Source organism: Sceloporus occidentalis, unplaced genomic scaffold, assembly GCF_023333645.1.
Source record: "Sceloporus occidentalis isolate IW3139 unplaced genomic scaffold, rSceOcc1.0.p SCAF_175, whole genome shotgun sequence".
Lineage (NCBI taxonomy): Eukaryota > Metazoa > Chordata > Lepidosauria > Squamata > Phrynosomatidae > Sceloporus > Sceloporus occidentalis.
The window spans coordinates 48210-192388 of record NW_028317155.1 but is presented as its reverse complement, the minus strand read 5'-3'; the positions used below and the strand labels follow the sequence as shown (position 1 = coordinate 192388).

The following is a 144179-nucleotide window of genomic DNA, read 5'->3' as shown; positions in this document are numbered from 1 at the left end:
TTTAACATGTGGCTATGTTGACGTATCCACATGTACTCATATGAGGAGGTCCTGAAAACCTGTAATGTACTAATTAATTAATTGGAAGAAATAGTTGAGGAGTCACAAGATCTTCACACAGAAGAAATGGACTACTAAGTTCTATTTGAATTTATCTACAGTTGTTTTATTCATTGTATTCTTTCTGATATTCACATTCATGTTTTTCCCAATTTGTGAAATCAATCGACAGGCATTTATGTATTTTCAGCTCAGAGGATACTTGTAGCAACAAAGTGAGATGCAAGCTGCGCTACTGATTCATCATTGAAGTTGTAGTGCACGCTGAATATGCAAAACATAAACAATTTCCTTATTGCCTCTTAGAAGCACATGGAAACATGTAAATTTTGATATCTGAGACTTACCCAAAATGTTTTCATGCCGCAGCAATACTGTGTTGTAAATTTCAGTCTCTCTGAACCATGATTGTTCATCACGAGAAGAAAATATCTTCACAGCTACGTTTTCCCCCTGCCACATGCCTCTCCATACTTCTCCATAACGTCCTTTGCCTACCAAAAGGAGAATTTACATTATTACAACCAGCCAACCATCCAAAATGCATAGATAGGAACTATGTAATGTGATAATAGAAGACACCATCATCTCCAGGTTTTAGATTACATCAGACCATTAAATATCCAATCTGCTTTTAATGATGACGTCCTCTCTAAGTGATAATGTGGTGAAAACTAATAAAAACAAATAAAACTTCTTTGTGTTTGGTTGATAATTGCTGCTTAGTTTTTACCACGTTACCGCCAAACACATGAATAGATTTAAACACTTCCATACCTACGCATTCAACAAGAGTAATTTGCCGAGCTACAGTTCTTTGGACAAGGAATGGAAGGCCAGAGCCGCTGCCAGTAGTACAATATTCATCTAGGAGCTCCTGTAAAAAATAAAAAAAAACACTTTTATTACTTAAAAAAATGTTTTAAGGTAGCTGCATATTGGGACATAAATATAACAATGCAAAAAAACAGCCACACACTAAATGTTAATTTATGTAAGTAAGAGAGGCAGACAGACTGTTTCTGGGTTTTTAAATGATTGTGTCCCTGAGAAGGACCGTGCTCAGGTGCGTTCATTTACAATCGAAAATAATTTAAGAATAATTATTATTTATTGATTTATATAACATCATCATATTCTGCAATGATGCACAATAAGTAAACAGGACTTAACCAGTAAAGTTATGTTATTCACTACTTGTTATGTCATACAGCACTGTGGAACATAATGGAGCTATATAATACAATAAATAATATTTAATTATTAATATTTAATAATAATAATTTGGGTTTACAGAAACTAAAAGGGGAGGAGGGACTTGCTCAAGCAAGCTTACAATCTAGAATTACACAGATACTACATCGCATTTACCTGTCAAGTAAGCAACAGAGAACTCTGAAAGTGTTCAATCATATTCATTAGTTACATGCAAACTGTCTGATTAAATGAATGTTTGTTAGTTTAGAAGCACTTTTGCAATATGCTCTATAGCCCCATTACTATGTAGTATGTGTCCTCTACGCCCATAGGGGCCTTTGGAGACCATGGTTGTATTGTACGCTATGCTTTTTAATAAAAAGAGAACAAACTTCTGTCACATTTTTACAGATGTTCCCAAAAACCGTTTGGAAAGCATTTCCTGGAGTGATATCTTTTCCATACATACTTATGTAATTTAGACAACTTTTGATAACATGATACACCAGATGTTCCATTAGTAGACTTTCTCAAACTTTGTTTATGCACAGATATATACAAGTGCATCGCATGACATGCAACCCTATCTGAAACTCAAAACCCTTATACATTTTTGGCTTTATCAGCTCAATCTTTTATATTATTTTGCTTTATCAGTAAATACTCTCCAGTTCCTGAGGTTCTCATGAGACCTACAGCTATCTACCTTCTGTACTCCCTCTCCAGAGTTTCTGACAGTTGCCCCACTCCCATGTAAATCATACCAACATACTCTATAGGCTTAGCTCACTATATTGTTCAATGGAAAACATTGCTTCAGACATTAATATGGTAAATCTAGTACATACTGAGCACATTATCGAAGATGTTCTAAAAACACAGATATTTCGGTATCTTAACATAATCCCATAATCAAGGTCTTGAATGCATTAATAAGAGCAAAATTGTAGATATAACAAAGCATCACACTAAGACCTTCTTGTCCTCTTTCACACGGGATCCATGGGATGAGTTGGACAAGTCCATGGAGTAGAATTTAGGACCCCAGCACAAAGTTTTAGGTCTTGATTTGAAGAAAGCAGAAAGTAATACTTTACTGTTCAAATGTTTGGGGTCACTTAGCTGTTTTCATGGAACACAAGAACATTTCTAGTTGTGCTAATATAATTGCAAAGGGCTCTTCTAATGATCAAGTAGCCTTTTAAATTTAAACTTGGATTTTCGAACACAGCGTGCCATTGGAACACAGGAGTGATGGGAGTGATAAAGGACCTCTGTACGCTAATCAAGATATTCCGTTTCCAGCTACAATAGTCATTTACAACATTAACAATGTCTCCACTGTATTTCTGAACCATTTTATGTTGTTTTAATGGACAAAATTTGCGTTTCTCTCAATGCTAGGGCATTTCTAAGTAACCCCAAACTGTATGTCAATGAAAGATACCACAAAAAGTTATTTATTTATTATTATATATGATTATTTGTCTTATATTATTACGCATAATAGTTATTTAACCAAATACATTTTATGGGGTTTTTTTTTATTATTAATTCAAATATTTATTTAATATTGTTTGATTTTTTTTCCCACTGAACTGACCCTGGTATGCAGGGTCATGATGAAATGATCCAACAAAATCCCCCGTGGTCTGCAAGCACATGCCACTATTAACAAGCTAATGACATGAGATCATACTTCAGCCTCTGTGAACGCAGTTCAGATGAAATTGAGCATGTTTTGTCTTGTACAAATAAAATCTGTGCAGGATTTCAATGCACTCACCCCTAATGTACTGTCGCCAACAATGGATGCCTTTGGAAAATCAGTATCAAAATCATAAAGTTTGGCCAAGGATTTTTTCCTGCTTCGTTGGCTCATTTTCCAAAAGAAGAACGTAAGCAGGAAGAGAAGTAACAGAAATAGCAATGCTGGGAGGACGACGATTAGTATGATGCTGTGTTCCGAGGGTACAGTTGTAGTCTTCTCTGAGAATAATTAAAAATAAAATAATATAAAATGCTATGACTAGCATAACATAAGGGTTAAAAATGACAAGGTATTACTTTGTCCAGTATACATTTTTGCATATAATATACATTATAAAATGTATTTAAATTTGCTAGTAATTTGGCTAGCTCAATGTGTTTATGTAATATTCTGTACTTACTTGCAGATGACCCTGGCATTCACCACTCTGCTGGATAGCAGGATCACTTTAACATTGAAAATGCTACATTTGTTGTTAAAAAACCATTTGAATATTCTTATGCGCCTTTAACGTCGGCAACGTAAAGACAAATGGCTTACGTGTCCACCATAATTGTAAAATAATGGGGATATTAAGAAGGTCTAGAGACATTCTATGTGGCTTCCGGTACTGTCCCAAAATCTTTAAGTAAATGCCATGGTGGTTTTTGCCTCCTGCCAGCCATCCCATGAAACATATCGTACAGATTTTTGAAAGATTATATAGGGGATGTTTCATGACAACATGTTGAAAACCAATAATTCCTTACCACTAAGGATGGTGGTGAGATTTGTGTTGCACAAGTGAGATTTACAGCAAACCGCTACCGCGTTTTCCATGTTGACGGAGCATTGCTCGATTACGCTGTTATTAAAGCAGCCCTTCACTCTTTGAACTTCTTCAGAGTCTGAATCTATACTTTCCGTAACGAAGCATGTCTTTCCGATACAAGTTTCCTTGTGGCAAGCAGGGCCACTACAATCACACACCCAATACATGGAATCTGAAAAGAAACAAATGGTATATGTGACCAGTGTCCGGTTCCATTCTTTTTCATTTCAAGACTTCTGCATAGGCCTGCAAACCATCACGTACATGTGTCTTCTATTAGATCCTCCACTTTGTCTACTAACGTAATGTCTGAATATTTCCTTTAGGAGACTCGTGAAAGGTCACAGAAAGTACAGTTGGTTCTCGGCTGGCTTTGCCCCTTTAAAAAGTTTTAAGGCTAAATGTGAATCAAGCATGACATTGTTAGCAATCATATTTATCTGTGATTGTGGCCTTATGTTTAGTAATATTCTGTTTCATACAGAAGTTAATTCACATAACGAGTAGTGCAGAAATATGTTCTCGAGATTAAGTACCCATGGGTATTATTCACGCCTACGTCCCCCATGTTATTAGCTCCAGGATATCTTGAATCTTCTTGGGCTGAACTTGTCTAATGTGTTTATGTTGTATTTTGCAAGGATCCAGCTGACAATTCTTTCACTGGTGGCTTTGATATGCAGTTAAAGACTACATTATGGCGTGAGTGGTCTATTCACTAAAGTGAGATCTGGCAGTACAGTTTGCCATATATCACTATACATTAAGCACTGACCTAAATCAGAAGCTGTTGCAAGAATGCACAGTTAAATCATTGAGATTTATCCAGTCTCCTCGTCCATTAAAGTATGCGTTATGCAGGGGCTGCTCTATCCTTTTCACTCAAGATAATAATAGTTAAATAAAATGGTAGAAGTGGTTAAAATGAACCTTTAAACCTTCAAGTCACACAATCAGGACACTGTTTCTTTTGCTTAAACATTAAGGATATGTTTTATCTGTATATTTGTTACCGGCGCAGATAACACAATGTACAGAAAACATTTTATACCGATTCTTGCCATCCTCACAATTGACATACAACCTGTTCTCATAGGCAGGGGATTATGCATTATCTATAATGTATTTATCCTGTCGTAGTTGTTCAGTAAACTCTGTGGGCTGTTATTTATCCACGATCCATGGTGTTGAGTTATTATTTGTGGACCAAATATATTTTTTTTAATACTGAGTAAAAAATCCAAGCTATCAAACATTTTAACTTGTTGCTTTAATACTATCTGTGCCTCTAGAAAAATAAATTGTATGTATTTTCCTCCCACCATCAGAAAATCAAAAGATGAGCAAGCTGCAGTAATACTTGTCATTCAAAGTTCATTTTGGAAAAATGACTTTCAACAAAAATGTATTTAGAGACACAAAAACAATCAGATGTTGTTTTATAGGGTAAATATGACAAGGTAATAAACTCCAGCCTCTTTATCTTTCCTTTTTTAGTGTATATGCATATGTGACACTATATATATATATATATATATATATAATCTTTAAGACTTAACCCTGATATAATTTAAACAGTTGTATGTATTAAAGGTTAACATTTCTGTGATGTGCTATCAAATCAATACACACCATTGTAATATAAAGAATGTCCTTGGATTTACTTACTAGTTGCAGATGTGACAATAGCCAATGAAAATGCCCAGATTTGCTTTTGTAACATTTCTTTGGAAATTTATTTTGTCGATGTCTTTTTCTGTCCAAACCTGTCCAAACCAAAAGACATTCATTTGGTTAATTACAATTCCATAGATTCAGACAGGGCACACACTGGATACAGCTGAGATTTGGTGTTGTTAAGAGTTATTTATGAGGCTGAAGAGTAGGTTTTATTTATAAAAGTTTTAAGTTTGGGAAATAAGCAATTATAGGATATTACAAACTCAATATGACGGAGGCAGAGACAAATCGGTTGAGAGTGTCTTGCAGGATTAGAGTGTGTGTTAGTGTATTAGGTTGTATGATTGTGATTAGACTCATTTAACTTGCAATTAACTCTACCTAGAAATGATCCCGTTCTTACAATTTTTTGTTCCAAAAATACTGGCAATGATATTTTATTCTTTTGAGTTACTATTAGATCTAAGCAAATATTTTACAAAAAGTCTGTCTGTAAAGTATTGGGTGGATGGTAACCCTACCCTGACTTTAAAAGAAATCTATTAATATAACGCAATGTATATTTTATGGACAGCGGTATTCAACCAATTACTGCAGTGGACTGTATATTTTCTCACAAAAATCTTAATTACCTGGTTACTTTGCGTAACACCTGGATATGAGACAGAAGGGAGCAAGGAACAGAGTTCCTTAAAGTGGCTATCAAGAATACAAACCAGGGGGCCTATTTGGTACTTGGCTGGTATCTTTAATTGCAATCTATCCCTTAAGTAGAATGTTAATGCCATAGGAAGTTATGCAAGCTGAAGACCAGTCGTAGGGTATCTAGTGCACTAGAGGAACTATGACCTTGGCATCAATCTCCTGCATGCGCTTGATGGCTACCACAGGAGAGAAACCCAACCGGTTGAACACCGTATGAAACAGACAAGTTTGCCTATATGATAGGATCCGTCCTGTGCAAGCTGTAACATCAACGTGCATGTTCTGCAATGGCTACAGACTTAAATGCTATAGGACATCCTTGCAGATCAGTACAAGGCAGGCTCAGAATCTTTTGCTAGATCCAAATGTAAGCTCTTTAACATGTTTTTTTTTTTAAATACATGACCTTTTAAGAATCCAAAGAATTTTTGTCTATACTTGCCCCATTTTCACTTCTTCTGCCAACTGCTATTCTTTAATGGAATACTTCATTGTATTTGTGTGTCCCACAGAATTCCTCCTGTCTGTTTGGCTGTTATGTATAATTTTATTGCCAATGCTCAACCAGCAAACATACAGAGAGACTTTTTTTTTGCAGTGAGGGAATGTCATCAATGTGAATGCCAGTAAAGCATTGATTATCAAGCAGAGATTAAAACTAATGGTGACGTGACATTGCATATATTACACAAGACAGACAGCATAGATACATCTCTTCCAGATCCAAAAGGTAAATGTCTTCTAGATCCTATGTATTTGTACCCTTTTCACACAAATCAACTCAGATTAGCATTCTGTACACTGAAATCTAGCTAATTCGTCGTAATCGTAAGTTGCTGAATAAGTGGCCCTAAAAGCAAATGTTGCTGTATGCAGTGAAGAAAATCTCCCACGCTTGTCATGGCACAGACTGAATATTTGAGATATGAAGTGGTTTTGGTTCCAATGAATTTTTCAGCACTATTAACCCTGGATATACCATTCAGGCATAAAGGCAGTTAGCAACAAGACAGAATTATTTTTAAGTAGAAGAAGGAACACGTAGTTACTTAGTGAGGGCAATTTGGTTGCTCATCACGTTGCCAATATGTTTCTCCAACAAGTTCCATTGCAAGACTATTTAGTCCAGGCATTGGATTTAGAAAGACCAGGGTTTAAGCTAAGCTAGGAGGGGCAAGATCTTGGTTCTTAATCAAAATATGTAGAATTAGGTAGATGGTATAGTGTTGGTACAAGAAGCCCAACAGGAAGCTTGTGCTCAAGATGATGATGAGGCAGGAGTTAGGAGACAAATGAACAGTCAAACTTAAAAATATGGAGAAGTAAAAAAACGTCAAAATTCAGGAACACTAGAACCATGGCCAGTTATGTTTTGCTCGTTGTACAAAGACAAAAAAAATCCACTTCAGATCATTTACTTAATTCTTCTTGTATGTAAAAGCAAACATTCATGAAAAAGAAGAAAAAACACATGATCTGAAAGGTTTTGCAGTGACACAATGCTTGGTCAAGGACTGAACTCCTGGACTAAGATGACTAGGGTATGCCAAGGACAAACGGTATTCTGCCAATTTTGCAACAGTCATATTGCCCTTTGGTTACACCCCAAGGTACCATTACAGCCACAATCTAGCTGCTTCACTTGGGGAAAACAAGCCTAGGGACAAACCTAATTCAAAACGTTGTGACTGGTGATATACTTGCAAAGCCAGAGAACTTAGCAGAGGTTTATTACCAGAGAGTGGAACACAGAACAAGCAAACCTAAACCTAAAGAATGGTCATTACATGGTAAAGGTGTGCAATTGACGTTGAGATTAAAAACCAACCAAGGCGCAAAACACTGTACATGACCGGAATGTCACACCACCACATCGGTAAACAAAAACGTAAGTAAAAGACGTCAAGTGGGGACAGACGTGACTTGGGAGATGCCAAACATGCATTTGGACATGTGAAATGACCCTAGAAGGCTGATCTGAAGAGGGAGACCAAGCAGTGATCCTGATCCTAAAAGGTAACCAGATAAAAAAGTATATGAACGAGAAAGATTTTACAAATGAGATAGGTTTTGTGGATAAAATACGCCAATGGAAGCATCTTATTATTTTCTTTAAATAACATAACACCTAGTATTTATATAGCATCTCCCAGTGGGACTGAAAGCGCTTTAGCAGTCACACCGAATCGGCAGCTGAAATAATAGTTGTTATTCTTGCCCAGTGAATGATACTCATCTATCAACCTCAGAAGGATGAATGGCTGGGAATAAATATAATTTTTCCATTTGTATGCGCAAACTGCCAATAACTACTTCTTCGGGAGCATATACACAACCATGTAGATGAATGGATCTTGGTACTGCGGTGAATATAATTGTTATTGATAAGAAATTTAAAAGCAGACAGCAATATTAGACTAGTCATCTTGGCCTGGGAAATGGAAATCAATCGTAGTTTTTTTTTAATTATTATTAAAATGAGCATTTCAGAAGAAGGGAAGTTATCATGAAGAAAAACAATGCTGTACCAACGGAATAAATGTTACTTTCTACTAAAAGGCGAGAAACCACAATTCTCAATAACACAGCCTGTTACGTTGTTTTATTGGCCTGTAATGTGAAAATGGGACATAACACTGTACAGCAAGCCACACATTTTTTTCCAGCGTCTGCGAGTCTGTAAAGATACATTGTAAATTATTTTCCTGTTTTCCAGCCTACAAGAGCTTAAAAAAAGGGCTTTCAACCCTCCTATGGGCCGACTGTGGTTAGTTTCCCCTCGTGCTGTGTTTAACGAACAAGCAATTTATTTTACTTTAATGCGCCAAAAAAAACCAGCAATATTGTACATTAACATTAAAATTGCTATCCAGCATAATGATTGTCTCATTTCAGAGATGGCCACGGAACGATGAACCCATACGCCACATGTACATACAGTGCTAGAAACAACGCATTAACCGTAGATTAATAACTCTGTCCATAAATCAGCAGAAATGTGCTTTAGGGAAAACAGATAGAAAGGCTTCAAATATACTGTCAACAGTTGGAGGCCCAGACTGCCAACCCTGTTGCTTCATATGCTTAGTCTACTGGGGATGCTTATCACACCATCTATAAACAAACAGCTCCAGACCGCACAAACGTCTTAAGGAAGCAGGGAAATATACGTTATTTGTGTTTAAGACAATATACACTTATTATGAAATCTACAGTTAGACAGGCACACCCAGCGTGGTTCCAAATAAAACGTATTCAATAAAAGAATGGCATGATCTCAAAATTCCTCGACTAATACGTTTTTTTTTAATGTTGTTTAAGACTTAAAAAAATCTTCGTGTCCATAGCTTCCTGGCATTGAATTGAGGCACCCGGCTGTCTCAGGGGAAGCCAGTTCAGGAATCAAGATTGTTTAGATGTTGGCAGTGATGGAGAACTACAGTCACGCACTCTGAACTGCCTTCAATCCGTGCAAGACCAGGAAAGAAATGTTTTAAAGGGAAAAGGGTCGCTTTTCTAAAAAATTTTTCCTACCATCAGACGTACAAAAAACAAATCTGCTGACATACATGTATTGATAGTATCAGAGAATAAACATTATCATAGAAATACGAATTTAAATCAGCTTGTTTAAATTAGGTCATAAAGTCAGATTGTGTTTATTGCAATTTTTACAACTGTTCCTGAATAGAAGAACTGCATATACATTGTGTAATATATATATATATATATATATATATATTTATATATATATATAAACAAAATGATGGGTTTAATCTACAGCGTCTGCTCCATTAAACACTAGGGTGTTGTTACTTTGGAGTAAATAAAACGTGTTCTAATTTCATATATGTAATTAACATTCGAAAATAGCATTCATTATTCTTCCTAAGGGTTAACAAATATTAAAGGTTAAAAATAACATTATTATGAATAATAACAATAATAATACAAAGAAGAAAAAACAGAAGAAGAATTATAATAATAATGTTATTATTATTGTTATTATTATTATTATGTCATACTTCCTTATGCTCTGGGAGGGCTGGCAAAAAGGGAATCACTCACAATATATACTGATGTATATGTTTTTTTTGCTAACAATATTTGTATTGTGTGACTGTAAGAGAGAAGTTATTTGCAGCACAAGTGCTATTATAAATCATCAATTTGTATTAAAAAAAATCACCAAAATCAGCTTCTACTGGAACATACAGGCCTCATTCTCTGAGCCAGGTCAAGAGGAACAGTCAGCACAACTACACAAATGTTAAAACGCAAAATATATAGAAGTAACAAAATGCAAGAAAACCAGGAATCAAGTATCATATTAATGTACTTATATGATTATATCGTATTTTTCATCATGAAACCCTTATTCAGTTAAAACTGTGATCGCTATAGCAAGTTTTGAAATAAAATGATAATAAAGGATTCTGCTTTGAAGGAAGAACTAGTTCAGCGTTCAATCATAGCCTTCCCCCTGACTTTAATGGGTGACTCTTAAAAGGCGAACTTCAGGATAGCTCACAGCATTCAGGCTCTTGGAGTTTTCCCAAAGTTCAGCGATCCCCAGCAACTGTCAATGGAAAATAAGACTGAAAAAACGAATGTGCTAAAATCATTTATATATAATATATAATATTTGTGCATATTATAAATGCCTGTAAATACTTGGTGAATTATATAATTTCTAAAATAAATAAATAAATAAACTTGCCTTGAATCTTTCATTTGGAAAGACGCCCTGGGCTGTCACTGCATTAATCCCATAATATTCTGGCCGTTATCTTAATAGAAGTAAAATAACCTTTTTGGGATTAAGTTCAGTTTTCTGATTGAATTGTAAATTAAAGCCTGAAATATATATTTGATTGGAACCATAGAAGGAGCCACGCTGACAATTTTGATTCTGTACAAATAATGCAAAATGACCCTATAGATTTTTTAATCAAAGACTATGTACTGTACTCAGTATTTGATACTCACTGTTACTGCATATCAGGTACAGTCTGGATAACGTACCAGTGATCAGCTTATATTGTAAAGGAACCCTGTATACACACTGTTAGCAAAATAAATATTAACATATTATCATATTCTGCTAAACACATTTATCCACGGCTAGTGTCGCGTTTATAATTTTATGCAGAACATGCTTCCTAAAAAATATGTTATAACTGTAATATATATATATGTATATATTATATTATATATATATATATATATATATATATATATACACACACATGTATTTCACGGAGTGCTGCAGAAAAAGACAACTTAGCATAGTTTTCATCAAACTGTAAAGCTGTAAATGTCTTAACCCTTAAAGTACAGGAGGGCTGAGGACCAGCTGTTAAGAAGCTTTCTAGATCCCGCTCTGGGATGGATACTGGTTTTGTATTGTGGCTGTGAGGACTCAAGCCCCACGGCACAGATCTCTGGAATCTATCACAGAGATCTGCTCTGTTCCATACATGTCTAAAGACGATAAAGTTCTCAGACATACAGAAGTTTAGAAAAGAAGAGGCGAGAATAGCGTGTGTGATCGTTACCTGAACTGGGCTTCAGGTGAAACAGATGCTGGCACTGTAATGCAGTTCATTAAAAAGGCTTATTTATCCTTCCAGATCTTCTTCCTAAACTCTCGTGTGCGAACGCCTCATATCAGCTCGGTCTTCCATATGGAACTTTCTTTCACAGACTGAACATGGTTTTCATTAAACATGAAGTATGCACACTCGCGTCATGGCTTTTTAATGTCTTTAGTTTCCTCTCTCTAAAAACAGCCTTTTTTTCTGGCTACCAATCCCAGTACTTCCTGTTAGTCTTTTTTTTTTCTTAAATACAGGATGCAACACATGACACAGTTCCCTTTTCACAATCCAGTCACTGATGTGAAAGCTCAAACTAAATGGATTGATGAAAAGTGACAAAGTCTCGGACTTGCCATTTATCTGCATTATAATTACTTTCCGAAACCGCACTGCGTTTGTGAGGGCCTCTTCGCGTCCATTTGAAATAATACTTTGACATATGTTCATACTTGTAACTTAAAACCTGGTTAACTCTCATGAGGTCGAAAAGGCAAAAAAAAGCATAATTAGGTTTATACCGACAGCAATAAGTATGTGTCCATAGTGACCGAAACCGATAACACATATTTCTAAAATTAAAAATGTATTAATTTTATACTAGAGGAAGGATGAGAAGGTGGGTAGTTGGGCAATGCCTCCTGGGCTGAATTAAAGCCACTAACATTTTTTTTATATTATTATTATTTGCACTTTTGCCACTAGGATGTCTATAGTAACATATACTATATACCCTGACTGGATCCTTTTTTTGAGTTTCTATGCTTTCCTTTTTCTGTATATACGTTTTGGACACAACTAGCCAATGAGTGAGTTCCTTACCAAATGTTTTCTGTCACTTTATCACCGGGCCACGTGTTTGGATTTGCCTTCCAGGGTAAATGATGCCAGCCTTCCCCATGATACAGTGACATTATAGAGTTCTTTCATAACTAATCAGGTAGTGTGTTAATAAACAGGCAAGAAGAACAGCAATGTATGGCACAGAAATGTCTGTTTAGGGGAGAGATCTTTAGACAAAGGAAATATGTGAAGAACAGAGCAGATATTAATATTATTATTATCTTTTATTTATATAGCGCCAACAATTTGCACAGTGCTTCTTACAATACATATATTCAAGGCAGGGGATGCCCTAAATCTAAACAAAACGACCGTGCGGCCGCGCACTAGAAATGGCCGTTGTAACCACATTTTAATATTGCGCAAAAGCCTGCAGCAACCACGAACTCCAGGGGGACCAAGCATGAGATATACTTCCACAGGAGCCCTGCTGCTTACCTGTGCGTGCGAGCAACTTCTCTTATACCACGCAGGGGCAGCAGGAACCTAGCAGAGTCACGTGAATTTACACCACATCACATGACCCTGCTCCATTCCTTCTTGCTCTGGACGGGACAAGAAAAGTTGTTCACACAGAGTGGAAGCAACACAGGGGGAAGCAGCAACCCCTGCGGAAGACTGCGAGTGGCACTGAGAGATCAGCAGTTCAGGTAAGGGGGTGGGGAAGGGTGTATGAACAAGTATGCCTGATTGAGGGAATGAGTGAATGAATGTTTGTGAATGAGTAAATTAATGAAAAAGTGTGTCATAGCATGGATATGTAAGTGGGGGAAAGCATGGCACAGGTAGTCTGTTTGAGGCTAGGATTCCACAGGCAGGCTGTTTGGGGGCAAAGGTGGCAAGTCTATGCTTCCCATCAGGGTGTTGGGCAGATTCGATGGATGCAATCAGGGTGTCAGGACTGACATGATACTAAAGGAGGGCATTAATTCACAAGGGGGTGCTGGCTGAGGGCATCACATAAGTTAATACTAAAGGGGGGGCTGGGTGGGATAAATATACAATGTGGGGGCTAGCTGGGGGCAATACACAAGGGTGTGGGGGCATTAGGGTGACCACATCGTCCATGTTTTCTAGGTACATATAACTTTTACATATTACTGACCAGCCCAGATAAAATGCTGCCCTGCAGTATGGGGGATATATAGACTCATGGAAGGAACCAACTATTGAGATATACATCCCCATACTTCAGGGCAGAATTTTATGGGCACTGGCAGCATCAATACACAAGGGGGCAGGCTGGGGGTATAAATACACATAGTGCTGGCTAGGGGCAATACACAAAGGGGCAAATACGCAAAACGGGGAGTCAACGACAAAGCAGTGTGGAAAATACTTTTTTTTAATATTGTTGTAGCTTAGCCCTACCGGATGTTGGTGTCGGTATGGCAGAGCCCGTCCTGGTGTATGTGTATGGGTGTCAGTGTGGCAGAGCCTGTCCTGGTTCGTGTATTTGGTCATCTGTTTTCTGGCACTTTACTTAATGTAAAAATAAATTGATTTATTTAATTTTTACTTATCCAGATAAAACACCCTCCAAAATTTGTAGTCAAAGGACAAAACTTTCTAGGCCCAAAAATCAGTGAGAGGACAAGAAAAGGTTTTGTGTTATTTACTCTATTCCAATCTGCATATTTTATTAAAAAGGATAAGTGGCAGTAAATTGTGGCTTCAGGCATCACGTGTACTGATGTCCTCTCAATCCCATCAATATGGTTTAGACAATCAAGAAAAGATGGGCATGGATGGTGGGCTGATTGGGTGGTGCAATAGGCCACTGTACTAGACCTGCCCCCCAAGGCCTTAGGCTGACAGCTCTCCCCTGATTCATTGGGTATGACAAGACTAGAATTGACAGATTAAGACAAACATAGATGGAGAGGGCCCAGCTCACAAGTTTACAATCTGAGATGAAAGGCAAAGATTGCTATGTTACTTGTTAGAACTATTCATACCAGGGAACTTCTGGGCTCCGGCTACCCAGAGCCTTCCCTTGCGGGATGCGGCCAGGCCACTGATGTCAGCGGGAAACACCCCCATTAAAAGGGAAAATATATGGGGAGCGGAACGTGTCTCCCCCAACCCGGAGGATTCTGCCTATACGAATCCACACATTTTGATATTTATTGGGTGTATAACCATAGTTATAACATAGTATATTGGTAATTTTAAATGCTCTCAGTGTTGAAGAAGGTTTCACTTATAACTATCACACAGTGGTCAGGAGTGAACCACAGTTTGTTAATAGTTTATTATGGCAAAACATCTCTGGCTGTGCTCATTTTGTAAAACTATCACAGAAAGTAACAGATGGAGTGATCAAAGGAGCCTTAATTCAATTAGCCTGCCATTTGTAACCTTCACTGTATAAGCATAGTTTAATGGTTTTAGACGAGCATATGCTACTGGCAGGATCAACCATACCTGTGAAGAGAAGGAAACTGGTCGAAGCATCATACTTTAATTTGACACAAAACCTGCTCTATATTTTTATTATTGGAATTACAATAATACAGAGAGGTATTTCCACATTCTTCATTTCTCTCAGTATTCTGGATTAGTTCTCACCACTAACGTACATCGTATCAATATCAGGAAACTCACTTATGTGCATTACTAATTAGATGTGGAGAAGGGACAGGAACTTACTTGATATCACCCAGAGTCTCTGGGTGAAACACAGCTTCCCTGATGGCTTAAGGTTAGTGGTTTAAACCTCTGGTAAGGGGAACTAGTACCCAGTCAGCAGCTAGATACCAGCTAAAGTAATGACCAGTCCTTGTTGTCTTTGGACAACTTCTATTGAGGAGAACAGAGATGGAGCAGGAAAAGAACATAGCAAAGCTAAGGTGATCCGCAGCACGTGCCGCTGCGGTCCTTGCATTCCAGTTTCAGACCAATAACAAAGGAAAGAAGGGAGAAAACAACGTTATGGTGTAACTGACTTGCTGATGTCCTGTACCTGCTCTACTTATGCCAATGGTTATTTATTGTAAACACATGTTGTGGCAATGGGTAAAGGCTGGTGTAAGATGGCCTTGAATCTCAGCGGATGCCTCTAGAAATATTTTTCCAGTCTGCATTAATACACTCATTCTGAGATGCACATAAAGCTCTAATCCACAAAGGCTAGAACTAGTATTCATGTATAAAGTAATTCACCCCTAACATTACTGCCATGTCAAAGTAAACACTCTGCCTACGGAACAAAATATATTTGTGAAGGTTTTGATGACAAAGTATAATTAAATAATTTTTTGTGCTTACTTCGATACATATTGCAGTCAACATGGTCAGCTGATGGTGATGAATTAATAAACCACTTCCTTTTTTTTACAACTGGATTGCTGTAGATGCATGTATATATATGTCCCGTCCTTTTCTGCCATTCAGGAAGGCATTAACCCAGCAAAGGTTCTGCTGGCTTCTGCTAACAGAGGAGAGTCCAGGCTGATAGACAGCCTGATGTCACATGTAGCGGAAGGGAGATGTCCCTACCACTGCAACAAAGACAGGACATACCTGTACATCCTAATGGTCTTCTTGTCACAAGTTTTAAACGCTTATAGGTGTTAAACATATCTGTCTATATGTGTGTATACATGTATGTATGTGTATCAGTGTACCAACACATGGACAGAACCAGCCTCTATGACATATGATACTGTCTTATTTGATGGGTATTTGGTTATATATGGACATTCTGGCTGATGTTGTACCATTCCTGCAATTTTGGGTGAACAAAAACTTGCTTTGCATGATGCCCTCCAACATATTTATATCATATATTTATTCTGGAGGGTGCTTCTTGTAACAGTGTTGCCCCAGGGCCCCATCTGACTTCGTCCACCCATGCATATGCCCAGCTTTGACCCAGAGTGTTCCACCTACATAAAGCTGTTTTGATCTCTTTAGATCCCATCAGAAACACAAACAGCTCTAGCTGACAGAGTCAACTTTAGGCTGTGTAATGAGGACATTATTTTTAAAATTGCGAAATTTTTCTGGAAAACATTAAATATGCGCCAAATCAGGTCTCCCTATTAATTCTGTACATGTTCTGTATTAAATTGCCAATGCAGTTAGTATTAGCCTGTGGACCAGAGTAACATATCATCATACCCATGCTTGGTAAATTGTTATTCAATCTAGGACTCCATCTTGTGGTGATTTGTATAATTACAAGAACAAAAGGAATGCCCTCTGAAATTTAGCTTGGGAGCTTTTGCTGTATGTTAGCTGACCAAGATGAATATTTTATTCTAAAAATTGTTATTTTCACTGTATAGGAATGTATCTGTATAGAAAGAGTAAAACAATTTTGTAAATATATAATATGCATATTTAAGGTTTTTAAACAATGTAATTGAAAACAAATGTAGTGGTTCAGTTGCTATTTTAGTGTTTTCTTCACAATTTTTTATTGAGGAGGAGGTTTTAGAGAAACATATGTGATATCACAATACTCCCCCAAAATCATGTATTCTCATTTTTCCATTTGTGCGTTGAATATGCTGGCCTCAAAGTCAATAGAACTAACGTTGATTCAGACTGCATTTATAATTTTATTGTTTTGTTTGTTCCTTCAGTATACCGAGCAGAAGCAGTTTTCTGCATTAATTGTTCATAAAATGTGATCTGGTCTACATCCAAGGCACAATTATAGACAAACACAATGTGCTTAAGCTAATAACACACAAACAATGATAATTTGTCATATCTAGTAGATTTACTTTGATGTTTATGATCATTTTCCTGCTGCATTACACTACTTTAGGGCTGCAACTAACGATTATTTTAATAATCGATTAGTTGGCCGATTATTTTTTCGATTAATCGGATAAAAAAATGCAATTTTTTTTAAATTTAAAATAATGTAAAAAAAAACGTACAATTTACACTTTCATCTCTTTATTGCAATGGCCTGTCTCTATTCACCTTCTTATTTTACTGAGATAATAATAAACGCCACAAGAACCCAAACACTGTGTTTCTCAAAGTTATTAGTAAATATTAATTCATATGTTAACTATTTTTCATATTTAATGAAAACTATGAGAAAAAAGCCTTGTTTATATTTTCTTTTATTTACCAAACTGCCCCCAGTTATGCACATCTGACCCTCAGCTTCCCACTCTGCCCCCATATATGCCTTATACCTCTTATATGCCAGATTCCACTGTGCCCCTGATATACGTTATACTCCGTATATGCCAGTGATATGCAACTGAGCACCCTGATATACCTTTTACCCCCAGATATGTTTTATGCCCCCCTGATATGCCTAATATCGATATGCCTCATACCCCCTATATGCCCTGAAATTCATAATACCCCCCCATACACCACTATAACTCACCCATACACCATTCTGGCTCCTCCCCCACTCCACTCTGGCTCCTCCCCTCCCATACACCACTCTGGCTCCTCCCCCTCCCATACTCCACTCTGCCTCCTCCCCCTCCCATACTCCACTCTGCCTCCTCCCCCGTCCCATATTCCACTCTGCCTCCTCCCCCCTCCCATACTCCCACTCTGCCTCCTGTCAGCAATGGAGGTTCACAAGACACCAGGGAGCCGGGTAGAGAGGCAGAGTGGCGTATGGGAGGGGGAGGAGCCAGAGTGGTGTATGGGAGGCTGGCTCCCATACACCCCTCTGACTCCTCCCCCCTCCCATACACCGCTCTGCCTCTCTACCCGGCTCCGTTACTGACAGGAACTTTCACTGCAGCTTCATAGAAGCCTCAGCGTAAGTGAAGGGCAGTAACGGAGGCTGTCTGTGTGATGCAGAACCCGACCGGCTGACAGAGAGGATGATTCTCTGTCAGCCGGTGGGGGTCTGCATCGCACAGACAGCCTCCGTTACTGCCCTTCACTTATGCTCAGGCTTCTATGAAGCTGCAGTGAAAGTGCCTGTCAGTAACGGAGGTTCACAAAGCACCAGGGAGTCGGGAGAGCAGTGTATGGGAGGGGGGAGGAGTCAGAGGGGTGTATGGGGGGGGGGAGACGGAAGTGAGAGCCGGCCGACAGTGAGGGGAATCCAGGTCCCCTGCAGCATTGCGGGGGATCTGGATTCTAGTGTTATAATCCGATCTCTGTTTGAGGTTGGATTATATAAGGAGAGGAGTTTTTCAGAGCATTTGCTCTGAAAAAAACCTCTTTTTATAATCGATAAAAATCGATTATTATCGATTTTATCGATTAGTTGTTTCAGCCCTACACTACTTCTATCGAGCTTCAGCTGGATGACAACCATCCTAACATTATCCTGTATGATACCTTGATAAATTTGGGAATTCATTGTCCCCTCGATGATGGCAAACTGTCCAGACCCTGAGGCAGCAAAGCAACTCTAAATTTTCCCTCCACTGTACTGCCGTTTTGATGCCATACGTAAGGCTCCATGTTCTTCTTGAACAATTCAACCTTAGTCTACAAAACATTTTTCCAGTAGCGTTGTGAAGTGCCAAGGTGCTCTTTGGCAAACTTCAGACAAACAAGGAAGCAGCGGTGTATGGTGTCCTGCCAAGGACTCCATGCTGGTTCAATATTTTCATATGGTAGACTCATGAACAGAGATGTTAACCAGTTCCAATGATTCCTTCAAGACTTTAGATGTTTCTCTATGGTTCTTTTTTACCTCATGGAGCATTCTGCGATTTGCCCTTTGAGTCATCTTGGCTAAGTGCCCACTTCTAAGGAGACTAGCCACAGTATTAAATCAGCCCCATTTTTATAAACAATTTGTCTAACTGTGGAATGATGAATATGTAAACTTTGTGATAACCCTTTCCAGTGTTATGCAAATCAACAATTCTTGATTGTAGGTCTTCTGAGATTTTTTTTTTGTGAGGCATGGTTCAAATCAACAGATGTTTCTTGAGAATAGCAAACTCAAAATGTTTTAGTGGTATTTCTTAAACCAAAGTGGCTCGTAAACTCACTTGCAAACGTGTTTTACTTATTGGACTCCAGGTTTGCTAACTCGTGACTCCAATAATCTTTTGTCAAGGTTAAGTTCACATACTTTTTACATTGTGAATATTTGAATGATTTATTCAATATGGACAAGAACAATACAATGTGTGTGTTATCAATTGAAACAGATTGTGTTTGTTCATTATTGTAAAGCAGATGAAGATATTTTTTTCAAAGACAGATAGGACTTTCCCCTTTATACTTTTTTTGTCTGGTGTGTCATTTAGTATGAATGAAATTTTGTTTTTTGGGTTTTTTTTGCAATCTTAATTTTAAGGGAGTGAAATGCTGCTTTGCATACTGCAGTATGTTTTATTTGGGGCACAGGGTGTTTGGGCACCTATTTTTTTACTTTGATCCCATTGTTGCTTATCACAGGCTGGACAGACCCTTTGCAGGTACACTGGATCAGTCAGCAGGAAGCTTTTGATGATGGCTACTGCGGACAGGTGCAAAAACCAAAGCCTGTATTATTACGCCTTATGTCATCTAGAGCATTTTTTAGAGTGCATCCTATTTAAAAACACTCTTTGGCTAAAACACCAAGAAAAATTATGGTTATTTCAGTCATCAGGAACATTCTAAATTGTCCTTGTTTACTTATTGTTCTTTCTTTCTGCGTGAGCTAACCCAAGTGAACAGGCCCCCCAACCACCAAGCAACATGTCCCACAGTGCCACCTTTGCCCCCAAACAGCTTGTGAGTGCCACCTTTTCAGTAACATCCTAACCTCCAAATACTTTGCCTGCACCATCATTGCCCCCCTTGCAACATACACTATGGCACACATATGTAAACAGACTTACACAAATTTACATGTTAACACATACACTTACTCATACTCACTAACACACATGAACCAACATGCATTTCCTCTTACACCACTTTTATGCTTACACACAAACACAAGCCAATAATGCTAACACAAACACTTACACACTCATTCTAGCACACACACATTCATGCTCAAACATACAAACACTTACAGATTTATGTTTACACATACCTATACATGTACATTCATGCTCACATACACTTATACATACACTTCATGTTCACATACACTTATACATAGACATTCATGATTACTTACACATTAGTGCTCACATACATACAAACATACTCCCTCACTGGTTTTATACATATTACCACTTACAATTATAACTTGTTTGCATGTTTCTATGGATCTAAATAAAGGCCCTATTTGTTCTGAAAACACCTTATGCCTTCTCTATTTACATAAGATAGTAACCATGTTGGGTACAACAGGTAAACAGGACATAATAAGTGGTCTATAACATAACAATTTGACTTAAAGAAACAACAGGTTACAATCTAGAGGGAGTTAGGGTGCATTACACAAGAGGTCAGAGTGTCACTGTCAGGGATAGATCAGCTACATAAGTTTAAGTATTGCAGAAGAGGGCATATAAAAGGTAAGCTAAGGAATATGGGAGGAAGGGAGTTAATGCGTAAGTTTGTAGGTGTCTTTAAAAAAGTGTGTTTTTATGGATTTTTTGAGAGATTGAAGATAGGAAGAAAGATGGATAGGCTGAGGAGGATGGGGCAGCCCTTGAGGAGTCTTGAACGTGTGCATGAAAACTAGAAATCAGAGGAGGTGACAGATGGAGCTCATTGGATGAGCAGAGAGACTGGACAGGAGTGTATTTAGAAACGAGTGAGGAGATGTAAAAAAGGGAAACCGCTATGAAGAGCTTTGAAGGTAAGAGTCAGGAATTTGAAATGAAACGTACAGACAGCCAGTGAAGAGACTGACAGAGGGGAGAGGTGTTAGTAAACCTATATGGGAGAAAAATAAGTCTGGCAGCAGTGTTCATGGTGGATTGTAAAAAGGCGAGACGGGTATGAGGGAAAGACAAAGTTACAATAGTAAGGGTGGGAGATAATGAGGTCATGGACAAGAGCCTTAGTGGCATCTTGTGTTAGGAAGGGATGAATGCGAGCAATGTTTTTATGCTGGGGATGGCAGTTTTTTGAGACAGACAATGTAGGGTGAATCAGAGGTTAGGGTCAAGGGTGACACCAAGCCCGAGAGGACAGGGAGATGATTGCACCATTGACATTAACTGAGACTGATGAGGGAATGTTAGCATTGATGGGAGGGAAGATGAGGCGTTCAGTTTTAGAGAGTTTTAAGAAACGTACAGACTTCCAGTTAGAGACAGAGCCAAGGAAGTTAGATATACAATCTTAGACAGAGGGAGAGAGATTAGGAGTGAATAGGTAAATCTGTGTGTTATGGGCATATAGGTGTTATTGAATGTCAAAGGTTAAGATCAGTTTGCCAGGTGAGTTAGTAAAAAGGGAGAACAGAAGGGGTCCTATAACTGAGCCTTGGGGTACCCCCACCGAGAGGGGATGGGGGAGGAAGTGTTACTAGAGAGGCCCTTGAATGACTATTACAATTTAGATACAGTGAGAAGGTCATTAGTTACTTTTATAAATGGGGAACTAGAATGTCAAGAGCGGAATTTAAATTGAAGGGTGTCAAGGAAGAAGTTGGCGTTAAGAAACTTAGTTGGGTGTAAACAATTCTTTCAAGAAGCTCGGAGGATAGATCAATCGGGTCCAGGGAGGGCCTTTTCAAGATAGGAGTTATGGTAGCATACTTGAAGGAGGATGGGACAGATACACTAATCAGTGTATAGGAGGGTGCGGAATTAGAGGGAGTGCAAAGGCAGGAGGGATATTGCAAATATGCAGTTATGTGGCAAAGTCAGAGTCAGTAAGGTTAGTGGTAGCAGTAGTTATGATAGGGTGAAGAAAGGAATTGAAGGTACTGAAGAAACATTTAGGGTTATGAAACAGGGAAGAGATAAGGGGGTGTAATGGGTTTCTTTAGCAAGGCTGACAGGCAAGCAGTAACAACTTCATAGTGCAGGAAGTCAGACATAGAATAAGACATCCGCCAACTACGTTCAGCAGTCTGGGAACAACGTTGAAGGTGCTAGGTTACTGTCGTGTACCAGAGTTGGAAACATGAGCGTCGAGAAGTGGTAGTTAGGGCTACATCGTCAAGAGCAGATGTGAGGGCATCACATGTTTGAGATGGTGGAGAGAGAGTAAATCTGTTGAGAATTTCTGAAGATTGAGAGAGCTAAGGTCTCTGGTAAGAGAGAGAGAAAGGAGAGTTAGAAAAGTAATGAGAGAGCAAATGCTAGAAAAAATAATGCCCAGGGTGTGACCATCATCATGTGTAGAGTTAGTATGCTGTGAGTCATAAAAAGAGGTTATGAAAATAAATTTCAAAACCACAGGACTCAAAGGGTTGTCTACTGGGAGATTACAGTCCAATGATGACAGAAAGGGACATCAGAGGAGAGAAAGTGGGGAAGCCTTGGGGAATATTTGTGAAGTGGTTGAGGAAAATATTAGCAGGGCCAGGGGGACGGTATATAACAGCAATGCGTAAGGAGATGGGATAAAAAAGCCAGACAGCATGGACGTCAAATGAAGAGAAAGAGTGATGGAACAGAGAGAAAAGGTTAAAACGTGCAAGTTGTAGAGAGTAGGAAGCTTACACCACCACCCTTTCTGTCATTGGGTCTGGGAGTTTCAGTAAGGTGGAGGCCACCATGGGAAAGAGGCAGTGCTATAAGAGGTTAGCCAGGTTTCAGAGCGAGAAGGTGCATGGAATTATAGGTGAAGTGCTCATCTAAGGCTGTTAGTTTGTTACACACAGAATGTGCATTGAGTGGCAGAGGAAATGGAGCTGGAGATAACCCCAGCCACAAAAAGAAGAAGAGAGTGAGAGATCGTGGGAAAAGGGCTTGTGAAAGTGGAAGTTGCTTGGAGTGGGGAGGAAGTGAAGGTGAAAAGTGCCTGGGATGAGAAAAGGAAACACGAAAGTTATGAGGGAGCAATGCAGATATAGTGTGGAGGTGTTAGTGGCTGGAGGGAGATAAATATTCCTTCTTAGTTGCCCTCCTTAGTGAACTTTCTTGGTAAACTCAAAATTGTTGTCACTTAGTACACTGGCACGTAGATGTAAAGTGGGACCAGGAACAGCTGGCAGCATTGCTGAAATATCTGACCATGTTTTAATAGAGCTTTTGTGATTCACTAATCATTATAAAAGGCTGGCAAGGGAAGAAGAATCGCTAAAATGGCCAAAATAGAATGTGTAATCCAGTCAGTGAGGAGACTTTGAAGAAATATCGCTGATTTAACTATCCACTTTACAGGGTCTGCCAGGTTTCCTCTCCATATTTTGTTAATAAACACAATATCCATATGAACAATGTAAATCTCTTTGTTAACGGTATCCTGTACCACATCAATTCTATCTCTAAACTCTAATGGGTGGTTTAGCATTAATGGCAATGATCATGCTACGCACCATTCGTTTCATCATTGATGCTTTCCAAGTAAACACACACACCGCTGATGATTCCAAAAGTGAAAGCAAAGAAGCCCCGCCCCTTCATCCTGCTGCGGGACGCACAACGCTAGAACCAGGTCACGTGACACTAGAGACAATAGGAGCCGTGTGTTTTGTTGCCTACTGGAAAGTAAGAAGTGGGCGTGTTCGCGCGATGGGCTGTCCTATACGTTTGATTGCAGCGTCACGTACGTCGGATGTAGAAAGTGGGGTAGTTGTTATAGTAACCCTCGGTGTCAAAAAGCTTCCGTATACCCCAGCCTAACGGAACGGCGTTATGTGAGGACGGGAGCCATGCGCAGCAGTCCGCATGTCCGGTTACATGTGTTGTGGACGGATTGAGTGTGAGTGCGCGGCTCAGTGAGGGCCAGGCTCCTGTCAGCGCGGCAGAGGGAGTGAACGCGCCTTCTCAGTAAGCATTAAAGTGGACGGACTAGTCAGGGTTCACTGGTCGTGAGGCGAAAGGACAGCTTGACTTTGTATCCTGAGTGCATACCGGTACATATTACCCGTTTATACATAAACGTGTAATATGTACCCGTTTACGTAGAAACCCATTAGTATGTACCCATTTATGCGTAAAGCTGACGGGTATGTGATAAGTAGCATCCGCTCCAATGAGTTAGAGTCTAATAAAGTTGTTTTATTCAGTAGAGTCTGCATTGCAATATATTGTGCAGTAAATTTGGATTCTGCACGGTTTGTGGCATGCAAACTACACCGACACGGGCAAGTTCCCCCAGTGGTAATGATTTTGCTGGTCCTGTGAAATGAATAATTCAGTCGATGAGGAGATTGAAGACATCTTGCTGATTTAACTATACATTATACAGGGCCAGCCAGTCCAGCTCAAACATAAGCAAGTTCAATATTATTTGTTTTTTCAAATGCCGATGTTTAAAAGGATTAATTTGCAGATTCACAGAAGGGAAACATGGCAAATTTCTATTTGTGATGTGATGTTATGAAATGTATATGCTCTTCGTAATCCTTGAATAATTGTGTATTTTATATACCCTTTCTTGAAAGGACTGTATGATCCATGGCTGATGGGAAGTCTTTGAAGTAACTACAATAAGAATTCCACGTGATTTCAATGGTGAGTTCTACAAGTGTTATGAGTTATTGCATTAAATAAAACACCCAAACCAATGTTGGTTGTTGTTATGATAAGAAAGTAGCACTTACATCAAGTTTCCCAAGGTGTAAATATTTGCTTGTTGGTGTAGTTTGGGATGGTTGTTACAGTCTTTTTATATTTTTAATTTCCAATACACTAATACAACAACCTGCAAGTAGAATCCTTACACAGATATAGGTGAGCGCAAAAAAAGGCATTTCAGTTTCCGTCACTGCATACAGTGGACTGGAAGATTTATACGCATGTTACAAATTCATGTTGGACACAATCCCAAGTGTGGCATAATGAAATATATATGTATATAAAAACTGTCAAATATGTATAAGATGTGCCACACTGGTTTTTCTCTTTAATTCACAGATCAGCCTGTTATAAGTAACCCCAGCAACGTAAAGCAAAATGAGCAGATTCTAGAAGAATCTAAATAAAGTATTAGCTGTGTCTATAACTGTGAATACATGTATGTGCAAAGTTAGGACATCTTGGCGTGTGTGCATGTTTTAAGTAGCAAAAGATTTGACATTTTTAAATAAAAAATTAAGTATTTTATGTTGGTTATAATTGTAGTGGTTCAGAACTTTTTTTTTTTTAATACATTTTTGCTATTGGCTATATACTTCCATGAATAAAACAAAACAATAGTCATGAGGGATAAATTTACATTTGGTTTTGTCTTTATTTGAGGATATGGATTATGTACAAATATTTCATTGTGGTGCAAAGTTTGAAAAGCGATCTGATTTCATTGTATTTTATGGTGATGTGACCACTTTTCAGGATAGGTGCCAGAATGTCTTTTTCTTAAGAAAAGAAAATAATTATTTTTTTTTACAAGTTTTGTGAATACATCATACAGCGCCACTAAGTAGAAATCTTATTTGTTTTTTTTAAATATGGTTTCAAATGTATGGCTGCTAAACAAACACACAACTTTCAAATCATTTTAGACTTTTAAAGTTTTTATATTTGAGAGCAATAATCAATATAATCAGAGTGTCAGAATAGTCAAAAGTAACACCTCTAATTCCTCAGCATATCAGATAGTATGATAGTAAGCGCTATTGCATTGGTTCCCAGGGCACAGGGCACACCGATGGTCTAGGTTTTTTAAGTCTCCCTAGTGGAGTACAGTGTGGCAGTTATTAAATCTCACGCTGTTACTATGCCTTGAGGACTAGTTCGGGAACTACTACTCTATTAATGTAACATTGTTTTTTGGCGTCAGAGTTTCTGCTTTACTGTATCCCAATAAACAATGGCCTTGAGAGATTTGTTCCTCTCTACCCAGTGAAAGCAGCGCAGATAGCATTTTGTTATTGGAGACATGTACTTTTAACAGACAAACAGCGGAAGAATGCTCATAAATATAGCTGGGTATTGTTTTTGATGTCATTATTTGTTATTATTTGGCGAGACAGTTTCCTCAGGGCTGAGTTTAGCTGCCTAAAGAAGTCTCTAAAATGTTGCAGAAGTATTTTTATGAATGCATAGTTTGTAAGTGTGTATTTATATGTATATGTGTAATGTATATAACTTTCTTTATAATTTATATACTGTATTTGCTCGATTATAAGACGACCCCCCCAAAATTTGAATGTTAATTTAGAAGAAAAGAGCCTGAATATAAGATTTACTAGTAAATATTAATTCACATGTAAACAATTTTTTCATATTTAATAAAAACCATGATTGAGAAAAATGCATTTTTTTCCCCTCTTATTTGCCAACGTGCACCCAGTTATGCACATCTGCCCAGCGGATATGCCTTATACCCCTTTATATGCCACTCTCCCCCCCCCCCGAAATACCTTATACCCCCCTATATGCCGCTCTGCCGCCAGATATGCCTTATACCCTTTATATGCCACTCTGCCTCCCTGATATGCCTTATACCCCTTTATATGCCACTACCCCCCAGAAATACCTTATACCCCCCTATATGCCACTCTGCCGCCAGATATGCCTTATACCCCTTATATGCCACTCTGCCTCCCTGATATGCCTTATACCCCCTTTATGCCACTCTGCCTCCCTGATATTCTTTTTAACCCCCTATATGCCACTCTGCCTCCAGAAATCCCTTATACCAGTCCTTCCCTAGACTTCTCCCAGTGCTTCAGGTTCCTTGGTGTGTAGTGGTAGCAGCTGGTGAAGGTCTGTACGATGTGGGCAGACAACCTCCGCTGCTGCCAGCACTTCCGCCCCAGCAGAAGTACCTGCAGCTACGGAGGTTTTCTGCGTGTGTCGCGCAGACCTCCACCGGCTGCTGGTGAGGAGGATCCAGGTCCCCTGCAGCGCTGCGGGGTGTCTGGATCTTAGTCTTGTAGTCAGGCCTCTATTTGAGGACCTCGAATATAAGGCGATGGTTATTTTTCAGAGCATTTGCTCTGAAAAAACCTCGTCTTATAATTGAGCAAACATGGTATATACTCCCTCTCCCCCAATGACCTTGCAACAGTGTGTTTTTGTTTCAGTTCTGGATAAATTGTAGGATCTTTTCTTCTTAGAAGGCTAATGAGGCTACATAAAAATTTTTTATAGTTAGCAGGAGACGCCTATGAATTTTTGTTGCATCATAGCTTTCTTCAGCCTGCCTTCCTGTTTAAATGTGTATGCAAAATATCATCGCTATTGGTAATCTTTTACACTTGTCACATCCCGATAATGAGATACTTTTAAATAGCATGTCTAAACAACAAAAAAAATGGAGTAAAGTGAGCTTTGCTGAATTATGACGAAGCTGAGCAAACAATATATCCCTATACACTTAAGAATTCTTCCGGCTGCTTCTACTCTTCTGTCACATCATCAATAAACACTAGTGACCCAGTGCCATTGGAGGCCATGCATGCCATCACACTGCCTCCATCGTGTTTTACAAATGATGTGGTATGCTTCGCGAGCCGTTCCAAGCCTTCTCCATAGATTTTCTTCTTTTCATCATTCTGGTACAGGTTGATCTTAGGTTCATCTGCCCAAGGAATGCTGTTACAGACCTGGGCTGGCTATTTTTAGATATTTTTTTGGCAAAGTCTAATCCGGCCTTTCTATTCTTGAGGCTTATGAATGGTTTGCAACTTGTGGTGAACTCTCTGTATTTTCTCTTGTAAAGCCTTCTCTGTATGGTAGACTTGGATAATGATATGCCTACCTCCTGGAGAGTGTTCTTCACTCTGGATATCGTGAAGGGGTTTTTCTTTACCATGGAAAAGATCCTATAATCTTCTACGATCATCCACCATTGTTGTCTTCCGTGGACGTCCAGGCCTTTTTGTGTTGCAGAGCTCACCAGTGTGTTTTTTTTCCTTTTTTAGAATGTATCAAACTGTTGATTTTGCTGCTCCTGATGTTCCTGCTTTCTCTCTGATAGATTTTTTCTTTTCTCTTCAGCCTAAGGATGGCCTGTTCCACTTGCATTGCAAGCTCTTTTGACCGCATGTTCTGAGTTCACAGAACAGCTTCCAAATGTGATTGCCACACCTCGAATCAACTCTTGATCTTTTACCTGCTTAATTGAAGCAATAACGAAGGAATAACCTACACCCGTCCATTTAATAGCTTTTGAGTCATTTGTCCAGTTATTAAACTCTGTTATTCCTAAACCCTTCCTCCAATTTGGATGTGGATACCCTCAAATTACAGCTGAGAGACTGCAATTTAAGCTTATATTAATTACTCAACTGTAACTTGAAATTATTTGGTAAACAGCTGAAATACCTAAACTTGTGTCAGTGTCCAAATCTAACTATATAGGTATATAGCTATATAAAGCTATAATAGGTAATATCTTCTAGTTAGAAAATATTTATATTATAAATAGCTCATTAGTGCGCTATATGTTAAGTTTCATGCACTACATATTGTTTGTCTTGGTGAAGACTGTTGTATAACCAAAGTAAAATTATTTATATAAATCAATAAAATGCGTATTGAGATACACTGACACATGATGCACAAATTCATAGAATTCAGTGAATGTGAAAGAGAAAGTGAAGGTGTTATTCTGACCTCTGCCACCAGGAGGCAGATGTAAACATTTGAACTTGCTTAACTATACACCCTTCCCATAGGTCCAACTCCCCTTAGGCTCTGGCATCTGGGACACAGATTGGCATCTGCAACTGCACTGAACCTGAGCAAGAAATCTGAAGCAAGGCACAAGCGTTTGCCAAAATACAAATTTTCGTAACATTTTTTTCAGAGATTCATAGCAAAGTGGTTGTCCAAATGCTGCTAAGGAAATACCCTAGGCTGTCTGCTTTGCGTTTTATTGGGTATACAGTAATCTTTGTTTACTGTTGTGTTAATCACACAATACTAAAAGAATAAGAAAAACAAAGTGTTGATACAATGATATATACTCTCTAATATTTGTCATGTAATTGAGAGAAATACATGAAATTTCTACATTAATAAGATTTAAAAAATCAAGACTTCGATTATGTGGTGTTTTTGCCAGTTTATCTATTTTAGTGGCAATTTACCTTTTTTTCCCTTTTTTTTTTTTTTTTTTTTTCTTGCACTCTACTATAAAATTTTTATCAAAAGAAAGCCCCATGTTTCCTGAAAAAAAACAACCCAATATATAATATTTATGGGTGCAGCACACTTAGAAAAGGGGAATCATGATTAAATAAATATATAGTAAAAATTGCAAAAAGGTTCTGGTCACTAAGGCGATATAAACCCTTGTCGTGAAGGGGTAAAAGTGTACCTGTCATTGAAAAATGACAAGGTGTCACTTTGTGTAGGGTAACTTGTCACCTATACGTTGCGCTAGCCAGTTGATTTATGCACAGTAATGCATGTCATTGCTGAGAAGAACATTTTAAATTTTCTCACACCTGAAAATCACCAGTGCTGGATCGGTAGCGTTGCCAGTAGAGGTCTTTTCAGGCCCCTGGTGCTCATAAACTTCATGGAAAAGCTTTCTTGCTACTGACTTGCACCTTCAAGAAGCTAATTGGTGGCAAGAATCATCAGACCACAGAGGGCGTATGAGTAGTTCCTATTCTAGAACTGCAGCTTATACTGATTTATTTTCTTAGTTAATGTAAATCATATTAAATCATATTAAAGTACTCATGAGGTGTCTTTAATGGGGTAAACGTTTACCCCCCCTGTTGTCTCTATGGTGGCACAATCTTCTTCATTATGGAACTCAACTGAACAAAAATAGAAATCTTCCTTTTAAAAGGCTTATGAACCGTGGCTTCCTGGAATCAGTCCAACAAATCACCTGAAGTTACAGTGATCTGAGCAGCATCATCTCTCGAAAACAAAATTAATGTTTCTAAAAACATTTTGTTTTTTTCTAATTTTAGGTTTAAAGAAAAATATATGGCACATTCCTGTAAACATGTAAAGTGCTAATGGAATGGGTTAAGTAAATAAGGAATACAGCTACTTATCACATTTGTATGCTTAAACTCATTTTCTTGTTTATAAATAAAGTTTTGGGTTTTTTTGTTTGTTTTTTTAAATGTTTTCTTTGTGGCTCAGCTTTTCATCTCTCCTGACGATGGTAGACATTGGGAAATGGCCAATCTTCGCTCTCTGTCCGCCAGATGACCTGAAGTTTATTCAGCAGGCCTGTGTGTTTGGTGCTGGAAATGAGGTCCTATACATAACAAAAAGTGACGAGGTAAAGTTTACATTGCATTTTTTATAGTGTGCAAATGGGACCAATAGTTTAATATGAATTACAAATGTGAAGTGAAAGCTAACATTAAAATTTACAATATACAAAATAAACAGTAAGGTATACTGTAATAGACTGAGAAGACAGCCTTATTCTTGGTAGCTTCCAGTATAAGTGACTGCTTGGGTGAGGATGATATAATTGTGATGCAAAGTGTCTGGTGTGATGATCACAAAGGTCATGAGAAAAGATGGTCAAATTATCAATGGCGTTGGTGATATCAGGCATTGAGCGGGGCAGGGGGGGGGATAGCCATAAGCTTAGTCTTGGAAACGTTCAGCTTGAGGTATCGAGATACCATCCAGAGTCTGATTTCAGAGTGGCAGTTTATGAGCTGAGTTAGAAGAGCGGACAAGAGGTCAGGAGAGGAAAGATACAATAGCGTGTTGTCAGCAAGGAATTGTTACCGTAATCTAAGAGAAAAGCGTCTTTAAAAAAAAAAAAAAAAAAAAAAGATTCTCCAAAGAGGGGAGGTGTTGCTAAAGAAGATTAGAGGCTCCAGAACTGAGACCCAACGCTTACCAACATAGAGTGGTATGAAGGCATTCAAGTGCCAAACCAGGAGAAAGAGCGAACAGAATAAGTAAGAAGTGATGTGGTTTTAACAGTAAGGAGTAGGGCTGCAACAATTAATCGATAAAATCACTAATAATCGATAATGAAAATTATTGTCAATGATTTTCATTATCGATTAGTATAAGGCTAATATCCAGATCCCCAGAAGAGCTGCAGGGGACCTGGATCCCCTCTGTCAGGCTGTGAATGTCTGCGCGTTGCATGCAGAAAACCTCTGCTGCTGCACGGCACTTCCGCACGGGCTTCTATGACGGAGCACAGGCGTGACATGACCTTCTGGTGCTCCGCCATAGAAGCCCTGGCAGCAGCAGAGGTTGTCGACACGCATCACGCAGACCTCCACCAGCTGCCCCCACTAGATGCCAGGGAGTCTGGAGCACAGTCTGGGGATGTATTGGTAAGTCTTGGGGGGGGTGGGGGCAGATGAGCATATGGGGGTATAAGGCATATCTGGGGGGCAGAGTTGCAAGTCTGAGGTCAGATGTTCATAAATGGGGGGCAGGCTGGCAAATAAAAGGAAATAATAACAAGTAATGCATTTTTCTCAATCATAGTTTTTATTAAATATGAAAAAATAGTTTACATGTGAATTAATTAGGGCTGCAACTAACTATTTTAATAATCGATTAGTTGGCCGATTATTTTTTCGATTAATCAGTTTTTTTTAAAATGTAAAATAATGTAATAAAAAACGTACAATTTACACTTTCATCTCTTTATTGCAATGGCCTCTCTCTATTCACCTTCTTATTTTACTGACATATTAATAAAAGCTACAAGAACCCAAACACAGTTTTTCTCAAACTAGGTTTTAATACAAAGTTATTAGTAAATATTAATTCATATGTTAACTATTTTTCATATTTAATAAAAACTATGAGAAAAAAGCCTTGTTTATATTTTCTTTTATTTACCAAACTGCCCCCAGTTATGCACATCTGACCCCCAGCTTGCCACTCTTCCCCCATATATGCCTTATCCCTCCTATATGCCAGAGATTCCACTGTGCCCCCGATATGCCTTATACTCCTTATATGCCACTGATATGCAACTGTGCCCCCTGATATGCCTCATAACTTCCAATATGCCACCTGCCCCCATTTATGCCTTATATCTCCCTATATGCCACTGTGCACCCTGATATGCCACTCCGCCCCCCCATGAATGCCCTGCACCACCCTGAAATTCATTATATTCCCTGATTTACCACTCTGCCTCCCCCAGATATGCCACTCTGAAATTCATTATACCCCTATACACCACTCTAACTCCCCCAGATATGCCATTCTGCCTCCCTGAAATACATTACACCCCCATACACCACTCTGCTACCCTGAAATTCATTATACCCCCCATACACCACTATAACTCACCCATACACCCCTCTGATTCCTCCCCCCTCCCATACACCACTCTGCCTTTCTCCCGACTCCCTGGTGTTTTGTGAACCTCTGTTGCTGACAGGCACTTTCACTGGAGCTTCATAGAAGCCTCAGCGTAAGTGAAGGGCAGTAACGGAGGCTGTCGATGAGCATCGCGCAGACCCCCACCAGCTGACAGAGAGGATGATCCTCTGCAGGAGACCTCGATTCTCTGTCAGCTGGTGGGGTCTGCACGATGTGCACAGACAGCCTCCGTTACTGCCCTTCACTTACACTGAGGCTTCTATGAAGCTCCAGTGAAAGTGCCTGTCAGCAACGGAGGTTCACAAAATACCAGGGAGTCGGGAGAGGGGCAGAGAGGTGTATGGGAGGGGGGAGCAATCAGAGGGGTGTATGGAAGTGGAGGGGAGAGACGGAAGTTGTGCGTATCGCACGGACACCCACTGGCCGACAGTGAGGGGAATCCAGGTCCCCTGCAGCGTTGCGGGGGATCTGGATTCTAGTGTTATAATCCGATCTCTGTTTGAGGTCGGATTATATAAGGATAGGAGTTTTTCAGAGCATTTGCTCTGAAAAAACCTTTTTATAATCGATAAAAATCGATTCGACTAATCGATAATGAAAATCGCTGTCAACGATTTTAATTATCTATTATTGATTTTATCTATTAGTTGTGTCAGCCCTAGAATTAATATTTACTAGTAAACCAGTTTTTGGTATTAAAACCTAATCTGAGAAATATTATGTTTGGGTTCTTTAGCTTCTGCTAAAGTAACAGCTTGGCTGGTGAACTTAAGGAGTTGGAACCACAACAAACGTGCAAACTCTCCCTTTAGTGAACAGACCCTATTGTGGCTTGTGCTTTTCGGAGTCGACAAAATTGGGGTTTATTCACTAAAGGAGAGTTGTATTTCAGCTCCTTCATATATACACTAAGAGTCCATATGAGCTGCCTCTGCAGGAAGAGCTTGGCAGGCCTTGTATCATTTGTAGTTAAATCAGAAAAATATCTTCAGTCTCCTTTAACATTGAAGTATACAGGGCCAGTTACACCACTCTTGCTGGGGAAATTTGTGTTTGCCCTTTTATAATGAATAGTGAAGCAGGGCGTTACAACTATAACTTACCTGGCAACTTTCCCTTTAGTGAATGAAACCCAGTATGACGGCCCTGGAGAAAATAGAGAAAAGTGTTGGATTTATTAATGTCTGTAAATAAAAAAGCAAGCAATATACATATGTATTTAGAAAATGCTTTTATTCATGTTTTTCATTTAATACAGGTATTTGTAATAGGCACAAACTGCAGTGGCTGTTTAGGCACCGGGGATGGTCAAAGTACCATTGAACCAAGACGTCTAGATGTGCTTTCTGGAAAGAAGATAGTTGGTCTGAGCTATGGAAGTGGCCCTCATGTGATCATCATCAATTCTGGTATATATGGCAGGCAAAAAGAAAACGTGTTTATAGAAATTAAAAAGCACATGATATTGTGTAGGGCTGCAACAACTAATCGATAAAATCGTTAATGAAAATTGTTGTCAACGATTTCCATTATCGATTAGTTGAATCGATTTTATCGAATATATAATGAGGGTTTTTTCAGAGCAAATGCTCTGAAAAATACCCCTCGTTTTATAATCAGACCTCAAATAGAGGTCGGACTATAACACTAAGATCCAGATCCCCCGCAGCGCTGCAGGGGACTCGGATCCTCCTCTCTAGCAGCCAGTGGATGTCTGCGCGATGCATGTAGACAACCTCCACTGCTGCCGGCGCTTCTGCCAGGGCTTCTATGATGAAGCACCAGCGTCACATGACCTTATGGTGCTCAGTCATAGAAAGTGCCAGCCACCAGAAGAGGTGTATCTATGCGCATCACGCAGACGTTCACCCACTAGACACCAGGCAGTCTGGGGGCACAGTGTGGCATATCAGGGGGCATGTGGCATATTGGAAGGTATAAGGCATATCTGGGGGGCAGAGTGGCATATTAGGAGGCTATAAGGCATATCTGGTGGTATAAGGAGTATCTGAGGGCACAGTGGTATATAGGGGGAATAAGGCATATCAGAGGGCACAGTGGCATATAGGGGGCTATAAGGCATATATGGGGGGACAGATTGGCATATCTGGTTGTATAAGGCATATCTGAGGGGCAAGCCTGGGGTCAGATGTGCATAACTGGGATACAGGTTGCAAAATAAAAGGAAATAAAAAACAAGAAATGCATTTTATCAATCATATTTTATTAAATATGAAAAACGTTTACATGTGAATTCATATTTACTATTAAAATTTTTAGATAAAACCTAGTTTGAGAAATATTATGTTTGGATTCTTATAGCTTTTATTATAATGTCAGTAAAATAGGAAGGTGATTAGAGAAATGCCATTGTGATAATGTAAAATGTTTGTTTGTTTTTAACATCCAGTTTGGTCATTAAATTATTTTTAAATAAACAAAAAATTTGCATTTTTTTTCCGACTAATCCATTATTAAAATAATCATTAATTGCAGCCCTGATATTGTGTGAATTTGGTATGTAAGCATGGCACACCTGTAGTGGTTTAAAAAGTGCAGATTAACCCCTTTGAGACCATCTTTGTGATCTGGAGGAGAGAGCCTCGTGTCTTTTATTGTGGGAAAAAAATATAATTTATAATATCCTTTTGTCCTGGGTCGACATAGTTTTCATGAACTCTTCCATCAACCCTCACAACCCCCGATTTTATTTATACATATTTATAAATAAAAAAACCTAAAAATTTTTAGCTTTCTTTTAGGTTAGTTTGGTAGATGCTTAGAAGAAATTGTGGATATTGTAGAATTTTAGATAGCGTCAGATACTGGGACGTGTCTTGTGTTACATCAAATGAGGTTGATGTCCAAGTACTACATCCTTAAAATGAGGCGTATGGAGCCTGTGCCTTAGCCTGACCGTTGTTGGCTACAGCAAAATATGTTGGACCGCGATATCCCACCCTTTATTGCGATACAATATTGATCCCAGTGATCCAATTATTTTTTTGAATTTGTTTTATCCTCATGTTAACAGTTCAAACTAATATTTATGCTGCCCACTGTCTGTCAGCTGACCAAGAGCGCAAACGTCAAACATGGGTACCCACTGAACCGCATGAAATGACAAAAATTTGGACCTTGACCCTAATTTTGGGTGTTTTTATTACCTGCTTTTCTCCCTTATTACGACCAGGGCTAGATGTACCTGGTAAGATTCCTGCCTTTCAATGATGCCCAGTGCCTCTGTAGAGGTGACCCACAGTTTGACTGACTGTATACATTAAGACCCATGATCAATTCCTTTTCTGATCCATTTTCTGAAATGTACACCCCCGAGCAGAATGTCTGCATTGATGAGTCCCTTGTTCTTTTTAAGGACACCCTGCATTTTAGGCAGTATATCCCATCTAAGTGGGTACTTTTTTTTTTATTTTTATATATACCATTATATCATATGATGGCATGACCATTTTGCTTTTTACTAGGTATCTATGGATAGCTTAATTTTCCCTACCCCCCAAAACCTATGTATACAGCCCTAAGTAAAGTGTAAACCAGTCATAAGTTGTCACCTGTGTAATAACCATTGCAGAACTACAGAGAGATGGCCTTACCTTCCCACAAGGTAAAGTGTCTCCCACCTCAAAGGGTTAACATTTGGGGCTCTTTGTTTAAACCCATCTTTACTGGTTTTTGCACCAGTTGTTACACATATCATAAAGATTTTTTTTTTTTTTAATGTTAAATCAGAAAGAGAAGCTGGATGTCAAAAGATGGGGGGGGGAATAAAGTATAAATGTGTTTTTATTAACTTGATTAACTGTATTTCTTTTTTGGTGACATAGGTATTCTGTTTTTCCATTTCACAAAATGCTTTACTTTTTTAATCTGCCCTCATGTACTAACATGCAAGCAAAGGAAAAATGCTTTTCATTATGTTGGGTAAAAAAAATTGATGTTAGGCACTGCTAAACTTTCCTGTTTTCTGTCAAATTCTGAGTTATATTGAAACATCAACTATAAGTTAAGTCTAAAACATAATGTTTAAAAATTGTAGTGGAACTGACTTTTTTTTCCCTTATCTTCTAAGTTTATATGCAAGTGTGATTCGAAACATCCTTAAAATGTTCATTTGGAGTTGCGTAAAAGTTTCCAAGGAGAACATACGATTTATACTGAAATATGTAAACAGAAGATTAGGTTGAATACCAAGACACCAGAGATATCTGTAAAAAAAAAAAATACAAAAAACTACGCAACAATGTTCTTGAAAAAATACTTTTGTGTGGTCTTCCAATTCGAAACAAATTGCAACATTTGTATTTCTACAGATGGTGAGGTATATAGCTGGGGTCATAATGCTTATAGCCAGTTGGGCAACGGATCAACCAGTCAAGCACTCATTCCTTGCCAGGTCTCCACTAACTTGATAAACAAAAAGGTTATCAGTGTGGCATGTGGCTCTCACCATTCAATGGTGGCAACGTCAGATGGAGAGGTAAGAACACAATTTATCATTTTATACACAGAGGATTCTTTTTATTGTATTTTCTTGTGTTATACAAAGATTTGTACATAGTCCGGAATTTAAGTGTATTCTTTTTAAAAAATAAAGATGGTATAAACAGTGTAAAGAAATTCAAGACCAGACGAGGAACAAAGTCATTGACCTCTATAAGGCCCAATGAGTTTGTGACCTGAAGCTCAAGTGCAGTTGGGTTATGCAGCAGGACAATGAACCGAACGAAGTCCACCTCTGAGTGGCTCAACATAATTAAAAAGAAGGGTTTTGGAGTGACCTAGTCAAAGTCCTCACTTCAATCCAATTGAGGTGCTGTGTCATCACCTGAAAGAGACAGTTCATGCTCAAACCCTCCAATGTGTCCGAATTAAAACAATTCTGCCAAGAAGAGTGGGCGAAAATTCCTCTGCAGTGATGTAAAAGACTCATTGCCAATAATCGCCAAGGGCGGCACAACCAGTTATTAGGTTTGAGGGGTAATTACTTTTTCACATGGGTGATTGAGTTACTCTTCAATAAATGAAATGATCATGTAAAAGCTGCATTGTGTGTTTACTCACATTGTGCTTGTCTTATATTAAACTTACTTGGATGATCTGAAGCATTTAAATGCGACAAATAAGCATAAATAGAAGAAATCAGTAAAGGGGGGAAATACTTTTTTCACAGCACTGTATATCTTTATGTATACTCACCCTTATAGAAAGCTTTAAAGAGTTTAAATAAAAATGCACCTGCTGGCTGGACCCTGTCACATATTTCTCCTCTTATTCCTTTCTTTTCCAGAAGGTGACTAGTTTCTAGTTTATAACCATTCTCAAGCAGGTTCCCTGCTATCTCATATCATGCAATGCTCCCTTTGTGTCAGTTTGAATGTAATCCTCATAAAGCACAGTGGATGCTATGAGAACTTTATAGTACGAGTGTCCAGAAATATCCATCAGAAAATGCAACGTGCTCCTCGCAAGCTGGAGATTGGGCCTCACTTGTTTTGCATTCTTCTGGTGTGCTGCCAGGTCCATGCATCTGACGTTCAGAATAATTCCCGTATGTTTTATCTACTGTAATCTGTTAATTCACTCTTTTAGGTTTATGCTTGGGGCTATAATAACTCGGGCCAAGTTGGATCAGGTTCCACCGCCAATCAGCCAATACCCAGGAAAGTCACCAGCTGTTTGCAGAATAAAATCGTAATAGGAATTGCGTGCGGCCAGATGAGCTCCATGGCTGTTGTGGACAATGGAGAGGTAATTGCAAAATCTTTTAAATATTTGTTATGTTCTCATTCACTTTTGTGTATCTGCTTTTTAGGTAGATCCACCAAAAAGCAGCACAATTGTTAGGTCGAAGGCACATTAAATACATAAAGTGATGGAAGTCACTCCCACACAATTATACGTTAGCCCTTCACTTGCTGGGACTGAGTGAGTGAGTATATGGTAGGGAACTTTTCATCAGTCTAGGAAAAGTTGCAAGTTAAATATTACACTTAATCTAATTGAATCCAGCCACCTTTGTCTGTACTAGTTCATTTTTGGTATTTTTATATTAAACCTTGTCATATGTGTAGTAAAAATGTGTGTTAGCAATACACAGGTTTATTTGTATGGGGCTGGTAGTATATTTTTTTTTTTGTTCTTGAAGGTATATGCGTGGGGTTACAATGGAAATGGGCAGCTGGGGCTGGGCAGCAGTGGCAACCAGCCAACACCATGTCGGATAGCAGCTCTGCAGGGTGTTCGAGTGGAGCAGGTACGTCCACATAGGGGTACGTGCGGTTTAACTATGTAAATTCTCACCATTTAACAGTAAATGGAAATAATAATATGTACTAAATTTCCTTGTATAAACAGTTATTATTTTTGTTTTCCAAAAATATATATAGGTTGTGTGTGGCTACGCACATACATTGGCTTTAACGGATGAAGGTGGAATATATAGTTGGGGAGCCAATTCCTATGGCCAGCTGGGAATAGGGAATAAAAGCAACCAGTCCTATCCCGTCCAAGTGTGTGTAGAAAAGGAGAGGTATTTTTCTATTTGTTTACTAACATGGTAATTTGTGTATCTCATGAAAAAGTTGTCCTTCTATGCTTTTATAACTTTTGTAGTCTGTATATTGAGATAGTAGGCACCCACAGCTTTTAAGATCAAATAAATATGTAAATTATATATTTGGACAGAATCCTTTTTTTTTTTTTAATATAAAAAAATTACAAAAGACAGTTAATGACAAGGAGACAGGACAAATTTTAGTGGAATAAATTATACACAAAATCTAATTTGAATTGCCCTCTGCTTGCTGATGAAAATGTAGGGTGGGCTAAAGCACTTTGTTTGCAATGTGTTCACCAGCCCCAATCCCCAGATGGGGTCTCTGGGCCCCAAAAGACCACAAGATGCTCAGGAGTTATGTGCTTTGAGGCATAGTCCCTGGTAGTAGGCCATGAGTGCCAGTATGGAGGCCGTGACCCTAATATGTATGGTCCTATTATTAATATTACTTAGCTTCTGCTGCGTTTTATCACTGGCTTCATGGTGCCTAGTAAAAACAAACTTCATTTTTTTAAAAATTATCATAAACCTTAAAAATCCAGAGACAGGCCCTGTAGGTTACTGTAAATACATAGTAATGTCATGTGTTAACATTATTGTTTCCGTTAGGTCACCGCTTCATTCTTTTTTTCTCTCTCTCTTGATGGGAAGTCCATATTGCCATTTTATTAATATAATAATAAAATTAGAAATATGATTTACCTCTTCCCAGTGCAGTCAGTGGCAAGTGTAATAATGGGTCAGAACTAGCTCAAATCCTTGACTTGTGGTTCTTTTGGACTTGCAGGAGCTTCTCACACTGTCCTCGCTTTCCATAGAATTAAGTAGGAATTAACACACTTAAAAGGCTTCCACCATTAATCTTGTTTTCTAATCAGAGCAAATAATTGAAGTGGTCCTTCAAGTGGTTTTCCTTAAACAATTCATTATTTAGTCTCCATATTAAACTATTATGTGCGTACTTAACTGTTAAATATGATCCACTTGGGATCTTTCAAGTGTTTCCATAAACAAGTTAATGCAAAGTACTTGTCTTTGTTTTAGTAGCTTTCTATATTCAGCGTCTCGAAATGTTTTTGAATCCATAACAATTGCTATTTTAAAACCCATGTATTTAGATGGTTTGAGAAATTTCCGTGATCTATTGATTTTCTTTGATTCCATTTAATATCAATCTTGGATGTGTCTGGTAGCCGGGACCTTTTAATCACCAGGTTAGAACTGTAGGAAAAAAATTGTGTGCATACATGTTGTATGCATCTAAGGAGTGTCTAGAGTGTCCTAATTTGACACTGCCAGAACTTTATTTTTTTTTTTTTTTTGGCGTTGTCATTTTTGGAAAACTTTTTCATTTGATAGTAGTGAATTCTTTTTGCCACCAGTGTTCTGTTTTATGTAAGGTTGTGGCTTTATGATATCATAGAAGTTTTCCTTTTTATATATTTAAGCATTATCAGTTCCTGGTAACAGTGCTGGGAAATTCTACAAATGTTAGATAAAAAAGCTAACTATGGAGTATGATACTGCTGAGCGGCATTTTTCATTTCTGTGCTATAGATTCCATTGTTTGTATACGCTCTTGATTAATGATGGCAGTATGGTGACCATGCATTATATATATATGATTTAAGTTTCCTAACTTTTTAGTTTTCTTTAAAAACCTGAAATCGCTGAAAATCAAATTTGTATGTTTTTGGTAAACAGAATAGTTGAGATTGCGGCTTGTCACTCATCTCACACATCTGCTGCCAAGTCTCAAAGTGGTCAGATCTATATGTGGGGCCAATGCCGAGGACAATCTGTTATCCTTCCACATCTCACCCACTTTGTCTGCACCGATGATGTTTTTGCTTGCTTCTCCACACCTGCAGTAATGTGGCGTCTCCTGTCTGTAGGTAAGATCTGTTTACTGGTTGATGTTACCCTTGAAAGCAGACTTTGCTTTAAAAGATTACAAAGCCCAGTTCTCCTCTCAGTCCCCTTACACAAGTTTAATTTATACCACAACCTTCTAACTTTATAGTAATGCGTTTTTGAGGGCATCCTTATTATGTTTATATTTCTTGAAGGGCAGGTATTTTCATTTTGTTTGCTTTTGATGCTTTTTGTATTTGCTCCAAACCTTAACTTTCTGTTAAAACTAAATTGCACAGACTTTCTTAAGCAGTGTACTTTGGTGCATATGATAGGTCAGCATTTAAATTCCATGTTTTGTAACTAAAGATTGTTTTTGTTTGTTTTTTTTGTTAATTCATGCAATTTTTTGTAGAGCCAGATGGCCACCTCACGGTTACTGAATCGCTAAAGAAAGAATTTGACAATCCAGACACAGCTGATTTCAAATTTTTAGTGGATAATAAATACATTTATGTTCACAAGGTTCTTCTTCAGATCAGGTAAGATCCAGATATACTTAGCTGTACGTTTTTTTTGTTGGGTTTTGCTGCAGTATGTGCCCTTGGACCTTGCTGGGCTCAATTTATGACGTGGATTTGTGATTAATTTGCGCATTGCTTTACATACACCGCCTGACCCTGACACTAATTCACAAAGTGAGACCAAGGTTTTCCTTCTAATTATGGTGGGACAATGTGTAACTACCAAACAATGTAAAATTAAAAAGGCATCACACAGATAAATAAGAAAGAGGTTGCAGACGAGTTGACCATTTTTAGTAGGGCAAGGATACCAAGTTACTCAGTAAACGCATTTTCTTAAACGCTTTGTGTAATGCCGTCGTCGGTTTAGCCCATAGGTAACCGTGCCTTGTGCTCCATATGCTGGCCTATTGCTTTACCTTAAAGTACAGGGAGTGCATGGGGGTTTTCTAGTCCTGCAGCTGCTGTCCACCAAAACATATTGCTCTATGAAAGGGAAATGTGTGGTGTGCAACATATGGTTCTCCGGGGTGATGCAGTACTGAGGCCCACAAGGCCTTTTGTGCTTTGCAGTGAATGTTGAAAACATTGCAAAGATTGTATTCACAAATTAGACAAAAAACTTAACAAATATGAGCCTTTGTTTTCACTCTAACTTTCCAACCAATGTTATCATTCTATCAGGGTTAATCCTGCCCTCCAAATGTCTACTTCAAATGACATTTTGGTAATGTTGCATAGAGCTAAATGATTCTCACTGGGGCGCCTCAGCCATTTTTGCAGGAGATGCTCACTGCGGCGGGCCCTTAATGCAATGTGAATTCAATTAGATGAAATATTCAATTAACCTTTAATGGCCTGCAAACTCCAGATTCTGTTGGTAAATCCCACAGTGTTACTGACGTTTAAGGTTTGTCCTAATTAAGGGACTCCCTGATCAACAAATGCATATTAAAGTACTTTATTACTTTCATATGCATTCATTTAGCCTACAGAATCAAAATAATACCTTAGGGAGAAGCTGCAGCCCTCCCATATGAGATTTCACACCACTGATTAGCTACTTATAGCAGCCAATGAAAGGCAGAAAAGCACTCGTATTAAAATAAGTGAGTGTTTTCCGTGCATGTGCACTAAAGTGCATATGATGACCCCCGTGTCCCCTTTAAAATACGGTAAACTTAATTTGAAGGTCCCACTATACTATATTTGCCCCTTTTGCCTGCCCCCAGCTGTTTTTTTTTCCCCTGTGCAGTAGATGCGTTCCGCTGAAAATACAAGTCATATACTTACCAGCAGTCCGCTCAACTGTGGGGCGACAAACACTGCAGGCAGAAATCTGTTCAGATTTGTTCATGATTTTCACATTTTCAATAGGAGCACTTTTCCTGCAATCGATTGGCTTGTTCAAGCAGACAATGAGTGCAAACCACAGATGATTTAAAGGGATTTAACAATGTACAGGAGGGAAGTTTATTTTACCCCTTTGTGACAATGGCTGATTTAATTTTTTTGTGCCCTTTGTGACAGTATGTGTTCAGTAACATCTCCTGAGTACAGAGATATCATCCATGCATTGGTTTACCTGGCTGTTTGGGCACAAAAGGGCCACATTTGGGGCATGCGCATTTTTCATTGTTGCCCTATTTGGTACATCTTTGAGCCCAGCCAATTCAATTTGCCCTAAAAAAACCATATATTTTGGAAAACTAGACACCCCAGGGTATTTCAAATGCTGGTAATTTTACTCTTTCCATGCACACATTTTACCACCAGCCTTTGTCAGAGTTTGCAGTAGTATTTTTGTGTGCATTTTCCCCCTCTCACGTTGTACTTATGTGGGAAGTACAACACCCCAATATGTGTTCAGCACCCCCCACGCATGGGTTTGTTGGTTGGGGGCTAAAAGGCCACATTTGAGACGTGTGCATTTTGCAAATTGGAAATTTGACATGTGGTCATCCTGCCCCCTGTGTTAATCGGGACATTGTTGAACCCGGCCAATTCAATTTACCCAATCAAATCATAATGTTTTTTTGTTGTTTTTTTTAAAGTAAACTATTTTTTTTTTTCTTTATTTTAGTAATCGTATTGTAATTAGAAAGCTGGGTTCCATTGACTTGCATGGTTGAATGCAGAACCTGTATTCAACCTGCAAGGGGAGCCAGAGTTCTCAGGAGGGTCTGGCTCCCCTTGCGGCGCCATCTTGCAAGTGGCAAAATCTCGCAGGTGCAGTTGTGACCACTCTCCGAAGTTCAGTATGTATGTGTGTATATGTATAGAATATGAGTTAGAAAGAGGATGAAATACGTAAAAAGAGGAAAAGAGAGGTGCAAATAAGGAGATAGGGCACGAGAAATTGTCAAAGAAGGAGGAAGGAATCGAAAAGAAGGAAAATAGAGACTACAAGAGACAGAAATCAGAGAAAAAGGAGGAGAAAGAGCTGACTCAAGGCACGATATCCAGAGAAGGGGCTCTTCTTGTGTAATTGACCCACAGCCCAAAGCTCTTTAAGCCGGTCATGGGAACCACCTCCTAGCAGGCGTGGTAGGCGCTAACACATCCAGGGAATTTAAACATAGATTCAGGATAGCTTTATGCCTATTCCATCTAAGACAAGACCAAGGACTGACTGACATTTTCACTCTGCTTAAGGCATACCGTTACACCCACCTAAAGTTCACTGGATGACAGGAGAGGCTTTCTAGACCCTGCTGGGATTTCCAATGTCTCCCCTGCTGGCTGATCGCACGTATTGCGATCAGCACTGCCCTGGATTATATTGAAAAATCAAAACCCCTTAAACCACTAATTTTAACACATGTGATATAAGGTAATATGTAAAGAATGTATGTGAACATAAAAAAATATAAATGTGCGTCTAGTCAAGATGATTTGAACCTTTCTCTTTTATTTTGATGAACGCATGAGACTTCCATATAGAAGTTAGTTGGCTGCCAGTCGGCTCGTACACTACACAAGATTGCAGAAGGGGCCGCTGAGTGCCTCTATGTATGTGTTACCTAATTGACACAGGTTTTCTGCTTACCATGTAGATGCAATTTCATTGAATGTTCCCGTGTGGCGGAATTCGGTCGGGTTCTTTAGTACAATTACATAAAGTATAATACGGAGATTATATTCTAAAATTGTTGCTTTATGTCTTACAGTTGTATGGTTGTCTGTTTTTGTTTGCATTTCTTAGTGTTTGTTTATATTTTATTAGGTGTGAACATTTTCGTTCATTTCTGCAAGGCAGTGAAGGAGGAGTAATTGAAATGAATCAGTTTTCCTACCCAGTTTATCGGGCTTTCCTAGAATATCTCTACACAGATAATATCAGCATTTCTCCTGAAGACGCAATTGGTAAGAATCGATGGACTGTATGCGTAGATAAATCTTGGTACTGATAATGCAGTCTTACATTAAGGGAAAACTGTTGGCTTTACAGTTTTTTGTGCAAACTGTTTGCCAATCTGTGTAGTTGGCTTGGAGATGTTTAATGTAAAAATTAACCCTATAAAAGCTGGCATCTGTGCAGCAGTTTTATCTAATAGACTTGAGCATAGACAGCAAAATCGTTTTGGACAGATTTTTCATTTAATTTTCAGACGGTGGACTTAATTTCCGACTAGATTTTGCATTTCTGGACCTGCAACAGCAACTTTGCACCAATGGATAGACACATCCAGGAGCACTGCTATGGGACTGAATTTCCCCAAAATTAGACAGTTATAAAATGATCCCCAGTGATTCACATCCCAGTACGTCTTCAGCTCCCATTACTGGCCATTCCCCACGGGCCAATAGGCTTAAGACCCGAATACATATTGTCTAGTACAATGTGCTAGCTAATATGAAGAGTCGTACAGGTGTTAATTGTGTTCAGACAGCTTTTGACATAAAATGCATTTTATACATAACCTGCTTAACAATATTTTTGCTGTTTGCAACACACATCTTTTTCAACTTTAATTAAGTTAAGGTGTTCCATTCTTATTGTCATCTCTGCCGTTTAAGCCCTTTGCAGTGTGATGGCATAAAACTATTTCAGTGCTTAAATATATAGAACAATGTTATTGGACAAGATCATACAAAATGCTTTTTTTTTTTCTAAAAAAAAAAAGAAAAATACTGTAACGTTTGTCTGCCATGCTTTATTAGAGTGCAATAATCAATTGGTGAGGCACTTTATGATATGAGAGCATTATAAACAAATTCACTTGAAAAATACCAACTGTATCGAACCATCTGATACAATCATTGAATTCTTTATTTTCAGCCTTGCAGTGTGTAAGCATTAAATGTGTGGAACCCAGTGTATCAAACATCTTTAAGCAGTTTAATATTTCACAGGTCTGTTGGAGCTGGCGACATTATACCGAGAGAACAGATTGAAACAGCTCTGCCAACAAACCATTAAGCAAGGAATATGCGAAGAGAATGCAGTCGTTCTGCTGTCAGCAGCTGTTAAGTATGATGCTCAGGTACAGCAAACATATACTCTTCACAGACTGGGCTAGGCACTTAATGAGAATAGTGTCTTTCAAAAAGCTTGATATTATTTATCTATTTTTTTTTTTTTTACTGAAAGCCGCCATGACCTCTTTGGACTTTAGTGTCTTCACAGAATTAATGGCAATGTTCAAAATATTTGTGTTTTTTCGCAGCTGGAAGAAAATGTAGTCCGTTCCATGAAGGCACCCTTATTTTTGCTGTGACCTCTGGCCTTTAAATTAGCCGCGATTTCATTACTCTGTAAAATTCTACTTTTGATTAAGTTCAAAGATTGAATTAAATAGAAAATACAAGGTATACCATGTATATTTAATAATTTCCTTTTATTGAAGGAAATATGAAATAAATGTGATATAGGATTTCTGTATAGATAGTACTACAGCACTGTGCATTTTCTTTTATGCCAAATTGCCATTACATTACTATTGGGATATTCCTTTGCTTATTAATGTTATTATTATATAATATTATGTTACATGCAGAATAATAACGTGTCTTCTCAGTAAAGTAGCTTCCATAGCCAGGCTCCCCAAATGTTAAAAAGAGACTTTGTATACATAATAGTGCACAAAAAACACTTGTACTCTTGGAGGTTTCTCTCTTCCCTTCTAATATAGTATGTAAATTGTTGGAGCTTTGTTTGTCATAAAATATATTGCTTGCCAAGGAGATGAATCAGTGGGTCTGCACAGCATTTTAACCCAAATGAGTTTCTCAAGCATGTACCGTATTGGCTCGCATATAGGCCGCACTTTTTTTCCCCCACTTTAAGTCTTAAAAGTGGGGGTGCGGCCTATTTTCGGGGTCTAGCGCCCAACGCCTGGGACATGCAGTTCCGGGCGCTGGGCAGGCAGCAGGGTTAGGATACAGATCCCCCGCAGCGGTGCAGGGGACCCGTATCCTACCCTCTGATGCGCTCAGACAGCCTCCCCTGCCAGCACTTCCCACGGGGGGGGTGCCGGCACGGGAGATTGTCTAAGCACGATGCGTTTTACCTCTGCCCCCAAGACTTACCAGAGCAGACTCCCGGGTGTCTTGCGGGGCCGGCGGGGGACACCTACGCAATACGCATATACAACTTCCGGTGCCGGCACATCCGCTGAGTCCCGGCACCGGAAGTTGTATACGCGTATTGCGTAGGTGTCCCCCGCCGGCCCCGCAAGACACCCGGGAGTCTGCTCTGGTAAGTCGGGGGGGGGGGGGCAGAGTGGCAGCATATCTCGGGGGGGGGGGGAGGAGGAGGAGGATAGTGGCAGCATATGTCGGGGGGGAGGACAGTGGCAGCATATCTCGGGTGGGGGAGAGTGGCAGCGTATCTCGGGGGGGGGAGAGTGGCAGCATATCTCGGTGGGAGGACAGTGGCAGCATATCTCGGGGGGAGGACAGTGGCAGCATATCTCGGGTGGGGGAGAGTGGCAGCGTATCTCGGTGGGAGGACAGTGGCAGCATATCTCGGGGGGAGGACAGTGGCAGCATATCTCGGGGGGGGGACAGTGGCAGCATATCTCGGGGGGGGACAGTGGCAGCATATCTCGGGGGGGGGGAGACAGAGTGGCAGCATGTCTATTAAAAAAAAATTTTCTTTAAAAAAGCACCAAACTTTTAGGGTGCGGCCTATATCCGAGCCAATGCGGTATATACAATAAGATATGTACTGTATATTGTGCTGCAGTGATAACACTTTAAAGCTTGCCCTATAATTTTGCTATACAAATAACTTAAAATTGTCTGAAGTTTAGCTCACGGTTGGAGTTGTAAATAAAAGCAAACCACATGTAGCTGATTCATTTGGAGCCAGGGGTCAACAAATTTTGGTTTGAGCATTTTCTTGTTTTTTTCTTTCCACCCAATATTTATATGTAAATTGTTATATTTAAAGATTTGGTCATATCTCCCTTCTAAGGTGATGCTGCCCACCATATGTCCCTATAATATAATTTCTATATATAGCATATACTGTTTAGTACTGTGCAAAGTGTTTGGGAAGGAGTGAAAATGCTGTACAGTAAGAATCCTTCTAAAAATTGACATGTTAATTATCATTTAACAAAATGCAAAGTAAGTGAACAGAAGAAAATCTGATTTTCTTCACTGACTTTTGCATTTTGTTAAGTGATATATAAAAAGAAAAACTATTAACATGTTTTTTTGAAAGCATTCTTACTTTACATAATTTTTTTGCACCTGCTCAGTGCTGGCAACCAGATGTTTGGAGAGGTCAGGTCATATTTGGCCCTGCTATGGTCTGTCAATTGCCATGCTGGCGTAAACATATTTTTGTGTCTGTGTGTGTGTGTATATGTATATATAATTGTGTGTTTGTGTATATGTGTAATATATATATAATTTTAGGATGAGAGAGAGGCCTCATTAAACTTGGCAAACACAAGATGTTAACGGTTTGTAGGTCTGTAAATGCAGGTCTGTTATCTTTATAATAATTCATGTATCTGCAACTAGATTTCTATTTCTAGGATCTAGAAGAGTTTTGCTTCAGGTTCTGTATAAACCATATGACGGTGGTTACCCAGACAGATGCCTTTGCCGAGATGGACAGCGACCTTCTCAAGAACTTCATTAATAAAGCAAGCCGAGTCGGAGCATTCAAGAACTGACTGTGCTAAACCGAAGTGGTGCATTCTGGGATTACCACCTCCTACATTCGATCTAAAATTGAATTTGCCGAGGACTTGGTGTATTTACTTTTAGTTGAGAAACAAGTGAGATATCATTGTGATTAAATTAAATTTTTAGGTATTTAATTTTAAATCTCGTGATATGCATTGTTTTATTTGAATTATGCATTTTTTTTTAAATGAAAATTTGGGAAAGCTTTGAATCAAAATCTATTTTTATTTTAAAAGTAAAATCCTTAAACAAATCCTTTTATTGGTGGGTCAGGCTTCAAAAAATCAGTAATACGGTATTACTTTTTACTGACCAGTGAATACAGTATTGTTTCCGCTACTATATCATTCTAAGAGATATTCTCTGGTCCTTCGATATACTCCGTGACCAACATACACAGGTAATCTAGACTTGGATTTTTTCCTGATTTATAATGTAATAACTGGCATTTAAGTATGTGTAATAAAATAAAGCAGCATTATGTCAAACAATGGCATAATGAAGATAATGTATTAGCATTCATGCTGTTTATTGACACTACATGGTACGTTGGAGTCCCTGCCATACTCAAGCACAGGAGTTTGATGCCCAGCACTACATACTGCATTGGGTTAGATTTACAGAATTGCCTTCAGCCAGGAGATGTTGGTGCTTAATAACATCTAAAGACCTACCTCTGTCATACAGTTTATTAACTAAGATGCCTTGGGCGAGTTTTTGAGATTGAATTCTTAAATGTGTCATCACACACCTTGGTGCTCCTGACCTTGGGGATGAAAGTATTTGCAAGCAAGTTATTTTGGTGTTAAAATCTGTGATCAAATGATAGGTGAAAGAGTGATGAGTTAGTTTTAATGAATGTCAGCTTACAAGTGAGGTATATGTAATGGGTCTCAAATATTTTTATTACCTATGTAAGTGTCTCAAGTGGAAGTTATTTCTGCTAACAAATGCCACCAACAGTGTGGGCAGTCCAACTACAGTAAGAGGAAGTCATTTGTGATTTTGCTTAATGATGGATAGGGGGGGGAGCAGGATACATTTTTATGAGTACTGGGCACCTGCCCTTTTCTACTAAGTCAGACCCTATGGAAACCATCTACTGGCAGAGCCCATAAAAAAAGCCCCTATAGGTGAGAGGCAGCTTGCATTCCCTTAATAATCTAAATTCAGTTTCTTTAAAAGCAAGGTTGCCGAACAATCTGATTACCAATTGTGACGGGCACACCTTGCACCCTAGCTGGGTACGCCGGTCGGTTCTGCAATGCTTCCTGCCGGAACCGAAAGGGTTAAAACCGATGTCAGCCCTAGACGATACTAGCGAGGCAGTGTTCAGGAACTGGCCTGGTGTCCCTACGATCGTAACCCCGCAGCTACAGGCAGTGCAGAGAGTGGGGAAATGGATAACATGTAGTTGTACTGCTGATGTACAAAAGCAATATGTAAAAAGAGACTAGCGAGCACACACTGTTCCAAAATGATGATGCTGTAAGCAAACAATTGGTCTAAACTCATAGAATGAAAGCTGGTAAGAACAATTCAGTCTATCTAGTCACCCATTTTTCCTGGTCTATTTGGTCTCATCTTAGGGTCAGGGTACAATCAGTATCTACTCTGGTATTCACCATAACCTTTTATAAAACTCCATATGAACTTTGCCAACACCCTCAATTGGATTGAAAACAATGGCCCCTTCCCTGTGCTATAAAGACATTATGCCATGATATAGCTTTGGTGATTGCCACGCATGAATGGCGACCCCCGCTTTCAACGCTCAAGACTTCATTATCTGATTTTTTTTCCCCCCACATTTACAGCGTACAATAAATTGAAGCAAAAACAGAACAAGAGTCTTTGTATTCCCTTATCAATCACTGCTTTAATATACAGCTCAGCGTATGAAATCATCAAGCATAGTCTGTAGCCATTAAATGAAGTATGTAAGGATACATGTATACAGTAACATGCTGGCTGCATCTCCAGCACGTGACTCATGTATGGAATTTAGATGTATATTTGCGAATTGCACAAAATATTTCCTCAGAATGCATGTTTTGTAACATATTTCAATACATCTTCTTTCAAGTTCTCACAGGCATCATGTATGCGGTATAAAGTTCTACCAAAGCCCTTTGCGGAGGATATGCTGTCAGAGTCCAGTTCTGTTGGCAGCTACAGTGTGTCTTCGTAAAAGGCATTGTAAACGCACCTTGGCTGCCATTTTGCACCCTCTAGATTACAGTTTGAGAAATATCACCACCTATGTACACCAGAACCGACCATGGTGTTCCAAGTACTGAGTAAAGTGTAAATACAAATGTGTATGAGGTAAGGGATTTCTCTTTCTTCAGTAGTATGGTTACAAATTAAATTCAATTACAATTCAATAAAAATGTGCATGCAATAAAACAAACATAAAATACTGAAACGTAGTTGGGTTGGCAGCTTTAGTGCGTCATGACGAAGCCTCAAAGTAAGACATTAGTGCCTGACACAGAAGTGTATTCACCAAATCTCCAGTATTCTAGAGAGATGAGCATTTCATTCACACACTTCACTCTGCATTCCAGTCACCAGCAAGCCCCTCATATGTGATAAAGTGTGGGGGGCAATTGGAAATTAAACTGGAGGAGGTCTATTCCCTAAATGAGAGCTTTGGTTTGAATACCAACAGTGCTGTACATTATGAAGATCCAACCCCAGTGAGCTCATGCTGCAGGGAGAGCTAGGCTGGCACTTCATGATGTATCGGGTATAGCAAGACACTGTCACATACAGAACCAATGATCAGAGTCCATCTTAAGAGGTTTCTGCTGCTGGAGAGACGGGGTAAAAACCTATTATTGGCGTAAAATGTTTTAGCTGCTGACCACCATCTGTCTGGGACACCATATTCTGTATGGAAAACACTGTATTATTTTATTTTACACAAATTAAAAGTATGAAAAAGCACAGTTCTGTTTCTTCATCAAATAAAAGTCCTGAAACAAGCTCATTGAAGAGGAATAATAAAAAAAAACCCCAACAACATTTTAATAACTAAACATACAGGGTAGAGATACATATCTCCGAGCACATCTGGGTATTAGAGGTGAACGTTTCATATTGTCTTGGTGCTCAATCAGGTAACAGTCTTAAAAAAAAAAAAAAAAAAAAGTCAAAAAAGCTGTGCTTTAATTAAAACAAATCTAGTAATGTTCGTCTACTTATTGAACCTGATGCTTCCAAAACAACACCAGGCAACAGCTTTAGAGTTATTTTCTACACAAACTGCTATCTGTGTGGTAAAGAATGTAGAATTAGCAGGCAAGTGGTTTTGTGACAGCCTTCTCACCGTAACTGTGCATTATGGAGGGTCAGCACTTCGTAATGCATAAGGGACATTGGCGAGATGAAATATATCCACTAAATCAGGATATGCATGAATGGCACAAGTCCAATACCAACATGGTTAATAAAGGGGAAGGATCTTCAAAACCCCTGAGCAACCCCCCCCACACCTTACACAAAGAAGGTCATGCCCATGCCGCACAAAGCTTTTTAGTTAGGCCAAGAGATACCTACTGCCATTTGATTTTGTGTGAATTCTTAATACATTTTTCATATATATTTATAGATAAAACAAAAATAAAAAAAATGAGTGTGATAAGAACGCTTACAAGCTAACCAGTTAAAAGGAAGAATGGAGACAGCTAGCTGTCTGTCACTGAATAAAGGTTAGAAAAACATTTCACTTTTCTTCGTTCTTGGCAAAGTCCATGGAACCCTCTAATTTCTGCTTCTGCATTCTTGTTCTTGTAGATGCTGGGAAACAAAGTAACCAGAAAAACCGGGTGAAAAAAGTAACACTGGACAATATATAACTGTAAGCAAGCAGTGATGTCAGGAATTTTACTAGGCAAACAGCATTTCAGTAATTAATTTACCTTTTAATTATGGTAATTAAGTATGGTAGGCATTAGAGGGGCTTCTAGTTCAGCCTTGGTTGATGGACAGTCAGCACTTAATAGTTAAATATATTGATGGAGAACCGGTTTGCCCTCACAGTCTTTCTTCGGTAATCAGGGTTCGGTTAAACAAAATAATCTCCATCAATTATCTTATTTGTAGGTATTTAACCCGGCAGCCTCTCCCTAATGTCTCCTCAGCAAAACGAAGAAAAAAAATCACTTTATTGTATTTACCTGCGCAGGTATACTGTTTGTATGGTCTACAAACATTATTAGTTCAGACATAATAGTGCCAAAGTACTTAGTATTCTGCACGGCGAAGGTCTCAACGCCATGCCAAGTTTATTATAATCAGGTTCTCCACAGCAAACCAGGTTAGAAATGGCCATTTCAGAAAAGCCGACAGTCCTAGACAATGTTATGTGTTGAATTTAAATCAGGAAATGGGGACGACAGACTAATGAAAAGAAAAATAACGTGCAGATGTGAGACAAACGGGTGTCTGGACTGCTTTGATCCAACTCCATCACACTATTACATTTATAAAGTATACAGCCCCAGAGATATTTTCTGTGTGTATATTGTGCAGATAAGGTGCAAATCTTGTGTACATGTCCCTGTAATGGAGCATTTGGAGAGCAGGTGGGCCAACGCTCAATCTCCGGTATTGTAGTAGCCTGAATGTCCAGCTGTTTGCAGGAGACTGTTGAGGGGAGATGACTTTTTCCGGGGTTCCCAGGTCAAGGAGAAGCCCTGAAGAAGAACCCAGATCCAAGTTTGGCAAACCTGCCTGGACCTGTGTGTACAGTTTGGGGAGGTTTCCAGAGTCTGGCAGGAAAGTGAAGCGCATTATTACTCTGGCCAGTCTGGGTCAGCAAAGTATATCCAGAGAGGACTCCAATGGGAGCTTGGCCTTGGGGATGATTTGTGTTTTTGTGTACCAGCTAATAAATCACATTTTAAAGCAAATCAGTGTTCCTGAGCCTTATTACCCTAGAGGGGTGTGCTTAAGATCCCTAAAAGTGACATTTATGGCCCTCATGCTACAGGGTTTGCCACAAACCCCAGATGCTTTATTAATATTTCCATTGCAAATATGCTCTGGGTATAGGTTTATTAATATACTTACTTACCACGTACACAAATCAGCATACAAGCGGCCACATTAACAGCTATGACACTAATTTCTAATCACCATGGTGACAAGCACTGCCGGCTCATTTCTAACACCTGCCATACCGGCTGTTAAGGAATACCTTCCAGGTAAAGAACCAAGCAAACACCTGGCCACATCTAACAGTATATATCGTCTCGTTACCCCACCAAATAGGACAAGCCTCCCCTTCAGCTCAAAACATTTTCAATGGTAAAAAGCGACTCTGCTTTTTATAGCAAGGTTTGAGGTTTATGTTCAGCTGAGCGTCCTGCCGTTTATAACCCACATATTTAAAATTCTACAACAAACGGCTTAGAGCGTTTATCACTTTGGACAAATACTGATGTGGTAACGCAGAAAAAAATTTTATTGAGGAAATCATTACGTAAGAAAATCTGCAACACACGCAAGTGGCTGGGCTTTCAGCATGCTACAATTTCCACAACATCGACAGCATTAACACGTCATTTGTCTTTAGGCCTAACGTGGAAGGTAAAGACAAACAATTGGAACCTGTTTCAGACACAGTCCAACACTGTCCCAGACTTCTACCATTTCCAGACATTGACCAAGGAAAGTGCATGGTTTAAATACTTTCAATTCCATTATGTATATCAGCAGGAAAGTCCCTTTATTCACAATAAATGATAACTGGGACTTATCTTCAATTATTCAGAACAGAACTATTGCTTTGGTACACAGCTACAAAAAGTTTTGGTTTCTGCCCAAAGTAACCAATGTAGGGTCAACGCAGAGAAGACTTCCTACTGCAGAAAACAGCTGAAATATTGGTATAATGGAGCAATACCGAATCAGATACTAGTTTCCCCACACCGTACAAATGAGAGATTAAGTTTATGTATACTGGTATGCCAAAAAAGGGGCAATGTTTTCTAAGCATGAAACAGTTTTATTTATGTAGTAACGTGCAATTCAGATGTTGTTTGTAGGTCTGGAGGTCACCATTGATGTGGTCCTGTGATATTGGAGGGCATGTCTTACTCAAAATAAAACACGCTGGTCTAATGGTTTATAGCAGAGCACGTGTAATTTGGCCCTTTCCCTGACATACTTTTGTTAGTCAAAGGTCCCTGTGGGTGATTTTCTCGGAGGCGTTCTATTTGTCAGAAGGCGGTATGATTAAGACTTGTGAAATGTGTTTCTACAGTAGATTGGATCAAGATAAGTCACAGAAGGCTATAGAAGCACTGGAGAGACTCACAGAAGTGCTGCGGAATAATTGCAGGGCTATGTGCAGACTGTACTGGCCCCTACGTTACCATTCAACATGGACAACCGTGACCGTAGCATAAGATTACGTATCATACCAAACAGGTGCCTTACCAATACAAAGAACTGCCTTCACCCCGCGTCACTTGAGAATACTTACTCATTTCCGCAAGCTTCTGCTGAAATTTAGACTCTCCAGGATTATGTTTGCTGCAATGGAAGCATCAGAAAACATGTTGAGAAAGATCCACTGAATAATGATATACAGTATTGAATATGAATATGCTGACAATTGTTTTAATATTGTGACACATTCCTGTGTTATTATACAGTTACTGCAGTCACAACAGCCTACAAGCTTCGGAATAACCTGCAGTCACATAATGCAATCACAATTTCCAGATAATTAGAGGGCTTCACTCACGGAATAACATGTTTGATGCCTTGTTAGAAAAACGTCTCGGCAAAAATAAGTAACTGGGAAAATGGATTAAAACCAGTACAACAAACATTTATACTGACACAAACGTGTACTGTAGTGAATGGAAACAACAGAGCTTTTCCTGCACGCTGGAGCTGGCGTGCAAGAAATATATTTATTTCCTAATTGGAGTTTGGTGACACAATGTTTGTGGTTCCACTAACATGATTTTTACCCCGTGGAAAGTTTTGGCTTCTGTAGTTTCAATTCCCTAACACTTTAGGGGGGGGGGGGGGGGGGTGATGGTATATACCTAAAAGGATTCCTCAGACTAAAATTCTATATGAATGTTTTTAAAAATAATAATAATAAAGCAGCACTGGTAAGCTATATATATATATATACATATACATATATATATATATATATATATATATATATATATAAAGTCCAAATGAAAGTCTGAAATAAACAAGACAGAAACGTTGACTTGAAAACCGAAGTTGTTTGTGTGGTTATTTGGAAAGTTCCTGGAGTGCCGGTAACTATTTTTGGACTTTATATTATTTACTGCTACAGCTATTTGGCACCGGGCATAAACTTGGCATTTGGAGTGCAATTGTTAATTTTGGACTTTTGGACTGTGAGCAAAAATTGCTCTGATCCTATAGCATAAAAAAACCCTTGTCTTTAAGGGGTTAAAGGACAAAATAAGGGAACATTTTGAGTGATACGCATTGAAACAAGACAATGGGAAAACATCACAAGTGGTAGACATATATATATAAAAAAATTAAAATAAATAAAAACAAACAAAAACGGATAACAGAAAATAAATAAAAGCAACAAAACAAAAACAGATAACATTCATACCACTGAGCACAAACTACATGAATCAGAATAACGTTATGGCAGCCCCATGTCTGGAGGAGCATAACGTAGCCTACAGCTCAATACGTTTTGGTGTAAATGTGGGCACAACATGCTGAAATCTGCCTCTAATCACTAATTATTCATTACCAGGAGTATCCAAGGTGTTTGCTGTCCCATCACTAGTTTACACCGCCAAATGTAAAGTTCTGAGTTTATGCTTTGCGTGACATAGGTGCATACGGGTTACTAGTGGTTCCATGATATGCACAGCAACATATCCCAGGACAATACATACATACAGATGAGAACTCCTCAACACATCTTGCGAGGAGCAACAAAACTAAGAACACTCCAACACTTACATCTAAATCTGAACGTCTCCATTTTTCACAGACAACGAGCTTAAACTGAATTACTGATTGAGATCCATCATAACCAGCAAATCACCTAAATGTATTACTCCATTGCTCCCTTTGAAGCTCACATACCTTCCATCTGCTTCATCTTGGCCATCCGTATCAAAACGCAGTTTCTTGAGCGGTTTAGGCGCCATGCCATCATCAGTGCTTCTTTTAAGGGGACGCTCACTGCTCCTTACCATTTGGTTTATTTTTTGAAACTTGTCAGGAGACTGAATGGAGAGAAAAGTTGCAATACCAGGGCTTTAATTCATGAAGATGCAGGAATATAATGTTGCGAGTCACATGGTAAAGCTATATTATACTTCCATGCAAATACACAAGGGGGTGTTTTCAATAATTATTAAACTAGCTGGAGCAATAATTATGATCACTCTCTCTTTGTTACATAATATAACAAGCCAATAAGCACACGGAAACTTACCCCAAATGTCTCACCGATGGACACAAGGATTCTGTGAACAAAGAGAAAATAAATGGAGAGAAGCTCAATCTTCACAGTAAGAAAAATAAGAATATGGAACTCTCTGCCCATGGATGTTGTATCATCTAACTGTGGATATTTTTAAGAAAGGTCTGGATGCTTTTCTGGTTCAGCATAACATAAAGGGCTACAACTGCTAAAAAGACAGTCGTATTAGAAGGTTGATCCACGGAGTAATCCGATTGCTGCTATGGAATCAAGAAGGATTTTTTTCCCCTGTTGTGGCATAATTGGTAATTGTCCCAAGTAGGGTTTTTGCCTTCTTTTAGACCAACTTTAGAACTAGGTATGTGTGAAAGGTTGAACGCGATGGACTGAAGCCTTTTTTCAACCTACTATGCTATACTATACTATACTACTAAACTAAATGAGCTGCTGACCCCTGCACAGTCCTTTTGCTTGGCGGGCAGATTAGATGTTGTGCGCTGAAATATGTCACCTTGCAATCACTGGATACGATGCATGACTAAAGGCCAACCCTAGCTAATTCCTAATGCAAGAAGGGTTGTGCTGGCCCTATGTTTGATCTAAATACATTCCATAAGGGCCTAACTGACCACACCTTGCGCCAGGGGCTTGCTGGATTTGGCACTTCTCTATGCCCAGTTAAACTGCTTTCTTACCCTTCAACACAAGGTTTAGTGAATAAATCCTATAATGTGCTATTTTGACCGTTTCACATAAAAGTTGGCCTTTATTCCTTTTGAATGGTAAATATTTTTACAGGCTGCACTATTTTGGGAATTTCTTTCTTTTGAACTATTTTCCTGCCAGTAGAATACAAGGAAGGAAACCTGAAGTAGATGATATATTTGTATTGGTTTCATGTCTCCTGTTGATCATTTCTGTAAATCATTTGCACATGTACTACTCCAATCACAAAAAAAAGAACTTTTTCAAAGCCTATTCACATATATGTTTTATATTTATACATTTGAAAGTTAGAAACAAATCATTATGGAGTGATAAACTTCTTAGAATTGAACTTAATTACAAACATTCTAAGAAAATGTACACAATTATATCCACCAAAAACCCCATGATAAGCATGTATGAGGCCACAAAAGGATTGACACAATCTAAACAGAACATTGTACAAACTTAGAATGGCTACAAACCTTGACCCTGGGGTCATCTTGGTTGGAGAAAGAATTCCTTCTGATGCTTTATATGGGCTTTTTAAGGGGGAAACGTATATGTTATTTCCACCAGGCACTCTTAACGGGGAATTTGCAAATCTGTAAGGGCTTTGTGGAATGGGTGGTATGGGTGACAAAGGAGGTGGCTGAAAAATAATGTACTTGAGATTAGTTATACAAAGGAATAAACAAAGTAATAAAAAATCTGATAACAATTCTGTTACTGTTTACACAATGTTTTGTTAAATGTGAAAATATTAAGCAATACAAAATTAAACCTTTCAAAAGTTCTGGGACACAGTGACATTTACAGGCATAGGCCTAGGTAGGTATGGGAGAGCAGATCTCCCCGTTGGGTTATCAGGCTCTCTGGTGTGCTGCTGTTTAAAAAGCTGGTTGGGGATATTGGTTACATCTCCCGTTTACACCATAAAGGTCTGTGCACAGCCTCCGTAGAGCCCTGCACAGCTCATCCTTCAGAAGTAGAGTTCTGTTACATGATGTCATATACCAACTGTGACAGCTTTTGTAGAGGTAAAACCTGGCTGGCAGCTGTGGGCCACTCGGAGCTCAGAGTAATCTGGCAATTGGAGAGTGAAGAAAAGACTGTAGTTATATCTCACCCTGTTTGACGCATATTGCAGAATGACACTTTTCAATTTCAACATGAAGACCAGGTTGTAAAAGACTATTATCGAGTCGTGTTTCCCTTCTCGAACCAATACATGCTTAAAGGTCTGTAAAAAATATAGATACAAGCACTAGTTACTTACAGTTGTTAACTGCACATGACAAATACAGAATCCAGGTAGATTAAACAGTAAACTATATTTTTGCTCAAAGTAAAAGGGAGTAAATCCCATTTACACTAACAGACCGTGCAGCCCCACTCCATATGGACCCCAAGAAATAGTGGCATAAAATGACATGTTCTGGGATTTTAAAATGTGAGTCGCTGTGCTTTCCTTTGCCTTTCCTGAATGTAAACAATTGTGTTTACAACGTTGAAAAAAGTTCTATAAATAGAGCTAGAAGAATTCCAAGCAAACAGGATCTAGGTTAATTATCGATACTAACTCCTTAAGGACCAGGGTTATTTTACAATGTTTGCAAAAAAAGAACCATAGTAATTTTGGGGTTTTTGCATGTCTTTATTCAACTGTAATTTACCACCAACTCAATTAGTTTAAACCCACAATGTATGTATTTTTCAGGACATGTAGGGCTTTCCTTTAAAATACTAGTTATTGTGTCAAGCCTCTTTTCAACCTAGCGCACTTCCCTGTGTTTTGAAAACCATTCTTAGACCGTCTTCTCTTTTACGATTAAACTAGCTGGGAAACCCCATTTACCCTTAATAGCTTTTGCACGCATATCTTCAGTATCTTGTCACAAACTCTTCCTAGCCATTCTAGTTTGAAATGATTCACTTTTATGTATTTTTAAATTTGGGGATTTTTTCTAAATCTTTTTTATCAGTTGCTTCTCTCGTTGTCTGGGCGTTTATTCTATATGATTGCAAACAATGATTACTTTTCTTGGTACAGAATTAGGCCCAGATTTAGGTTTCAGTATACAATGATTGCATGTAAACTTATCTATAACACTTAAAACTTTAAAATATTCTAATAAATATTCCTCTTATTTCTCTTGACTCTGGGATCTTTCTGGTTCTAATTTTTTTTCTGGAACTATCATCTAGATCGGCCAGCTTTATCTCCAAATAATCTCCAGCTGTTCCTGCTGGTCTTTATTCTTAGTACATAAAAACGTAGTCGTATTCATTTTTTTCAAGAAGGTTTTGTACCATATCTCCTAGTGCAATTAAATCTTCGGTCTAGAAGATTTCTATTTTAATCTGATCTAATTTCAGAAGTAACATTTCTAGTTCTAAACTCCCCGTATTCTCTCCAATATTCAGATCTGTCTCAGATGATCCTAAACTAACTGCAGGGACATTTCAAATGTTTTGAGATAAAGGAGAGAAAAATCCTGACAGACTCTTATCCACCCTTCGTGGAGTCTTTTAAGACTCGTTCTTTTAAGTTCTCTTTTTTATGTGGTGGTTTCTCAATTTTTATTTACCATGTGTATAGCCTCTTTATTTCAATAAACTAAAAATGTTTTCCCTTTTCTCTCCTCTTCCATTCCCTCTATCCGTTTTCTCTTTCTTTCTACTCTCCTTCCCTTCTGCCTCCTAGAATAAATGTGTCCTATAACATTCCCAAATCCTAAAACAAAGCATTCCCATTGGGCTTTCAGGAGCAAATGCTCAGGAGGACTCGCTGTTGCCAGTCTGCAGATAGCAGCATCTGCTTCCTTGAGACTGCAGTGTCGAGTTGGGGACATTTTATTACTCTCTTGTGCAATATAGATTGTATAGCTCCTTCTAGATTGTTTAAGCAGGGCCCTCCTTACCGTTGTTATACACTACTTGTTATGTCCTGTTTACGCATTGTACAGCTCTGTGGGATATGATGGTGCAGTATAAGTCAATAAATAATATTGTACTGAGCATGACTGGCATATAGTACAGTACATATTCAGAGCGGCTGGAATTCTACATGTTGACTAGCCATGTTGTTGGGTGGTCACGGAAATAATCCACCTGGTTTAAAAGTGCTTCCTAAAACCTGAGCCGCAATTATCCGACGTATCTGATAGCTAAATATTGAACTGCATATATAGGTGGTGGTGCCGCCAAATGCTTAAAAGCCCAAGTATCCCAAGGGTTGACTGCTACTTTGAATCACCATCAATGTATTATTCATGGTTTGACTATACAGGAAAAACTATTTTATATGTGGTATTTAATACATTAGAAAAAAACCAATAAAATCCACCTCATGGGCACATTATGAAAAAGAGGCAAATGGGATGCAATGAATCATAGCCAAATTTACATACAGTGGACTAAATAACCTCATTCTCTTCTAGCTGGGGAAAGAAAAAGTTACCTCTTGATGAGTGTTGGTGAGCTGCTTATATGCTGAAACAATTGTCTTAAATCGCAGATCGATATTCTTTGCTTTACAAATGCCATACATTGCACACATCATAATCTAGAAAGACAAAAACAGATCATTTCACTATACATACAGTACATGGCCAAGACTGGATTTAAAGCTCATCTACTGAGGAGCGCTAACAAAATATACAGGACAACCTTTCAGAACAGAACTGCAGTCCTATACCAGAGCTAAAAGATCCCACCTAATAAGACCTTCGATATGCTGCGTATCTACACATGTTTATCTGGTATATACAATGTAGTCACAATTACCTGGTCTAAATGTCTGTCTCTCATAAGTTCATATTCATGCTGCAAGGTATGTTGGAAAAGCGTCCAGATCACCTGCTCCAATTCAGAGTGCTCAGAGAGGAGACTGGAACACAGGCTTTGGAGTCTTAGGTATGCAAGCCGGTAAACTAAGGAAAAAAACAATCATACAAGTAGCAAAATAAGAGAACATATATTTTAATTTTTATTTAGGATTTATATAGACATAAACTTCAGTCAACTTACTGCAGGAACAGTAGTAACAAAAATATCACAAGAAGTTTCCATTTTACACATTTCCCAGATCACCTTTATTATTTGAGGAAGTCAATGGAACAAGTTTGCTGGAAAAGCGGAGGTAAAAGTGACATCGTTCCTCATCTCTTCAGAACAATCTCTTATATTTTGAATGATTAGGACAAAAGTATTTCATAGAAATTATATGTGTGAAAGAAATTACCTTTTCTATAAAACAGAGAAAGCGAGGTAGATTTCTGCTGAGGTGTAGCAACATCATTAATGGAGTGCGATGGAGTATTTGTAACAGCTGTAGGACACGGATTAGATGGTCTTGACGGGGAAAGATACCTGGAAATAAGTTAATAAGTTAATTAAAATGAGATTTCAGATCTTTGATTATTTTAAAACAGAGACCTACCGGTGTCTGAACACCTGTCCTTATGTACCCCAACACAGTGCAGGTTTTTAGCCTCATCTCTCTGGAGCAAAGTCAGCTCCATCAGAAAAACTGGGAACCAGAAGAATCTGTAAATTTTCTAGAGGTTTTTAAAGTACTAGGCAGAGACAGTCAGTAATCCAAAACGTATACCGTCTACAAAGTTGACCAATATACTTGGGCAACCAAGATAAATATCAGTACGAGGGCATATGGATACGGCACATTTATTTGTTAAGTAGACTGTTATAATAATAGCACATTTGACTTACAGGCACAACAGTTCCTACCACCTGCAAGCTCCTAAAACATGTACCACCGATAAAGAGAAATATACAGTTCAACAGACTCTATTCTGAGACGCTGACCAGCAGTCTTGAGATGGCCTCTAGGTCATGTTGAGAAACGTTTAGTTGGTCCACACTTCAGCAGGGCTTCGTAGGGCAGCTATATTATGTCAACTGGCCACATCCCAAGAAGCATGCTACCAGCAACTCTCTAGAGGCACATTATTTTTGCTTGTCTTGTCATGTGTTATGGATGGAGACAGGGCTAAAAACGTAACTTACAGGTCTGCTGCTGTATGATTGTGCTGCAACGGCTGCTGTAATGTAGAAGCCACCTCAGGGTGGTCTACTGATCCCTCTCGTTCTTGTGTTTGCCTGATGAGATCGAACAGGGGAGAATCCTAGAGTAACACAAAAGCTCTAGGATTAATAAATATCCTTCACGAGTATTTTGTTGACCTGAAAATACACTGAAATCTGACATTTTATGTTTTAAGATGGTTTGTGCGGGGCATTCCTCGCTGTTAAAGTCCTTATTGTTATAGGATGCGCTATTTGTTATGTACAGAGCTGCAGCACGATACAGTGCGTCTCAACGTTATTTTCTGCGGTTTACATAAGGCACGCGGTATGATAAACTCCACATAGATAAACACAAAATAATATGTATGGAGAGCACAGTAAAGTAGCAGATTTTAGCCTTTTCATGCCTGCAGCGGAAATGGAAACTGATAAAAATGCGAGAACATTGCTATCACTTTGGTTGCCAGGATTCGAGAAGCTGAACAAAACCACTTGTTTTTTGTGCTTGGTTAAATATTTTTATAAATATATATTAATTCAATGTAATCATGGTTTACTGTATTATTGCTATAGCCTCTTTTCCTGTTATCGTTAACCCAACACATGGTTTTGTCTGGGACTAGGGGGTAAAAGCGGTATGTAGTGTATAGTTATAGTGTACCGGCAGACTGAAAGTAGCATGCAGAACTAGAAACTGTGCAATCCGTGCATCATTCAAACCAAAGTAGTCACGTTCCTGATAGACACTGGCCCCCGACAGTAAGGCGTAAAGCTATGCTGATGCAGATGTATTGAGACATAAACAGCTGCAAATATCTACTTCTATGAACACATAAATGCTGCCATCTACGCACATAACATTGCGCAACCGAGGATTTGCTTCACTCAGACATCTCCGTTATGTTTGTGGTTTGATGTTTGTGGTTTGATGATTAACATTTCACAACTGATGGTGTCACAGACAGCTAATCATGCTATTTCTTTTTATTTTGTGGGGGTTATCCTTTAGAGAATGATGACCAGGTATGAAAGAGAAGTCTGCTATTTATCACTAGTATTCCTTATTGGGCCTTCATGTCCCAGAGACCACCAGGGCTCTCTTTACCAAACATATCAGTTTGTCTTATTCTGGTCATTTTTAGTTTTGTCATACGCTTTGGATATATATTGTAAAACGTGCTGCGTAAATTGTTGACCGTTTAAAAATAAAACATAATAATCTGGCAGGTACCTTTAATTACATACATACATTTTAGATAATTAATATGATTATACCACATTTATTGCAATGGAATAATAAACAAGCTTCCTATAAGCAATGCACACGGTAGGGGTATACAGAAGGCTGATCATTTCTTCTATGCTAAAATCAGCTCACAGCTTATCTGACAGAGGCGGTGGAGGTTGAGATAGACAGAAGGCTATCTAGAACATAAGTCCAGAACCAGGATCAAACAAGGCTTAAGGCTTGTCTTATAGGAAACAATAGGTAGACTACACGAGCCATCACCTGACACTAAATTTTCTATGTGTCTCAGGAGGACTATGTAATACTTTAGAGTGCTGCTGCCAGACACGCACCAGATACACACAACTATAATGTGGCCGCGAATCGCCACAGGCAATTTTTACATCCAGTCCCGTTCCTAACGCACAGTATGCTTAGACACCATTAGATGTATAGTCCAGCATTTAACTATGAATAATACATTAAAATAATGAAAAAAATTGGGGGAAAATTTTTTATGATAGGAAAATAGTACAATTGTACCAAAACCAGTTCAGTTAACCAAAATATTTTAAGTGTCTTGAAAAACCCACCATGCACAGGCTTTTTTCTTCGTATTTTGGACCTCACAGGGCACAGAAACGAACACACCCCTTCCCTTTTCCCAATTGAATTTGGGACCGTTTAGCAGCTAAATGTTAATGTTAATTTTGGTAGCTTTCTATGTTTCTCAGCATTGTTTGCACATATGGTATATGCAACGTTCAGAGAAATTCACCAAAATGTATTCAGCTGAATCCCTAGATTACAAATATACCCCACATGCATATTCACATGAATCCGCTGGGTTCCTGCTCACCTGATCACATGACTTCCTTTAAGAAAGGACACCTCTTGTGCACAACGAATGTGTTACGTTTGTTGAGAGAAGTAAAGATAAAAATATTGCATTCTATCATTGAATGGAGCAAAATAAATAAATGTTAAATCAACAGGTTGCCAGCTGAACTATAGCTAGATCACCTGGCTGGTACACTGGAAAATCTGATGCACTTACACATTTTATAAGAATTTTATTTTTATTATTATTAATAGAAATGGGCTGATGTCTCTGTGGATAAATACTCCCATCAACCTCAGCCAAGCTGACAGGGGTGATGGGAGTTGTGGCCCACAAAAGCAGCTCCACGAGAAACCAAAGACTGGCATACTTGTGAAAATGTATCTCTTGTTAAGCTAAACTGTGTTTGTGTGGTATATTATCGCTTAAAGTACCGTAGTTTTACTCATCTAACAAAACAACTTGGCACAGAAAAGGTCAAAGGAAAAGCAAAACGTGCCTTTGGTAGTGAAACGGACAGTGCCGGCTCACAGCGTTCAGGACCTGACAGTTTTGTCATCAATCAAAATGTTACTAAAAGTAACTGCAACCATTAACAAATGTGTTAAGGTAATTTGAGTCATCTTTTGTTTTTGGGTGGGATAATAACACTTGGTAAGCAGGAAGCTACGGTGATATATACCAGGAAGTGAGCAGCGCAGGAGGGAAAAAAAATGCACTCCCCAGCCTGTTAGTAAATATCGCTTACATGTCTGGGCACTGAAATGTCTACATGTCAGAGGAGGTCGACAAATGGCAGAATATTTGGTTTTAATTTGAGACAAAATATATAATTAAGCGTATGCCATCAGAAAGTAGCTCTATCTGGTAAGGAAGCAAGCAAACATGGAAATAATATTTAAACCTTTCGGTGCATGCGTATACTTGGCTGAGCCCGGTTCACTGCACAATGCATAACATTACGGTTCCCAAGAGACAACTGCGAATTTGAGAAATTGATGATCTTTAACACCATACCTGTAGATTGTAATGCTTAAGAGTGGACCCATCATCTAAAAAAAATTGTATTTTTATCGACTCTGCACTTGAATGGACACAATTTTGGAACACGTTACCATAGATTTGGTAGCACAAGGAGAGAGATAATCCAAGTATTGCAAGTAGTAGTATAAAACATTCTCATGTAAGGATTATCTGATTTCATGCAATTCCTGGTAGAACAAGGAGAGCTATAACAAAGAAAGGTGCAGGAACTAGAAGACTGCTTGAAGGCCTCAAACGCTCTAAATCTGGTTCCTTCAAAAGACATATATTAAGTCTGTAGTGCCCGGTGAAGGTCTGAATGCAATTCTAGTGGTCTGGTATGCAGATAGCCTGATCAGCTCTGGATACTATACCCTCTTGATACAGTTTGGGGTGATGATTAAGAAATTGGACATTTCTTCCTTACTATCTTTGCTAGGACAGGCATAGGTAAAAATATGTAAATCAATCAAACCATCAAGGGTGAGCTAGAGCATATAAGCCTAGCGGGTTCCCTGCTGGAGTAAGAGAAGAAAAATCATCTGCCTCCCTGTTCCAACAGTCCCATGAAATCAACCTGGGGGGAACCCAGCGAGTCCACCAACCGATGAAAAATCTCTTGATGCAGACTGCATTCCCCTGGCAGAAGTTGTTGCTGATCTAAGAAATCTGCTTTCAAGCGAGCGAGCCCTTCACATGGCAGCAAGTAGGTGTGACAGCCTTTCTTCTAACCCCATAATAGACATTTGTTGCAAAGAGCTCCATTTGTCTGTTCTGGCTGCGTGGAACAAACAAGGACACAAAGTAGTTCTAGGTAACCAATATTTAAGCTCCACTATTCAGAGGACCAAGTCCCCTGGAGGACTTCTCTGTCCATGGCGGCCATCCAACCAGAACAAACGCTGTCTGGATTACGGACCAGGCCAGGGATTCTTAAAAGAGGCCCTGCCAGAGATTAATGTCCACACATCATCTGAAGAGTTTGTGACAATATGAGATGCTGGGATCAACATTCCCAACACCCAAAATATTTTGCATAAATTATTCTATTCTTTGAATCCTGTCCTCTGGAAGTTATAACTTAGGTCATCTTAATAAAATAAAATCCTTTGGAATATTTGGTGACATATCCCTTTGGGGATGACCCACGGAGACTAGAAAATTACCCTGACGGAGCAAGCGTTTGTATTTCCATCCTGAAACACAGCTGCTTTATAAAACTGTGGATCGTTCTATAAGGAGCAATAACCTAGAGGCTTTTGGAGCCACAAATACAAGGAAATGGCTGCATATTTGAGTATGAACTCTTCTCCTTTTCATGTCCTCTGCTTATGTTGGCTGGAGTGTACCATTGTACATTCTCTATCTACACTGCGTATATTATATACTTTAGATAAGGGGATCAATATATATGTGTGTGTGTGTAGATATATATATATATATATATATATATATATACACACACATAGTACTATGCAAATGTTTTAGGCAGGTGTGAAAAAATGCTTTTAAAAATAAAAAAAAGTTTATTTAAAGTTGTGTTGTTTAACAAAATGCAAATGAAAAGTAGAAAAGAAATTTTTTTTCGCTGTATGTTTGGGGTTATTTGGTTGTATGTTTGTCATGCGGCAGAATACATTTGGGGCCAGACAGATGCCTCCCTGATGTTGTTGCATGATGGAACAGTCGAGGCGTTTGGCCTTGGTTTCCACACTCGAGGCTTTTTGGCCGCAAGTATTCAATGAAGAGCACTTCTGACTAGAATCCTCTGGTGAGTAGACGGGCGTACCAGGATCCCACGGATTTCTGCCAATGCTGAGGTGATGGCCCCGCTGGACATCTTCTTATTGCAAAGGGGAACTAATCGTGATGCGTCTCATTGGCTGCACTCAGTTTCCTTAGCTGATCAGAGTCTACAGTCCTCAAAATTGTGTTTTGTTTGTTTTTTTATAAACAGTTTGGGCAGAACATCTGGAAGCCCTTGTTCCCCTCTAAATTTCTGCCTGGGAAAGACCATGCCGATGCACTATAAACCACCTTGTGCCATCTGTGTTCAGTCTTGCCATTGCATATGACATTAAACCGTCTTCAGCTACCTCCCATTGTTAGTGAGTTTGGCTGCTCCTCGCCCAGTTTTATTCCTCCTACACAGCTTTTCTCTTTCAGTTAATGATTGCGTTTCAACCTACATATTAAAATTGATGCGCATTAGCACCTGGCTGGTATAATTGTTTAATCACACACCTAACTATATGCCTCCAAAATCCCTGACCTTGTGAAAACATTTCTAGAAGATTCAATGCATTTTTCAAGGCAAAGGGTGGGTGCACTAAATATTGATTTGACTTCCGATTTTTTTATTCTGACTCAAAGCAGGTCTCTTTTGAAAGCATTCTTACTTTGACATTTGCCTAAAACTGTTTGCACACTATGATATATAATATAATTTTTCGTACACATTATTTACATAGGTCAGTAAATAAAAATGTAATCATTGGGTCAGCAGGAAGCCTTTCGGATGCCTCTGTGGTATTGCAGACAAGCTGTTCCGTGTCAGAACTTATCGTTACCAATTAGCTGTCAGCAGGAGTCTCTTCCTGTACAACTGTTTGCTCGCAGGCAGTGTGATTCAGACAGTGCCTGGGAATGACTAAACTATTGTTGCTAATGTTATAAAATTAGCCATATCTGCTCACTGCCTAAAATACTTAGATGCTCCGACAACACACAGATTATAACAGTGTAGGAAAACAAATGCATAAAGGAGGAACGTAAGGAATATGAAAGACATTTGTCGTAAAAAGATGCCTAAATAGTGAATTTACTTTGTATGTTTCCTGTGAGTATTCGCCTACCCAAGATCCTCTGCTATCTGAGAAGCTAGTTCTATCAAATTGGAAGTCTCTTGGAGATCACAATCCTTCTATGCACTTGTAAAGGGGATGTTAAGCTATCATATGTATTAAAGAAACTTTACATTTTGATAGACTTTCATTATTAGAATCCATTTAATCTAAATGTGTTGTTGAGCGAGATTCATGATAATACTGGTCAACAGGAGCACCAACTGTAATGCATTGCCTTCCAAAAAAGTGTTAAAAAATCCTTCAGTAAAAGTTAAGCAGACTTGCGTGCTATGTGCTTCTTATAAGAGTTAAGTGATTCATACAGTATCTTCTCATAAATGAATGGACCCTGTCTCTGTTTAATGTCACTGTTATGAAGAAATAGTGTCTCTGGAGAAACGCAGTTTGCTGTTAAATACCATCCCTCCCACCTTCTGTAAATTCACATATACATTCAAGACAAATAACGTGAAATAAACATCCTTCCCAGACGCATATACATGATCTGCATCAGGAAGCAGTCAGATGTCTTATGATTTTATACCATGCTTTGCTCTTGTCTGCAAGTATTCATTCTTGTACCGCTCTCCAGCCCTTCGGTGAACAAACTGCCTTCTGCTACAGCCAGATATTTCAACTTTTGACTCATCAGTCCAGAGCACCTGCTGCCATTTTGTTGCACCCCAATTTCTGTGTTTTGTGGCTGAATAGTGGAGTCGCTTAGCCTTCTTGCACGTCAGAGGTATGGGTTTTTGTCCCCAAGTCTTCCATGAAGGCTGCTTCTGGCCAGACTTTTCTGGTCAGTAGATGTGTGTACCAGGATCCCACTGTTTTCTGCCAATGCAAAGCTGATGGCACTGCTGGACATCTTCCAAGAGCAAATGGGAAGTAAGCGTGATGTGTCTTTCATCTACTGCACTAAACTTCCTTGGTCGCCCGCTGCGTCTACTTGTCCTCAACATTGCCCGTTTCTTTGTGCTTCTTCAAAAGTGCTTGGACAGAACATCTGGAAACCCCTGTCTACCTTGAAATGAATGCATGGGAGAGACCTTTCTGATGCATTACAACCACCAGACTTGTGCATTTGTTTTAATACGAACTTTATTTTTTGTCTGGTTCGCACAAAACCAACGTAAACAAATTGCAAAAGTGACAAAAAATTTGTCTGGATTCATTGGGTTCGTTGCCACGTGTAGCGGCCATTACAAGCCGTGTTGGCGCTCCTTGATGAGGTAAAGCAGTAGGGACTGCGTGTAGGACGGTACATATCAATGACTCATAGGTAGAAGTAGCCAAAAAATGGGGGATGGCCTCATTGATGGTAATGGCTGTGATTGATGGGTCCAACAACCTGTGGGAGTTCTCCTCACTTTTTTTTTTTTTTCACTCTGGCCAATCAGCATGTACAAGGAGAAGGGACAAGCATTAGATATATAAATGCGCTGACGCCATTTTAACTCGTTAGCAGCAGGTACAGACTGATGGAAGTTGGAGTGTGACAGTTGGAGACAGTGACAGTAGCAGAGGCTGAGATTGAAGCTCATTACTCATCATACTGCAAATTAATAGTTTATTTTAGTGCAGAAAATGTACTGTTGTGGGGTAGATTGGAGAAGTTGTAGTGATTACTGTAGTGTATTACAGGGACTGCAGCAGACATTTTTCTCCTGTTATTGAGTAAAGTAGTTGGCCATTTATACTTCTAGTCAAACCTGTAATTTGTGGACAAGTCACTTTTTTTCTAATTTTCAATCATCTATTATGCTACATTGATAAATAAATATTGGTGACAAAACCAGGCATTATAATATAATATTGGGGAAATCCAGACCTGTTCTATGGGGCTGCATGTGCCTATTATCTGCCAGTGTCTGCCTGCCCAGGCCCGGTGCTCTATACTGCTCCGGCTGCTGCTGCTCCTCTTTGACCGGCCTAACTTTAGGGGAATTTTTTTTTTTTTTTTCACTTCTATAATGAAAAGGTGAGTGCAGAACATGTCAGGGACCTCCTCCTTATGGGAAAGCCCCCCCGAATGTCATACTAAATCAAAAAGGATCTCAGAATTGCATCCGAAACGAACAGCCGGAAAACAAAATTTTGCCCCAAAACGATTTTACTAGCCATGCACATGTATAATAACTAACCTAACCTATCTATGAATCTTGTAGATTTTTTTTTTTGGTAAAATAAAACAAAATATTCCCTTTTGATTCCTAATAACAAATAGAAACCCGAGCTTTCATTCACACAAAAATGTCAACTAGTGAAGAATAGATAGAGCGCAGTCCTGATGCGTTTAAAAACAGGAATGAAATTGCATCCATGATCCACCTGGTGTTAGGAAACACATATGGGATTCTTTGGAGAAATTCTGTTTATAGATTCTTATCTTGTGTCAACAAAGAATTCATCACCTAATGTTACATCGTAGATCACATTTACAACTAAAAGTGGCTACAAGGGATATAAAAATCCATTTAAAAAAAGTATAAAGTATGAACAAATGTAGGAAACTAAAGCGTACCTACAGAAAACATGGGAATTCCATATACTATAACAGAGACGTGGTTACAGAAACCATGACAAACGCACAGAACGCAGACACTACTGACCAGGCATTGGTAGGATTTTAACGGCACACATTTTTGCAGCCTTCTCAGCGCATGGTTTCCAGACTCTTCAAGTATTTATGGAGTATCCAGGTAAGTAAGGAAACATGTCTGAACAAAACCCACATGGCATCTAGAATGTTATAGTGAAGACAGCAGTCACCTGTATCTCTACTACATAGCTGCTAACAGACCCAAATTTGCCAGGATAGCCTGGACAGTTTCGCAGCGTAGAGGCTTCTATTGAAAAGGGTACGCAACATACCATTACAGCACACATGTAGTTTTGCCCAAATATTGCAAATATCAGCCTTACGGCTTTAACACAAACATATTAAAAGGGTTTTGTTTTTTTTAGGGTAATGGCCTTAATGCACTGTATATATCAAACATAAAACAACTTATCTACAGCATTTTTTTTTTTTTATTATTCTATCCTGTCTCTAGCATGAAAAATAGTATTTCTGAATTTTAAAACAAATTCAATGCTTGGTCTGTACCCCTAAGAGGTAACACATCAGGCCAATCAGAATGTATTTTAATGAAGCAATTTATATTTAAAGTATAATTCTAAACTATTTATAGGATTTCGGTATATATATATATATATATATATATATATATAGGTGTAAAGCCTGTGGTTTGGAAAATACACACTGCTGCTTGAATCATAAGTGCGTTGTTATTACAGGACCATCCATCTGTTTGGAATTATGAATATATTTATATAGCAATCAAAAGTGCACACTGTTTTGTTGTTCAAGCTCTCATAGAGGATTATAAAACACAATACAAGGATTAGAGAACTAGAGTCTAGTACTGGGGGTAAAAAGGCCCAAAGCTATAACATTTACTCTTAAAGGGGGATCTGTTGTTGCAAAGAAATGTCATCATATCTTTTTTTGTACGGTTGTACATTACATGTAATTCTAAAACGTCAGCAGCTTCCATAGCACTGTTACAGTTAGGAAACATGACAGTATTTTGTAACTTAAAATGACAGCTTTAACCGCTTTTACTGGTACAGAAGAAGAGGGCCCTGCTCCTGTGAGCTTACAATCTATTGGGTATTTCAGGTGGAAGTGATACAGTAGGAGAGGACTGCTTGGGTGAACATAAACTGATTGTAGGGAGGGTGCAATGGAGAACCCTGTTGATTTTGTAGGTGGGCATGGAGTACGCCGTACGGCTTCTTTAGGATGCTGGTTGAGGCTAATAGGAGGAAAGGTTTTTAGTGACCGTTTAAAATTATAGTAAGAAGGACAGTCTGACAGAACAGGGTAGGGCATTCCAGATTTTATATATATATATATTTATTATATCTGTAAACCAGAATATACATTTAATAAACTACAATGACAATAAGGGATTTTTTTCCCTATGGCCTCCCTTCCACAAAGAAATAAATAGAACTCAGGTTGACTGGGTATATGTTAGGTCATGTTTTAAGCTTCTTTCTGGATATTTGGAAGGTTACTGTTGAATTAGACAAGCCCAGATCAAGAAATGCAGACCAAGACGTAGAATGGAAACTAGTGTGAATGATGCTCTGCAATAAAAAGACTCTACCCTTTGCCTGCAGGACTGGGTGTACTTGAGCATTACCTTCATTAGCATGGAAACGGGACATATAGGTGGAGTTTACCTGCTATTTACTTGGCTACTAAACCTCTTGAGATGGCACTTCCCTTAATGCGTAATCCTGTATATTTTTTCTTACATGGACATTTAATTCCCTAATTGAATCTGTATTATAAATAGTGGCAACAGATTTTGTAGCGCTATTCCAACCAAGGAACAGTGGGTTTTAACAATAAAACATGAAAAGTAGCAATATATGAAATGGTCAATAACATTGATAACTTTAAAACTTTTAATTTAAAATCACAAACAATAACAAACTGGTACAAAAGCAGAAGAGGACCCTGCTCTTGGGAGCTTACAATCTAGTAACAGTAGCATAGAACTGCTTGGATGAGCATGAATTGGTCGAGTCAGGATGAGCCGTCGAGGTTGTTTTGTGTTCAGATGGCTTAGAGAGTGTTATGAGGAAAGGTTGTACGCTTCTCAAAAAAGGTGGCTTTTCAAGAGCTTTTGAAATTTTCACACGTGGGGAAAAATCTGACAGAACAGGGAAGGGAATTGCAGAGAAGGGGTACAGGACGGGTAAAATCCTGGATGCGGGGGTGGGAAGAGATGATGGTAGAAGAGAGACGAAAGTCATGAGAGGAACAAAGAGGGTGGTTAGGGGCGTATTTGGAAAGGAGAGTAGAGATATAAGGAGGTGCAGAGTTATTAAGGGCCCTCTAGGTCAGGGTCAGGAGTTTGAATTTGATTCTGAATGGTATGAGGAGCAAGTGGAGCAACTGGCAGATATAATCGGCAGATGAGGAATGGTGACAGTCAAAGACTAGTCTAGCTGCAGTGTTGAGGATGGATTGGAGCGGTGAAAGGCGGGAGAGGGGGGAGACCAGTTAGTAGGAAATGCAATAATCCAGGTGGGATATCACAAGGGAGTGGATTAGTATTGTGATTGTTTCTTCTATGAGGAATGGGGCGGATTCAGATGTTTTTAGGTGAAGGGGGGTAGAAAAGATTGCTACAAAGAGAAACATATAATTTGATGGCAGATTTGAACTATACCACCCGTTTCATCCTTGTCATAGATTCAGGTTAACCGTATTAACCACTTTACCACTTCTGATCAAAGGTGATTCCATTTACCTACCACCCACTGAGTAACAAAACACATAACTTGCGTGCTTAGACACATCTAGTTCAAAAAAAGATGCACTGTTTCCGTATTTGATGAATGTGTTACAAATGACAGAGCACATTGACTCTAATCTGATTAAGGCATCTGACACATACGTGGGTTATACCAGATTTAAAGATATGAATAAACGCAAACACATGAGGAGTTTGTTCATGCTTCCCATTATGTTTATTCTGTGTTGTCTTTACTTGCTATGACATCTCAATCCTCATGCACTTATCTTTTAATTTTCCACTGTATTGTTTTCATGAATGTGGAGGTAGAGCACACGCCGAGGCGGCCAATATAGCATATACTTAAGTACGAGCACATGCTAAATTAGCACCAAAATAACAAATACTCAATGAGGCTTAATCACTAAAGGATTACTTGAGTTACAAAATGAGACCATTTTATCATTTAATTCCTCTCCCGGCTCCATCTACTGAATGTATGATTTTAGTCTATAGGAGCTGAACGGCTTTTGAAATTGATGGCAACTGAAAGTCACACACATATTCCATTGTAACATTGATGCTTTTCTTTCAGAAATGTGATTGGTGTACACTTTTGTGACTTCAATAGGGTTGCTACTGATCATGTATGAGAATCTTATATATGAATGGGGCTAACTGCCCTCCCATTGTGGACCTTGGGCCAGCTTGACCTCTTACCTGCTAGCTTAATAACTATCTACCTGTGCCTGCTTTTTGGTACTTCATCTCTGGTATCAGATTGACCCTTGCTTTGACTATACTCCTGCTCGTTGACTACACTACCTGATATCAGTTCTTCAGTCAGACCAGTCTTCTTCCAGATTCCAGCCTGGGTTCTGAGAGAATCTTTCTAGAACTACTTTTTCTGTCCTGCCATGTTCTTTTTACTACCTCATGTGTTCCCATAGCCTGCATTGAGTATGTTGACAAATAGAGTTTATGCAAAACGGATCACAATATGCATTAAAAAAAAATAGAACCTCAGGGACTAGACAATTCCTCTAACACCGTGATTTTGGGGTGTATTTATATGTTACATGTTATAAAAACCCTTTACTGGTTTTTTTTCTCCATGATGGAAAGAATAAGTCTATGTGCCCAAGAAATTAACGTGGTCCATCAGGAAACATTCTACTGTCTTAGCTCATGGGTACCAGAGTATTATTGTGGCAGCTGGATTTAGCATTTTAAGCACTGAAATATTAAAATTGGATAGAATTCAATTAAATACCTTTAAGAAAAAAAATACAGCTGCCAGTAAGTTGGTGAGCAATGTACACAGATCATCTGCACATTACAGCAATACTTGATTAAAAGTACATAATAAAAAATCCACAGTAGACCTGAACCTATGCATTTGCGTAATCTCTGAATACAACAAATGTAAATATTACCCATATTTTCCTTGGATGGGCTGCAGATATTTCATATGCTAGTAAGAATAGGAATGGTGTAATGGCTTAACCCAGGCATGCTAAGGGCCGTAAAAAAATGAAAAGCTCTGCTTTATATCAACCCGATATGTTTGACATAGGCTTGGAAAAAAGTTAAACAAAAGTTCATTTGAATAGAAAATACGTTCAATTCCATAAATTGACTATGTTTCTTCTTATGTATTGCAGCATTCAAAATAAGAGGTGAATCCGAGCCACCATGATGATAGCTGGCGTGGAAATTGAAACCAAGGCAAAAAAAAAAAAAAAAAAGATGATAGCCCTCCGTCAACATGAATGCGTATTGCGAATGAATAGTAGCATCCCTTCTGCAGGATCTAACACCCAAAAAACCTTTAAATAAAGGTAGTCCCCACCATGCTACTTTTATGTAGATTTTGCCATGGCTCAAAAGCAACATGCATTCTATTCACTTAGTTAAGTAAATAAGCAGGAAATGCTGCACGCATATGCAGGAAAAACACGAGAGCGATATATATGTTGCAAGCAATTCATTGATTAATTGGGGAAAAAAATCCAAACATTTTCTGCTGTATCTGTACACATTACCAATTTGTATTTATTATGCATCAACATACGCCACCGTGTACAATTTAAATAAGATGTTGCTAAAACGTCCTTAAAAAAATAAAACGCTTTAAGTGCTAAAAAATAAAACAACAAAAAAACAACCATTTTTTTGGTCATGGTTTCAGAAATGTAGAACATTGTAGAAGTGTTATGTACATGAGCGGTAAAGCTAAAGGTTAAGCTTCCGAAAAAAGCTAGCACTTGACAAATGGAGAGAAAATGCAATTCTATAGCGGTTCAGCATTTAAGAAAAGATGGCTGAACAACTTAAAAAAAAAAAAAACAAGTAATTTCTACCTACCCACCACCAATACTTATCTAGTGTTATATGCATATGAAACGTCAAGAATGTAGCCATGTTGTTTATACTATTTTTGTTATGTTAACGGATTGCCATGGCAATTGCCTAGTGTAATGCAAATTGTACATTCATTCTAATCTATTTGCTTATATAGTGCCTATTGACAACCAGAATGTGAATTCATCATGTAATCACACTGGTTTTTCAGGTATCACAATAACATCCTTCCAAAACACTGGTTTTGATATAAACGCCCGCAAAGCGGGTTCTAAAGCTTTAAAATCCAAATAGGACCAGTCATATGTAAATATCCGCACATCATGAACTACCAATTAGCAGCGACTGAGAATGATACCATTAGAATTATCAGAAAGCTTTATTGTGTATGCTTCCTGGAAATTATAATTTTCACAGTTGTGCTTCCTTATTGCAAATAACAAAAACAGAAAATGGAAAAAATGCACAAGTCTACTAAAGATTAGCCAAGCATTTAGCGTTTTGCATACTAGTTAGGCTTGAAAGTAATGCTTGTGCGCTACGCTGTTCAGTTTTAAAGAAGAGAAAAGGGTGTACACCCCCCCCCCTTATCACCCACTATGTGTATGAGATATAGATATATATGCACACGTACATACACACACCTATACATACACCTCTTGGTGGGGCGTCCTCTCTATATATGTTTTCATTACCTTGATAAAAGGGCAGACTGTTGACCTCTCCTGGTAATCTTTTTATATAACACCTCATTATGCATTGAACAACTACTGCTGTAAAAACCGGACAAAATATTTGGCCTTGAATTATTAAAAAGGGACAGGCTGGAAAACTCTGAAAATAAACTGGTTTGCTCTGGAAATAGAAATTCTCTGTTTAAAGTGGACGTGTGTTCTCGAGAAGAGATCGCATTTAAGCAGACCGCAGAAGACCCAGGTTTTGTGGGTAGCAGTGGTTTCCTTACTTTAGCACAGCGTATGTCTGTTGCTTTCCAATTTAAAACGTTTCCACTTCACGTACAAAATATAACATGCCTTTTGAGACACTTCTCACAGAGCAAACTACTCCAAATTACAGGGCTGCATCCTGACAAAGTCGGGACGGTGTTTTCAATATGGCAAAAAACGGCTATTTTTAAACAAGAGAACAGCAGACCTTCACTTTTAAATAAGCTGTACTTTGTGGTATTTGCTCAAACCCTGAATGGCCCTCATAATCAAGGCAGTATCAAGCTGTTATCTGGACACGTTATTTATACAGCTTGTTACACCAAAGGTGTGGCTAAGCTTCTACAAGATCTGGGGCTTGATGACGGAAATATTCCTCCTGGTTAAAACAGGTAACATTTCCTGAAGGAATCGGTTGCAGCCAATACAGGCAAAGGTAGAAAAGGGCCCAGGCAGACTCTAACCACTCATTGGAAACACAAAATGTAACAGCAGATAACCATTTGGGCCCATCTAGGCTGCCATTTGTCATGACGAAAGATCTAAATCTGTCCTTAGATTCAAGGAAGACTGATGCCTATACCATGCATGTTTCAATTCTCTCAGTGTATTAACCTCTACCACTTCTGTCGAAAGGCCATTCCATTCATCTACCACCCTTTCAATAAAGTAAAACACGTATAATCTGCATTCTGCACCCATGTTATTTCCCTAGGTGTTGGCATGGACATTCTGGACACTACGGAAAACCATGTACACATTCCAAATCCACTATATAAACTTATTATTTATATCTGCACATTCAAATAACTTTGTATAATTTCCCCTACAAAGTATACATCTCTCTTTTCTTGTTTTGATTCGCGTTACTGAAACTTGACTGATCTCCCCAAACTACCTTGAATTCATCAATTGTTTGCTACAAGTCACTCAGTGGCACGTAGATATTATAAACTGAACAATTCTGCTGCGTGATACGGTGTTACACTAACTCCCAGCGTTTCTAACACGTGCCCAGAAGGTCAAATTCTCTGTAACGTTATAAAAAAAACTATTTCAAATACATAGTTTATTGAAGCATTAGAAAGGCACGCACTGCTAGGCTGTTGCCATGGAAAATAAAAGTATTAAACTTTCTAATGTTTTTATATTTTTAAACTTAATCTTTTATCAGCTTTAGGGTCATCTTAAGATAATAATTAAAAAGTATTGCTCGACTCATATTAGCTGGGACGTTACAATGTTAAGGAAGCATGCGAGTTTATGTTTGGGCGATGCTGGAAAAAAAATTCCAAAAACTCGTATGGAAGTGAAAGTGGGAGGAAAATGCCATTTGTGTGCTCTGACCCCATTCAAATCAAACCAAGAAAACCATTTTCACACCAAGTACCCCCAATATCTATCTTCTAATGCTAGTAAGTAGTCGATGCATAATCTCCCACCTCCCCCTGCATACAGCCTAAAGCTTTCTGTCGAGATAGAGAAAGCCTCAAAAGTTTATCAAGCAGACAACCAGGAACGATGACAGTTCCAAAAGATAAAGCAAGTATACAGTAGTTAAAAACCCTAATCTAAAAACTGCCACTATTTTGAAAGAAATCCCTCTGTGCCGTTTAAAGTAAAGGATGATTGTAAAAAGATGCGATGGCACTTTTCCCTAAGAGACGAGAAGCAGCTTCTGGGCAATGACCCATGTTTTCTTTGGCTCGAAAGCCCTGGCTGAGAGTGTTGGAATACGCAGTCCACACCTTCGACTACAGGCTGTTTTCTCTCAACGGCAGATCGGATGATTACTATGAAGACTATGTGTGGGAGTATGGGAGAAACAGTCAGCGTAATCTCTGCTAGTCCCACTCAGTACCAGACCCATAAGTAAGTGTTCTTTCCCTTCACGATAAAAAAAAAAAAAGCCAAAGCGCTAAGAATGCAGAACATGACTCTTGGTAAAGCAGGAAACTTGTTTGCCGTCTCTTGTTTATAGTAACAGCGCTAAATTATAGACTAGCAGTTTACATTCATATCACAATTAGTTGCAGCTGTCACAGGAAAAAGTCAAAATAAGTAAAGCCCAAAGGAATTTCCCTATAGAGAGACAGCTGAATCACTGATTACCGCGCCTCATCACGTTTCCTAATTACTTTTATAAATTAACCCTTTGCATATAGAAGACTAAAACAAAATTGCCTTTAGCATTCACACCAAGTACCTGATAAAGACAGTTATCCTTTGGCAAAAGGCTACAACACCTTATCTCTATCAACCTGCTATTCAACTTCCATTACAGTTAAGTTTAAGGTTATTTTACCGGATGGAAGCACGAAACATCACCTTGCCGAGAGAAATGCACATTGAGTGACGTATTTGGGCCTGGGCTGGAGGTCCTGCTTCATGAGTGGATCATATTCACTACAGAGCGCTATCCCAGGACTCAGCATAGGGGACAGCGACTAAAGATGTAAGTGGCGGGGGCACCGGGTCGCTGTTCTGGGTCAGACCAAGAAAAGACAAGTTTAAGGGAACTTGCCATCAACATTATTTAGCTTTTTCTCAGTCCCAACATGTCCATTTTTAATTAAAATATTGTGAATGGGCTTTGTGCATTTCATTTACATGCAGGAAAACTCCAAGATATATGAACTGTGAGCTTTTGAATATTCTAAGCATTTAATTTCAGTTTTCCACTTCTCTAGTTAAGAAACTTTAGTTTTCTCAAATCATTTTTCTTATAGAGTTTGAAAGAGGTGAAACCATACAATGTGTCCCTTCCTTAACCCACAAATCTCCAAATGTGCTACCCTGGATGTAAAACAGAGCTCCTAGCCTATATGTAACTGAAATTAATGATTAAGAAATACCGTGATATGCGGCTGATCATATGTGGTGAAGCAGTAGGCATTTCTCCAGTGATGACAATGGATACAAAAGTCAATAACTAACCATATGCATCAAGGCGAGGAAGAATCGTGTAAGGGGATTATACATATGACATCACAAGCTAACGCTTTCTCCACCATGAGTCATGGGGAGAAAGAAACCATTAGACATCCAAACATATACTGAATCATTGTAATTCTGGCTGTAAATGCAGCGGGGTGTGTATTTTAAGATCTACTGATCTAATTAGCTGTATGGATGGATGAAAAAGTACATCTTATAACATCTTATTGAAGAAGAAAAAAAAAAAAACACAGAAAATAATTCTCAGCAGGACAGGCGAAGGAATAATGGTATATTATGGAATGCTCAACACTCTCCAGAAGCATTAGATAACAGATAGCAGTGTTATTCCACAATATATATATTACCGTTAGGGAACTTTGCCTTGAAATTCCTTACGAACCATTGTATGCGGCACAGAATTAATACTATATTATATTCAGACACAATTAAGATAATGACAACAGTTTTGCAATGTCTATAATGGAACATGATTACAGTATACGTTATCAAAGATCTTAAAGACCTCCTTCTCTGCTTTAACTAAATAAGCCATTAGAGACATCATTTGTAGGACTGTTAAGTGTTCAGACTCTTCCTAGAAACAAAATATTAAACAAGTATAATTTTGTCTCATTCAACTATATGACAAAAAAGCAGACCACGGGTTGGTGCCACAGAAACAGAGAGCTTCTTAAATGTTTCTGCATTGTTTTCGTGTGATAAATGCCAGGGAAAAGAATTAAAAGAGATTTATATTTATCTGGTTAACATACTACATAGTACAATTAAAGGTTCTCTTCTAAATGGAACAGCACCTTTAACTGTTCCAAACAGAATATAGGTTTACATATTTAAAGCCCTCATTCCTAAGCCTGCATCAATGAAAATTTTTTTCCGATGTCTGGGTAGCCAAGACATTCATAAAGCATGCCGGTCACTGGGCTTTAGTGCACCTGTACGAAAAGCACACGCAAGAACAGCCATCTGCTATACAGATGCATCTGTCCCTTTGCATATATATAAAAACTGATAATTTGAATGTTTAACTGTTTAAAGTGCAATTCAGCTTCATCAAAGAATGCATAACATACTTTAGCTATTTTTTGTTTTATATAGCGCCATCATATACCGTAGCCCTGTACAAAGGCCGTAATAAGCATTCTTTACCTGCATGGGGAGGCACTGACTACTTCAAGCAATCAAAACCGGTGCAAAATATCAACTACCAGATAAGCGCTACTGTTGAAATCAATAGGAGTGTCTCTTGCGCATGGGTTTGGTGGGGGGGGGGTTGTTTCGATAGACTGCTTGGGGCATGAGCCAGTGCTGAAACTGGATGGGGGCAAGTGTGGAACATCAAACACCCCCACTAGCAAGTAGGAGACATGGGGGAGGTGAAAGGGCGCAAATGTATGAGTGGAGTCCAATGTACCGGTATTTCTCCATCCATTGGTGTGGGGGGCATTAAAGAGGACACAGCTATCATATGCTTTAAAGTGCATAGTGTGTCTTTAACTCCGTTCCACAAAAGGGAAAATGCAAAAAAAACCCAAAAAAACATGTCATGGCAAAGGCAAGCAGTGAAGTCCTTGATGTTAGTATTGGTTTACAAAGGCAGGTATAGTCCACTTTAAGCCATGTTTATACTGTCTGACAAACTAAACATGTCTGTCATGGTCATGATATTGCGTAATGTCCAAACATGCCTGAAGTTTTAAAGTATGTTTCTAAACCACAATGAATGGACGCACTACTTAAAGAAAGAAAAAAAAAAAAAAGTGTCCATCCCAGGGAAAGGATACAAAGACACGGCGCCAAAATAACAAAGATATTGTTGCACGTTTAATAAGTGAAGATGGATATTCATCAGCTTTGGTTTTTTTTTTAAAGGAGTTTTCCGGATGAAATAAAAGAATCCTTTTGGACTGTACATGATTATTGTAACCGTAGTCAAAAAGCAGGAACGTTTCTTATTTGTTAAATGCTATGACCGTCTCAAAATGTTGGTTAACATTCCAAAATACACATACTCAATTTATACACAGTAGCCTAGAGAGGTAACTTTCATAATGGATTTCTAATATTAAGAAAGATATAAAGGTGGGAGCGCATTACATAACAATGGTCAAATACAATGCAGCTTGCTCTTTGTCCCAAAGAGTTAATTGATCTTCCAACAGGGACAGGGCTGGTTCATTAGCAAACTTCTCAGGTATATTCCCTGCAGACGTTATCAGATTGGAGGCTCAGCGAGCAGACTGGGCTGAGTCTGTTCTTTTGTTTAAGGCCAACCTCTTCCTGTATGGCTGAAGTACATTTTTTGGTGTGAGCTTTCAGAGAAACGGGCTCTGCTCTCCACACCAGAAGGATCAATAATTCAGAGGGAGCCGTCTCAAGCGAGAGAGAGCGAGCGCAAGCAAGCAACGCAAGACTTTACACTCCTTGAGGCTTTTATACACTTCAGCAGAGGCTTTGCTGGAAAGAAGCTGTGTGCACCGACCAGGAGTATCTGGCTGTTAAACTTGTCGCACTCTCCGTAGGCTGAGAAAGTGTCTCTTTCGGATTTGCGCTGCTTGTTCCTTAGAAGGAAGGACTGATTCACATGCTTCGGCTGCTTCTCTAGCAGCTTGGATTAATATACAACGGTGACCACTTCACAGCGAGATACAAGAGTCTGAAGACGATACAGAAGCAAAAGCCTACATGGGACTAAAAGTTTGAAGCCACGTATCTACGAACACGCTGAAAAAAGCTTCTGGCTAAGAAAAGGATGAAAGGGGTCACTTCAAAGTGATGCACAGAGGCTGGATTGGAAATAGCGTTACTCCTTTGCACACCTCTGAACTACAAGGTGGGGTTATTGAAAGGCTGCGGAGAGCCACATGCATTCTCCAAAGGATTTCTGATTACAAGCTGGGCATCAAGTAAAGCACCAAGGAGGGGAGAAACTCTCTCCTACAATCCAGGACTGCTATTATGATGGTAAGCGAAAACAGCACAGACTGTTCAGTGGACGACAACTTTAAATACACCCTGTATGGGTGTATATTTAGCATGGTGTTTGTCCTTGGACTAATATCAAACTGCGTTGCTATGTACATTTTCATTTGCACCTTGAAGGTGCGGAACGAAACAACAACTTACATGATCAATCTGGCCATTTCCGACCTCCTGTTTGTGTTTACATTGCCGTTTAGGATTTTCTACTTTGCTGCCAGACAGTGGCCCTTTGGGGATATATTGTGCAAGATATCGGTCACCCTTTTCTACACAAACATGTACGGCAGCATCCTGTTTTTGACTTGCATTAGCGTGGATCGCTTTCTGGCCATTGTATATCCATTTCGGTCAAAAACTATCAGAACGAAGAAAAATGCAAAAATAGTGTGTTTGGTGGTATGGCTGACTGTGATAACAGGGAGTGCGCCGGCCAGCTTTTTCCGCTCAACCAACACGAACAATAAAATCAATAACACAGAGACCTGCTTTGAGAACTTCTCTGAAGACACCTGGAAAACCTACTTGTCCAAAATTGTGATTTTCATTGAAATTGTTGGATTCTTCATCCCCCTAATACTCAATGTTTTCTGTTCAACTATGGTTTTGAAGACTTTGAAAAAACCGGTGACCTTAAGCAGAAGCAAACTGAACAAAACCAAGGTGTTGAAGATGATCATTGTTCACCTGGCGATCTTTTGTTTCTGCTTTATTCCATATAACGTCAATTTGGTGCTATATTCTTTGATGAGAACCCAGTCTTTTAGCAATTGTTCGGTTAAAACAGCAGTCAGAACGATGTACCCCATCACTTTATGCCTTGCGGTCTCAAACTGTTGCTTTGACCCAATAGTTTATTATTTCACATCGGAGACTATTCAGAATTCCATCAAAAAGAGAAACCGGCCCAACAGGAAAGACTCACGGTTCTCAGAAACCATTCCTTCAGACAATTTTATTCAGCATAACTTACAGACACTGAAAGCTAAAATATTTGAAAATGAATCTACAATATGATGTGTGGACTGCTTGGGTTTTCTTTTTAGGCACAAACTTTTATGAAAGGGAGGAGGGTTAAAATGTGATTATTTTTTTTTTTATGTTCTTCACTACTGCTTAGGAGAGCCAGTAATTTATAGGGAAAGGAGGTGAAAAAGTTTGTTGACACGCTGGGAAAAACTTTTAAAAGGTAAACTTTATACTAAAGTTCCTTGCACATTATACTATTAAGACAACCCTGAACATCTTTATAAATACAACAAGGTACCGGTGGCTTAAATGTTATCGGTTCCTTGTTGGATTGAAGTCATGTTAGAAAATGATGTCCTGGTGCTGCTGTGGTTTGTCCAGGATCTTGCACCCGCTCCTTTGTGTGGTAGAAAGGAAACATGTGTCTGATGGCCTCTCTGGCACTCATATGGCTTAACCCTTTGAGTAACACAGGAAAGCGTAATCTACTTCACTCCCCACCCCCACCCCCTGGCACTCAAACAGTTGGACGGTATGGTCTTCCTTAAACATGTGATCCCTATGAAATGCATTTTCATGATAACATTTGCCTGTGTGTCCTAGGGTAATACAGGCTGGGCCAGGCCATCTTAAACTAAAAAACAAAGGTTGTTATCTCTTTCGAATGACAAAGGAAACAATTGCACAATTGTATCGAGAGGAAAAGGCACAGTACTTTGTTAAGAGGTGTGATTGTTTTAAAGTAATTGTAAAATCAAATAAAACAGAGGATCAGGAGGGGGCACTATTATACTTGGGGTAAAAAAAAAAAATCTATTCGGGACAGGCTTTGGAGAGTTAAATTCTCCCCACTTGGGTTCAGCAGTACTGCCTTAATTGTGTTTTTACTTACTGGATATGGAGTCCTATCTGAAAATGAACAGTCTGTGCATCACAATAGCGCAGCTATATAACTGAAACCCAGTGTTATTATGGGATATTTCAATTTGCTTAAGACCAAAACGCTGTGTACATGCATGAAATGCTCGTCTTTTCTTCACTTTCGATACGCACCAATCCGAAGGTTTATTTTTTAGCATTCATACGTGCGTGAGTGCTGCTTAGAAAACATGTGTCTGTTAACTCCCTTATTGCTGGAGGGGTCTGGAAGACTTCGCAAAGAATGCTGCCAGCCACCTCTGCGACTAACGGAGTTAAACACATTCCACATATCCTTCTTACAGAAGGCATGATAACTTGGTATATTACTGAATACAAAAAATAGTATTTTACTTTGCATATGCTTTATATGAACACTGTATAATTTTATTCGTCGTGTAAGAAAGGATTCCACAAGACTGCGTTTATGAATGTATTTAACCCACTGAGAGCCAGAAGTGAGTAACCCATTACTCATTTCTCTGCCCCTCAGTGTGTTACAACCTTTATAGAGTTGGCACTTTAGTTTTGATTTACGGTCAACTGCTTCTGTGTAATGAATTACTTTCTTCAATTAAAAATATTGTCTGATAAAGGTTCTGCTATTGTGTTTTGAATGCAAAGTATATACACAAAAGCTGATTTTAGGATATTTTCTATGGATTGCCAATTCAAAATGCGTTTTTAGCCTTGAATGCCGACTGCTAAGGTAGGTGTACAGGGCCATAGTTTGTCAAGGGGTTAAACCTGGAAAAGGTTTACTCAATGGAGAAGTCTGCTCTGTTAAGACACGCAGAAGATGCATTATTGGTGTGTTCAAACACTCCTTTTCCTTAGGGCAAATGAGAAAAGAAGGTGATTGCATCTTGCTGTGATGTGCACATGCAGGTCACTGTCCGAGGGGTTTATTCAGCTGAATTCTCTCCCCTTTCCTCCCACCCACATGTTCGAGATAATCAGTTCAATACCCAGCTTCAGGAGAAGCTCCTGCATTTAAAACAAAACACACTGTGCTTGGGGGGCTAAAAGACAAAAGCTTGTGCTGCCTTTCTTCATTGCCGCCTTTATAACCTACTAGATTCAAACATGACAAGAGCTTTATGCTGCTTAAAAGAGCTTGGTTATCTTTCAAAAACAGGAACATCTGCAGTTACATTATGTTTTTCAGCAAGAGAACTGGGGTTGTTTATAAAGAAATATGCATACTGGCTCAAACTGATAAGTGGTCTTATCACCATAGCAACAAACAGAATGATCACAGTGATTGAACCGTTTCATTGGCCACTACAGATATAGGATTACTCTTCAAACTATATTCCTGCACTACATAAGACATAATAGAAATGTGGCATGGATTTGCCAATGGTCTTGCACATCAATATAATGATTAGTTATGGTTTTATATAGCGTGCACGATGGGTAGACAGGACATAACATAGTATATAACATAATTTGACAGAAACATAATAAAACAGCACATATAACAATGTAATACTACAGATACAAGCAGCTTAAATAGATCTCTAGATATATACTGCTCTACAAGCAATTCGGAACGGCTTGCACAAATATTGTTTTAGGTAATGCATCATTGCTAAACTAGAAAAGTTTGTTATAGGTTTAAATTGCTGATATACGCATAGAAATAACTACCAACTATGATCAGCAAGAGACTTAACTAATTCTGTAGCAATAATTTCTGTACGGCACTGCCAGGCCGCTCTATGCTGCAATACAAAATTATAATTTGAAGCCATCACTTGCTGATTTGAAAATCTGTGTTCAGACAATTAAAGCATTAACCAACCCAATAAGTGTAATAAGAACGCTCAGTCCGTGCGGACCTCTACTAAGACAAAGCCACGAACTTGGTTTCCTCATTATAGTTTCAATTCTACACAGCTTCATACCCAGAATGAACCATCACAGGTAAACATGATGCATAACGAAAGAGAGATCGGGGTCAAGCAATACATTTGCCATTTCCGGTATAGTTTTTTTTTCCCAGGCACTCATGATTTATACTGGCGTTAAAGGGATATTACAATTTTGACACATAATGAGGTGTAGGATTCTTTTTCACTATGATCCAAATAAATTAAAGCAAGCTCTATCTTTGGCATGCAGTAGTTAGCGAACCTTTTAGGGTACACAATTTGATCTATACATTGCACTAGCCGCTCTGCTATTATGTCTGCAAAAGTAAACTTACAGCACACAGAATAATTTGAACTACTGGTAGGTCATCATATTTATAAATTATATACATACACACACACACATAATAAAGAAGAAACTCAATTTTCCATATATATATATATATTATATATATATATATATATATATCTATATCTTTTTTGCAAACTTGTCCTTTACAGTTTGATGGAACAAACAGATGTGAGGGCCTCATGTAAAATCACATACTCTTCTCTCACCTGATATATATACACACACACATATATAATTACACACACACAGTTTATTTTCAGCTCAAAATTCTCAAAAAAGCATGGGGAAGCACAAATTACGAGTACCAACACGTGGCCCAAAAGGCTGCTATTAACAGTTATGGGTGGTTGAATAAATCTAGCACCATTTTAAACAGACTTGTGGAACAGATGATGAAACCCTATACAAGGATTCACCTTTTGTAAAACAAACATTCCTTTATGTAAGTCTTGTGGGGTGAAACTGTTTAGAAGCGGTAGAAGCAGACAGTTAACTTTACAGGATACAAGAAAAGTAGTTATAATTCACTTAAGCAAAAACATGTTTCTACGACCAATGACTTTCCCACATACCTAAAGGGGTAGTCTCAATGAAAAAAAGATTTCGTCTGAGCCTAAATTACTGTGCTGCATACAATAATGTTGGTTGCCATTGACAAAACGCTGATTTCATCTGGTTTTGTTCCAATAAACCTACTTGATATGCCATTGTCTGTCATGTGAAGTGATGCTTTATGGCAATGGTAATGAAGTCTGTCCCTCCATAGACTTTCATTAGTCAGTGTCTGGCTGAGTGATTAAGTCTGAGTCATTCTTTTGTTTCCCTTAGGCAGTAAGATAAGGAATCAGAGAGATTGTCTAGCAGAAATTGCGTGAGGTCAGAGTTACAGCACATACAGATGGCGATTATGCAGCTGTCGGAAAACATTATGCAAAATCTAGTTGGTTAAAAAAAAAAAAAAAAAAAAAAAAAAAAAAAAAAAAAAGCACAATATTTCTGAAAATGTATTTTAGGCTGAAGCTAGTAATAAGAAAGATCTAAAGAAAAAAAATATTAAAACTATATTTAGGTAGTTTTGTTCTTTACACAGTAGGTGCTTTTATTTCCACTAATTATTATTATTATTATCCTTTATTTATATAGCGCCAACAGTTTACGCGGCGCTTAATACAATACATAAATTCAAGGGATATGACAAGACAAGAATTGACAGACTAAGACAAACCGATACATTTGGTGGAGAGAGCCCTGCTCGCAAGCTTACAATCTTGAGGGAATCGGGTGACAAACATAAGGCATAGAGAAAGGGTGAGAGGTATTGTGGGGGTTGTATCGATGACAAGGAAGTTCTAGCAGCTAAAATGGTATGCTTCTCTGAAGAAGTGGGGTTTTTAGATGTTTCTTGAATTAGAAATTAATTGTTTCTGAATTAACTAATCTGTTAATTATGGTAGAATAGACTTTTCCACAGTAGACCAACAATGACTAAGATGAGAAATCACAACCATTTGCACAACCCTGCATTTGCAGAGACCATCCAAACGCTTTTCTCCATCAAAAAACCAAGAGGGACCACAAAGAAACAAAAACATTTTTGATTGCATTTTCACTCTCGCACACAGTCTCAGTGTCTTCCTACGTTCTCAGCCAATAATATCTGCATCTTGTTAATTGAGCCGATACCAGGGAGAAGCTGACAAAGAAAGAAGAAGAGGAAATAGAAGAAGCGGAACTGCGGGAAAGGAGACAGGGACAAATTTCATCAGAGGGGGCAGGAAACTAAATTTGTTGTCCGAAAAATGATAAATTTGTCTTAATCAAAGACAATTCATTAACACGTCTATGGTGATACTCTTCATCTGTTTAAAAGTGGAAGTTAAAATTAAAAAAAAAAATGTTCCCAGACAAATATTGGGGGATTCACATAGTTTAGATTAACCAAGCCCTTGAGGACCCATACCACAAGCTAGAGATAGACACTTGTAAGACTGTAGGGTTATGCGACTTACTGCATGTAATTTGCATGATTTCAGCTGGGAAATTATTACTTTATTAACCATAGAAAATCTAACATTCTCACTTTTTAATTAAAAAAAAAAACCTTCTATAGGCCAAAAGTTACGCATCTGGCTTCTATGGGTTATGTAATTTCCAGCGGGAAGAATCCTGAACAGAAGACGAAGAAGCCATAAATCACTAGCCACTGTCCAGAACTTCCCTGAGCCCCTGGGCTCTGCTACATGGTGTGATCACAAACATGTCAGAGCTCATTTCCTCGCACCTCGGCCATGTGTCCCCAGGCAGAATCACCCAGTCCACATTCTGCTCCCGAAGCCCAATGATAATTAAATAGTTCTTATTAAAGAATGTAACTATAAACTGAGCCCTTCATTGCTTACTGCAATCCAGCTGATACCAGACAATGGGAACAAAGTTGCTCATATATCACATAATGTTAGTTATCAAATGCAACATTAGAAATTAACTGAACTGCATTAACAAAAAAAAAAAACCACAAGCAATCCAGGAAGATACTGCCATTGGAAGCATGTGCGCCTTCTTCTAAGGCATGGCCTTACGTAAGCCAGACCCAACAATCATGGACAGTGAATTGTGACCATTCACTTTTCATCTTTTGAAACCAGTAGGATAAATTTCACATGTAATTTTGCCGTCACCGCTGATCTCACGCATCCAACGTTTCGAGCCTTTAATATAAAGCAAACACAGAAAGCTATAAAAAAAAAGCTTGTTAAGCATTAGAACCAAAAAGTGAAGGCAGAGTTCGATTTCTCAGCTACCCATTGTAACACTGATGAGACATAATGAACTTGTTTCAGCTTGTGGGGAAAAAAAAAGAAAACAGGAGCACCACACCTTCATGAGAGCAGTACCTGGTTCATTATGTACCAGAATCAAATTCTTCATTCAGAAACAACTGAGGGGTAGATTTCTTAAAATAGTGTTGACCACCACCTATAGTGCTACCCTGCAGCATGTTAGATGTACAAACTCACATGAAAATTACTTAATAAGGTTTATACATCCTCCACAATCCAGTCTTTGGCCTGCCACATGCAAAAATTTGTTCAGGGGAATAAAAAATGCCCAATATGGCTAAACCTAGGGTGTAGCCGCAGAAAGTCAAACAGCTTATTGGAGCGCAATTAAAGCAGAACATCCCTTATTCCCACCATTATTGAGATAGTTTAGTGCCCCACCAAAGATGGTGTAGGACTAAACCTTGTTCTTTAACATGTGTTTTTTTGTTTCACACTTCACTCAAATGGTTTCACTTTATGTAATGGGGCCACATTAGATCCCCTCGAATTCTGGCACAAACCAGCACTGGAGCACTCTTGTGGCGCATGCACATTTTAGATGCAATGCATATTTTGCAAGGCAAAGAACTGGGATGAGCAACTTCAAAGGTAACACGACCACACAGTTATCATATGTTACCAAAGGGCATATAATGGCTGGAGTGTACCTTTAAGGTTTTGTTGGTTATGCTTCTCAACCAACAAATGATTCTATGTTGCATTCACGTAAAGACCAGCTTAACTTAAAAAACACACACAAAAGACGTTTGAAGGATCACAAAAGGCAAAATAGCTTCTACGAACTTGTATGCACAATACAGATGGCCGTGGCTGGGAAAGCCTCCATCCTTAAACACATACTGTTTTAATCTGACGTGGTCCATCTCTTAGATACACTAAACAAACTGAGCAATGAATGTGCGTGTAGTTAGAACTTTATAGAACGTGCATAAACATATAGAAGGTTTAGTAGACCCAGACTGGTAACATTTAGTCTGGGGGATATGTCCAGCCAAGTAGCCCAGTAATAAAGCAGTCGAATACATATCTAGCAAAGAACATGTTCCAAAAACATCCTGTAAGCACAAAAATGTATCCGTAGGTCATTTCACCCTATATATTGATGTCTATACATAGAATACCTTAAAAAAAAAATTCAGAAAGGCTTTAGGTAGTGACCTAAAATCTTTATTAGACCAGCTTGGGGGTACCAAATGTGAATAAATACAAAATATTAAGACTAAGGATGAGTCCAAACAAGTCAGGCATCAAATGGGAGAGTGAAAACATGGGTATAACAGAATTAAGTAAACCATGGTAATCATTATCTTAAAGAAATGAAATGGATTATAGAGAAGTAGAAAAGCTACCATGGCTTCAGAGTGATATGTTAGGAAAGATGTGTTTTATTTAATAACAGCTGTGACCGGGTGTTAGCATGTTTGTTTGTGGATCTGTAGCAACGCTAACCTGAATGGACTGTTAGTAATCTAATTAAAGATCTGTTATTACACAGTGACAAAAATGGTGCTAAAGTCACATGGAAAAGGATATGATGACCAAAGATGCATACAAAATTAAACCACTCCCTCTAGTTACGTAAAATTTAAAATCACACAGCTTTTAGCATATTGAAATTTGAATGAAATCTACTAATAGATTATGATTGTTAATTATGGTAAATGGTATCAAAGATTGTTAGCTTTCAAAAAAGGTCAGGCAGGCTGAGATCTACGGCTTTTAGCGATTTAAAAAGCTATAATAAATCACAACACTGTACAACGGGCAGACAGGATACCAAGTACTGTATCAGCGCACAATTTGGGTTAACAGTAAGGGAGGGACCTGCTCCAATGAATTCATAATCTAGGAGTCAATATCCAGTTCTGAAATACACTCCCTTCTCCTCTTCCACCCTTACAAAGGCTGCCTGAACCAATTAACATCATGCAAAGCAATTATATCCAGTAAAAAAGTGCCAAAATGACTCTGTGTTACACCTGCACTGTTTGAATGCCCAAATACATGTTCGGTCATTCAATCCTTGAAGTGTCAATGTGGGCATTGCTAGAAACATTGACTGAAGGATAAGTAGAAGAGGCTGTCCAGTTCATGCTAGGATTAGAAGAGCAGGGTTCCATAGATCAGAGGGAGTGTTCCTCACGCTTCCAAAAAAAATAAAAAATCTTAATACCTATATTACAGTATTGATTAGTTATAAACATGCATTTGCAGCCAGTCCCTACTTATATAAATAAATAAAAGCATCTACTAAAATACAAAAAAAGAGTTTTCAGAATGTCCCTCTTTCAAATATATGGGGGTGTCTGCAGAATCCTCCCCAGCTATTTGCCAAACATCCTCTCTGTGTGGAAAGATCTCAGCTTGATTTATATGGGAGTGCTTTCCTGCCGCGGATAGTTTGATTCAAGCAAGTAAGCAAGCAAACAATCCGACCAATGAGGAGTGGGGTAGCTGCAGACCTGCTGCTTCTACCTCTGGTAAAAAAAAAATAAAAAAAATTCTATTTTTAAGACTGCATAATCAATATCCGATTTGTATTCTTCATTAGTGGGGGTCTCTGAGACAGCAAACTTCCTTTAAAGGCAATAAGAAAGGATCATACTTAAGACTTCCTGAATGTGGAGAAAGCATGCTCTACTGGAAAGAGTTCTGCTAGAAAAATTACAGAGCGTATCTTGCATAATCGCAGATGTTTGTATGCAATCAATACTATAAATATCTTTTTTCCTCTCTCTGCTGGACACCATACACACGCACACCTCATATATATATATATATATATATATATATATATATATATATATATATATATATATATATATATATATATATATATATATATATATATATATATATATATATATATATATATATATATAGCCCCTCGCTTTTTATTACCTCTGAAACACAGGAAATGTGACTCAGTCATCATTCTGTTTATATGTAGGTTTGGATTCTCATTCATTTATAAGATATTTACTCTATTGTAACGTGTAAAAAACACTTCTCATGCATGCTTTTATCTTGAGAAAATGGTATATGCCACAATAAAATTAAGTGAGGGCTGCCCTAGGCTTGTGGTAGGCAGCATGACCAGCCACCCAGCACAGGGCTTCCCGCTCAATCCCACTCTTTGTACATTCCCCAAGCAGACATCGGGCTTTCCGTGAAACAGCGAGGATGTGGCATCATCTTGGTGCTCCCAGATATGTTAAGAAGAAAACATCATTGATCTCTCCAGCTGCCATAGGGTGGCCATGTTTCCCAGGACATACGTGAGCCTTTACATATTGCCAACCAGCATACACAAAAACAAAACCCAAAAGTAACAATGTTCTCCTGAAAGGTACAGTACATGCTACCATATTAAGCAATATAACTATATCCTTTCTTTATGGGCAGATTAAATTCCAATACAGGCTTACAAATGAGTCAGACAAAACACATTAAACTCAATGTGCAAACTCCATATATAACACACATTTACATATAACACAATACACCCAAAAGGGTGGAGTGGGAGCAAATTTATTGTGTTGTTGTGCCTCACCCAGTTCATTTTAGCTTTTCTTCCCCGTCTCCTTACATCAAAATTCTTGAAATAATAAGCAGCATTAAATATTCTAAATATATATATATATAAAAAAAATGTAATAGACATAGAATTGCCATTTCAAGGAAAATACAATTTGCTAAAATGAAAGCATCATTTGATAGCTCATAGTCACGACCTGTCCGTGACCGAAGAGATTAATTCATTTACATTAAAAAAAAAAAACTAGTTCGTCAACTAAAGGTGCTGTCCCACCTACTGAATTTAACACATTTATAACTAAAAGCAGAATTTTTAGTACCGCTAATGCCCAAACCCTTCTTAGACATAATTCTGTATTCGTAGCAAACTTTTTATGTAATTAATTAAACCTTCAAAATGGTAAAATGACAGATCTACTAAAGGGTTAAACCACACCTTGAAGTTATTGCTGCTTGAATACAAAGCTACGAAAGTAATAAAGATAAGGACAAAATTGCACCACTTCTAACTGCCCCTTTTGTAAGTAATGCTTTCATGTTTTGACTAATATTAAGATAAACTGTTGGACATTTTGTAAAATCATAGTTAACAATGCTTTCTTTTTCTGCTGTTTGGAAAAACAACTATTACACATATAATAGAGCGGAATACAATCTAATGATTTGAGCTTGTGTGTTCAGGCTTGCAAAAAGTTAATTACAAGCCAATTACTGACTGATTTAATGTGTGCCATTGTAAAAACCCTTTGTCCAGCTATGATGACATAACATACATTGTCAGCACCATTATAGTATTTTATTATCACAGTAAGAATATGACAAATATTTCCATGATGCTCCTTATCATTATCGCTAGTATATTTTACATTGTTGCCAGATGTGAAATCTGTGAAGAATCGGACAAAGGGCATGCATGAATGTACAGAAACTTGACAAGAGGGATGGGGTACATTTACATCAATGATGAGGCATGGCAAGAAAGCCCATACTATTTTAGAAAAGTACATGACATGACTAGCCCCCTCTACCCTCTAAGAAAGGAGATATATATATATATATATATATATATATATATATAAAATTATATTTACTTGGTCTAAATGTAATGTGCCGAGCTTTATCAAAACACACAAACTAAACATATATGCATTCATTATACACACACACACCATGCCTTTAAGAGTCACATCATCAAAATCACTTAAACAGCCAACTTGTTGTGTACGTGAACTTTACAAAGCCTTGCAGGAAAACACATGAGGCATCTTAAGCAAGCACTTTCTTTTAGATGCATACGGTCATGCAGGAAATAAAAACAATGGAGAGGGCCAGCAATAGCTTGAAAAAGGATGTCTGTTCTTAGAAACTAAGATATGAAATTAACCCATTCCTCTTCTTCAAAAGCAGTAGTAAAACTAATTTGCGCTGCTATAACCATCAACTAACTTAGTTATGAACTTGGTTGTCAACTTCATACAATGATGTATCAAAGTTTCCTGATTCACACACTCTTGACTCAAGAATTCATGGTCACATAATTCCTGGCATTACTGGAATAGCATATAAAAATCACAAAAAAAACCCAAAAGTAGCATAAAGGTGTCTAATTCCACACTGTATACAGGCAATACAATAACCGCCACCTTCTAGATTCTAGCTGTAGTCTATGAAAACCAGCTTCTTGTTTCTTTCTATGGGTCAGGAAGTAGGTGTTGGTATATCCAAATCTCATAACGCTTTAGGTGGCCATGACATGTGAATAAAGAAAACATCTGCCTAAGTCATTAAACCCAAGGCAAATGGTTGCTTAGACACGTTTTCTTACTTCCCCAACAAACAAGTATAGTCCACAATTTATTTTAATTAATGCAAGGAGGAAGTACAGTTCGCTTCTGTATCCAACTGGCTCTGTTACCAGTTCAGCTTTGGGACCCCTTCTTGGGCGTATAGCGATTGTTCTTTCCAGTTCTTGTAAGTTCACCGTTATCCTTTTAACAACAAAATCCAAAACACATTTTATACTGCACTATTGGTTTTCTCCCTGTTTTATATTTTTTGTAAAAAAAATTTATGATAGCGTGGATTCGTTTGAACTGTCTGCTTCGGTTTATAGGACAAGCTGTATGTACGCTCTTCACAATTACGTTTCAAAGCAATCATGGCCATCGAGTGTCCCACTAAGACCATTTGAAATGCTGGGGGTGACGTCTTTTGGCACACAGAGTACACAAATCCCATGTGCCAGATAGCCATGACGAATATAAATTACGGACTGCAACTAGCTGTCTGCCTAAAACCCGATTTAATATAGACAGATGTGGCCTAACCTTTATAGAGGGGTCAAGTTATATATATAAGTGGTCTTAATATGATAACTGATCACAGAAATACTCAAATATTTAATTAACAAAAGGTTGAAATGAAATTGTTTTAATGCTGGTGACAAGTACTCATCATATATACACACACACACACACACACACACACGTTGATGCACTCAAATACACATACGCACATATATATTTTTTATTCTTACTAAATTTGCTTTGTACCAATAATCTGACAGAAAAAAGCAACTTATTCCTAAACATTTCGATGACCCAGGAATTTAATAACCCCGTTATTTTTGGCCAACTGGCAAAAAAAGTCAGCACAAATGTGGTTTTATCTGGGTTATTGCCACTTCTTTGTACACACATATGGTCAGTATTTAATAGCCTGGGGTGTAAGGTTAAAAAGGTGTACACTTTTTAAAAGTTTAAAAAAAAAAAAAGGGGGGGGGACATATTTACTAAACCAAAGGAATCAAGCATTACATTTAACAGATTTAACTATACATTATGCAGGGTCAGCCTAGCCATCTTAGTGAATACACATCATAGTTACTCAAGGTCTGAACATGGCAATAAACTTAACAGGGTCACCCACATAAAAGGACACAAAAACATTAAGAAATGACATAACTCATATGTAAGGTACCATATCAGCTTTTCGTTGGGTGAAAATTTTCAATATAACACAAGTGTTATACTTCTCTAAAGCCTGCAAACTTCAAGGTCACCATAATTATTATTATGACTAGTTTTATAAAGCAAAGCCATATATCACAAGGCTCTACAGCAGGCATACATATACTATTAGGTGGAGACATTACATGCTTAGACATACAAGAATTATAGGTCTTTGACAAACAGCTTAATCATCACTTTCATAGCGTCAAAAGCCATAAAAAAGGGATGTCAAAATTAAAAGATGGAAAAAGTCTTAACTTGTCTTGTAAAGGCAGGGCATAGCTCTTAAAAATAATTATTTTTCTGAACAATAATAATTTGCTACGAAAATATTTTTCATAGGAAAAGTCCGACAACTGACCCCAACTGTACCGTCACAGAGGTCTCTCAGATTTACTGGAATGTTTGTATCCTCAGCTGGGTGCCTAGCAATGTGGGCCAAGTTGGTTTTAGCTTGAAGCAGAAGAGCAAGGAACCCTGCATTAAAAGTTTCCATGGATGCCCCAATTGGATTTAGATCACCATAATTATTAACTACAGTTGACTATCGCCTTTCCTAGCCAGAGTTCGGACACTAAGGGATGTCTCCAGCCTGAGCTGACACCAAAAGTAACACATGATGAACAGACGAATTTTGCTAGATTTGTGACAATATGTTACTTGTATTATGACATTTCATGCCATTCAAAGCATACATATTTAAGCAATTACCGTATTTGCCCGAACTTAGGCCACACTCCCCCACACACACACACACACTTTAAGTCTTTAAAGTGGGAGTGCGGGCCTATAATCTGGGTTTAGCGCAGAAATGCGCAATTCAATTCGCTCGACGCACGGTACATGCAGTTCTGGGCGCGTTTTTTTTTTCTTCTCTTTTCTTTCATTTAGCCCTGCTGCGGCCAAGCACGGTTAGGATCCAGATCCCCCGCAGCGCTGCAGGGGACCTGGATCCTCCTCTCCAGCAGCCGTTGGACGTCTGCTCAATACACGTAAACAACCTCCGCTGCCAGCACTTCCGCTGCCAGCACTTCCGCTGGGGCCTCTATGGAGGAGCACTGGCGTGCCATAACCTTTCAGTGCTCCATCATAGAAGCCCCGGCAGCGGAGGTTGTCTACGCGCATCACGCAGACGTTCACCGGCTGCAGCGATGCGCGTAGACCTCTGGTGCTTTTCTGTCATAGACGGCATGCCCAGACACCCGGGAGTGCATCGATAAGTCTGGCTATTATTAGTATACATAGGACTTCTTTAATACCAACCTATGGTTTAGTAGCCCTTGTATATTACATGTAGAATACAGAGAATGGCATGACACTGGCAGAGATAGGTATCTCCAGTAAATCGAGTGATCGATTCGTTGTTGGAGCACTCGGCTCCTTTTACTTACCTCCGCGAGCTTTCCCCGCTTCCGCTACACGCGCCTTCTTTTAGTTGCGGTTCGCTCTGTGCGAGTGGCTCCGTTCGCACAGAGCGAACCGCTCTGTGCGAGTGGCTCCGTTCGCACAGAGCGAACCGCTCTGTGCGAGTGGCTCCGTTCGCACAGAGCGAACCGCTCTGTGCGAGTGGCTCCGTTCGCACAGAGCAAACCGCTCTGTGCGAGTGGCTCCGTTCGCACAGAGCGAACCGCTCTGTGCGAGTGGCTCCGTTCGCACAGAGCGAACCGCTCTGTGCGAGTGGCTCCGTTCGCACAGAGCGAACCGCTCTGTGCGAGTGGCTCCATTCGCACAGAGCGATTCGCGGGGATGGGGGTGGGGTTTCAGGGGATGCAGGGCAGAGTGGGGGGGGGGGCAGGCCAGGGTAGGAGACTGAGTGCAGGGCAGGGTGGGGGTGGGGATGCAGGGCAGGGTGTGAGTGTGGGGGCAGGGCAGGAGACTGGGTGCAGGGCAGAGTGGGGGTGGGGGTGCAGGGCAGAGTTGGAGACTGGGTGCAGGGCAGAGTGGGGGTGGGGGTGCAGGGCAGAGTTGGAGACTGGGTGCAGGGCAGAGTGGGTGCAGGGTGTGAGTGTGGGTGCAGGGCAGAGTGGGTGCAGGGTGTGAGTGTGGGGGCAGGGCAGAATGTGGGGGCAGGGCTGGGTGCAGGGCAGAGTTGGAGACTGGGTGCAGGGGCACAGTGCAAAGTGCCAGGGCTGGGTGCAAAGTGCCAGGGCTGGGTGCAAAGTGCCAGGGCCGGGTGCAAAGTGCCAGGTGCAAAGTGCCAGGTGCAAAGTGCCGGGTGCAAAGTGCCAGGGCCGGGTGCAAAGTGCCAGGGCCGGGTGCAAAGTGCCAGGGCCGGGTGCAAAGTGCCAGGGCCGGGTGCAAAGTGCCAGGGCCGGGTGCAAAGTGCCAGGGCCGGGTGCAAAGTGCCAGGGCCGGGTGCAAAGTGCCAGGGCCGGGTGCAAAGTTCTGGGTGCAAAGTGCCAGGGCTGGGTGCAAAGTGCTGGGTGCAAAGTGCCAGGGCTGGGTGCAAAGTGCCAGGGCTGGGTGCAAAGTGCTGGGTGCAAAGTGCCAGGGCTGGGTGCAAAGTGCTGGGTGCAAAGTGCCAGGGCTGGGTGCAAAGTGCCAGGGCTGGGTGCAAAGTGCCAGGGCTGGGTGCAAAGTGCCAGGGCTGGGTGCAAAGTGCCAGGGCTGGGTGCAAAGTGCCAGGGCTGGGTGCAAAGTGCCAGGGCTGGGTGCAAAGTTCTGGGTGCAAAGTGCCAGGGCTGAGTGCAAAGTGCTGGGTGCAAAGTGCCAGGGCTGGGGCAAAGTGCCGGGTGCAAAGTGCCAGGGGTGGGGCAAAGCGCTGGGTGCAAAGTGCCAGGGCTGGGTGCAAAGTGCCGGGTGCAAAGTTTCTTGAACAGTAATAGTCCACCTCTTTTCAGAATGTTTGGGGTTATTTTGTTTCATAAATATTGTGTTCGGGTTTTTGTACTTTGAAAATATTGTTTTTTTATTACATCATAACAAAATAAGAATGTTAATGTAAATTTTAAGTTGTTTTTTTAACATCCAGTTCATTAAATTATTTTAAATAAACAAAAAATTTGCATATTGTTTTTTTTATCCGATTAATCGAAAAAATAATCGGCCAACTAATCGATTATTAAAATAATAGTTAGTTGCAGCCCTAATATATATATATATATATATATAATGTATACAGACAAATCTACCCTATAGAGGTACCTACTGCTGGACACTTGCTTACTGCATTATCACAGTTGACTAACATTGCTGCTTAACCTTTTCCACAGTCAAAACGGTCAAAAGTGTGTTTGGTTTTCCACACAAGTTATGCCCTGTGGTTGGCTCATATATTATACATATCTCAAAACAGTTTAGTTTTTTTATATTATTTTTTATTTTATAATCTGATTAAAAGAATTACTTGTCTGAGAAGGGACACGCACAACTCACGCCACAGTAACAGTCATTTTACAATCATGGAACTTTGACATACAGGTAACACACCAGTGTAGGTAGAAGTTCATGTTTAATGCTATAAATTCCTCTCACTTTCCATTGTCGGAAGATAAAACTCCAACAGTTGCAGTTGGTATTAGGAAGCAAGGTTTAGATTTACAGCAAACCTGAACAAGTAAATGCTGAAGGTGCAGACATTTTGACTGTCTACAGCTGAGAAACTAACCACAATTAAAACTAAACATGTCTTTATTCTGCCTTTTAACTCTCTTGCCAATAGTAAGTGATTTGATCATGAATGAACAGGCACTTGATGCTGTAAAACAACTTGCTCTTGAGGATGAAGAATCTAAAACGAGTTTGTGAATTGCTTCAGAGTGTGGTCATAGTATATTCCCGTGGACGATGAGTCGTTTTACAGAATTTTGTTCCCTCTTTGTTTCTGAAACGCCATACATTACTTCAAAAGACAGGCATTTAAACAACAGTAACCCAAGTATATGGCCTTGAGTATACCGATTGCAGACAAAAGGAAAATATATTTCACTAACGGTATGTTTAGCAATGTAAAATTCCATTAGTTTCCTTGGATCTGTGCTTACTTCATAATATTTACAGTCTTCCAAGTTTTGTACATGCACCGTTTTAGGGTAACCATTTACAAAAGTGAAATTTCATTTTAATACTTTGGTCTCAGGTATGAGAAGGACAAGACCATTACAGATTAAATGACAACAGTAGTAGTACCCTATTGGCTCGGATATAGGCCGCACCCTAAAAGTTTGGTGCTTTTTTAAAGAAAAAGTTTTGTAATAGATATGCTGCCACTCTGTCGTCAGCCCCCCCCCCCCCGAGATACGCTGCCACGTATCACTCGGGAGTCTGCTCTAGTAAGTCTTGGGGGCAGAGGTAAAACGCATCGTGCGGATGTTCACCGGCTGCGGCGATGCGCGTAAACAACCTCAGCTACCGGCACGTCTGCACGATGTGCTTTAACAATCTCCCTTGCCAGGACTCCCCTCGTCTGCGCGATGCGCTTAGACAACCTCCCGTGCCGGCACTCCCCCTGTGGAAAGTGCTGGCAGGGAAGGCTGTCTGAGCGTATCGGAGAGTAGGATACGGGTCCCCTGCACCGCTGCATGGGATCTGTATCCTAACCCTGCTGCCTGCCCGGCACCCGGAACCGCATGTCCCGGGTGTCGGGCGCTAGACCCCGAATATAGGCCGCACCCCCACTTTAAAGACTTAAAGTGGGGGGGGGGAAAGTGCGGCCTATATTGGGGCCAATACGGTAATAATAATAATAATAATAATAATAAACAACAACAACAACAACAACAGCAATAGCAGAAGGAAACACACATACTTTATTCACGGGAGCAATTTCCAAGGGACCATGGAGCAATAAAGTGTCCATTTAAAAGTATTTTGTGAAACCCGAATGCAGTGCTCTCGTTGATACTGATGCGTTATTCCTATAGTACTGTTGTATTAACATTGCCATGTAAGACAGCGCTGTTTTCTCTTTAACCCTTTCCGTAGCGGCGTTTACGTACTGAGTCTTCCCTTGAAGACCGCAGTATTATTTAAATATTTTAATTCCGCACTCGTGATTCGCTTCAAAGCGATCACGTGCACGGACTTGAGGGGGAGTGGCTGGGGACACCCAGGAGTCAGTAGCAGCCACCCCTCGCGATCCCAGCGTCCATAGCGACACTGGATCTCGCATCATCGATACCGTACCTGGTACGTCCCGGTCTGTGGGTGACACCCAACCAGGAAGTACCAGCTACGTCATCAGTACGGAAGGGGTTAAACTTGTTCTCACCCCTTAGGATGTACCTGTACGTCTCTAAAAGATAAGACATCCATTAGGACGTACAGGTATATCCAGACTTTGTTGCAGCAGGTATCCATGCCGATACACGGGAGTTCAAGCTGTCTATTCACACCTCGCACACAGAGCGCCTGTACACCATCATACAAGGAATGGTAGGTGTCATTGCTGAAACGCACCAGAAGTTCACTGGGATCTGGGATCTAGATTGGTCCCCTGCTAGCTGATCACACAGAGATCAGCAATGGAAGCCTACGGAGCCCTGCTTGCTGATCACAGTGTGGTCAGTACAGAACAGGAGGAGAGGGTTTCAGCTTCCAAAAAAAAAAAACAGTGCAAAAATCACTACCCCCAAACCTCTTAAGCCAACAATATTAAAAGAAATATGTACTATAGGGTAATATGTTCAGCTGTTGTACCTACAGTACAGATTTTAATGAAAAATTGCAATGTGCAAATATGATTGTTTCTATTTTTGTATAGGTTTTGTTTTCCTAATATCACTAATTATTATGTTTTATGGATTATTTATTTTTTTTTTTTTTTAAAAAAGGTCCTACTTATCCTGAATAAAACCAGTGTATAATTTGTGCAGGTTTATCGAATATGTAAAAAAGGGAAAACAAACGTATGGTAAAAAAAAAAACAAAAAAACTATGGGTATGAAAAAGCCCCAGTCACAGAGTGGTTAAGCTCAGGGGATAGGAGACTATCAATGGATTTGTTGGCAATTCTCCTCACAAATTTACAAACCAAGCTTACAATATCTACCAAACCAATATCACTTATACTTTCTATGACGCTTGAGTATTTTCAAACATCTTTACAAGCACAGATCATCGGACACATTTTCCATGGTAGACAGTCATTATGATTATCCACACACTTGACATCCGTATTAAGTGAAGCACAGAGGTCACCTAGAAAGGCGATTGATGGATACATCTGTTTTCACATCTGGAATCACTATATACTATGCACCCAGGGGACAATACATCTTTTAAGAATCATCGTGGCAGATGTAAAATTTATATGTTCAAAGAGGGAAAAAGAAGAAAACACACACTAGTATCAAACTGCATCTTGGACCTGTGCTCAAAAGAACGGTTGCTTGCACATAAGAACTAGCAGATATGAGAAAGATGTCCGAGAGATAAAATGTCTATGAAGTATAACAAAGCTTCCTGTTTTACCACCTGCACTGCATCGCACTGATGTGGCTGCTAGACAAAGCACACAAAAAAAACCAGCAGAGATAATAAAACAAAGCACCCAACAAAACAGACCTGGTTACACTGAGAAGCACCGGCCTAGCGCGCAGCCATAAAATTCAATTATTGTACCAAGAGGAGCCAAAGACACCCTGATTAAACCATTAGGTACAAACACAGCTCCAAATTCCACTACGCCACCTTTGCCACAAGACAGTTTGTGAAATTTCTGCTGTTCTGCTATGATGGTGAAGTGAAAGCGACTGGGCCACAAAGTGGTAGACCACGCACTCTCAGTGTAGGGCAGCTGAGGGTTGAAGCGTGAAGAAAAAAAAAAAAAATTTGCTCTCTGCAGCATCACGCACTACAGAGTTCCAAACTGCCTCTGGAAGCAACATCAGCACAAACGCTGTGCATCGGGGGCATCATGAAACGGGTCTCCACGGCCAAGCAGCTGCACCCAAGCCAAGATTACTTTGGGCAATGCCAAGCATTAGCTAGGTCTTTGGAGTCATAAATCATGCTTCACTATCTGGAAGTCTGATCTACACAATGTTTTGTTGGATGCCAGGAGAATCCTAGGTAGAGGAATACGTAGTGCCTACTGTAAAGTTTGATGATGGAGGGATAACGGTCTAGGGCTGTTTCAGTAAATACATTTTAGGCAATTGCATGCTTCCAACATTGTGCCACCAGCTTAAGGAAGACCCTTTCCTGTAACAGCATGATTGTGCCCCTGCACACAAAGCAATGCCCATAAAGACATGGTTTGATGAGTTTGGTGTGGAGAAACTTGAGTGGCCTATACACAGCCCTGACCTCAACCTTATTTAACACCCTTGGGAAGAATTTGACCACCAATTAAAGCCACACGTTCTCATCCAACATCAGTGCCTGACATCTTTTGGCTGAATGCGTGCAAATTTCCACAGACACTCCAAAATTGAGTGTAACACCTTCACAGAGAAGTGAAGGGTGTTATAGCTTCACATTTAAAACTACACATGAATTACCACGGTTTTGGAACAGGATGCCTCACAAGCTCATAAAGGTGTGGTGGTAAGATGTCCGCATACTTTTGGTCATATAGTGTATTCCACTGTGTCCGATTTATAATACTTTAACAGTACAGTTGTTTGTTTTTATTTTTCCACAACTTTTTACTATAATACAAGGTTTTTATGACACTGTGCTTTGCACTCATACCGATCATTTATCCCTCCGTGTACAAAATCTATCTAGCATTACAATATCAAAGATGAAGCAATAGAGTTATTCTTATCAGCCACAGGGTGCCACACAGCACAAGCACATGAACCGGTATCCCAAATGCCCGTGGAAGTTTGAGTAGTAGCGCACATGAACAGAAACTCCAAAATACAACAATCACAATTTTTACTGACCCCTTTGAACATAAAATTTGTGCATTATCCTATCCTATATACACTCAAATCCTATATAACACAGTCATGTACATTGAATAAACCACTGCAATATAGGCAATATGCAAGCAAAATCTCAAGATTTGCCTGATTATACCCCCACCCAGATAATTCTAACCTATCAGCTTCCATAAAGTTAAACCGTTAAAAGGGATCTCCCACCATTTCATTTTTTTTTGTATTAGATTAAAAGGAAAAAAAAATTTAATACCCATTTTTAAAAGAACAGTTTTAAACAAAAGTTTAAAAGAAAAAAGTAATAAACACATGGGGGGGGTCCTCTTTAAAGCATACATCTCCAAGACAACTATGCTAACTGATAAAAGGCTCAAGCTACAGGGTGTTTAAATAAACTAATTATGTTAAAATCTTGGACAGCAACCAGTTTATTGGAGTCAAAGGAATCTTGGCAGAAAATTTACATTTGCAGATTTTAAGGAGGGGGGAAAAGGGTTTAGTGTGTAATTTACTCACATTCTCTCACATCAGCTACCAAACGAACTTACAAAACTTTTGAAGCCATACACCATTTACAAACTCCAGCAAACCAACAATAAAATAGTTTTTTTACAATGGAAAAAGTTCAAAATAAAAATAGGGAGCATATCAATTTACAGACAAAGGATACAGAGGGTGCCTGCTTTTGTTCCAGAGGAAGGATAAACACAAAACAGGAAATGTAAACAGAAAGCCTGGCAATACACACAAACAGTACATATAGTGCACCTCTGTTGTAGAACAAACATTTGGGGAGACCTTGACCACTTACTATGAAGCTTCAAAATATTAGCCTTTGTGCTGTAGGGATTATCGACATGCTCATGCCATTTAGGTGTAGTCCACAATACCAGAACTTTGCCGGAAGCAATTGTGCTTTAAATGAAAGCATTACCGGTATCACCAGTGAGTAGGTTTAACCCCCTTCGTGACAAAGGACATAATAGTATGTCATAAAAATTTGGACAGTTGGCGCTGGAGGACTTAATATTAAGTTCCGACTCTTACGCATTGTTACTGCTAAATCCCTGCTGATGCACGGGAGGGTCAGGACATGAATTAACAGTCGAATCTCCCCCTTTCTAGTTGAGGGCAAAATGTATGACCCTAAATGCACAAAGTAAGCATAGTGCAATATCCTGGGTCGTCTAGTTTTCAGAAACCTTTAGTTTTAGTTCGGTTTTGAGATCTGGGAGTGCTACTTAAGTTAGAGCTCTAGAAAATACATGTGCATATATTTGCCCTACAACTGCCAAAATAAATCCTAGGCGTATGCCATACATCCGGGCTCAGGGAAAGTAGATTAATATATTTTAGGTTTTATTTCTCATTTTCACTTGCTGAGTACAATTTATAAGCGGTAAAACTTTCAAATTCAAAATTAGATTAATTCAAATTCAGATTAAATGAGCATTTATCCATATGAAACTCATATCATAAGAAAGCACTAGTTGTCCTGAAAACAACAACAAAAAATGACAAAGCAAATATATATAAAACATAAAAGACAGAAATTACAGTTGAAGGTATGTTGAAAATCTACAAGTGCAAAAATGTATTTTGTCCTGAAGGAGTTAATACAAAATGTAAATCATAGCAAGTCAGGCCCTCCACACATTCTGTTTGTTAATCATTTCCATGCATAACCTCATCCTACATAGCTGCAGGATCTGGTGGTGCTATAAAGGGCTGCAACAACTAATCGATAAAATTGATAATCGATAACGAAAATCATTGCCAACGAATTTAGTTGAATCGATTTTTTATCGATTATAAAATGAGGGTTTTTTCAGAGCAAACGCTCTGAAAAATAACCCCTCATTATATAATCCGTTTAGTCTGACTCACAGCAGCAGCTCCTACTTACCAGTCCCTCCCTGTAATCACTGTGACAACTGGCCCCGCCCCTTCCTTCTCCAGAACCACATTAAATAATTTAACAAATGATGTTAAATACAAACAGCAGAATAAAAAAAATTAAAATGCATTTCTTGTCTTTATTTCCCAACCAGCCCCCCCAATTTATGCACATTTGACCCCAGGCTTGCCACGCTGCCTCCCACATATACCACTCCACGCTGCCTCCCACATATCCCACTCCACGCTGCCTCCCACATATGCCACTCCACGCTGCCTCCCACATATGCCACTCCACGCTGCCTCCCACATATGCCACTCCACGCTGCCTCCCACATATCCCACTCCACGCTGCCTCCCACATATGCCACTGTGCCTGATACGCCTTATACCCCCTGATACACCACTCCATCCTCCCCAGACATGCCACACTGCCTCCCAGACATGCCATGCTGCCCTCCCCACCTATGCCACTCCACTCTACCCCAGATATGCCACTCCACTCTACCACCAGATATGCCATTGTGGCCCCAGATATGCCTTATACCCCCTGATACACCACTCCATCCTCCCCAGACATGCCACACTGCCCTCCCCACATATGCCTTATATACTGTATATGCCTTATACCCCCGGATATGTCACTCCGTCCTCCCCAGATATGCCTTATATTCCCCCGATATCTCATAGTCCCCTCAGAGTCACAGACCCCTTCGCATCACACTGACACCATACTTTTATAAATAAGTATTGGGTTAAACTTCACTGCCCCCAGGATTTAGATTCCCCTTAGTTTGACCCCCTTTATCTCTAACGGCACCTTAAGTTACCTTTATTAAATTAATTAAATTAACCCTCAGTCCTCATCATTAAATTAACCCTAAACACCCCATTAACCAAAACTACACCTAAATTAACCCTAAACACCCCATCAACCACAGCATCCCCTAAATTAACCCTAAAGACCCCATCAACCACAACAGCCCCTAAATTAACCCTAAACACCATTAACCACAACTGCCTCAAATTAACCACAAACACCCCTTTAACCACAGCTGCTCCTAAATTAACCCTAGACACGCCATTAACCATAGCTGCCCCTAAATTAACCCTGAACACCCTATTAACCATAACTGCCCCTAAATTAACCCTAAACACCCCATTAACCATAGCTGCCCCTAAATTAACCCTAGACACCCCATTAACCATAGCTGCCGCTAAATTAACCCTAAACACCCTATTAACCATAACTGCCCCTAAATTAACCCTAAACACCCCATTAACCATAGCTGCCCCTAAACACCCCATTAACCATAACTGCCCCTAAATTAACCCCCGCCTCCCCTAACTTTCAGTAGCCCAAATATTAATTTTATACTTAGACGAGTGTCACAGCCATGTGGTTCTGGAGAAGGAAGGGGCGGGGCCAGTTGTCACAGTGATTACAGGGAGGGGCTGGTAAGTAGGAGCTGCTGCTGAGAGTCACTGAAACGGATTATATAATGAGGGGTATTTTTCAGAGCGTTTGCTCTGAAAAAACCCTCATTTTATAATCGATAAAAAAATCGATTCAACTAATCGATAATGAAATTCTTTGGCAAAGATTTTCATTATCGATTAGTTGTTGCAGCCCTACATGACAGGAGTATGTCCCCACCCTAAGGATGGGAGCTTTTGTGCTATTTTAACCATGTTTGTTAAATCATTATGTCTTTGTGGTTAGTGTACCCATATGTTATAGGAGGACAGACATGGCTTTTAGTACCATTTTTTTTTTTTAGTATGAATATTACAAAGAAATACTAATTTAAAAAAAATCCACATTTTGCATATTTATGTAGAATTTCATTCACATTAGGGCTCGTTGCTAAAAAAACAAAAAAAAAACCTCAATTCATGCCTAGCAACAACCCCTGAATACAGTAATGTCTCAGTTTATTTAGGTTTTGGAAACAAAAATGTTCTCACATATTACATAGTGGGTAGGGTTAATAATTTTGGGTTGGGGTTTTCTTCGTTCTATATTTCTAGTGGGAAGGATATGATTCCTAAGTAGCAGGAGCTACAAAATGCATAGGGCACTGCTATATATTTATTGTATTTTTAATTGCTCTATCACTCTGAAGTAGGTAATGTAAAGACCAAGATAAGACATGCCACTGCAAGGAGTTCTCATCCATTTGCTCTGGGATGATTGTGTGCATCTATTTTGTGACTTCCACTTTTGCGTGAACATCTAAATGGCAGAACCAGGAGAGGTTCATGTGAGGGAATGACCTCATCTATTTATTAAAAAGGTGTTACACTACGGGTTTTTTAATTTTATTTACATTTTTAGAATGCCTGCACTATTTCAGCATTTTATCATTGGTCACCACATTGTGAATATTTTTGTGGCTTTAGAAGAGGAATCTTCATTAAACTTACAAAAAGGCTGTGGCGTTGACCCTTTAGACCAAGTCATGTATTTTTATATATAGGTATCTTTCGGTTTGGTAATTAGCTTACACTTGATTAGGATTATTACTACTACCACATCATAGTACTGCGGTGACTATTAAAATAAACAAAAGCGTATTTACTTGCTCAAATTCTGATCCTTAAATAAACGCAGCTCTCCTCCTGGAGCATGACAGATACCTGGGCTGTTTTTGAAAATGCAGACACTCTATTGTATTACTGTGCAGTAAGTGGCAATAGCGCTCTATGTTGGTGAAATAATAATAACAAAAACATCTATTGTTAAAAATGGTTCAAACACCACCAATGTGAAGTATACAACAGGTCTGTGAATACAGTTTTACTATGGCTTTTATCAGATTTCACTCGAGCTGCCCCATATCTCTGGAATCTTCTCTCAAGGAACCTTCAGTATTCACCCCCCCTCCCGACATTCAAGAAACATCTCAAAGCTCACTTCTTCGGAGAAGCATACCATCTTAGCTGCCTTGTCATTGATACAACCCCACACGACTTCTCACCCTTTCTCTATGCCTTATGTTTGTCACCCCATTTCCCTCTAGATTGTAAGCTTGCGAGCAGGGCTCTCTCCACCAAATGTATCGGTTTTTCTTAGTCTGTCAATTCTTGTTTTGTCATACCCCTGGAATTTATGTATTGTATTAAGCGCTGCGTAAACCGTTAGCGCTATATAAATGAAAGACAAGAATAATAATATGGCTGATTGCTCATCCTTTTCTAATACATTTACACAAAAGCAGATCATATAAATTGTTTAATATGGGTTCTCCACCATCAATATAGCTATTTAGAAATATTAAACGAAATGGGTGAACGATTGCAATCAAGACCCACCCTGGGCCATGCCACTCACCATAATCAGTGAATTGCCGGAAGCAGCAGCATAGGCACTGTGGCACAGGCTGCTGGACTTAACCACTTTACTTAGAGGGTGGTAGATAACTGGGACAGCCTCCAATCAGAAGTGGTAGAGGCTAATACAGTAAAGGAATTTAAATATACGTTGGATAGGCATATGATTATCCTGAATCTAAAGAGAGTAAGGACTGATTGATGTTTGAGTCTTTCCAGGAAAAAACAGCAGACTAGATTGTCTGAATGTGGGTTTTTTTCTGCCTCTAAATTCTTTGTTTCTATTAAGTTATCATTTTTATGAATGAGAAGTACCGTATTGGCTCGAATATAGGCCGCACTTTTTCCCCCCACTTTAAGTCTTTAAAGTGGGGGTGCGGCCTATATTCGGGGTCTAGCGCCCGACGCGCCGGGCAGGTAGCGGGGTTAGGATACAAATCCTCCGCAGCGGTGCAGGGGACCTGCATCCTACTCTCCGATACGCTCAGACAGCCTCCCCTGCCAGCACTTCCCACGGGGGGGGTGCCGGCACGGAAGGTTGTCTAAGCGCATCATGCGGACGGTCACCGGCTGCGGAGGTTGTTTACCCGCATCGCCGCAGCCGGTGACCGTCCACACGATGCGTTTTACCTCTGCCCCCAAGACTTACCAGAGCAGACTCCCGGGTGTCTTGCGGGGCCCATTTACGCAATATGCGTATACAACTTCCGGTGCCGGCACATCCGCTGAGTGCTGGCACCGGAAGTTGTATACGCGTATTGCGTAGATGTCCCCCGCCGGCCCCGCAAGACACCCGGGAGTCTGCTCTGGTAAGTCGGGGGGGGGGGGGCAGAGTGGCAGCATATCTCGGGGGGGGAGGAGGAGGAGGACAGTGGCAGCATATCTCTGGGGGGGGGGGGACAGTGGCAGCATATCTCGGGGGGGGGGGGACAGAGTGGCAGCATGTTTTTTTGGTGCTTTTTTTAAGAAAAAAAAACTCTTTAAAAAAGCACCAAACTTTTAGGGTGCGGCCTATATACGGGGGCGGCCTATATCCGAGCCAATACGGTAAATCTAAAGTGTTATTCTACAAAGACATCAATATTATGCAAGACATGTTGTGTTTACCATTTTTCCCTCAATTAGTAGGCAGTGTTCCACTTAATGTATTTTTACAGCAGCTACATTTAACATGCATATTCAAGGGATTGTTTCTAGGAAGTGTTTAGGCATTCAAAATATACGATGATTCTAATGCAGTATTTTGTTATGAAAGTGTTAAATGCAGCAGACGATTTTAGCGTTTTAGAGTGTTCTTGCTAAAAAGTGGATTGTGTAACACAATAGGCTAGAAAACACAGTAAGTAATGGCTCTTAGTAACATAATATGTTTTTAGAAAGCAGAAAGATCAGTATACAAAAACAGCGCACCCCATTACTGGTTTGCAGTTTGATTAGGATTTCCTGTTCCTGATCTACCTGGACACATTTGTCTTTTGTTGACTGAATCACAAAGACTTAAGTTTTCAGCGAGTCTTGATGTCAGAAACAAGCAGGCACCCTATTGGGAGTCAGTGGATTAGACAGCCACCTGACAATGATAATGCTGGTAACATACCCGAGCATTTTGTGAAAGAAACCAATACACCGAAACAAGAATGCCCTCAAGACTATTATTGGCATGCAGAGCTTATGTTCTCTGCGGAAGAGAAATCCCTTTAATGCATATGCAGAGTTTCCCCATATGCACTTGCACATTTTGCGTGCAGGAAACGTGTTCAGCAGAACTCATCTTCCCGCGCATGGTATACTTACTGCCAATCACATCCAGTGCCGAAGTGGTGAACGCTGCAGACAGGGGTCTATTCAGATTTCTGTGAGCATGTGCAGTAAGTTATCTCATTCATCTCGACGAGAGAAACTGTCCCTTTAATGTAACAGCCATGTCCATTTTTATTTTGTTAGCTGAATAATAAATACAACGCAAGTGACACAATTACATTCCACGTGCCCCCATACGAACACAGAATCCCAGCAACCGCTTCAAACATGCTCTAGCAATAGTATAAGTAAAGTATATCTAGGCTTGGCCCAGCTCACCAAAAGAGCAGGATTGCAAGCTGGAGCAGAGTTGGCAAAAACGTGATCAAATATGTGATAGTTTGTTTTTAAATATAAGGAAGGGGTATATTACAAAAGTGAAAAAAACATAGCGCAACAAACATGTATGCCATACATAGTGACTAGAGCTACAGTCTAGCCTGTTCTCTTTTGCCTGCACACCAATGGCACTTATGATGCCCGAATAAGTATCCGGCTAAGGGTAAATATTTACATCTGCATAATTAATGTTTAGACATCCAATTTCTGCGCCGTCAGTAGGGCGTGAGAAAACATTAATTATATTTAATAAACACACGTGTGCGGCAATGATAAAAAAAGAAACAGTAGCTCATTTAGTGATGTTAGGAACCACAAATCACAAAAAACACAACAATAAAAAAATGATGTGTATTCACTAATTCCAGAGAGGCCTTAGCAAACTATAATTGGGCTGGTCAGGGCTAACCAAACATTTCTGCAAATTTAAAAATTAAATAATTTCTTAAGCAAATATGTAATCTTTCAATGAGCAAGTATACGTAATAAACCCTTATAACGGGATTAAAATCTATGTATTAGAAATCAAAATGTATGCATATATCTTGGGTCGCCGACAGGGCCGGCCTTTGGGGTGTGTGGAAGAAGAGAGAGGGGTGCCGAGCGGTCACTAATTTGTAGAAAGCTTTCAGCAACCGCTTGGCGCCCTTTCGTTTTTCTCAGCTCCCTGCCGCCACCCACCTTGGTGCGGCCCTGACTGAAGTGGTGGGAACAGGAGGCCTCTGTCTTGGTCCCGGCATTTCATGCCAAGCGCCAGAATATGATGTCATATTCCAGGCAGAGGCCTCGCACTCCCACCACAAGACTAAGCAGGGTAAGTGAACTACAGAGAAGTGGGGAGGTTAGATAGTGTTAAGGGAGGAGAAAAAATGTATATCTAGGTAAATGGTGTGAATGAGAGAATGAATAATGAATGTGTGGATGAATTGTGTGAAGGAGTAAGAATGAATAATTAGTGTGGGTGAATTGTGTGAATGAATTGCTTGAATGAGTGAGTGACTCCATTTATTTTTGTTATACACTGATATCATTTCAGTGCAAATGCTGTTATTTAATAAAATCCTTTTCACAAATAGACCCTGTTTTCATGTGTCTTTCTGCTTGGGCAGATAGATGGGCCAAATAGTTATTATCTGCCGACACATTCTATGTTTCTATGTTTAAAAAAACAAACATAACTTATATGGGCAAATTGATGCACACTGTGCCTCTCAATGGTTAATATGCAGTGTTTGTTCTTTGAGGTCCGCAACGTGGTTTGATGCAGAAAATTGGGCACTTGGAACCACTACGCTACAATCTTTACTTTACCAGAGGGATGCAGGCAGCACCATCTACTCAAGAATAGTGGGGGGGTAGTAGAGAGGCTGAAGCTAACTTGCTTCTGGAGTTGAAAGAAAAGCTGTATGTGCAGTGCTACATTTTTGCACGCATGTTCTGAATGTTCATATTTGCTTGTTCCCAGTGCAGTGTTTCTACGTAAAGGGTCCATGATTGAACCCTGGCAGGACCAATCCATCCCAAAGGAAGACTTCTCTGCTAAACATACTGATGGATTGTAAGAGCAGGACCCTCTGCTTTTGCACCAGTATGTCTTAAAGGAGATCCATCATCATTTTTATTATGACTAGTATCAGATTAAATTACATTAAGATTTCAAAATATAACATTACTTTTGTTTTGTTAAACTGCTGTAGTTTTTGTATAATATAATATTTTCAGGTCGTAGCATATTAGCCATTTTTTGGGGTTCTAGCTCTTCTTAGCCCAACCCACCAAGCATCTACTGCTTATCATACTACCTGCAGTCATAATCGTCAAATCAGATACTCTAATGAAATTCTATTGCTGAATGGACTTCATTAGTATTGCTGAAGTATCAGCTCAGTGTGGGGTTTGGGCAGGTAACGTCACCCAATATATCACGACTGACAACAAAGGCAGCCTTCAGCTCTGTAGATAAAGCCGGTTTATTGGAAAAATAAAATGAGATAAAACAAGGTTTTTGCAAATGCTAAACTATATGTAAAGAGCATTGTATTTTATGCTCACGGAAAATTATTTTTCCATGGGGCTTTAACACAAATAATTTTGTGCTGCAGGCTTTATGTGGGTAAGGTACATATGGAGCTCTTGTGTCAGAAGTATACAGGAGTTATGAACAGGCAGCACAATGCGGAACTGAGAGACTTAGGTGGGAGGTGTTTGAGAGGAGAAGACATCCCAGACTGCAGGCTCTTGTAAGGTATGTATTAATCCCCTCCCACCCTCTAGTCTCCAAATAAAGAACTATCCCCATCGCGCGGCCCCCTCATTAAATTTTAAATGAAAAATTTGCAGTTTTTAAATCCGCCCAAATCATCAATTATGAAAGTAATAGTTTGTTGCAGATAACAATCAATGTTCTGGTTTTTTTTTTAGATAAGAAAACCAAATGTACTTACAGACTGCCAGGCCAAGCACTCCATGATACGATGCTCACATCGCTCAAGGTGTTTGATCGCATCTCTTGATAGGCTTGGTTCAGCTTTTATAAAGCTTTCAATTACTTTATAAAAGTCAAAAGCTTTTAGGTCAAACACATGGAGAATCCATGGAAAAGACAGATCTGTTATTGGATTTGACTGTTTCTGAGAAACATTTCCTGAAACAAAAAATATGAACACATACTTGTGATTAACTGTAATTCAGGGTATAAAACTAATAAATGTGGAATGTCTAAACTTAAAAAACAGTTCCCTTAATCGGATTTGTGCTTTGCAAAAAGAATGATTTTACTCACTTCCATAGGTAGCCATAACCACTTCCACAGCACAGGCCAAAAGACACGTATGGAAAATGTCATTGTTCAACAGTTTGCTGAAAATCAATGCAAAGATTTAAATATACCAAACCATGCAGGCTCCATTATGGTTATACAGAAACGCAGACCACAGCTTCACTAAATAAAAAATATACCTCTAAATAAGAGAAATAAGCCCATCAGACATCTTTCTTCTGATCATTCTCAAAACATTTACATGCATAAACTTGGTAGCAATTGCATGTATTGCTAACACACAACCTACTGCATAACATCATGGATGGTTGTTTACATGGCCCTAAATATGTTGACATTTTGAGCATATGAGGGAGAAAAGGGTACTTGATCCTTGCTACTGAAGATGAAAGGGACACAATACAGGATATTTCTAAGAACACTTAGGGGTGTTGATATGCAAAGCTTTACATTATCTTGTAAAGTTGTAACTCAATCAAGCATTCTTTATGAAGGATTGTGGTATATATTCTAGGTAAATCCCAAAATACTATCAAAAAAGAATCTACAAGACTAAATAAGACTGTCCAGTTAACACATCTGTCTGAATATAAACAAAAGGAGGTTAGCTTGAAATGTAGAACTGTTATGTTAAAGGTACAGGTGCCAGGAGAGTGGAAGCCATCAATACACAAGACAAGGTACAGCTTATCTAAAACGAATCCAATAAAATAGCATTTCTACAACACACCTGAAATTTTGAACTGACAAGCGCTCTTCTTCCTAAAACAACATAAGAGAAGTTATACATAAACTCAGGTGATCTTGGTGCCCATGCATGCCTGCAGTGTTTACCAATGTATTGTGCTCACCGATTTCAGAATGGCCTCCATGACTCTGTAATACAAGCGCACTCCAACTTTATACCTCTAAGAAAAACAAGAACATTACCAATATAGAAATACAGAGCATTCTGAAAGGGCAGAAACTTAAATCCTTGGAGCAGGCAGCCAACATAGATGTTTGCTATCAAGGTAACCAATAACAGTTACCTTTATCATTTGTTTCGTAAGTTATGGGGAAATAATTTAGGAAACAATACATTTTTATTTTGGGGGGGGGTGATATCACATTATCTAGTTTAAGGCAAATTGTGTATGTATTTATAGATTAACTTGTCCTGAAAGGATGCCCCTTATTAAATTTTTTCTAAGGTCACAAAACTAAACTATAGTACATCTACAAAAACTCAACTGGGCCTCCCACAGGGAAAATGGGATCCTGACCCAGCACTCAAAAGGTTAAATGTAAATAGGGTCTACAATCTTTATACATGGGAATTTTAAGTAATTTGTATGCTACAATGTAGATTCTATCCACTATAGATTTGTTATTTGCTGTGAAGGCAGTGTTTTGGACTATATTTTGTAGAAGAAAATCACTAAGGTTTAAGAGAACAAATTTGGGGTGAAAACGTAAAAGGGAACTGTCACACCAGCACTCAAACATTCACACAAGGTATTTAATTTATAGAGCCACTAAAGCCTTTTTTAGTAGATTTCCTGCAGATATCCCTTCACTGTACACAATCCCACAGTTAAAATTACACTTGAATCCTACTATCCATCTGCTCGCCTACGCAGCCTCAAATGTATGCGTCATTTTAGTTGACATGATCCTCACAAGCGATAGGATTTAGAAAATGAGACTCCTTTAGCCACTACCATATCTGCTTCTAATGAAAGCAGGACACATTTATAAAATACTTCTTGCGCATGTTCAGTAGAATTCCAATTATTATGAAAGTAAGCCGACATCAATGGAGGCAGCAGCAGCCAATCGTATGTATGCTAGCAAAACATACATGTGATTGGCTGACACTACTCCAATTGAGAAGTGGTAGTGCCTTCTAACATAAACAAGAATCAATAATAATAAATAATAACAATGTGTCCTAGTGTCAGTAGAGGCGTTGGACCACAAAATTAATCATTTTACCAATTTGAAAGCCAGTCTTTTGAATATTCTGCCAGTTAATTGTATAATTACCTGATAGCCAATTTCTGCACAAGCTTGCCCAATAGATGCAGCAAATCTTTCTTTAAAGACACGGCCAAGACGTTCCACCCTTTTCAAAATATCTTCCTTTGGGTTCACGGTACAGTTCTGCAAATAATTAGAATATACGTACAGTAGAGCCTCTGAAGTTATGACAGACCTATCTAATAAAAAATAAAAAGACATACATGTCTGCTGTGTTTACATTTGTGAAACCACTCAGCAATTAAACATCTTCAAGTGCATTTACTTCACTTTTTTTACTCGGTGAAATTTAATTTATTGTAACGAGCCTTTCATGAACATCAAATAGAACAAAAAGTCGGTCGCCTGCACCTCAAAAGTAAAGCCGTTAGTGTCCATAAAATACTATCACGTCTAGTACAGGGGATCACACTGGCCATTTATCACAGGACACACATATGTTTCATAGTTGCTCTGAATTGTGGGAGGAATAAACTAAGTGAGGGATTTCTTTACGCCAGTTACCAATCCAACATACTACATTGAAGTACTTTCTATGTGCTTCCCACCCTACCTGTAAACATATCCGCCTGCCAATGCTTTTAGCTGCCCGAGTGTTAAGCGATTCAAGCTGCTCTGATGTCATTAGAATTCGGAGTATCGAAACCTTCTCTTTTATATCGATCTCATCTTGTCTAATAGAGGTTTGGTGAAATTAGGGCTTTAATGAAGATGAGGGCCCAAAACGTCCCAAGTATAATTATTCCAATGACTAGTTAACACACATAACTTTCTCTTTACAAACATCATCACATAATACAGGAAAACATCTGTAATGCCTTTATTATATAAATGACCATGTATGTGCCCATTCTTCTTTGCATATCACATGCATTGCTTATGGCATTCATAGGCTTGGTGAGCAACATCTGTCTTGTTTTATTATTATTATTATCCTTTATTTATATGGCGCCAACAGTTTACGCAGCGCTTAATACAATACATAAATTCAAGGGATATGACAACACAAGAATTGACAGACTAAGACAAACCGATACATTTGGTGGAGAGAGCCTTTTGTTGTTTTGTCCTGAAACCAATGGGCGCATAAGCACAAGCTTCCTGGTTCTCCATCTAGGATTTACACACGCATGAGGAGTGCTCCATGGCTCAGGGAGGGGAACACGGACAGTCATGTCCATTATAATCAAAGCTTTGTCTAAGGCTGCTGGTAATAAGCAGACCAGCAGATATTCTATGACCTCATTACATCACACAATTTGTTGCCTTATTCCTCACTGAAGTTGCCACCACCTTTTTAGCTCCTTGTTTATACTATGCTGCCAAGTTTTCCACGGCTGCGGGTTGCGCATGCAGTAAGCACCACAAAACGCATATCGTTTGAGCTTGTAACTAACTTGCCAAACGTGTCTTTTGTTTTGGTCACTCACATTAAAGTATGAATTGAGAATGTCAGATGGTTCATCACTTGTAGAGTGTAAAACAACCATAAGTTGGTGGATTGTGTTCATCACAGCTCTAGAAAACAGAAAATCTGTATCACAACATGCTAGAATACTACAAATAAAATGTTTGTCAACAGAGCTCACACACTGATACGGCCAGCGAAGTTAGTATTTCCCCCCCCTCTCTGTTGCAGATAATTTTCCCGACAATCATTTTAACAGAACTTTTTAAATGTCTAAAAATAAACTCTCAAAAAACATTTAGAAGTAAAATATTATACATACAGTGTGTATATATACACACACACACACACACACACACTTCACATACTACATTTATTTTTATTTTGCTCACCTGACTGGCGTTTGCGGTGGAATCAGGGGAACTTCCTCCAGATCTGTTTTCTTCGGCGTTTTCTCCTGTTCCAAACTGACAAAAAAAAATAAATAAATATATATATATATATATATATATAGGTCACTGAATGAAAGTTATAATGCATGGGCTTGTCAGCTTATTCAGGGTTGTAGGGTTAGCAAATAAAAACGTTAAAAGAGTGGATAAAACGTTTTCATTAGTTTTAATTTGTTCCTCGGCTGATGGGCTGGCAATGCATCAGGTCATGATAAATTATGCAAGCACGTAGAATTTATTGTCACTCACCACACAACAGGATTTTATACCCATATGTTGTCACAATGCCGTAAAGTTGTATAAAGACTATAAAAATCTACTAAAGAATCACCTGATTTAAATATAACTAAATACAAGTATTCTTCACAGTAAGGGGTAAACTAATACATGTAGACAACATTGCCTGAAATAGGTAGCTACATATACATATATTTTATTACACACATAAGCATTTAGTTATTAAAACGTTAAATACAGCAAAGAGAGCCAGCACCACGCGTCGACATTCAGATCACAAGAAAGGCACACGTATTTAACAATTTTAAGGGATAAATGGGAAGAACATAAAAGAAAAAACCCAAACACTTACCTGTCTTGGACGTCCACTCTCAGAGTTTCATCATTTTCCAGAAACAGCCGTGCATCAAAATCTTTATTTTTATTATATAGTTCTTCATACAGTCTTGACATATCTTCAAACTAAATATATCAAAACATTAACCATTATTTAGAGCAAAATCAATATGCATTTTGTTTTGCTACATGCATGGGGAAGGCGAACCACAAATGTTACCGAAGAAAAAAAAAATAAAAAAAATAAAAAAAAAAAAGATTTTCAGCACGCACTTTTCACCATGCTTTGAAATGGACTACACTTCGTATAACATAGTGTCATTATACTGTACCTGAGGAAGTCCATCAGTCATAGGAACTCCAACAGAATCCAAGAAGCTGACAAAACTTGAGGCATACACATTTTTCACCTAGAAAATGTAAAATAATAATAAACCCAAATATATCTCTTATTCAAAGATACATTAAGTCCACATTTACATTATGTTGCCCACAAATATACGTTTACTCAGTGAGAAAAATCAGAATATAAATGGAGGTTGTGTTTTGATGGATGTATTATACCCAGTTTCTTAATACAAGATGCTGAATCAGCAATCCCTGCAACATCACTCCACAGACAAGAAGGTCACCTGCAACACTGATGTCCTACACATTTTAAGATGGAATTGTTATTTGACAGACAATACCAAGTCTTGTTTGGTAGATTCTGAAAAGAGAATGCAAAAGAATAGGAATCCTGCTGTGCCTTGTCATTAATAATTCATTGAGATTATAATTCCTAATGAATGTTCTCTGCTAAATAAAAAAATAAATTTATCTGCCTAAACTATTCAGGACTATAGCCAACACAATTATTTTACCATTGGTCTCCACCGGTGGCCATCCTTGTCTGGCTTCACCTTCCAGAGGTAAATTGCTCTCTCCACCTTAACTCTTTGTGGAACTGAAAGCACATGCTACAGAATACAGCAGCAAAAGAGCCTAATTTAGTGGGGAAACAATGCTGCATACGTGCTAAGAAATGGAAAAAAAAATATTCAATGTTCTTGAATAGATGTGGAACATAGAGGTTGACTCCGATCTGTTTTTTTCCCCATGACCCACACAGCTCTCGCAAGTGGAGAAAAAAAAATGGTTTATGACCTATCCTCCTGCTTCCTAGGAGAATCCTCCTAGCTCTCAAGTGGGAAAAGGGGTTGTTTTAGGCAAATATAGACTCCCCATGCCTGATCGGCATATGAGGTCGTGGAGCTGACTGATAGACAAGCCAAACGAGCTGCATTTAATTTGAAGGCTGGCACTTTATGAGATTTCTCTCTGAAGATATCAATTTTAAGGCATGGTTGACAGTTGATTATTGGAGTCAATTTCTGCCATCAAGTGGCCTTAGGGCCATGTGAGCATAGTCTTTTCTGCTCATACCAAAACACTCTAGGGACGGGTCTCAGATATACTGCACTGCTAATAAACCAGACATTGATAGGCCTAGCAACTTCAGCTGTTTACATGTGTAGACCCCATGGCGGACACGTTAAACTTTTCTTAGCACCATACGCTTTCTTACTCATGTGGTCTGAGAGCTCACTTCTAGAGAAACATGTTTTCTGGGTGACCCTCCAGACAGCAGAACCAACTTTAGAGACCTCCCAAAACCTGCTGTCCTTATTGTTAAAGAGGAGACGTTTCCATTCTCTCTGAAAGTGTAACAGAATCCCCAATATTTATGCCTTAGATAGGTGTTCTTTGAATGGTATTTCCTTGACATCTTCCAAATCAAAGACCCCTTCTAAAACGAAGAACACCCTGCCTACCGAAGGGAGGAGAAACAAAGGGTATCAAAGGCAGCAATTTAAAAAGGTCTGCCTTGTCTCCTCCAAGATCAGCCTCAGATGCCTAGGAAAGTGAAGTCCAAGATGCATTTGTGAAGGAAAGAGAAAATACATTTTAGTGTCAAAATGTACAGCACTGTGTGTCAGGTGTGTAAGTTTATTTTTAAAATGTTTGAAAAACAGAGTCATTTGCTGTAATAGAGCAATAATATTTTACAGTCTGGTACAACAAACAGAAAAAAAAGTCAATGTATTATTGAGGAAGTGGGAAAAAAAAACTTGATTGAATACACAGGATAAAAAAATGATTTATATTTTTATACTTCCTCAACCAAAAGCAAATGTAGAACAAGGAAATTATTACCTCATCAACAGGACATTCATTTTCCTTACAAAGAACCTCTATGACTCTTGTGTCTCTCTCAGACTGCCGTGACACGCTTCTATTCCTGTTCTGACCACGCCGGGAAGCGCGGGTCGGTACTCCAACAGACAGTCCATTCACGGTGCTCTCTGAATTTAAGAAACATCAACGTTTGCATACATTTTAACCCTACCAGAAAATGGACTAGTTGCACAATCCACAGCAACAAAAAACTGCAAATACGGAATTACAACACTATTAAGCATAAAATATCACTAACTATGACAGTACTGAATATTTGTAAAAAGATAATTATATATTATAAACATACATACATGTACTTTAAGAGGACAGTGGGTGGTCACGTAAGTGCAGGTAAAACGAGTGAAGGTAGTGCTGGACTGCATATATAAAAACTTATGAATGTGGATATCCAAATCTCTGAAAACTTTTCTACATGTCCCTTTGCAAATCGGAACTATTTCTAGCTGTAAGTACAGGTCGATTCCAGGCAACAGTACATTATAAAACATTTAAAGTATCCATAAATTTGATCAATAAGGTAAAGCTACACATACCAAAGGAAAATGACTGCCTGATGCGTTTTGTGCGAAATAAGCACTTGATAAGGAAAACCACTAGTTACACTTTTATACCATTTAATAACCAAATCCTGTGTTGCGCACATTTTTTGTTTACAATTAGCACACCCAATGCATTAAGTGGCACACAAAAACAAAGTTTCACTATTATATTTGCCTATTTGTTGTAGAAGCCGTCATGGTTTAGGGATATTTGCACAGGCATTTACACACCTGTTACAATTCTTTCATAAGCGATTGTGTGCGTTGTGGCTTGCATGCCCCTTATTTTGGGAATCTGACCATTTTTATTTTATAAACTCATATATAGCACGGATCGGAAATGACATTCCTGGCTCAGGTTCGTATTTTGGACTAAAACTTACTGTATGGTTCCTTGAGTGCTTCTGGAGGAGTTTGCTTCATTATATATTCCAGGACACAAAGCAATAGCTGCCAAGAGATCACCAAGTCATCATCCATCTGTAATACTCTTCCTGAAAACAAACAGGATTAATATTTTACATAATAATCATGTTCATTTAATTATATTAAGGACCAGCAACCAGTCATTGTGAAAAAGAACTTCCAATGAAATCAATGGGAGTATTTTGGTAACTGATTGACAGCTTAAGCAGCCAATCAGTGGCTGAAAGTGCTTTCACGGAAACCAATTGGAAGACTTTATATTTGCACACTGGGATCTAAACAGATCTACCCCAATTATATGTATTTATAGTGCATGATGGCTGGAGTTTTTGATTTTATGTGATTAAACCTTCAGAAGGATAGAATTAAATTACAGATCTGTTAAATTTTTGTAAAGCATATTAGACAAGTAATGTCTTGTCTGAGTGGAACAGCACCTTTAGCGTAATGTTTTATTTATTTTAACAAACTGGGTTATTTTCTCTCTTATTTGTGGCACATCAAAGTGAATTCTAGAAGAGGAGGAAGCATACAATTTTAGTACAAGCATTTTTACAGTGTCATTTTCCCTTCTTTTAATTGCCAAAAGTGACCCAGCTACATGGCGAGGAATACATACTCACACAATACACTGCCCAGCACAGAAAATTAGTCCAAAATGATTTGCCCTGCTGATTGAATTTCTAAAATACACTGCCCAGCCTAGTTAAGGGGTATTAACAAATATAAATATGAATTAGTGTATGTAAGAAAACAATGACACTGTTATACTTTGAACTCTGTTAATATAAACAATTATATATATATATATATATATAAATAAATAAATAATATATATAATATAAAGAAACACATCACGCACGCAGTAGAGGTAAATCCAGCATGGCACACGACACAATGTCGGAAGGAAAATGGAACATAGAAGATAGAATCTAGAACAACCCAAACAACAAAGGGGAGCTACGCACAGGTAAGAAACGTTACCTTTTGCTAAAATGAATGTTACCCAAGACGTTTTCAGAATGGAAGGAGTGTCTGTGTCAGCCCTGCGGAAGAGAAACAGTTACTAGAACAAGAACACTTTGTGCTTGGGGGAGATTAAGGTGTAGCGGGGGTCTAGACAAACTGTCCTAGCCATTTGTTACATACCGCCCTGAGCTCCTGGGGGGGGCACTTGAAATGTTTTTTTATTTAATTCACTGTATATTCTGCTTAACCCTTACCTGTTAAACCTACATACAAAATTAAGACACCACTCACCTATCACCAGGGGGTTCCACAAATATTAAGCCAAAAGTCCTGAAAAATACAGCAGATATAGGTTTAAATAAAGAAAATTAAATAGTTTTATTGATATGTAAAATCTGACAGCAAATACACATTTTCCTGATGTAAAGATTCACACCTGAATCAGTCCTTGGTCTCATGTCACATTCAGAATAGACATACATCACCTCATCTCATGCATTGTTTACATTCCCTTGCTGTATTAACCTCTACCACTTCTTCTGGGAGACTGTTCCACTTATCCTAACACCGAATCGACTGACCCTTTAGTTTTAGACAATGACCTTTTGTTCTAACAGTTGCTCCTTTGAAATATATTTTAACCCCTTCAATCCCAGGGGTTTTTGGTACCTCAAAGCCCGGAGCAATTTTGCCATTTTTGCGGTATGTCGGTTTAGCGATTATTCTCCTTTCCTGTGAATAGTGTACCCATGTAAACTATATATAAACTAAAAAATAAACTAATTTTTTTTTACATTTTCCCTCTGAATCCTCACAAAATTAGGTAAAGTGATGGAAAATCCCCTCCAAGTTTATCGATTCAGGTGTCCTGATTTCAGAAATACCTAATTTATATAGATTTTCCAGACTTTCCCAGCACCAGGGAGCATACTATAAGGTGTACAATTTTGTATAATTTTTATGCCTATGGCTTAACGGGTTTGGGGGTTGTGAACGGGGGCAGGAGGGTTATACTGGCTAGATGTTATGCTAGGGCAATGGGAAGTAAGGTTTTTTTAATAAAAATTTTTATATGTATTTTTGGTATTATTTATATTATTATTTTAATAATTTATTTAATATTTTTAAATGAATTAACTTTTTTTTTTTCAGCTTTTCTCTTTCAGGACAGGAGGGGGAGTGAGAGACATCTCCCTTTAAAATAATAAAACAAGCAAGAAAGATTGTTAGATTAGCAGGAACCCCTAATCATTTATGCCCTGCTTACTCGTTGTTCCGCTACAGACGTGTGTCGTGCTAACAGACAAGCATTTAAGAAGCTGGATTATAAGAAAGCAAACAGAAAACAGCTACTTTCAAATACTGAAATAGTCAGTGCAAGTTTCACCCAAAGAGATTTTTTTATTTTTTTTTTTAAATGTAGGTTACATTTAAAAAAAAAATGTGCCTTGTATTTGGTGAATGTTACAATGTTAATCATACTGCAGCCACATGGGGGCAGCACCACACAACAGTGATTACTACAAACGCTTTCCGCTCAAACCTCAAGACTAATGGCATTTATTGTTACGATTTCAAATATCATATACCCATTTACAAAGGAGCTGTCGTTTCCGCACAAAAGCAAAATAACTCGAAGAGCAGGGGGGGCAATATATTTTATATATGCAAAAGTAAAAAATGGCTTTATTTGTGCCCAAAACAGACTTTTTCTGCATTTTCACACGGTTTCCTTAACCATGATTCTCCTTTTTAATTTTTTGCGCATCCACATAAATGATAAATTGTTCGTTCCATGACAGATAGAGCTTTCTATTTTTCTTTGAAAACGGTCCCCCAAACCAGTTCAGTTAAACCAAAATGCATTCCAAAATGAATTCGGAGAAAAAGACATGCATAGGTTTTCTTTAGACGTTACAGGGTTAACAAAAAGGAACATCCCCATCCCTTTTTCTAAACTTAAATGCTCAAGTTTATTTTCTAAAAGGATACGTCTCATTTGGGACTATTGAGCAGCCCATCAGCTTAAAATAACCCAACCAAAGTATATATTTTGGTCGCCAATCTCTGGCAAAGGGAGGCATAACTTTTGTTGCTTTCACCCACCACAATGTATTCAGCTGCATCTGTAGATTACAGAAACAGTCCACATGCATAGATTTTAATGTTTTGTTTTTTTATATATATATTATCGGTAACTCTACAGGGCACACTACACTGTGCAACAGCACACAAAATAGGACAAGTTAGCCACACAAAAAATAAACTGTTAATATACCATACATAACAAGATACGTTTTCACAAGTATGCCGGCCTTTTGCTTTTCTCAGGCATCTGCTTTTGTAAAAAAAAAAAGTTGTAAAAAACTATAGATCAGCCTACAACTTGCTTAAATTGAAGGATTAAGCCGCATTAGTCCAGTAGACACAATGTCAAAAAATCAGAGTATCGCAGAGTATGCAGTGATTTTTTTACATTGTATATTTATATATATTATTATAATAATATTATATATTATTTATTTATTTTTACTTTATTGAGGCTCTCACTATTCATGAATGAATCCTTGCTTTTTTTGCGAAAGCAAGACATCCATCCACCCATCCAGTCTCACGCATTCAAGACTTCTGGCACTGGTAGGGTTAATGGCGGTTCCCAGTGACTGGCTCGGGGACGAGGTCACCCCCTGCGTCAGGAACTGCAGTTCACTGGCTGTTTTTGTTTTTTTTTCTAAATCGACCAATCAGCAGCACTCACTCCACAAGAATGGATCAAAAATGCATCAACTTATAAAATATTAACAAGTGTACTAGGATTCAACAGGACTTAAAATAGACGGGATGGAAACATCAGGAAAACATTTTTAATGTATTGACAAATTATTAGTTCTCCCACTACAGTCATGGCAGAAACAGGTTGAATTCGACATCTGGAAAGAACCATTTGGCCCATCTAGTGTGGCCATTTTGCCTGACTCAGAACTTAATAAGCCCGTGTCTTAGATTCAGGATAACTTTATGCCTATCCCATGCCCGTTTAAATTCCCTCGCTGTATTAGCCCCATGCACTTCTGATTGGAGGCTGTAAAACTTCCTTACACTGCAATGGAATGGAGAGAATACACATCCTCACCTAATAGCAAAGAGTTGCTAATGTACAACAAGCATAGAATAAACCGTGACATGTATCTTTGCCAATACATCATCATAAATCATTACCTTTGAAACTTCTGGTATAAGAGACACATTGTTTCATATTTTGTCTTCAACTTTGATACGGCATGGTCTACTTTAGTGCTGAGATTGTCCAAGTTGTCATCCATTTCTCTTAGCATTCGAAAACATTTATTAACGCTGTAAGGAAAATAATGAATTTAAACAAATAAATGATAAATATGATTTTAAGATCAGATTACAATTCACATTGTTTCTTGTTTTTACTTATTAATCATAAAAAAATTGTTTTATTAGCAAACATGGAGTATCAAAAGGCTTTCAGCTTTCAAACTAATGGTTTATATGTTTATAAAATACTAGGTTATCACCAGTGTGTCAGGAACTCTTGTAAAGCGACACAAAAAGCAGACAGTGATAGGTTGTTGCAATAGAAACAGAAATGGCTTCTTAACAGGTGTCTGTAAACTGTCATGTGATGAAATATCAATGGGGAAAAAAAAAGACAAATCTGCCATTTACTTGCTTATGACGTGCTATTACATCCTATAAATCAGGCCCTAGATGACCGAGGACGTAATAGTACATCATATGGTTCTTGCACCCCACTGGTACATAGTAGATCAGGATGTCTTTCGACAGCCTGGGGTTTCCTCTTCGCTAGCATCTTGCTGATCGATCCCGTGTAACATCACTCGTTCAGGCAATAAGTATTAAAAGTAACAGATTCCTTGGCCCCAATCCAAAACGTAAAAATAATTTACTATGTAAGGGAGCATCTTGCATTAAAAACCTATACATTTGTGCTATCATTCTACTCAGGGAATGTTGCTGGAAATAAACGGTATTTTTATCAGCAGCAGATAATTTGCATAAGACACGAAAAAAGTTTATTATTTGCCCCTTTTTGCGACATATTATTCACACTAAATAAAATACTACTAAAAAAGTGGTATAATTAGAAAAGCTGTCCAAAAAAAAATAAAATTATAAGATGACCCTGATTATAAGACGACCACCCAAAATTTGAATATTAATTTAGGGGAAAAAAATTAAAGGCCTGAATATAAGACTACCCTATAAGAAAAGTTTTACTAGTAAATATTAATTCATGTAAAATATTTTAGTTTTTATTTCCTTTTATTTGCCAACCTGCCCCCCCCATTATGCACATCTGCCCCCAGACTTGCTACTCTGCCCCCCAGATATGCCTAATTCACCCTTATATACATACAGCAGTGGAGGTTGTCTGTGCGCATCCCGCAAACGTTCACCGGCTGCGGGATGCGCACAGACAACCTCCGCTGCTGCCGCCACTTCCATCAGGGTGCACCAGAAGGTCATGTGATGCGGGCGCTCAGTCATAGAAGCACCTGGCGCATTTGCTCTGAAACAAACCTTGTCTTATAAATCGAGCAAATACGGTATATAGTTTGTGGGGTACACACCACAACAATGTTCTTCCTGCCTCATGAACAGTGAAATCCCATGCACAGAAGTGGCCCCTATGGGCTGCTGTTGGGTCTCCATTCAGTCCACTGATGGCAGCTGCAATCGGCGACAGTAGCACACGACATATTACATCCTCCATCCTTAAAGTATTAAAGGATGGCTCTGACCATTTCTATCAGTGCCCTGGTTCTAAGAAACAATTGCTTGTGAATGAAAAGTTTAATATGTACCAAAAAGTACAACCTATTAGAGTCCCTGTGTTCCACAGTCCTTTGGCACTGAATTTGCATTTGGGTGCTTAAAAAGAAAAAGCATGACAGTCACCAGTCGCCTGTTTCACCTACCTCATATTTATAGCCTTCAAGAGTTCTGTAAATGTAAATGTCATTTCATCACAATCGACTGAAGCAATGAAGAGACAGAGGCCAAACGATTCTATTTTCATTATGGAGTCCCGCTTAAAAAACAAATAAGAGTAAATAAAATTAAAAAATAGTCTGCTAGTTTTGTTTTTGTTTTGTAAATCAATCGGGAAAAGTCCTCTATGTAATTGCAAAGAATATTGTAACAAAAATAGTTTTTATATCAGTGCCTTTAAGGTTTTTTTCTATCTTCAGTGTAATGTGTTAAGCGCTTAAACACTACATATATTACAAATGACATTTGCTCACTTAAGGATCCACATACATTCCATGTTCGTTTTTAAGGGAAAGCACTATTTGTTGCAGAGGGCAAATCTGGTGCCAGCAGTAAACCCTCAACTCTAAGAGAGCGAGTCGAACCTAACCCTAAGAATAGCTTATCAAGCCACTCTGGTTCACAACAAAAGCAACTCCCCCCCCCCCCCCCCAAAAAAAAACCTGATGATCACAAGGACCAAAATCAGGATGGGATGAGGATCTTGTGAAGGCTCATACCCTCCTCTTCACTATTCTGGTACTAGCCAACTATCCCGCTACTTATAGCGCAGCAGCAGCTTCAACAGCACTACTACAATAAGAGGACAGTTACCATGATCAACATTGACAATAATAATGCTGAGCATACAGTAATGAGTGTGGGAGAAGTGGAGGGGTAAAGGCAGGACGAGGGGAAGGTCGGTTAGTATTTAGTAGTCTATTGTGTGAGGAAAGGACACACGTCAGTAGACATTTAGCTAGATGAAGGCATCAGACTTAAGTGAGCCACTTAACTTAATTCTCTCCTTCACCCTTTAAGTGCGACACTAAGGCAACAAGTTAGGCATGTTGGTTAGAACGAGTACGAGAGGTAATTTTGGATGGATCGAGAAAAGAGAATAACCAGAAGCTCAGTCTTGAAGATGTTGAATGGTTAGTAGGATGATATCCAAAATGCAATTTCAGAGAGACCGTTAACTAGACATGTTAGAAGAAAGGGTGAGAGGCCAGGGAATAGCGTGTTGTTGGCATAGATATGATACTGGGGTGGGTTGATAAAGAGGCCCCAAACACGAGTTCTGAGGCATATCAACAGAAAGTAGTAAGGGCGAGGAACAAGTACTAGAAAAGGAGACGCTAAAGATACAGTCAGACAGGATTTGGTTCTGGAGCAAGCCATGTCACATATGCCATAACAATAACATATTTGAAGGAGAAAGAGGTTCTCAACAACATCAAAGGCTGTATACCGTGTTTCCCCGAAAGTAAGACAGCGTCTTACTTTCTTTTTATCCCTAAAAGCCCCACTATGTCTTACTTTCGGGGTATGTCTTATATTGGGAAAAATTTTTCGAATTTAATGCTTTCCTACCTTTCCTTTCTTCTTTCAGCTTCTTTTCCTCCTCTTCGCCAGTTCTTGTCTCCTTCCGGGTCAGAGGGCACGGACAGCGGTGGGCGCGGCTTCAGTGTTGTGCGCCGGGATCTGACAAGAAACCCCGGCGCACAACAGCTGTTGCCGCGCAGATCACAAGGGAGCGGTATCGGAGGTCATTAACAGACCTCCGGCTCCCTTGAGTGATTTTAAGCCGGGTTGAACCCGGCTTAAAATCACTCAAGGGAGCCGGAGGTCTGTTAAAGACCTCCGATACCGCTCCCTTGCGAGCCTGCTCCTCCAGCGGCGGACATTACTGTCCGTCTCTGGAGGGGTGCCGGGTGCCGCAGGTTGGCACCCCCTGGAGTGTGGCGCCCTGTGCGGTCGCACACCCCAAAGGTCGGCCCTGCTCTAAGGGGCCGGCCTTAGGGGTCTGCGGCCGCACAGGGTTTAAATAAAAACATCGGGGTTTTTTTTCAACTTTATTTAACATCCTCCATGTTAAATAAAGTTAAAAAAACTTTATTTAACATCCTCCATGTTAAATAAAGTTTTTTTTAACTTTATTTAACATGGAGGATGTTAAATAAAGTTAAAAAAAAAACCCCGATGTTTTAATTTAAATCCTGTGCGGCCGCAGACACGTAAGGCCGGCCTTGGTGGGGACTTCCCGGCCCCTTAGAGTGGCGGACCCGGTCGCAGGTGCGGCGGGCCTAAGGGGCAGGCGCCCCTTATGCCCTGCGTTAATGCGGCCGTAGGCCGTAGGCAAATCCCCCGTGTTTCCCCGAAAGTAAGACATATGTCTTACTTTCGGGGTACGGCTTATATTAGCTGACCCCTCTGAAACTCCCGATACGTCTTACTATCGGGGGTGTCTTACTATCGGGGAAACACGGTATATGTCCAAGACATATTTTATTTTGGGATTGAGGAGAGTGTCTCAGTACAGAGTTATCGAATGGACCACATTACAGACTATCAAGGGGAGAAAATAGGCTACGAGACAGTAAAGTAAACATTCCAGTAGTTTGTTGGCCAGCAGGAGACGGGAGACATGATTGTAGTTAAACCTTCTGCATCCCACATCCCCATTTCTTTGAAAATCAGAGATGAGGGCATGTTTGAAAGAGGTGGGAACGCACTAGTGGAAAGAGAGGATGAGGTGGTATAAGGACATTGAAAAGAGAAAATGAAACGCAAGCGAATATAGCCGAGTGGCCAAGGAGTGACATTGGAGGGCATCAGAAAGACTATAAAGCAGTTGAAGGAGGCTGCTACAAAGAGACGGGGTTTGGGTACCATGTACAGTAAGCAGAGTCATGAAGCGGAATATTATCTCTGATGCAAACAGTTAACAAGGTCCTGGTCAGAAAAGTTGGAAAGGGAGGGAGATGACAAGGGATGTAGGAAGGTATTAAAATGTGAAAAACAGACCTATACAGTTGATAGAGAGGGAAGAGATTACTGAAAAAAGTTTTTTTTGGGAAGGTGGAGAGCAGAGCTATAGGAAGCATGAAGTAGTAGTGTATAAAGCCCTCGGGGAAACGATTTCCTCCACAGATGCTTTGGAGACTGGAGTTATAGGGTCTTTCAGTCCGCAAACACTAACCTCTTCACAGTAACACTTACCAACACACAGCCGGAGGCGAACAATTTCTCATACGTATGCCAGGCTCTTCTCTTCACATGATCAGATATTCTTAATTTCTCACACAAGGACACGAAATCGGCATCTTGAAATTCATGTCTGAGAACATATTAACACTCAATGAGAAATTTGAAAATAATGAAAATGTTAATCTCCTCATCATAAAAAGCAAGAGATAAAGTGGGCATCTGCAGGATTATAAACAACGGTGGAACAGAGCAAAGAATAGTATTACTGTAAAAATTACACATACAACAAATCATTCTTCTTTGACTTTTAAATACAGCATTGAAACAGTAACAGGTCTAGTTTTTCATTAGGTCAATTAACTGCAGATCTGTATGTATATCGCATACCATTGTATGCAGTCATGATATTCTGATCACATCCCAAACTAAAAACACACCGAGCGCATTCTTTACGGTAATGCCAATCAAGTCCCTTCTCCATAGACTTTGGTCAGAGGGTTCTCCTTAGGCAATTGAGATATTCTATTGTTTACCAGAAGTCAGTATGGTGGGAGCCCCGTAACAACAGTACTAATACGTCCAACAATAAGTGGGATGTAATATTCTATGAAAACCCAAAATGCTCCACAACCAAAAAACAAAAGTTGGCTAAACACTACATACCCCAGCAGTAATTTAAAGTTAAAACACAAAAACATTAAGAGATCACGTCAGCCATCCAGAACATTAGAAAACTATGCATGCGAGGTATTACCCTGTTTGGGGAAGGGAGCACATTTGTATGGGTAGGCTAATCATAATCTACCTTTCTAATGCTTAAACAAATATGCTCATAAACAAGATTACAAATATAGACCAAGGGATTGCGACAACTCTAGCTAGATGTGAACAACAGTATAAATAATCTCCAGCCAGGATGCGTCGACGCTGCCTGACCAAGAATTATTTGATTAATACTTCAACATGAGCCAGAGCTACAGGTCACCTACATCTATAGTCTTCATCTATTCTAAAGCCCACAGGAAAACAAGAAGTATAACACAGAAACAATGTATTGGGAGGTATGTGCCAGCAGGGATCTACAGGTAAAAGTAGTTCATGGTTAACTTTCTCTGCCATCCTTGGTGGCACCAACAGAGAGATTCACTAAAGAGGAGATAACGGAGGGAAGGCATGGAAATTAGGAACAGGCTGCTACCCGGCCGAGGCCTGGCAATAACAAAAAGATTTTTTTAAATAAATGGGGGTTCAAACGCAGAAAGTTTTAGTTGTTTGAGTAGGATGGTAGAAAATGTCATTTACATATGCAAAATTTTAGTGCTCAGTGATGTACGATATTCATACAGCAGAGTTGACATTGTGATTAAAAGAAAAAAAAACTCTTCTAATTGAGATTGAACCTTCATATTGGGCTTGTTTCGAAGCTAAGGAAGCATTGTTTTGATTTAAAATACTTTTATATTCAATATTGTTTTAACTTCCATATCACATGATGTGACCTTTGACCTTGCATATCTAAAAAAAAAATATAAAAAAAATGGGAAAAAAATATGTTTACAGTTAAATGTACCCTTTATTTGGCGTGTCATTTTGGGGTTGGGTGTAGATCATATTCAATGGAATACCTAAGCACTTGTTTATGGCAATTACAGTTAGGAAAACTTACAATCATAACAAGCTGGTGCCTTCCCCCGTGTAACGCTTCTAAGCGTTGGGTGTCCGCATCAGTCAATGTGTACGTTCGCCCGGTCGCTGTACATGTTTTGGGCTGCAATAACCATGAGATGCTTTGGAAATGTATGTTCAGCTTTTGAATTGTGTTATAAACAGTCTGAAATAAACTAGTTTGTACATGACAATGTCCCTGCTCGTGTCTCTCTGTAATAAATGGCAAATGGAGGAATTTAGGCTCAGGCATTATTCCACTGGATACCTGTCTTGATCAAGGTGTCTTGTTGTAGGAAAGAGTAATTTTCTCTAATCTCACAAATCTCTATATCATCTTTTCGGGTTTTTTTTTTGGTTTTTTTTTTTAAAATATGATTGCTGAACACCAATGAAAGAGTGCCTCCGAAGTTGCATTAACTCTCATGTGCACATATCTGATGTAATCCACGGTTTGGAGGTAACATTTTCAATGGAATTGCCTTTAAAGTAAATTTTCCGATATGTGCTTTATATTAGATCCTGCGCATTCACCACATTGTGGGAACAAAACACGCTACTTTATAATGGCCAGATTAGTGGCGGGAAGGGGATCGATAAACATATCCTGGTCTTCCATTGGTTTGTTTCATTTGCACCCTTCCATTAATCTCACATTCTAATTTAAAGTACAAACGCATACAGCGTGTGTAACACTTGCTCAAGAAGGCACATTTCGAAGAAAAAAATAAATCTTCACACTAGAATGTGAGCGTTTGAAGTAAATATACAATTCTGCAAGATTGTTTAAGACAATTTGTACCACCTGTTCTAACCATCGAAGCGGCCAGGCATAATTCTGCAGTAAACCATTCTTCACATTCTCAGCAATATCCGAGAGTCCAAGCTCCTTCCTGGTTTGGGACTTGGTGTAGAGATGTCACATTGCTGGGAATTTTAAAGCCATTGAAAAGAAAAAAAAAGTTTTTCCCTTTTTTTTTTTTACTGGGAAAAATTTAAATTTTTGGAAAATTGAAATAAAAAGGCAGAGTGGAGTACTTTTACAAATTGAAAATCATTTTGTCACACTGGGAACTCCCGGACTCTTAGCAATTGCTTAGCTTTGCATATCATGTAGTTACTTGCATGAGGAAATTCTCACTGATACTCCAGATTTTAGGTATAAGTGTCAAAATTGTAACCTTTTTTTCCCCCACTTTTTTTGTGGTTTCTTAAAATCTTTCTTTTTAGTTGTTGCACTACGGCATCATTAGAACCTCAATTATCAGGCAGAGTTTCTCCGGCTGGCATGTAGTATGTGGAGTATGTGCCTTCATTTACCGTATTTGCTCGATTATAAGACGAGGTATTTTTCTCAATCATAGCTTTTATTAAAAAAAAAAAAATAGTTTACATGAATTAACATTTACTGGTAAAACATTTTTCCTATAGGGTCGTCTTATATTAAGGCTCTTTTTTTTTCCTAAATTAATATTCAGATTTGGGGGGTCGTCTTATAATCGGGCAAATACGGTACTTCCTCTTAATAAGAGATTCCCCAACACTAGACTTTCTTTTAATGAATGTTTAGCGGATTCAGTCCTGCATGTGTCCACTGACTTAATTAAATGATGTGCCTGGTTCTTCCTCACTAATAGAATCCCTTTAAATTTGTTTTACAGTTGTCACACATCATTGATTCACTCTTCACATGTGGCAATTCTTCCATGACCCATGGCACCACTTTTCCTTAGTCTACTGCTGCCGCACCGTGCCTGTATGTACTTCATTCCATTGCCACACACTTTATCATACTATCACTGCTTACAGATGCACCCGTCCAGGTACACCGCACCAGTCCCTTGCACCACCTGGCCACGCCACAGAAGCTCTAGCAAGACTGAGAACTACAGAGGGAAAGACTATCAGACCCTTTTATTTTTAGTCATTTACGGCTCGCTGCCATTGTCATTCTAGCCTGCGCGAGTCGTTGCTATCCTCCACCGATGAGATCTAACAAAATCAAGGTGGAAGGCTGTGTCTCCTGCAATACTAACCCTGTGTCACGCTCAAGGCTATGCATATAAGAGCAGGCATTTTCAAATTAGGAAGATCATTAAACAGTGAGTAAGCAATCAAAGTGCCATACCTCGTCTCATTACCTCCAAGTCCCAGAACACATTGCCAGCTTTGTACTTTTATCAATTCAGAGCATTGGAGAGTTGTTAGACATGCCCATACCGGCAGAAGGGTGTTTTCTTATATATTTTTGCTATAAAGCTTTGGATCGTAGGCTTGCGAGCCGGGCCCACTATATCTCATGAAACAGTCCGTCTTATTCTGTCAGTTCTAGTTTTGTCGCAACGTTTGTGTGAAGTGTAGGATGCGCTGCTTAAATTGTTCGCAAGATTTAAGCTAATTGTATATAGTATTACATTTTAATCAAATCAACAACAGACATTGTGTCCAGACTTACTACACAGAAATACTTAACAGCTTGTTGGCCAAACTGTGTAAACACTGGCTTTTACTTTTCTCACTTTAATCAAAGGAGGAAGAGAGCAATTTTAGCTGCTCCAGCATGTTTATTATATTTTTTTCTGGAATCTTTGGGGGGGGGTACTGATAAGTTAGTTTAGCGGGTTGGAAGATTGAGCTGGGTAGTGTGGAGGGTTTTAGTGTTACAGAAGGAGGGGAAAAAATACAAACTTGAAAAAATTAAAAATGTAATTGGCCAAGTGACCGTTCACTGGAAAGCCTACGAAAAATGTTTAAGCACTAAATCTTGGTCCACCACCGTTGAAAGATCGCATCATTGGTCCTTGAAAACATGGGGGGGGGGGCACGCAACATAATTTGTGAGCTTACACTAAAGATTAAAAAAAGAGAATCATGTTTAACATACGGTTAGAAAAGTACAAAACAAGATATTCAGTGTGTAATGGGTTAAACAAAGCCTTGGCTTCAGGAGGCAGGAACTTTAGCCCGGTTACAGTAACACACCGATCAAGTCCTTTTAGCAATGTCCTCCCCAGGGCAGGAAACAGATGAAAGGCCAGCTGCCCGGCACTTCCTGTCTGCTGCTAACAAAACAAATCTTCATATCTGCGCACTTAACTATTAACCCGCAGATATGTTTCAGTTTCACTCCTGGGGTTGTATATAGATTTTGGGGTAGGCTCTCCTCTCTTTGATTAGAGAGTTAAAGACCAGAATTATGGAAACAATCAAGATAGACAAAAACAATTATAAGTAATAACAATAATGGCCAACGCTTCAAGTAAATTAGAAGAATTGTCAAGCGTGGCAGTTGCAGTTTAATGGTCATAAGTATAAAGTATAAAATAATGCACTGCAAAAAAATCAAAGGCAATAATTTGGGGCACCGTCCTGCCAGAAACAAGAGAAGAGGAACTTGGGAGTAATTACTTTCAAGGCTTTTAAGGTGATCCGTCAATGCAACAAAGTGCCAGACAAAAACAAACCGGGAGGGGGCTTGTAGAGCTAGAGGCATTAATAGCAGAAAAAGGGAGTTGGTTCTACCACTTTACAGATCTCTGGTCAGGCCTCAGCTAGAGTATTGTGTCCAGTTCTGGAGACAAGTGGAACAGGCTCCCAGCAGAGGTGGTAGAGGTTAACACTGGAAGGAAAGCTACACATACATCGAATAGGCATATCGTGAAGACACGCAAAGGACTTGTATTTACATCACGTGCAGGCTAGATGGGCAGAATAGCTATCTTCCATCAAATTCTGTTTCTGATAATAAAAAATCTAAATGTTTAAAAAGGGATCCATCCCTGTGATGTCATCATGACTTCATTGGGGGTATCTGGTAATTACTAAGACCACAAAGGGATATCTAGTCATGCTGCCAACTTTGATAAAAAGTGCAAAAAAATAATAAAGTGGGGGAAAAAACCCACTTGTTTCAAGTTCACAAACACCCTATTACCCCACCCAGTAGACACAGAATTTAAAAAAACCAAAAAACTGTTGGCCACTAACCCCAAATAATAATAAAAAAAAACCATTTAACCTCTGGAGCATAAAAAAAAACTGGTGCACGTGGGGCGTTATTGTACTCGGGAGATCCTGCAGAACATAAACAGGCTTTTCAGCAGCTACACTTATCCAAGGGAGGAAATCTCAAGCAAAATCGCAGAACATGCGTAAAAACGTAGGTTTTTGGTTTTTTTATGTTGGCCTTATATTTTATCATTAATAAATAGCATTACATGCATGCATACAGTCCAAATAGCGTACATTGTACACTTATGTGTGGAATTTGATAGCGCATGAAAACATTGAGCCCATCTAGCGTGACAATATTTTCTTTCCTGCAGTAAAAAGAACTTGTCTTTGGTCTTGTCTCATATTCAGGACATCCATAGTTCTACATGTGCCTCTTTAAACTACTGTGTCGTACTAACCACATCTGCTTTTTAGGTAGTTCCCATTTCCAACCTCTAAGTGAAGTAAAAAGGGAGTATATTATGTTAAAACAAACATTGTAAAATTAAAAAAAAAACCTGATTTTTTGGCCACAGAATGCCATTAATCGTGATGAGTTAAAAGCCAACGGGCTGAATCAGGCAGAAGACAACCTGTAAGTCACAGCACATGTCTGTAGACCACCATCGCTTTTTCGTCAAGTACAAGGTAATTTACCCAGCAAAAGCCCACAGGTGACGCATTTGCTCAGGGCCGGACTAGTGACGGCCACCTGGCCCCGACACTCTATGGCGGCTGCAGTCTGATGGCATCACTGTGGCCGACAGCTGCATATGCTCCATAACTCTGTCATGACTGAAGTGGCCACATTTTAGGTCAATATATGTATTAACCTCTCTTGTTATTTTAAGGGCAGTTAGTGACAACTCACTAATGAAGAACACAATAACTGCTTTAATATTCATTCTTCAGTTGCCCTCCCCGCCTGTGGCCTGATGATTCCGGGAAGTATACGACCAGACATGTTCCGTCAAACGCATCTTCTGTGCAGATAACTGCTGGAAGCGACAGAGAGAAACACATACTGTAGGATTTCACAACCCCCTACCCTGCATGTGAAAGGGGGACACCACAAACCCTCAAAGCGATGCATTATAGCGCATGCAGTGGCTGGAGTGTCCCCTTAACAATACATGGTAGTTCATCCTCAGCATTTAACGCTGGGATGCATTAAACGATACATCGGTTATCATATGATAATCAAAAGGACCCTTTAATTCTATGACATGCTGAGGTCGGCTACTCTTACCAGATCCTAAGAAACCTACAGCCTGGACTCACGCCCCACAAGTACTTTTGGGGGAAACTATGTTAATGATTATCTTGTATTTATAGTATGTCGAAAAACCGGGGCGCATAGATATGTGGGGAAAAAAATAAAAAAAATATAGTGTAATAAGTCTCTGCACAAAAAATAAAATGTGATATTAATTGCACTCACAAGTGTGCTTGGAAGTGATCGCTCATCAATAATCCAGACTCTTTTCTGTCTTGGAATTTATTTTTTGTGCAGAGATTTATTACACTATATTTTTTTATATATTTTTTCCCCCACATATCTATGCGCCCCGGTTTTTCGACATACTGTTTCTAACTACACTTGTGAGGAGTGTTAATTTCGGGAGCAGCAAGATTTGTAGGGTAATTATATATATTTTTTACGATTCACCCATTTGTGGAGGTGTTCCCATTTCTTTCTATATTATCTTGTATTTATTACAGGCTAATAAATTACTCAGCACTGTACAATTACATTGGAGTAGCCAACACAATAAATATACATTAATACATACAGACACATCAGGAGTTGAGCACATTGCCCGTGATGGTACTTTATACAGGTTTCCCGACAGGAACGGTGGGCTTTTGAGGGCCCCGCTCGAGAGCTTACAATCTAATGGGTGAAACGATGAGCTGAATAGAGACTTACCCGCCCTGACTGACAGGTTCCTCCGTGGTGTGGTTGGACACTTTCCGCGGACTCTTCGGCAGCATGACTCGGAGACAGGGCGAGCGCAGCGCGGAGGAAGGGGCTAACATGCACCGGCTGACGTCACCAGCCAAGCACCCAAGCCCACCGACTAGCCGGATCCCCGTCTGGACAAAGTGCTTTGAGACCGATGCGCAGGAGTTCCCTGTGACCTTTACCCTCAGTGTGCCAGATAACGCGCGACGAATTAAAAGCAACGGAGAAAAGTCCGACTTCCCCTAACACAGCTGTTCGTCCTGCCTGACGCTTGCCGAAGATAACATTCACACACCAACCGCGGGAAAATGAATAAAAAAAACCAAATCACTTCCGCCAGAGCGTTACCCAGCAACCGCGATAGCATTGGGCGGAGATATGACTGGTGGTCTGACATGTGAACTGGTGGCGACGCTGCCGCCATATTTGTAAAGGGCAAGCATGACCATGAACTGCCCGAGTGATGTCTCTGTACCAATAAAGATATCTTTAAAGCGATACATGCGTAAATGAACTAATTACAACAATCCTCTGTTACATCACTTTTTCGATGTATACATCTTCTGCTATGATGTCATTGTTGTCTAGACTGGTGTCCCCACAGCTTCTACCTTGTTACCTTTTTCTATTCAGGCTTCCTGATGCATTGGCCCTCCATGGCATGCCTCCCAATTGTCCCTCTTTTGGCCCAGAATCCCCCAAACCCATGTACATCTTTTGTAATATCTGAACATGTTTGGTGCATGAGTGTATTCCATTGTTCAGGAGATGTATAAGAACAGCAGAAATGTGTTGATAAATTAAATAAAATATTCTTCTAAATTAGGTTACAAAGTCACATGAAAAGTCTTGGTTACGCCTTTTGGCCATTTTCGCCTTTTGGCCATTTGAAATGAGATACGCCTTGTTACGACGCCATCAAGGTAATTTTCTTTCCCTCTCTATCATACTGTTTATATTTTCTGTGATCCCTTTATCTCAGCTGACTTAACCCATGCTATGCAGCCTCACCCCCCCCCACCTTCAGCTCTTCCAGTATGAGGGGTAAGAAACACCATTTATAGCTGTCGATGTCAAGCTCAAATACCATCTCATGCCATTCGACAATGTGAATTGGCAGGAAAAGGAAAACATCCATGGTGTGCTACATGATGAAGTGCCATCACATTGAGAATTGGGTTCAGAGACTAGCACAGCCAGGGCTAGACGGGGATAACTTAGTGGCTCTGTTGCTTCAAGGACAGTGGCAGCCAAATGACGTACACCCAGCCGCCAGCTATATACGCTCAGCCACATGTTTTATGCTTTTGTAGCCCAACCCTAATCTACTGCTGGAGTTGAAGTATCAGTAATTTGTCCCTATAGGCTGTAGGGGATTTGCTTAGTATGCCAGATGGCCAGTCCAGACCTAATCTCACATGCAAGGAAGTTTGAGAAAGGACGACTAATTAATAGCCTGCCCTACTATGCATCTCTGCTCAGGAGGATCTCAAGGTTTAGCGTACTTGTGTTATTACAGAGGAAAAATCTCCATTGACATTTCAGTCCCATCCTGCCCACACAGACAGTCCAGAACCGAAATGTCCTCTGCACCAACAATCCCAGATGTACGTTTCGGCCTTCATGGAGCTCATCAGTGGAGTGTGGTTGGCATCCTTCTAGGCACAAGTGAACTCAGACTGAAGGCTGTGCCGCCTCTGGCACATAAACACTTGATTTACTCTCCCAGTGGATGCAAAATGTGTGTTTTAGGAGGAAGAAAGGTATACACGGTTGGCATTGCTAATAGTACACGATGAGTGCATATGCATAGAACCTTACTTGAGATATTATCACGTTTTGTTCTGTACATAAAACTAGGTCAATATAGAGTTATTTGCAGATTTTGACAGAGTTGCATCTAACATTGACTTGAAAGACAATTTTCAAACAGAAGAGATAAGGGGTATTAAACCATAAATATTTTCACAAAAGCATACAGCCAGTGCTCAAAAAGCTAACATTTTGGCAAGAGGAATTTCATCACATCTACTTCCAAATGTAGAATGGAGAAGAGTCCTTGCTTTTTTATGGCTAACCCATTGATTTGATTCATGATTCCATTAAACTGATTTCATCCAATGTTTTTCTCGCTTTAGACGCAGAGATATGTAGGGCCTTAAGCCCATCCTTATTGAGCTTTCATATTGCTTAAAGGTCACTTTACCAAATACACCACAGCTTATGCAGGGCCAGCTCCATTATACCTGGAATGGGCAGACTGGCTGATATTTGGGAGGCAACTAAACATGTGCCCTTCCAAATGATTATGGACAACATACATGCCCCACACTTAAATTATACAAACTTTTTTTCTCAACTGATCCCTATTTCATGGGGAAAAACTATTAAAAATGTCTTCTGATGTCAGTCAACAGTGTTGAGTTTTTGTGGCGTCCAACAGACTATACTTCACGTGTCTCTTTTGTTTGGATCAGTGACTGGGGGGCAGGGAGGTAGATGCTGCATTATGTGCAAATATGTTAGTTGAATCTGGATCTGCCTCTAGGCTTTGTTCTTTTCTTTTCCATGAACCCAGAGGGAGGCACCTACCTCCCAAGTGTCCTTCTTTGTTCCACAGCCCTAAAAGTTACAATATTGCAGTATACTAGCTGCAGAAAGTGACTCAATAAATAAAATTATGTAAATAAAAATCAGTATTCCTTTTCTAAATAGCTTGATTAGGAAACTAGTGATCAGTAAGTGACAACACTAGTTAAAAAAAAAAAACTTCATTAACTAAAACAAGCTTTTCTTTTGGCCCTTTGAAATGCAAGGGTGTTTTGGGATACCAATGTAGATGTGCAGGAATCCCTCAGGAACTGACTGTACACTTCTTTATGTAGCGGTAGCAAGTACAGATGGTTTGTCTTGTAAAGTATTCAGAATCGTCAAGCCCAAGATAATAAATATTTCTTGGACAGAACCATTTCAAAACCTAAAATATAGAAAATACTAATGCTTGAGTCATGGGAAAACATTACAGATGCTGAAGCCAAATGTGTCAATTCCTGCTTTGTGCAAACACCACAAAGTCTATCTTACACATCGGAGATCTGCCCTCTAATTGGCCCTTGGAGAAGAGGCCTGATTGCTCAATAAAGTGATCTAGAGGGTCTGCTGCCCCTGGACCATCTGTCCCTGGATGTAGATGACCTGTACCAGAATATACTACTTGACCACTGCTGTGAAATATGGCCTTAATGTGACCTTTAACTGCAAATCCTGTATGATTTATCTCACTGCCAGCAACAGATCAGAGGCAGCCACATAGAACCAGGACACCAGAGGGCAATATACAGATGCTCCTTTCCCTACTGCAGGGGTATAACTAGAAACCACAGGGAAAATTTCCCCGGGGCCCCCCAACTTAACACTCTTGCCCAAATATGTAAACACAAATTTACACATGCTAACACACACTCATACATAAACATTCATGCTCATACACACACAATCACGCTCACATATTCTCCGCAGTAGTAGAGACACTGGTGTAAAAGAGGCCCCCCAACACCAGCTCTGGCAAAGCCCCCACCCTCTCGGCATACCGCTAGGCTTGTGCTGCAGGCTGCGCTTCCTCAGACCCGCCTCACTATATGTCGTCATTTCCCAATGTGAAGACCTTGAGTGAGCGCAAGATATGACACTATACGGCTCTTAGAGCAATGTCGAAGTGTCCCAATAGGAGCTTTTGCTTTTAGGCAATAACTTCATACTTGTCCATGCTGCCCCCCCCTGGCTGTATGGAGTATGGGTTGTATTTATGATCCCCCTTTTTTTTTTTTTTTTTTTTCTTCTTTACGGTCTTCTGGTGAGGCACTGATGGTTATCGAGTTATAAACATTTGTAAGTGCTCCCCTATACCTTCAAGACACTGCAGTGAAACAAATTGTTTGTACCAAAGATGAAAACAAATAAAAAAACTTGTATAATGCATAGAAAACAATTGGCCTAGTGAAGTCAGTCTGTTGCTGTATGTGAGCGATTGTCCTCTCCCAAAGGTGGAAATCATTTTATTTTTTTTTATTCCTTTTTATTAAGCAAAAGGAGGAATACACAGATTTAGTTGTTTATAAAGGACACAGTTATGTACAGCTTGTAGATCCAGCAAGAAATCAGATATTTTTTAGAATTTCAAATTGCTTTTGTATCTTCTTTCAACCTAAATTACTATGTTATTATGACATTTAATAATAAAATTGTATACCTATGTTAGAATGAGAATGATTAAATGACTACAGCGTGAGACTCATTTCAGGAAGATTGTCGAGTATCATTTTCATGTATAAGCAACTATTAGCACACATGGCTTATAATGCTCCATTAGTGAATTAGAAAACGATAATGTTTCAAAAAGCAGCAAAACGGTGAGAAAATAACATGACACCAGTTAAATAGGTTGTGTTAGATTTATTCCTTTACAAGTACGATTATATACAAATTAGTAACACACGTTACCTTCTAATTTGTTTACTTTCCAATCCTGTTTTAAATATTGTTAAAACAGCATTAACACAAATCGGAAATTAAAAAAAAAGTAAAGCAAATTGCACTTTCTTTGCGTTTTAAACTATACAGATCAGTTCGAGCTAGAAGGCAGATCCAAATTTGATGGCATATTGGGTGTTGGTGTGTGTGTGTGTGTGTGTGTGTGTGTGTGTGTGTGTGTGTGTGTGTGTGTGTGTGTGTGTGT

The 144179-nt window shown here is 39.2% G+C and overlaps 4 protein-coding genes across 5 annotated transcripts in view; 2 read left to right on the top strand and 2 right to left on the bottom strand.

Moving 5' to 3' along the window:
* ACVRL1 (activin A receptor like type 1) overlaps nt 1–3847 on the bottom strand; it is a 21011-nt gene extending 17164 nt beyond the window's left edge. Inside the window, exons 1-4 of the mRNA XM_089501502.1 lie at nt 3778–3847; nt 3044–3246; nt 838–937; nt 408–554 (exon numbers count right to left, since the gene is read on the bottom strand). Of these exons, the coding sequence (XP_089357628.1) occupies nt 408–554; nt 838–937; nt 3044–3246; nt 3778–3847 (520 nt within the window). The remainder of the gene's footprint in view (nt 1–407; nt 555–837; nt 938–3043; nt 3247–3777) is intronic.
* Nucleotides 3848–30703: 26856 nt separating this feature from the next.
* On the top strand, nt 30704–48959 carry LOC149279005 (RCC1 and BTB domain-containing protein 2-like). Of its 2 annotated transcripts, none has more exons than XM_089501490.1 (11): nt 30704–30832; nt 34130–34280; nt 37203–37369; nt 38482–38640; nt 39038–39145; nt 39279–39421; nt 41153–41343; nt 41718–41844; nt 45053–45192; nt 46183–46313; nt 48819–48959. In XM_089501490.1, exons 1-11 carry the CDS (start codon nt 30710–30712, stop codon nt 48957–48959), a joined length of 1581 nt encoding a protein of 526 aa, XP_089357616.1. In that variant the 5' UTR covers nt 30704–30709. The 2 variants fall into 2 exon arrangements, with proteins under 2 accessions (XP_089357616.1, XP_089357615.1); XM_089501489.1 differs by having other exon boundaries at nt 30710–30832; nt 41153–41423; nt 41720–41844.
* A 3743-nt stretch (nt 48960–52702) lies between these two features.
* On the bottom strand, nt 52703–131940 carry LOC149279003 (retinoblastoma-associated protein-like). Its single transcript, XM_089501492.1, has 26 exons — nt 131833–131940; nt 128778–128890; nt 127027–127161; nt 124090–124137; nt 123823–123884; nt 122796–122906; nt 121829–121977; nt 119965–120042; nt 119649–119758; nt 119000–119074; nt 118630–118717; nt 117206–117322; nt 116029–116085; nt 115908–115939; nt 115181–115257; nt 114843–115042; nt 63170–63288; nt 62385–62512; nt 61928–62073; nt 61602–61706; nt 59268–59381; nt 58624–58790; nt 57446–57476; nt 57091–57233; nt 55469–55518; nt 52703–52776 (listed from the first exon to the last, which is right to left on the bottom strand). The coding sequence occupies exons 6-26, from the start codon at nt 122890–122892 to the stop codon at nt 52703–52705; spliced, it is 2157 nt and encodes a 718-aa protein (XP_089357618.1). The 5' UTR covers nt 122893–122906; nt 123823–123884; nt 124090–124137; nt 127027–127161; nt 128778–128890; nt 131833–131940.
* Nucleotides 83674–84711, top strand: LOC149279004 (lysophosphatidic acid receptor 6-like). The gene has a single exon (XM_089501514.1). It carries the CDS (start codon nt 83674–83676, stop codon nt 84709–84711), a length of 1038 nt encoding a protein of 345 aa, XP_089357640.1.
* Nucleotides 131941–144179: the final 12239 nt, after the last annotated feature.

Coding starts and splice junctions, on each gene's coding strand:
- LOC149279004 (XM_089501514.1), top strand. CDS start 83,674: ATGATGGTAAGCGAAAACAGCACAGACTGTTCAGTGGACGACAACTTT.
- LOC149279003 (XM_089501492.1), bottom strand. CDS start 122,892: ATGGATGATGACTTGGTGATCTCTTGGCAGCTATTGCTTTGTGTCCTG. Junction 119,075..119,648: donor AGAGTGGACGTCCAAGACAG/GTAAGTGTTTGG, acceptor TTTTTTTGTCAG/TTTGGAACAGGAGAAAACGC. Junction 118,718..118,999: donor CCACCGCAAACGCCAGTCAG/GTGAGCAAAATA, acceptor TCTGTTTTCTAG/AGCTGTGATGAACACAATCC.
- LOC149279005 (XM_089501489.1), top strand. CDS start 30,710: ATGGTAGACATTGGGAAATGGCCAATCTTCGCTCTCTGTCCGCCAGAT. Junction 41,424..41,719: donor AAAGCCCAGTTCTCCTCTCA/GTCCCCTTACAC, acceptor TTTTTTGTAGAG/CCAGATGGCCACCTCACGGT. Junction 41,845..45,052: donor AAGGTTCTTCTTCAGATCAG/GTAAGATCCAGA, acceptor ATATTTTATTAG/GTGTGAACATTTTCGTTCAT.